Raw genomic sequence first — 140,236 nt, 5'->3', positions numbered from 1 at the left:
CAATCAATGTTGTGTACATTCTGCTAAACATGCTAAAGGAGGGGAACTTCTTTCCGTTCTAGGAAAAGTTTATCTGCTGTCATTGGTAGCCATGCCAACTGGTCATTGCATTCCTAGCAGACTGCTACTGGGAAGTAGCTTAGCAGAGGGCAAGGGAGGGAGGAAGGCTGACATGATTGACAGCGCTAAGACCCGCCTCCTGGCTCTGATTGGTTGTTTCTAGTTGGCACTGGGAGAAGGCAGAGAAGCTCTTTTTTTTTTTTTTTTTTTTCACATATCTGTTTCATACCATTTCAACAGATGTGTAAAAACTGTCTTTGGAAAAGGTACAAGCAAAACAGGGGAGCTATTGCAGTTTTTAGAGGTTTATTTATTTATTTATTTTAAAAAAGGTTTCGCTTCAGTTTCTTTGAGTCTCTTCCTACAAAACTCATGGACCAAAAGCCTTATGAGACCTCCCAGGGCTTGAGGCCCCTTTCAGCGTTATTTTCCTGAGCAACATGTTTTCCGCCCCCGCCAGCCAGTATCGATCTGTTTGGATGCATTCTGAAGTCTGGGGATGCATTAAAGACGATGAGTGCTCCCACCGCTGGCCCCGCCGGTAAACTCAACGGAGGCCTGTGAGGAAGAGTCACTGATTTCTGATAAATGGTGTCATGAAAAGAGACAATGCCAAAAAAAATTTAGCTGGAAGGAACATTTCAATAGAGTTTTTTTGGACCTGGTGGTTTTTCGTTGTCTGTCTTCAGACTTTCATCTCCCAACCGATGGCCGCCCTTCCTGATTCTAGTTCCACGACAAATCTCGTCAGAGACTTTTTCCACCACTGAAATTTTAGCTATGATCAATTGCAATCTCTTGGTTTTCTTAACAAGTCAGGCTTTTACGTAGCTTTATATCAACAATCGTGATAAATTGCATCATAAACAGTTTGAATGTTAGTGTGTTTACATCTGAAGTGAATTATTTTTGTTTAATATTGCTTCATATGCTGTTTATCATACTCCTCAGTCAGTCTCTCAAGTCACCGTTCAGCTTCCTTCTGATTTTCCAAAAGCCATCATCTTAGCCACAGTTACACATTTGTATTTGTCTTCTGGATTACAATCTTCAGCAGTTCTTATCATAAACTCCATGTTGACAGAAATGCGTTAAGCATGGGAATCTGGGTGTACGCCGCGTTTGGCTAAACATGGGATGTTCTGCTCAGATTAAAGTTGCGTTTAACCCACTGGCTCCTCTGTCTGGGAATGAATCGCAGCTGCTCGCTTTGATTATTTGCGTAGATTTGCGTGCTTTCCTGTTTACGTTACCCCAGCTCAAGGGAACCCTGTTTTGGTCGGTTCATAGCGTCGTCAGCCAGGTTTATTTCAAGCTCTGATTGCTGTTTGTTATCGGGGACTTTTAGAATCGTTCCTCTTCAGTCTCGATCGTTTGTCATCCCTTTAAGTGTGCTTATTTGCGCTCACATTTTAGGATGTGTCTTGGCACAAATAAAAGCAGATATCTCCCGCTTCTCTTACGATTATAGCAGGATTATGGCAGCAAGGAGCATTCTGCTACCTTCAACTGTTTCACATTTTGTCATATTGCCTCCTTTTATTGAATGCACTTTTGGGGCGGGGGGGGGGGGGGTGATTTCATGCAGCACATGGTGTGGCTGATTACTGTGAAGTGGAAGGAAAATGGTTTGTGGTTTTCAGATTTTTAGAGATCTGTAAAGTGTGATGTTTATTTTGTAGAAAAAACTTTTTGTGTTTGCAGCAGAAAGTCTTTCAAGCTGTCAGATCGGATGGAGAAACTGTGTCCATTAGTCATCAAGTCTTGGCATAGATTCTCAATTAGATTGGGTTTGAGCTTTGACCATTTTAGAACATGACTATTTTTAAAAAATGATTCCACTGTAGTGTGTTTAGGATTGTTATCCTGATAGAAGGTGAACCTTTGCTCCAGTTTCACATCCTTTCTACATTCCAGCAACAACTAGCTTTGGTACTGTCCCTTTAAATTCTAAAGAGGAACGTCAGACCCCGCCCCCATCCAGGTTACAGAGCGTTGTACTCCAAATTGTATGGCTACTTTTTGCAAGTTTGATAGCAGAGATATGATTATTTAGCGGCACAGAAATTTTTTATTGTTAGATCAATTCAAAGATGTCAACAACAGCCTTTCGTGCTAACGCTAGTGCAAAGATCGTCAATGAATAATCATTTGTTCCTCAAGACAAAAATGGCAAAAACAATGTCAGACTGTTTATGCAATACTATTCAAAACACGCAGTACGGTTATGACGACTAGGAGCTAAAACGTAGCACAAAGCACTAACATTAGCAGCAGTAGTGTTGTGTCTTCTACTACTAGCCAAACGTCTGTGACCTTGTTTTGCAGATTTGCAGCAAAGACTTAAAATCATAATGGTTTAAAAAAAAAAAAGTCATAGAGAAGACTGATAAGTGTGAGTGACTAAATGTAACTTTTCTGCGCTCATTGAGACTCAAACTACACACCAAAAACTGTACTTAAGGGCTAAAAGTGTGGATTTTGCTTTACATTCCTCTTCAACATAACATTACCAACATATTAAACCGATTAGTTATTTTGTAACTTCATGAGAGAATTATACTTACTAGAATGTACTTTAATAAGAGTAAAGTGGAGTGAATAAAATCTCATTTTGATATTCTTGAAATTTAGGTGGTAAAAATTTCCTTCCACTTCATATCATCCACTATTTAAAAGTTTGTGGTTGCAATGAGACACGATATTAAACTGACGTGTGAGCACCGCTGTATATTTTAGTCTGAATGTAAGGAAAATGCTTTAACAATTTCAGGCTCCATTTGTTTTAATCATTTTTTTTTTACAAGCTCATTTTTTATAGGTTTGGATTTTTCAGTCATTTGTGGCCATTTGAAGGGAGGAAAAAAGAAACACACATTGAACACATGTGTTTTATTGGTGTTTTCATTTTCTCCTCTTTATGAACCTCCAGGTGTCGGAGAGCATCAGCGCGAGCCTGGAAACTGGCTCTGCTTCTTTAAACACATTTCAAACGCTATTAAATACATATAAAAATGAATGGATTTTTACATCATACGTTTTCTAATAATGTAATCAGACCGGCATTTTTGGAACAACAAAATCACCACGCAATACATTCTTCTCCCCCTTAGCTGGTTGAACCATTTAAAGCCTCGGTGGAAGTTCATCCTGAGCTGGTGCCCAAACGTTTAGTCATCACGTTGGAATAAAACGGGTTTTCTGCCAAATTTCCAAAAGAAACTTTGCAATAAAACATTTTTCATCAGCTTTTGCTCAAATTTCATCTTCATTAAGACTTTGTCAGAGTGCTGACCTCACGTCTGTCTGACTGAAAGCTGTTTGATCAAACTTTATTAACATGTTATCCAACCTACCAAATGTTTGTGGATTTTGTCAGTGGGGGCGGTGAGTCAGTCAGGCTCTGGGGGATTCATGAACTTCCCGCACAGCCTCTCACTCTAGCCCTCCGAGGATTGGTAAGAAATAAAGTCACTTTAGTAAAAAAGAGTTTTTGTCACCCTCCCAGTAACCCCACTGACCCGCATTTAGGAAGGGAGGAGCCAACCAGAGCTTCCTTTAAGCAGACGGATGTTTGATTTTTATCACAAATGGCTGACTTGTGCGACACTGGCACAAATTGTAAAGACGAGGTTTCCTAAAGGACGGAGGAAACTTAAACATCCTTTGTCTGTTTTTTTTTTCTCCTAACACGACACATTGAAGCGCTTTGTAGTTAATCGCTTGCTTGAGTGTCACTTTCTTGCTTCACATGCGGCGGCGGCGTCTCTCAGAGCGGAAGCGCCAAACAGAGGCGAGACTGTGAGGGTTGCTGGGAATAACAAGTTATGTAAACTAATGGCTCTGTAATGGATGCTTTTGGCGTTTCAGTCTGAGTGCTTTAAATGTGACTTTGAACAGGACGGTGATTTTTTTTTTTTTTTTAAACACTGGAGGAAGGGGGGGGGGGAGATTAAAAATAACAGCTTTATTAGAAGTGACGGTGAGTTGAAAACGTCAGAACGTTTGCAGGTTGTGTCCGGGTTTTTGGCTACCTGTCCTATCATGTCGGTGGAAGCTGCTGAAGGTGATTCGAGCTGCTTATTAAAGATTTATAACGACTACTGCCCACTAATGACTGCACCACTGGCCTCGGTTAGCAATTATTTGGTCAGCATTTAGACTTCCATATACACTTTCTTTCGGTCTACACTTTGAATAGTTTATCTATTTCTATACTAGTTTTGCTCTATTTTAGTTTTGTTCATCATGGGTTTTTTTCACTAATGTATGAAAAGGTTAAAAATGACCAAAATAATTAAAATTATTATTAAGAAATGTGGTAGCTTTGTAACTTTTAATGCCAGTAATTACTATGTATTGTTCCGGATTTTCTCCACACCTCCTTGCTGACCAGTCCAGAGTTAGCATCTAGCATTTTTGGCTTCCTGTAAATGAGATAAAACTGTCACCATTTTGAGTCAGTATGGTATGAAACAGATAACAGATAAAAGATTGAGCTCCTCCACTTCCTCCCTGGATGTGCTACTATTGTCGTCTGTAGAAATGCAGTCAGAAACAACCAATCAGAGCCAGAAGGAGGGACTTAGCGCTGTCATCATGCTTGTGTACGCACTGCTAAAGGTACAAATGGCAGAGAAACAACTTCATATTACAGGAAAACCATTTATTGGTGCCCATGCTAACTAGCGTTAGCATTCATGGCAGAATATGCTATCGGAAAGAAGCTGTAGCATTGCAGAGTGTAAGCTGCGTGTGTGAGCAGTGAGTACACAAGCAAGATTGGCAGCACTAAGACCCTCCTACTGGCTCTGATTGGTTGTCTGTAGTTAGCCATGGGACAAGGAAGGGAAACTCAACATAGTGACAGTTTCAAGAAATATGTAAAAATTATTTTCTTTATATAAAAGTTACATACTGCAGCTATAAGTCCAGCCTCCTGTAGAGACACTAATAACCACTGAAGTCAATACACTGTAATCATAGTGTCACATTGGCCTGTTTATTTTTCCAAAGTTAAAACTTACATGATGTGCTGTTCCTGTTTCCATATTACGCCTACAGTAAAAGTCAGAAATGATCCGCTCATGCTCTGACATGACATCCACACGTAATGTTTGTAAAGTTGCAGTTGGACGGCTTGAAGCCTTTCTTTACTTGTCATTGCTCTGCTTTTCCTGACTCAAATCTCCCCCAGACTTTTACACGGTGCTGACACTGAAAAGGTCAAACGGGAAGTACAAGTACGTGACGCTGCAGCTGATTCAGACTAAAGGAGCCTGCAGCTTTCACTTTATGACAGTTTTATGCAGGGGGACATTGTATGCAGTGAGACTTTACAGCTGTGTGGAGTATCAAGTTGGAGATGGAGACACAGAGTCACCATGTAAATCTAAAAGAGTAATAATAATACAGAGGAAGACGCGAGGCCTCAGTTACGGTCAGAGCTTGGTCTCTACAAATAGCAATGTTTGATATGAATCATATCATATGCGAGCAAGCGAGTCACACATTCGCAGCTCATTAATATCTTCCGTCTTTGCACATGAAACCAGATTGAGATGGTTTGGTATTTCTGAGGATAAACAGAAGCAGAATAACAATTCTTTAAAATCTCTAGATGTTGTGTCACATCACATCCATAAACCTTAACGTGTAGCCAACCCACGAATCAACTTTTTATTTTTCAGATAAACTGTCTTAATAGACAATAGAATTTGAGGTTCTGTCTTTATATTTCTGTGTGAGTTTAGACATTTTTGTGTACATTTGTTTAGTTTAGCAATATTTTTGCCTTATACTGTGTGGTGCATCTTGGTACAACTACGTCACAGATCCCTGTTCTGCTACAAAGCCATCTCACTGAGACACACGGAGCCATCCGGTGGGAGGTCAGGAGTTGGGATAGCGAGCGTGGCAAGCTGTAATCGATAGCGATATTCTCCATAAATGTCTCCGACGACAAACAAAAAGTCACTAGATTTGCCACTGGGTTGATGTTTCTGAAGAAAGACACCAGAGCGGACTGAAAAGTCGCTGAATATAGAGATGATGTGGATAAGTTGCCAACAGTGCTTCTTTCGTCCTGACTACAGCCCCGCTCACATCCGCCGCTCTTCCCCAGACTCGTCCATGGGGAAGACGAGTCTGGGGAAATAAATGCAAATAAATGCGTAGGAATACTTTAGCATGCAAACACAGGAGCAGAGAAACATGTTCAGAAGAAAAGAAACGGCAGAGAGAAGTTTCCCCTCTTCACCAGCATTGCCGCACAGTTCAGGCAGCAGAAACTCATTCTGGGAGAGAGTTGCAGTTGCTTCTTGACAATTGGATTTGTTTAGTTTAATTTGCCCTCTGGGACCCTCTCAGCTCACTGTTTAGTTTTTTGCGGTTTGCAGCTCAGCAGGTTGGCCCGAAGTCTTATCGTTCTCATCAGGCCTGCTTTGCACCAGGGTTATTTTCAGTGAATTCCCAAACTGTGAGCTCCAAACAAAACTGAACCAGCACAGTTGGTCAGCATTAATCATGTCGTAAATAAAAGCCCTGACTTAATCGCCGCGTTGCTTTCCTAAAATACTGGCAAGTCATAGTAGTATTGTCTTCCACTGAAATGTTTTGTACTCTTTCGTACTAGCACATGTTCTGACATTTGAAAGACTTGATCTTTAAGACTCAACAGGGGCCAAAGAACTGAAGTGCTAAGTGACATGTCAGACCCTGCCTTCTTTATCTCTCTGCACATCTGGACGTTGAATTATTAATGGTGACTTATTGTGCTGCAGGCCGAACAAGAGTCTTAAAGTGAGCTGGGAAAACTGGGACACTACTGGCCTCAGTCTGCTTCTTAAGTGTTTATTGTTCTAGCATAATGGTCATTGTTGGTGGTCTCTTGTTTAACTGTTTTACACTTCCCCTGACTCTCCCCCCCCCCTCCCCCCAAGACTGAGGAGAAACAGTTCAGTAATAGATTCAAAACTGCAATTCCTTTCTGTGGGTTTCAGCTCTCGGGTCATCGTGGAGCAAATTTTCTTCTCCTTATGGCAACAACGTCAGAACAAATAAAGAATGCCTTCCAAACATAATGGACACTAGATTAGAACCAGAAGAAAGAGTGCTTTCATGTACAGTTTGTTGACAACTTTACGGAGGTGTCCTTGCCCGTTTGTCCAAAAATAAACTATTTGTTTTTTGGGATGATGTAAGTGATGTGATTTGCCAAGAGTGGAAAAAATACTTTTATGTGGAAGGAAACTTGTACCTTGTTTACCAAATTCTCCAGAAATGTATTGCATTGTGTGGCCCCATTTACACTGATAACCTTAAAGAGGAAGTATTATGTATTTTCCATCCAATCTGTTTGAAAGAAATATCAGCAGTAGTTTTTTGGGGGATTTTTTTGGGGCACAAACCAAAAGACTTGCATCTGTAATTGCAGTGAAAGGTGGTGGTTGGACTCTAATGGATCAGAGTTGCTACACGCAAATGCACGCCACACTTTTTAGTTTTTCCATTTGCAAAAATGGTAGATAAACCATATAGGATGGTCTTTCCACTTCCATGTTATTTAATAATTAGTTTTTTTTCTCAGACATGCCAGATGTTCAGCAACCTTTATAAACCTAAAACCATTTTTCACTTCAGTTCAGCTAAACAAAGCGTGTGCAAAGCCACAAAAGCAACTCTTAGAAATTAAATAGCTTGTTTTTATAGATCCTAATAAAATTACTTAGAAACAAGAAACTTGTTCTTATTTTTCACTTAAGTAATATTTTCTTTAATAAGACTTCATTTTTTGCAACCTAATGTCAAATAATTACTTTAAAAAACTGAATACTCCTTACCTGACTGGTGTCATTCTTTATGGAAATGCACATTAAACCTAATTTTTTTTTTCAAAAAGGCCTTTACATTTCAAAACATAGATACATTTTTTAGGATTTTTGGCCAAAGTAATTAAGAGCCACGGTGAAATGTCTTAAGAGCTGCAGGTTGCAGAATCTCGGAATAGATGAACACAAAATCTTGTTAAAATACAGAGGCATTTGTGTTTTCACAAAAATTGAAAAAGTTGATTATGAATACTTTTGCAAAAGGCCAAGCCTGTCCTGATGATGTAGAATTTGTAACCATAATTCTGACCAAATTCTATTGAAAACATAATTTGAGAATATTTCTGACAGCGCATTACAAGGAGACAAGAAGCTAAAAATAAACGTTTAGTTTTTCTTTGTCCAACTTTGTATCCTGAGATTTATAACCTCTAATGGGTATCAAGTTGACTCCCCCTGTAAAACGTGCAGATAAAATCTGAATCTGGGTTACATTCATTCATCATGCTCAGATTTACAGACTTGTTTATCGTGGCATTAAAAAAAAAAAGGATTGTAACTTAAAATGTCACAGAATCATTTTAATAGTTTGAGCTAAACCAAGCTCACTCCCTGCCACACTCTGCACAAGGAGAGACAGTCAGGTCTCTGAATGTTCAGCTGCTTGTTTGGAGTTTTTTCAGGATGGTAAAAATATTTGGTAGTTGAATAAAACCAAAAGAGGAAAACTGAAAAAACTCACTTTTCAGTTAAATATGAGCTCCAGGTCATGTTTTCATGTTATTCCCTCATCAAAAACATACAAGGAGTGTTGCTTTGATTCTTTAATGCTTATTTGATAAATCCTTTAATCTCCATGGCAACCATCCAGCTCTGCAAAATGCCTGGGTAGACCTAGCTCCGCTCTCGAGACGTAGCTCCTCGTCAAAAGCTGCAAATTCCAACTCACAGAGCAGCCCTCCCTAAAGACTCCCCAACTCAGCTCCTTCAGACTAGCCAGCAGCAATTAGCAAACATCTGGTGAGCTCGTTATAGGAGCTACTTCTCAGTTCAACACTGGTAAAAACGATGCTAAAAGGTTTACAGAGGAGCAATGATGTGAAGACGTCTTGAGAGCAGAGTTTCAAAAACAGCAGACATTTTTAAAGAGACAGAGGCCCAATTTCAAGGAGCTAAAATTGGAAATCATATTACTTTAAAGTCATATTGACAACTAAAAGGTGATATAGTTATTTGATTATGCTATGAAACGCCACTATGTTCCTGGTATGCACCCCTTTATTTAAAAAGTTAGGTTGTTTACTGCTGAGTGTAATTGTTGAAAAAAGCTGCTAATATTCTAAAAAAAAAAAAAAATACAAGTAAACTCACAAAAACATCTGGCTACAGTATTTGGTGCACATGTTTACACTCGCAGATGCAAAATGTTGATAAAGATCTTTGGCGCGTAAACAAAAAAATAATAATTGTCTATCTGGGTTTTGTGGGCTTTGATCGCTTAAGTCATCTTCATGAATAAATACAAATAAAATACATGAATAATATTTTTTATAAACACCATCCGACCTTCATCTTCCACAGTTCAAAGCTCAATGTTTTGAATTTTAGAATAGCTGGAAGCTAGCAGAACATCATGTTTTCCACTATTCAAAACCGGGACCGGGGGGAAAAAAGTAAAAAAAAAAAAAAAAAAAAAAAAAATGGGGGTCTGGTTGAACTGAACATGAAACGCATTTCAAACCTCTGGCACAGCTTACTGCTTCAGGAGCAGCATCACTGAGACTTTGTTTAGATTTCAGTTCGCAAAAGACAGGATGGATGGAACGCTCCGTTCCACAAGCTTCACCTCGTTTCGCTGGAGTGTCTTTTCAAGTCAAATCATTTCCATGCCGTAACTTGAACTGGAACGCAGGCATCTGTTTGAATGGGTTTTTTCTTCTTCACGTTAGGGTTGCTCTGAACTCGCTCTCCATGTTTAAAAATAAAGATTCAGTTATTTATATGGAGCCACATCACAACAGTTGTCATCTTAATCCAGTTTAAAACAAACGGGTCAAATTCGCACACAGCGTCACAGAAATACGTCGTCAAATTTATCCAGTCAGATTCACTTTCAGTTAAGGTAATCCCAATTTTATTTATCTATATAATACGGTCAAGTGACATTCAGTATATGAAACCGAGCGGAAGAATCAAGAATTACATTAAGTCACAGATTTTGCAACAGTCTATGGAGGACAAATCTTGACAAAATGTGCAATGATAGACCAACCACTATCAGTTCAACTTTATTTTATCTTCCTAAAGAATCTTAGGTTAAATAAATCATGTTATGCACCTGAACTAGAACATGAGTGTCAACTATATATATATATATATATATATATATATATATATATATATATATATATATATGCAAATTGATGTAGTTGAACCAACCTAAAGTTTGACTTTGACAAAAAGAGGCGTTTAAAATAGTTGGGTTAGCTAATCAATATTTACAGAAATGGCAAACTCCCATGAACGCCCTTAGAAAAATGCATAAAAATATATTTAATACTTTGCTTTAAATCAAACCTAAATCACCAACTCATTAGCAGAACAATATTTACTGCCCAAGAAAGAAAGAAACAACATATACTGGAGAATCACACCTCTTACTGTTAAACCAGAATACCAGGGATTTTGTTTATTTACTAGTTAGTGGTACCACTATGTTGGCGGGCTTGTTGAAATTCACAAGTGTGGTTTTTCTCATGCGTACTCTGGGTTACCTTAAAAACTCGCAGTTATGATAGGATGATCCGATGGAAACCCACTTTTGTCTGGACAAATGGACTTTCAGGCTCCTTCACTCTGCTGTCTGCACGTGGAAAGATGAACCTCCTAGTGGTGGTTTGTGAGAGCAGATGGATGAATGTGGCTCTGGTGGAAGGGTCAATATGACTTGAAAACAGAGATCTAGTTTCTGTTTTCAGTCGGTCCACCATAATAAATCCAATGGCTAATTCTAGTGTTTCAGACAGAAATGCAGGCCTGGTGTTTGGATGTGTCTGCTTGTGACGAACCTCCCTTCCCTTTGTCTGTTATATGTAGAGTGGCCAGTTCTTTCATAACATGTTTGGGTGACTACATGGCTCTTCCATGCGGTCACTATGATACATCTGCTCAAAATGACGGACAGTTTCACAAACCAGCCACCAGACCACATGAAAACTCCATGAGAACTCTGTCAAGCTTTGTCCACAGACGGTTATTCATTCTCCTGCATCTGTGAGGCGTCTTTGATATCTTATGATCTTCACTCGCTGTTTTCACTGACTTTTGGAGGCTCTTGCACAGAAGGGTCTTCAAACCAGGCCTTGAGGGCTGGTGTCCTGCAACGTTTAGATGTGTCTCTGTTCCAACACACCTGAATCAGATGACTGAATAATTACCTCATCTGTGCAGTCAGACTCTCTGGAGTCCTGCTATTGACCTCATTATTCAACATAATGAGTCTCTTCTCATTATTAAACAAGAAGAGACTCGTTTAAAAGTTGCAGAACACCAGATCTCGAGGAGTGAAGTTGGAGATCCCTGGTACAGCAACGGCCTCTGCTCATAACAATAGAACCGCTCCATCCATCATGAGCTCTTAAGCGTTCCGATGACCGTTCTAGGGGTGCCATTTCCTTACAGATGAAACACAGAAAAGCCATTAGTGGGCTACTTATGTGCCAAAATCAAAGACATATCTGATTGCCTCTGAGTGCTAAACTTTTGTCAGATAGTGTTGTTGCTTTGAGCACAAATGGTCTCAATAGTGAGGGATAATTTAATGAATTGGAGCAGTAAGTGCTTCCTCGGCTAAAGTCATCCGGAATGTGCTGACAACACCATTATCAAGTTTTCCAGGCTATTTGCATCCAACAAAGGAAATTACGTCTGCTTTGTTGGCAACAAAGAGCTGTGATTTATGGTTAGAGTTCACCAAAGAGGGTGAACCAAATGGTGGACAGGTGGTGGGTGGTGAGTTGTGTGTCCATGTCTGTCCTTTGCAGGTGAAGCCATCTCTAGATCATGTTGGTGGATGAGGATCAAAAGCCACAACCTTGATTGACCTGATAAGTAAAACGTGTGATGAGCTCCTGTGAATGAAGGTTGACTTAGCAGGCTAGAACTGTTGGGACGACCCAATGGGCCGTTGAACTGTGAGGATCATGTTCTTTGATTTCTCCAGTGCATTTAATCCAATTCAGCCTGATTTGTAAAGAGGAATTTTACTGCCATAAGTCAAGAGCACATATTTTCAGTCTGAAAGCAGGTCTTTGTCGTTTCTCTCAAAACTTGTAATGTTTTCACTCAAAACTTCTGCACTCTTTCAAATTTTCTCTGCATTCTCTCAAACCTTTCTTTTTGCACTCAAAACTTCTCTCTGCTCGGATCAAATCTCTGCTTGCAAACCTCTCTGCTCGCTTATGAATTCTTTTCTGATCTCTCTCTCTCGAAAAAAAAACATCGCCTGGCAACCTCTCAGCCAATAGAATGAAAGCGTTATACTGGGTGCGCTTGCTTCCATCTGTGGCTACTATTGATTGTAGCAGTTTGTGCCGCCCGCTGGATGTAGGAAAAAAAACGACCAAACAAAGAGCTTTCAGACTGAAAATGTGTGCTGTCGAATTATGGCAGTGAAATTCCCCCATAGATTTGCTTTGTCAAAAACTCTAGGATACATTCTGGTCTGTCAGCAATTCTCTGAATTAGCCAGGATTCTTGACATTTGGAGGGTAAACAAGGTAATTACTCAAATTACTCGAAAGTCAACACAACGTGATATCAAACTCACATTCTGTGTTCATGTTTGTGTTTTCAGCCTCACACGTTGTACCACTGTTTTGTTTTATTTTAGCTTTCAGTGAACAGGTTTAAAAAAATATCCTGGGCGACAAATACTGTAAGTGAGTGAGCAGGCAAAGTTGTTCATGTCATTAAAAAACATCCTCCAACCACTTCCTGTCCTCTTCTTCGTCTTTTCCACCAGCAGTAAAATCCTGCAGGTGATCACGTGATGGGGGGGGAAAAAGTTTTTCCATTGCAGTTTTGGGAAATACGTTAATTTCGAGAGAGCCACCTCATCCTAGCACAAAAACTTTTTATTGAAAAAAAAGGAGCTTTATCTAAATCACTGCGTTTCCATTCAGAAAATTGATTTTCAGAATTCCAATTTGCTCAGTTAGTTGGTCAATGAAAACGCTGATCAATAGAAGCTGATGTCTAATCTTCCCTTCTGATGCATTATTTATCAGCCTCATGTTAAGAACCTTTCTTGCTACCTGTGCAGTAATATTTGCTCCTGAGTGTACAGAATTACACTAAGCTCTTGTCCCTCTGCTGAATAAAAACAAGAGAAAATTTGGAGGAGCTCCAAACTTCTTGCTTCACTCAAGGAAGCGAGCACTTCTCTCTCTATTCTACCTCCTACTGCCGGAGGAAGTGCCAAAACGCGAATGGAAAAATAAACTTGACACAACAAACGTTACCGTTTGAAATTTCAGGGAAGCTCAAGGGAATTAGGGAAGATAAGATCTTTCAATTTTGCTTTGGTTTCAGCTGTTTGCAGCTCAGCTCCATGAAGGACCGTGTTTCTACGTGATCCGGCCTTCACAATCCACCTGGTAAAGGCAGTCTGCCAAAAGCAACACGAAGCATTAGCGGGTGAAGCCTAGGGTGCATTACAGTTAAAACGCACATACAAAGAAGCATAGCTGCTATGTTGGTGAATTTACAGTCAGGGTATCGATTGTGGCTTTAAATGGTAGCTAATGTTACCCAAGCATTAGGCCGGGAATGGGTTTGTGTGAACGCTAACAGCTTAAGTACAGCACTTCACCTATTAATTAGCTCTGCGAGATAAAGAGTGCTGACAGAAAGAAATCTGGTGAGCTTTAATTTCTGGAGGAGGGTTTCAGGTTTTAGGATTTAATCTGGGGTTTTGATGCTGTAAAGAGATTTGGATGGCCTCCCCTCTCGTTTTCGCCCTTGTATTACCGGAAACCAGATCAATTTATCAGAACTGAAATTGTTTTTAAATTGTTTTTAATTTCAGGACTGAAATTGTACAAACACTTTCAGAAGTGTTTGTACACTTTCAGAAGTGTTTGTACATCTTGAACTTTTGCACATTTTGTTTTAATACAACTCCAAACACACCAGATATATTCTACATATTCCATTGTGATTTAATGTAATAGAAAGACAAATTATTGAGTGTTTTTGCAAGGTTTTACAAATAAAATCCGAAAAGTGTGCCACCCCATTGCACCCATCAAATACTTTCCAGAACTGGAATTTTTTAGAGGTGACTTTACTGACAATATGCATCTTGAGGCTAAAAGTTTTTCAAGTTAAGTTTAAATTACATTAATTGTCATACCTCCAAGTATCAAAGAGTCATTATGGATGGTAATGATTTTGGCAGGAAGGGCCTCCATTAGCAGTCTGAAGACAATAGTTACGTCTCCATTACAAACATGCACAAAGCTTTGTCGACATTAATGTTGAAAAAAACAAATTTTGTAATTTCCACGTTTCAATTAAGTAAGAAACACAATTGTTCACGCAATACGTCGTTAAAAAGCACAACCGCCATCGCCTTGCTACCACTTCCTGTCGTCTTTTTCATCTTTTGCTCCAGCAGAACCACCTCATTGTAGCGCAAAACTGTTTAACTGTTTAAGTTTTTCTTTTCCAAAATTATCATGTTCCTATTAAACATATTTATTTTTGTAATTCCAATTTGCAATATGTGCAACTTTATTGTCAATGGAAACGCAATCAATGTTGTACGAGTCTCATGACTCACACATGCTAACAGCTCAATAAGCTAACTCGTCATTGTATGGATCATTTCCCTAATACATGTTGTGGGGACCAACTGCTTCTTATGGGACCCAAAGACTGGGCCCCATTAGAAGAAGTGCTGTTTGTGGTTTGGGGTTAGTTTTTAAGACAAAGATGTGAATGAATTTTAGGTTAGCTATGGGGTTAGGCATGTTCTGACAGGGATTAGGGTTAGGACATACTATGTGCTTGAAGGTTTAGGGGTGTCAAAAGAAACACAAGTGCCAAATTGGAACAAAGGGACAATTGGACAATGGATAAAAAAGCCTGGCTTTAGAGGCCAGACAAAGAGAGATGGATGAAAACACTGGAGTGAGTTTGTGAGAGAGGATTGAGAGAGAGAATTGAAAGTAAACCCAATGCATGGGTTTCAGTGAGATTATTCAATTCTCAGTCATTTAAAACACTATCTCTAAATCATTCTGTTTATATATTAACTTATCTCTGCCCAGACACATAAAAAAGAAGCTCTGGCTAAACTTGGCATGTGTAAGGAGAGCAAAATGTTAAAATTCATCCATCTTCTTCCGCTTATCCAGGCTTGGGTCACGGGGGCAGCAGCCTAAGAAAGGAGGCCCAGACTTCCCTCTCCCCAGCCACTTGTTCCAGCTCCTCCGGGGGAATCCCAAGGCCTCATAAAACATCAGGCTATTATCCAACTGACCCTGTTCTATGGTCAGATTTGTGGGATTTTAATGATTTTGAATGGAACTCTGGATAATCTAAGATCATCTGAATCTCAGGTTACCCAGAGTCATCTCAGGTCACGTGAAGAGTCTCCGTAGTCCTCTTCATGCTGCAAAAACACGTAATCTCCCCGTTCCATCCGAATCTCGTATGTGTAGTCAGCGGGTTATCTTACACTAGTGACCGGTAAGGCGACAACTGGGCAACCCATTGGGTTTGGTTCACATGTGCAGCAGAGAATTGACTCTGCTGCATCTGGTCTCAATCGAAGAGGCCACAGGCAGGAGAGACTATTACACCCCGACTGGCACTGACTGAATGAGACCTTTATGAGATGTTTGGCTATACGTCCATGCATCGAAAAAAAATAAAAAATACAAAAAACAAGCCATTCAAGCCCCACTCTGACATTTTAATAGGTTTCTGGCCAGAAGCGTGTCCTAGAACAAACAACAACATGCTGGTATGATGTGTGTAAAGCTTTAAACAAACCCAGGTAGTTCCTGTAAAATGAACATATGGATCTTTATGTAGCGGTGCTCAGTAGCGGGTTGGCATCGTTGCTTTGTAACCAGAAGGTCTTGGGTTTAATTGCTGCCCAGGAGTTTTTCTGCATGAGGGTTTTGTTTGTTCCCCCCATGCATACATGGCTCCTGTCCAGGTTCTCTGCCTTCCTTGCACAGTCCAAAATATGAATGTTAGATTAATTTGTGATAACTGAATTTGTGTGTGTATGGCTATTGAGGGTGTACCCTACCTCTCGTCCAATGGCTGCCGGAGCTAAGAACCGGCACTGCATCTCTTACGTGTACACGTTAGAGAACTGTAAGTTCTGCCCAGCATGTTGTGGGATGTGCCGTCCTCTGCCTGATCTAGAAAAACAACATCGCCCAAAGGGAAACTAAAATCATTTCGAAGGACTACTTACTCACAGGCCGTCACAACTTGTTCCAACTGCTGCCATCAGGGTGGAGAGTCAGAGGCACTAAAGCCAGGAATGACCGACCAGAAGCAACTTTTTCCTTCTGCTTTCAGGGGCCTTAAATTCCCATGATAATATTAATGACAATAAGGACATTGTATTTTATTCCAAAATATTTGAACATTTCATTCTAAGCTAATCATTACACCCCTATTACTCACTGCAGATTGCTTTCCATCACATAAAGGTTAAAGACCTCTGACAATACCATCCCTTTTGCATGGGCGTGGTGAGAGACCACCAAACAGCCCTGCAGCAACATCAGTGTTTCATTGGAGCAAAACTTTTCTTCTTCCTCTTCTTCTGAATGCTGTACTGTAAATCAAGCTACTAATAATTACATGGTAATTATCTTGTTTACAGCCAGACTATAAATTCCACACTATTAGTTGTTGTGTTTACTGCCTCCCTAATCCAATGTGGAATATCCGCCTCGGGCTGCAGAGCAATTTCACCATAATGCGTGCTGCGCAGGGAGTCAAATTATGTGTGATTGCTCAGGGTTTCACGCCATCCCATCTCTGTGAAGCATTCACGGCATTCATTGCGACGGGTTTTGGTTTCCCACTTTAAGGGAAGCCGTTCTGGCCCTGCCGTCTCTCCTCCCATCGGGCGTCGTGTCAGGAAATTTAACAGGGTTGCTACGTGGTAAACGCACACACACACGCACACGCACGCAGGTATGTAAAAGTTGAAACTGGATAAAGGAGTTGTCCAGTTTATCAAACAGAGATGACCTGTATGATTTGTGACATGAAGAAACAGATGTTTATGTAGGAGGGTAGTGAAAAAAAAATCAAACAAGGAAAATAACACTTGCTACACTCCTGAAATTTTATGTTTAAATTGATCTGTTATCAGTTTACCAATCAATCGACCTTTGATATAAGATCCTTTTTCATAAACAATCAGGTCTTTACACTGGAACAAATGGAAGGTGATGTTAAAAAACAATCAAACAAAACAGTAGTCATGAATTAAAATGGCAAAGATAGATATAGATATTTTAGACAATGTAAAAATACGAATGAAAATTTGTTGGACAATTTAAATTTGTAAATTGGCAGTTAATTAGAAATTTCTGTTATTTTATCATTTTTTAAATTTTATTCATGTACTTTTTTTTGAGTACGTGGAGTCTGAAGTAAATTCCCGTCATGGTAGAAATGTTCTAGTTTGATACTGAAGTCCCAGTCAAGGTCGTCTTAAATGATCAGTGTCTGTACTTCTGATTAATCTCAATTTCAAGCAGATTTTGTTAATTTTCTTGTCGATTTTTTTTCTATTTTTGTAAAAATCCCAACCCATTTTTATGTGCTCAGCTTGCAAAAATGAGTTATAATGTGCATGTGTTCAAAAAAAAAAAAAAAAAGAAATCAAGTTTTTAGCTAATAAGCTAAGTGTTTTTTACTCTTCAGAATGACGTTCATAGTGACAGAGAGACTGAATAGGCCGCTGCTGCTTCCTGTCGGACATTTGACCTTTGACCTTTGTGTTCAAGTCAGATGTTTATCTATTCTGAAATTTGAGCAGCCACAACCAAGATTGATGATTTTTTTCTCCTAGGTTGAGCAAAACCAGGGAGGCTGAATACAATTTCATAATATTATTATTTATGAAAAGTTTTTAAAACCTTTCAAACTAAACTAAGTTCTACTTTGTGTTGGATTTCAGCCGCAGCCTCACAAAATCTGAAAAAGTTCAGCGGGTTTAATGACTTGATGTGGATTTTTTTTTTTTTGACTCAAAAAGTCTTCATAAATTTACCTCCTTACTTAGTCATTTTCCCAGCAGGACTTATGTTTATTTAAAAGCAAAGCATTTAAGAGTTGATAAGCAAGAGCAGGAGCTCTGGTTTTTAGCAGCAGTGAGTGTATTTCCATCCAAGGTGAAAGGCACGATTCATCTCAATGCCAGGTTTCAGTTTAGAGCAGCGGGCAAAGGGGAGCACTGAGAGCGTTTTGTTCAATTTGGGGAAAAAATAGTGACCGGATCTCATTTTATACAACAGGACAATTTTGTAAAATGGAACCAAAACAGAACGCACATATTTCTACCTGAACTTGGAGACCATGTTTTTTTTGTTTGTTTTTTTCCCCTCACATTATCATAACTACAGCAATCAGCTCACCTCCATATACAGGACACAAATTAACTTAGAACTGATTTTGCACTCAAAAGTGACCAGAAAAACATGTGAAAAAAGTAAAACAATAGTTTTCAATATGTTGAGGTTAAATGAGATGGACAGAGTGGGTGAGGCGTTTTTGACATTCAGGTTGTGACATTTATGTAAAAAAAAAGTTTTGTGAAAATTGTTTCTCTGTTGTTTCTCCGCCATTACCACATTTAGCAGCACGTTCACTAGTTGATTGACTAAGCCCCTCCTCCTGGCTCTGATTGGTTGTTTTTGAGCAGGTGCGGCACATTTCTTCAGCAAAGGGAGGAGGTGGAGGAAATTTATCTTTTCTCAGATTATCTCTTATGTCATAATGTCACCAGGACATAGGGACAGTTTTAACAAATATGTAAAAAATATTTTTCTATATATAAAAGAGAGTCAAACTTGGTTGTTGATGGACTAAGCCTGATTTACCTCTTCAGATCCCGGAGGACTCCATGAAGTCTGGTCTCTAGCAGAAAATACTAAAAAGTTTCCATCTCTGAATTCCAGACTTTAATCTGCTCATTCTTGAAAACCCTCCAATGTTTCTGAATTAAAACGGCTAGAAGACGGAGCCAAAAGTCCTGTTAAAGCTGCTGTAAAAGGAGGCAATTACTTTTCACCTAGGGGCAGGTTGGTTTAGAAATATTTTTTGTTTGTTTGTTTTTAATAAGATCGTTTACATTTTGTATCTCCTGTTACATTTGTGTGTGTGTGTGTGTGTGTGTGTGTGTGTGTGTGTGTGTGTGTGTGTGTGTGTGTGTGTGTGTGTGTGTGTGTGTGTGTGTGTGTGGGAGGGGGGGAGAAGCAACAAACAAGACGATAACCGTCATGGGGAAATAAACATTTTTTGTAAGTGTTCTCTGTTTACTGGATCGATCAGTTTTAATGGATGCCAGTCTCTGAGAAGAAAAAAAATCTACCTTTGGAGAAAGTTACCTTGACATCTACACAATAGTTTCAACTCAGTTTGTGTCTCTTGTTTTTATAGCTTAGCACAAGAATATCAAAACACTGAACTGTCATCACAAAAAGCGATTCCCCGATCGTGTTTAGTCTTTTGCAAATACAGACCAGATTTTGTCGTTTGAATTTCTGAGACGACAAAATGGTTGGAAAAGTAAAATTTGTCCAAAAAACAGTGTGACATCTGTGTCTTATTCTTTTTTTTTTTTTTTTTTTTTTTTACACCACCCACCACGATTTGCAGTGTCCACAGCGTTTAGTGTGATTTGCTGACAGTGCAGAACTCGGCAAGCCGTGGTCCGTGGAAGCCGGTTTGTTATGGCGCAGATAACAGAGCGCGTGTTTCTGCCCGTGCCAGATCCTCCACGCTGCGCTGTTGGGCCTGACCTCAAACAAGTGGGTTTGTTTTTATGCCCAAACAGCGGGAGAAAACAGGAAAACACTGAGCGGAGCCCGAAGACGACGTCTTAAAGTGAGAGTAATGGAAACCATGGCTCAACACGGTCATTCAGCTGGACCGTCATATCTGTACCTTCACCCACCTACCTAACAGCTTTAGCATCCAAATGTTTGCTATCTGTTTGCTGTCAAATGCGATTCAATTTTTTTATGAGCTTTTTGCAAAACGCTGCTGCATTTCATATTGTATTTCCACTCTGAGAACCTCAGCTTTACATCTCAACCATGAACCGTAGTGTGTCTCAAAGAACAGAATATCTGAAAAATTGAAGGAAAAAATATGTGCAGTTTCTATCAGCTCTTCACATCCAGAGATCGAATTTGGAGAGCGCTTCTTTGCTAATTGCAATTGAATTTAAAGGCACACTTATGTAAAATTGACTTTTTAAAAAAAGATTTGCATCATGTTATTATAATGAAAGACGTACTTGTATTCTTTCATGCATGTTTGAGAAATCCTCTAATATCCCGTGGCCAGTGGTGTACTTAAGTACAATTTTCGTGTATCTGTACTTTACTTAAGTAGATTTAATAATGGATACTTTCTACTTTTACTCCACTACATTTTACAGTAAGTATCTGTACTTTCTACTTCACTACATTTCTACAAAAGTGTCGCGTTACTCGTTACATCCAAGTCGCGTTGCGCTTTTTGTCCGTTAAAATGTGAAGTTCAGGGTCTTAAGGTGGCGCCGTAAAATCCAAGCAATAACGTGACTTAGTGTCTGTTGTCACCCATGGCCTCCACCTTTACTCGCACGCGGAGCTCCAGACATGCGCAGTGGTATCCTCTGAGCGGGAGAAGATGTCTGTCTGATCGATAATAGCTGCCTAAATCATAAGATATGGCGACATGTAAAATAAGCAGCGCTTTGCTTTCACAGACGGTGGGGACTTCGTCCAACTTTTAGCGTCACTTGGAAGGGAAGCTTAAAGAAAGGTAAGATCTGTGGACGTGATGCTAGCAAAGCTAGCTGTACAGCAGGGGTGTCCAAACTTTTTGCAAAGAGGGCCAGATTTGGTAATATGAGAATGTGTGGGGGCCGACCATGCAGCCTGACATTCTTTGAATCATTAACGTTAAAAGCAAATTAACTGTTTTATAAAATTTTTATTGGAAATGGGACACTTTTCATGTCTTCACACAGAGTAGTTTGTTTTTTGGTTTTGTTAAAGTCAGTATGACTTTTGTACTATGAATTAAAAGTCTGTGGGAAAATATAAATTCTGGAAAGATTCAACATATATGGGTTCATCTGAAACATGGCATTTTATCCAGTTGTAAGTGCTCACTATGAACTAAATTCAAAATGCAAACAGGAACATATTAACAGTAATATTACTTTGAAGTACAAAACACAGAAGGCCATCTGCATCATTGTATTATGAAAAATGAGAGAAGCAGTGTTAGATTGTTTCAACGTTAGACTCTTATAAAAATACATATATAGAGAAAAATGCACAGACTTCAAACGACTTTTTAAGTGCAAGATAGTAAAATAATAATAGAACTCAGCTGGCTAATTCACGCTGATATTTTCAGGCTGATACAGAAAAAGATAAGAAAATGCATTTTCCATCTGAATCCTTGGTCCAGTCATCTTAGGTTTCAACAGTTCATAAGAGAAAAATACAACTAATTAAACAAAAAATCTGACTGTAGATAACTATACTGTTGTTGATTAATTATTTAATAAAGTGAACTTAAAATCCAGAGAACAAATTATACACAGAATAAAATGAATTGATGCATATTTTAATGTGGTTTTGATTGCCACAGGAAAATAAAATCCTTGCCTGCTCTAATGTGAAGGATGATACAGAGATCTCGACTGGTTCAAAAGCAGTGGTTTTGACACGCAAGATGTCACGTAGGTGAGAGTCAGTTAGTTTCGTCCTCATGCTGTTCTTGTTTATGTTCATGACTGAAAATATCTTCTCACACAAGTATGTGGAGCCAAACAAGCTCAGCATTTCTTTAGCAAATGTTCAAATTTTTCGGAACCTGTCTTTGTCCAGCTGGCGGTAAAAGTCGACAAGAGCGAGGTGTTGGTGCCTACTGCGACTCTCTGCATCGCACTGCAGTTCAATAAGCGCCAGCTGCAGGTCATATGGAGCGTCATCAGGGACCACGGAGAAAGGAGCGGAAAAAATTGTGATCTCTTTTTCAATAGCCGCAAAATCCCGAAAGCGCTGCTGAAATTCCTCAGCCAAAGATGAGATGTCTGCTGCATACCTTCTTATTTGCGCGCTGATGTTGTTCTGTGGAAAACGGGTCATAATATCCTGCAGCGATGGGAAGAGAGTGGTAGTGGGCTGTGTTTGGGACAGGTGTCTTTGAAAAAGCAGCAACTTGGTTCGAAATGCTCCAATGTGTGAATACGGTTGACTTACAACTGCATTTTGGCCCTGAATGCTAGTGTTCAGTGCATTTAGATGTTGGGTTGTGTCAACTAAAAATCCAAAATCAGATACCCAAACAGGATCGGAAAGTTCTGGCATCAGTTGTCCCTTTTTTTGCCAAGAATTGTCCGATTTCCTCTCTAAGAGAGTAGAAGCGCTGGAGTGCAGATCCCCGACTGAGCCATCTCATGTCATTGTGATACACAACATCTCCGTATTCAACCTGAATGTCGACTAGAAACTGTTGAAACTGGCGGTGGCACAGGGCTTTTGAGCGAATGTAATTTCACCGGTTTCATCACATGGTCATATTTGAGATGTTTGGCACAGAACTTGTTGGTGAATGATACAGTGCTGTTTTATGACTTTGGCTCCTTCTTCACTCACTTTATTACAGACTGGCATTGCTAATCCACTGCGCTCACCCGTCATGGCAGGTGCACCATCCGTAGTGATCCCAACGACTTTATTCCATGGTAGTTTCATGTTATCAACGGCGGAACAAACAGAAACAGATAAATCTGTTCCTCTCGTTTGATCCTTAAGACTGAAGCTCAAGTAGCTCTTCACTTACGTTCATTCATCATCCACTATTCTCAAAAAAAATTAGTAACTGAGCGGTGTCGGATGCATCTGTGCTCACGTCGCAGGCTAATGAAAAAAAGTCGAACTCCACTCCTTTCGCCTCCAATTGCCTCTTAACATCAGATGAAACATCTTCAAGTCTTCACACGACAGTATTAAGAGCCAGACAAACATTAGCAAACTCTTGTGTTTTCTCAGGACAGATTTTCTCCACCATTTTCATCTCACACTTTAATAAATTCACCTTCAGTAAAAGGCTTGCAGTGCTTAGCAATCAGTGTTGCTACCTCATAGCTCGGCTTTGTGGCGCTTTCATTTGAATCAAGGGGCTCTTGTAAAAAAGCTCTGCTGTGCCGTTAAAACAGCTTCCAGTTGCTTCAAATTTTTGCTACGTTCGTTTCCAGTTATACTGTCGTAGCTAGAATGTTTCGTCTGGTAGTGCCTTGATATTGAATTCTATGACAACAGCCACAGTGAAAATTTTTTTGGTGAAAAAATACTCTAATTTCCACTTGAACTGAAAGCGGTGGCCCTCGCTGTCAACTTTCCGTTTTTCGCTACAGTAGCCATTGTTGAAATGGGCTTGAAATGATCACACCCTTTGACCCCTGTGACGAGGGTTAGAGTTTTCCGCAGCGAGAGTAGCTCTACTGCCATCTTCTGGTGAAATATAAAATAGCGTTTTGTACTCTGAATTTTACACTAAGGGTAGCAGTGCTAGCGGGCTGCATTATTATTAATTTCATGACAGATGCTGCGGGCCTGTGTAAATTTGGAAACGGGCCGTATTTGGCCCGAGGGCCGGACTTTGGACATGCCTGCTGTACAGAGAAACATGTTGCATCTGCGATGAAAAAAAAGTTGTCACTCATGCACTGAATTATTGTGTGGAGGTGTTGACTGAGGTGTCGCAAATATGGGAAAACGCTGTGACCAAAGTCTGCTTTGATATGAAATTCAGGAACGATCCGATTCTTCTGGACGGATCTGGAAAATCCTGGTTTTCCATAGTGTTCTTACCACATGTCAAAGGTCAAAAATCGAGCAATCCGAAAGTTTCCTTTGGTCAAGCATGTTTTCATGACTCCATCACGTACTCAAGCAAAACTTTCCAAAAGCCTCTGTCAATAGTTTCAGATGTTGTCCATTATAACACAATCAGAGCAAGTCAACCTCAGAACATCTGTTGTCCTTTCTAGTAAAGAGATGCACGTCCCTGGGTGGGCTTGAACCACCAACCTTTTGGTTAACAGCCGAACGTGCTAACCGATTGCGCCACAGAGACGATGCCCTGCTGAATATTGCTGTCACACAAGTGCCACGTCTCTCGCCAAAAATCCTGGTTTTCCATAGTGTTCTTACCACAGGTCAAAAATCGAGCAATCCGAAAGTTTCCTTTGGTCAAGCATGTTTTCATGCCTCCATCACGTACTCCAGCAAGTCTTTCCAAAATGATCCAGGATTTTAAGGTATTGGCCACAATCAGTGCAAGTCAACCTCAGAACATCTGTCGTCCTTTCGAGAATAGAGACCGACGTCCCTGGGTGGGCTTGAACCACCAACCTTTTGGTTAACAGCCAAACGCGCTAACCGATTGCGCCACAGAGACGATGCCCTGCTGAATATTGCTGTCACACAAGTGCCACGTCTCTCGCCAAAAATCCTGGTTTTCCATAGTGTTCTTACCACAGGTCAAAAATCGAGCAATCCGAAAGTTTCCTTTGGTCAAGCATGTTTTCATGCCTCCATCACTTACTCAAGAAAGTCTTTCCAAAATACTCCAGGATTTTTGAGTATTGTCCACAATCAGTGCAAGTCAACCCCAGAAAATCTTGTCCTTTTGGGAATAGAGTTCCACATCACTGGGTGGGCTTGAACCACCAACTTTTCGGTTAACAGCCGAACGCGCTAACCGATTGCGCCACAGAGACAATACACTCCTGAGTATTGCTGCTCAGATAAGTGCCACGACTCTCGCCGAAAATCCTGGCTTTCCATAGTGTTCTTACCATAGTGTTCTTACCACATGTCAAAGGTCAAAAATGGAGCAATCCGAAAGTTTCTTTTGGTCAAGCATGTTTTCATGCCTCCATCACGTACTCAAGCAAGTCTTTCCAAAATGATCCAGGATTTTAAGGTATTGGCCACAATCAGTGCAAGTCAAGCTCAGAACATCTGTTGTCTTTTCGAGAATAGAGACCCACGTCCCTGGGTGGGCTCGAACCACCAACCTTTCGGTTAACAGCCGAACGCGCTAACCGATTGCGCCACAGAGACGATATACTCCAGAGTATTGCTGCTCAGATAAGCGGCACGTCTCTCAACAAACTTCCTAGTATTCCATACTGTTCTTACCACAGGTTAAACATCAAGATATTGAGCAATCCAGAAGGTTCCTTCAGTCAACATGTTTTTCATGCCTCCATCATGTACTGAAGCAAAACTTTCCAAAAGCTCCCGTCAATAGTTTCAGATGTTGTCCATTATAACACAATCAGTGCAAGTCAACCTCAGAACATCTGTTGTCCTTTCTATGAAAGAGAACCACGTCCCTGGGTGGGCTCGAACCACCAACCTTTTGGTTAACAGCCGAACGCGCTGATTGCGCCACAGAGATGATGCACTCCTGAGTATTGCTGCTCAGATAAGTGCCACGACTCTTGCTGAAAATCCTAGCTTTCCATAGTGTTCTTACCACATGTCAAAGGTGAAGTAATCCGAAAGTTTCCTTTGGTCAAGCATGTTTTCATGCCTCCATCACGTACTCAAGCAAGTCTTTCCAAAATGATCCAGGATTTTAGGGTATTGGCAACAATCAGTGCAAGTCAACCTCAGAACATCTGTTGTCCTTTCGAGAATAGAGACCCAAGTCCCTGGATGGGCTTGAACCACCAACCTTTCGGTTAACAGCCGAACGCGCTAACCGATTGCGCCACAGAGACAATGCACTCCTGAGTATTGCTGCTCAGATAAGCGGCACGTCTCTCAACAAACTTTCTAGTATTCCATACTGTTCTTACCACAGGTTAAACATCAAGATATTGAGCAATCCAGAAGGTTCCTTCAGTCAACATGTTTTTCATGCCTCCATCATGTACTGAAGCAAAACTTTCCAAACGCTCCCGTCAATATTTTCAGATGTTGTCCATTATAACACAATCAGTGCAAGTCAACCTCAGAACATCTGTTGTCCTTTCTAGGAAAGAGAACCACGTCCCTGGGTGGGCTCGAACCACCAACCTTTCAGTTAACAGCCGAACGCGCTAACCGATTGCGCCACAGAGACAATGCACTCCTGAGTATTGCTGCTCAGATAAGTACCACGACTCTCGCCGAAAATCCTGGCTTTCCATAGTGTTCTTACCACATGTCAAAGGTCAAAAATCGAGCAATCCGAAAGTTTCCTTTGGTCAAGCATGTTTTCATGCCTCCATCACTTACTCAAGCAAGTCTTTCCAAAATGATCCAGGATTTTAGGGTATTGGCCACAATCAGTGCAAGTCAACCTCACAACATCTGTTGTCCTTTCTAGGAAAGAGACGTACGTCGCTGGGTGGGCTCGAACCACCAACCTTTCGGTTAACAGCCGAACGCGCTAACCGATTGCACCACAGAGACGATGCACTCCTGAGTATTGCTGCTCAGATAAGCGCCACGACTCTCGCCGAAAATCCTGGCTTTCCATAATGTTCTTACCACATGTCAGAAATAGAGCAATCCGAAAGTTTCCTTTGGTCAAGTATGTTTTCATGCCTCCATCACGTACTCCAGCAAGTCTTTCCAAAATGATCCAGGATTTTAAGGTATTGGCCACAACGAGTGCAAGTCAACCTCAGAACATCTGTTGTCCTTTCGAGAATAGAGACCCACGTCCCTGGGTGGGCTTGAACCACCAACCTTTCGGTTAACAGCCGAACGCGCTAACCGATTGCGCCACAGAGACCATAACCTGCTGAATATTGCTGTCACACAAGTGCCACGTCTCTCGCCAAAAATCCTGGTTTTCGATAATGTTCTTACCACAGGTCAAAAATAGAGCAATCAGAAATTTTCCTTTAGTCAAGCATGTTTTCATGCCTCCATCACTTACTCAAGCAAGTCTTTCCAAAATGCTCCAGGATTTTTGAGTATTGTCCACAATCAGTGCAAGTCAACCTCAGAACATCTATTGTCCTTTCGAGAATAGAGATCCACGTCACTGGGTGGGCTCGAACCACCAACCTTTTGGTTAACAGCTGAACGCGCTAACCGATTGCACCACAGAGACAATACATTCCTGAGTATTGCTGCTCAGATAAGTGCCACGACTCTCGCCGAAAATCCTGGCTTTCTATAGTGTTCTTACCACATGTCAAAAATAGAGCAATCCGAAAGTTTCCTTTGGTCAAGCATGTTTTCATGCCTCCATCACGTACTCCAGCAAGTCTTTCCAAAATGATCCAGGATTTTAGGGTATTGGCCACAATCAGAGCAAGTCAACCTCAGAACATCTGTTGTCCTTTCTAGGAAAGAGACGCAAGTCCCTGGGTGGGCTTGACCACCAACCTTTCGGTTAACAGCCGAACGTGCTAACCGATTGCGCCACAGAGAAGATGTACTTCTGAGTATTGCTGCTCAGATAAGTGCCACGACTCTCGCCGAAATTCCTGGCTTTCCATAGTGTTCTTACCACAGTGTTCTTACCACATGTCAAAGGTCAAAAATCAAGCAATCTGAAAGTTTCCTTTGGTCAAGCATGTTTTCATGCCTCCATCACGTACTCAAGCAAGTCTTTCCAAAATGATCCAGGATTTTAAGGTATTGGCCACAATGCATGCAAGTCAACCTCAGAACATCTGTTGTCCTTTCTAGTAAGGAGATGCACGTCCCTGGGTGGGCTTGAACCACCAACCTTTCGGTTAACAGCCGAACGCGCTAACCGATTGCGCCACAGAGACGATGCCCTGCTGAATATTGCTGTCACACAAGTGCCACGTCTCTCGCCAAAAATCCTGGTTTTCCATAGTGTTCTTACCACAGGTCAAAAATCGAGCAATCCGAAAGTTTCCTTTGGTCAAGCATGTTTTCATGCGTCCATTACGTACTCAAGCAAGTTTTTCCAAAATGATCCAGGATTTTAGGGTATTGGCCACAATCAGTGCAAGTCAACCTCAGAACATCTGTTGTCCTTTCGAGAATAGAGTCCCACGTCCCTGGGTGGGCTCGAACCACCAACCTTTCGGTTAACAGCCGAACGCGCTAACCGATTGCGCCACAGAGACGATGCCTTGCTGAATATTGCTGTCACACAAGTGCCACGTCTCTTGCCAAAAATCCTGGTTTTCAATAGTGTTCTTACCACAGGTCAAAGGTCAAAAATCAAGCACTCCGAAAGTTTCCTTTGGTCAAGCATGTTTTCATGCGTCCATTACGTACTCAAGCAAGTTTTTCCAAAATGATCCAGGATTTTAGGGTATTGGCCACAATCAGTGCAAGTCAACCTCAGAACATCTGCTGTCCTTTCGAGAATAGAGACCCACGTCCCTGGGTGGGCTCGAACCACCAACCTTTCGGTTAACAGCTGAACGCGCTAACCGATTGCGCCACAGAGACAATGCACTGCTGAATATCGCTGTCACACAAGTGTCACGTCTCTCAACAAACATACTGGTTTTCCATAGTGTTCTTACCGCACCTCTGCGAGCGTTCCCTCTGCGCGCGTTCCCTCTGCGCCCGTTGCCTCTGCGCCCGTTGCTTCTGCGCGCGTTGCCTCTGCGGGATCGCGCGCCTCCTTTCACTCAAACTGGACTCAGGCTGACCTGTATAGATATTTACATCAACCTACTGTGAGGAATTATGATCTTTTGGAGAACTCTAGGTAAGAGTTTAAAACCCGCCGCGTTAGCTCTGGTTGCGCAGCTCAATGTGAACCGCAGGAATAACTTGTAGCGAATTCAGAGGCGCGTTGTGGAGCGGTGAGAATGATTTATCTTTGTGAACGAACAATTATATGCGGCGTTTACATCTCAACACGCTGCTCAGCGTGTGGCTCTGTTTCTGTCTTCCCTGTAAAGTTTATGTCTGTGGTCCCGGTTGGCCGGAGCGTTTGTGGATAACGAGTAGCACTAATCTGATCATGCAGGTTCAGCCTGGTGACGAGCTTTAGCGCTCTCCTCGGAGTCACACATCATGTAGATTTTATATTATTTTATTATTATTTTTAGTATTATTTTTCCCGTTACACGATGCATCAAACCATATCAGATGTGTTGTCTACTTAGAGTTCATATGCGCAGCCGCACGGTGATCTGAGAAGCTCGTCCCATAAACTCGACCAACCAGAATAGTTTCTGTGACGATTAAAAACTCAACAGACACGAAATGGAAGAGCTACTTAAGTCACATTAGCAGCATTGAATTAAATCTCCCGTTTGTTGTGTATCTCTGCGTAGTGCAGCAGATTACCTGATCATGCAGGGCCGGTCCAAGGCTGTATGAGGCCTGGAGCAGAATCTGACTTAGGGTCCCCTTTTGTTCCTAAAACCATCAGTACCTCTAACAGCTTCTGTGTTAGATTTAGTGAAATATGGGAGAAGGGAGTTGTTTAATTGGCCAGCCTAAAAAGCAATAAGTTATAATCGCAGTTCACTAATTTGTATTTGTAAATTCAGAGATTAAACTCACAGCATCAGATTGTTGCTATGGGAACAAAGCCATCTAACTATGAATATTGTTCTTTGAAGTTTTACAAAGTAAACTTGCCAGCTCCTTAAAATTTTGTATTTAAATATTAAACAATTTAAAATAATTTAATTTATGTATGTTTAAACTATTGAATCAAATTTAACAGCATTGATCATCTCTGTGGACTGTTTTAAAATATTAGTGTTTATGGGGCTCCTGAAGCTCTTGGGGCCCTGATGGAGCTGCTGACTTAATTTGGATTAAACAGAAGTGCAAATTTGTTGTTTTTAGACTAGTTGTGGGTTTAAATAGCATTTCACTGGAGATGTTTTCCTGTAACATATAATTACACAGTAATACTTTTACATTTCCTGTCAACTTAACATCTTTTAATACAAAACACGGTGGACCACCGGTGGACCACCTCGACACCCGACCACCGGGCTTAGCAAGTTTTCTGGGGGGGAAACCCTGAATTCATTAAATTATGAAGGTAAATTTCTTTCAAATCTCATTTGACATATACACCATCTTCATAACAACTGAAGGTAACATAGTGACTTTATTGCGCTGTAAAATGACACTACGTGGCTGGAAAACACATAACACTGCCCCTTTAAAGGCTGGGCTTTGACTAGGTCGTTATAGCTCATAATTATGCATTGATCTAAGTCATTTCATTGTAGCTATGGCTGCATGCTTAGAGTCATTGTCCTGATAGGAGATGAACTTCTGCCCTAGTTTCAAATCTTTCATTGAATCAAACTGGGGTTTTTAGTGAGTTGATGAGAAACTTACTCTAAAGGACTTTTTGGAATCAGCGTCATCTGGAAGAATTGCTAGATCAGAATAAAAAAATAACAACAATGACCTAAATATAAAAGAGAGCCTATGAAATATTTCAACACAGTCACCTGTCACTGTATAATTTTTAAATATTTGTGTGGGAGCAGAGCTCTGAGTCACCCTTAGTGTAACACTTTATAAAACAAAGTTTTTTTTTTTTTTAATCCTCATATAAACAAACCCAAACTCTGGTTAGTTTCAGTGTGGCTGTACACACTCTGAAAAAGCACCATATGCTCAAAAAAAATAAATATCACTTTGAATAACGTCAGCAGAAAAACAAAGAAGAAGAAGAAGAAAAATGAAACGGATACTGTACGTGAAGTAATTGTGCGTCAAAGACTGTGAGCTGTGGCTGAGCGGAGGATTTAATGAGATCCATATGAATCGGATAATCTTTGAAACTTGGATTTCGCTCTTTTACCTCAAAATGTAGACGCGTCCCATCCAACAACACATCTCAGTTTTTCCTATGTGATCGTTTCAGAACGATAATGGCTGCATGCAAGTTATTATTCGAGGGAAAGTGTCATTCGATTCATTAAAATTCGGGTTTTTAAGGAAGCTTGAATTGGCTGTCTCATTATTATGATACTGTTTCAAAATAAACATAGAGTTATGTTTATTTTCCTCATCACTGTGGCGGAAATAGGCTTCTGTATGTACTGTATGTCAGATTAAATTGCCCCCAAAAATTAACACCTTTCCCTCAGGTCTTCATTTAAGTTTCATTCTCCTGCCCCGTCTCACACAGCTCTCATGTCATTCAGTCGCCGCCCCAGCAGCTAAAAGCCCCACGAAGAATCCTGCTCTCTTATCACCTGTCCCCACAAAACTTTTTAACCGAAGAAACACTGGAACACATATCAAGCACCATAATGAACTGTGTTTTCCTTCGGCTGTCGTTGGACCAGTGTCCTTCTCTTGCACGACGGGGACAGAAAACCCGTGTCCAGGGCGGGATCCAGCCTCTCCTAATCTGTCTTACATTTTTCTGGACATTCTGTGAATTCTTGAGGAGCCTCTGCAGGAAACGTTGGCCTGTTTGGGTTTTCTCATGCAGAAAGGTTCTTTCTCACTAGAGCTTTCTTCAATATGTACGATGTTGAGCGATCACAAGAGCTCCTTTGTTTTGTTGAATCTCAGGTACTTAAGTCATGGAAAATCACTCCACAAGGTCACCGCTATAGAAGAAAGGAGGATAGGTCCCAGTTGACCAGACGTTATATTCAGTTTCTTTTGGTTGGATAAACATTAAACTCTCTTCATTAACTGGGTTTGAAAGGTAGAAAGCAATGTGTCCAGGGCCGGCGAAAGCCTTTTTGGGGCCAGAGAAGATTTTCAGTTAGCAGCCCCTCCTCCTCCCCCACACCAACATGTCAACACCAGATGCTTTATCATTCCTAACCTACTCTATTTGTGTAACTTACCTACTATCACTAGCATAATTTGTACTTAGCTTATATCATGCTAGTGTTATTATTGCTACTTTAACCTTACAGGAGTGGTGAACCAAAAAAATAAAATAAATTGGGGAAATATTAAGTTGCATATTATTTAATTTACTTGACCGTTACATTAGCTGATAAACACTAAATTTACTGTAAACAAGTTAACAAGTTTTATATCTTATATTTCCCCAACAGTGGCAGCAACAAAAAGCAGGGAGATGAATCTATTATTTGTTTACCCCCTATAAAATAATATAGAAAAAAAAATTTCTTGTGTGTAATAGCACTTAGTTTGTCTTATTCAATGTTATTTTAAACATATATAAATGTTTTTTAATCATGCTAGCTTGATGCTCTTGGGGGCCCCCTGGTGTTGTGGAGGCCCTGAGCAACTTCTTAACCCCCATAACGCCTTGGGCCGGCTCTGGGTGTATTTTGTAAGTGAAGGAAGCTCTCCTCTCCTCTCTCTCTTCTTGCTAGGAAAGCTAATCCGAGACCAGACCTCTTAAAATTCTTGGGAATTATATTTATGTGCCCTTCTGCTGTCTAAGTCTCTCACCTGGCTCATGTTGTAAGAAAAGTCAGTGTTATTGCTGACTGTGGGGTTCTGTCTTTGTAGTCTTTCAGTGCTTTGATGCCTCTCCACACGCTGGAGGCCTTTTTGTTTTTGTATTCGTCCTCAGGGTTCGAGCTTCCCCCCATCCTCTAGCCTCCGTTACCCTTTAACACACAGCTCTCTGTGGGCGAGTTAGCAGGAGCCGCTTGCGTGTCTTTCGTATTATGAACATCTGCTGGTGCCTTGCAAAAGCATTCACACCGCTTGAACCTTGTCACGTTACAAGCAGAAAATTCAGTGTATCTGGTATTAGACGTGATGCATCGGTGTGAAAATTCCAAATAAAAGATCTGCATACTTATTCAGATCCCAACACCCTGATAATCCTACATAGAAACAACCGCTGTTATAAATGTTCAATTAGTCCAGCTGTATGTTTTTTTTTTTTTAATATTGGGTAACACTTTATTTGAAGGGGGGTGAATAAGACTGTTATGACACTTTCATAAACATGACATAACATCTGTCATGAACATGAATAAGCCTTCATGATTATTTATGACTGTTGTCATAAAGCGTCATTCGGTAAATTATGACACTTTTAATACAAAGTTGACATTATTCAAAATGTCTTTGTTATGACAACTTGACATTAACCACAAAATAATTACTGATATAAATTTGTTATAAAAGTATTACTGATTGCACTTTAAAAATTAGGTAACTTTATGTTATTAAAGGTAAAGTTTAAACAGTAATGATTTCTTGGTTAATTTCAAGTTGTCATAACAAAGACATTTTGAATAATGTCAACTTTGTATTAAAACCGTCATAATTTACCGAATGACTCTTTATGACAACAGTCATAAATATTCATGAAGGCTTATTCATGTTCATGACAGATGTTATGTCATGTTTATGACAGTGTCATGACAGTCTTATTCAACCCCCTTCAAATAAAGTGTTACCAAATATTGTATTATCTAAGACACCAAATGCTTTATATAATCAACTTTTAATTGTCTAATCTTGACACAATTTGGATACAATGGATGCTTTAAAACGTTATTTCACTCTTCCACCATGCGACAGGAATGCTGGACAAAAGGCTGTCATATTTAGAGGAGAAAAAACAACATGGAACTCCTTTCCTTTATCTGCTTAATTGTTTTTATTACATAGAGCGTTATAATTGCACATTTATCAATCAAAATGCAACATTGCTAATGTTACATTAAGTGTGTGTGACTGTGTTTTGTGATAAATGTTGTTTTATGATGTGGATCCCAGGAAGACTAGCCATTGTTATGGCAACAGCTAATGGGGATCCAAACAAACAAACAAACAAACAAACAAACATAAACACAGGCAGGTCAGGGAAGAAAGTTGGAAAAGTTGGGTTGGATTGTATGATTTGAGCAACTTTATGGCAAACCTACAGACAAGGCTATCGCTCCGAGTAGGGCACCAAAAAATCACACTTATTAAGTCTTAGTGACTGGCTAAGGCCTGAACTTTCAAAGACACATAAAGACAGTTACAAAGCCAGCCTTTTACCACCTGAAGAACATTTTCAGGACCAAAAGACTAACGTTGCAGCAAGATTAAGAGTCTTTAATCGGTGACTTTGATGTTTTTATGATAAAGCACTTTGCTGCTGAAATGTCCTATTAAACCTGACTTAAAAATATTAGGGTTACAAATATTTTTGTAAGGCCCATCTTCAGTTATCATCTCTTTACTTTTGACTTTTTGATAAAATATCCTTCAGCATTTATGAAAGTGTGACTGGCACCTCGGCCTCACGTTCCAGGAACGTTTTTGGATACGCATCTGAAGAGCTGTTAAAGCGCCGTGTGGGAGACGCTCATGGGAACCCTGCATGCCTCTCTGTGGCCTGTATACGGCTCATCTGATAAAAGCATGGGACACTTTGGACTGAAAACAAGAAACCTAATACAAGCCGCAAAAACCGTGAGGGCGTCTGTTTGTTTTGGTTTTCTACGGATGAGCCCTAAAAAGGGCAGAATGCGAAGGAGGCCACTGATGAGGACAAATAGACTCCAGTTCAGCAGAAACACCTTTCGGCCCGATAAGTACTGCTTTAAAAAAAAAAAAAAGGGTTCCTTGGAAATTCTGTCCTGCTGACCCCCACAGCCACGTAGCAGAGTGGGGGACAGAAGGATTCAGGAAGTTTTAATTCCCGAATCCTCAATTTTTTTTTTGTTGGAGCATTTCAAGTCATAAACGTTTTCCTAGCCGACCCCGCTATTTTATACAAACGCCTCCGGGCAATCATTGTTTTATAAAACCCAAGGAGCATGACATGTATAATATTTACACAAAAAAAAATCTGCTCCAGAAATGTGATAATTATGAGGTTCTCAGTGATTTTCTCTCTCTCTCTCTCTCTCTCTCTCTCTCTCTCTCTCTCTCTCTCTCTCTCTGTCTCTCTCTGTCTCTCTCTCTCTCAGTCTTCTCTGGTTGTGTTTCTGGCAGGTATGCAGAGAATGGCTTCTGTAAACCAAGAGCAGCCGATCTGAACTCTTACGTCCAACTGGGAGCGCTGACGTTTTTATGGAAACACAGCGAGAAGAAATACAGTAAAATCTAAAAAGAAAGAAAGGAAGAAAAAATGGATCCTACAGGATGTTGTGCGTTTTTTTCTCAAAGCCCAAATCTTTGTTTATCCCTTGGATTTTTACCAGGCTCATGGAAACAATAACATGCTAATAATGTTATTAAAAAGTATTAGAGTAGATACACTGCAATTAACTCCATCCCTTTAGAAAGTACAGTTCTTTTTTTTCTGAACCGTAGAAATCAGTCAGTGAGACCCTCTCTGACAGCATGAAGTAGGCTAAAAGGTCTCATATTGCAACATCGTGTAAAGATATTCAAGAACAGATGAAAAACAAAGTCGGAATGACTCGGTTTCATTTTTTTTTAAAATGGCCTTAAGAACTGATTCTTGGAAAGTCAAAAATGACAACATTGATTATAAGCAAACATATATACAGAGTTTAAAGTTGTTTTATGCATTTCTTATTCCATAGTGTTATTTTATGGAGGGTTTTTTTATCACTGTATTTATATTTGTGCTTTAATGTCAACTCATCAATGAGACTAGAGATGGAAACTCACCACCTGGTTATTATCGCACGTATTTATATGTAATTGTTCATTAATATGCAAAAAATTAAATAAAAATAAACTCGAACTTGAACAGAGCGATGTTTAATCTGTCCAGGAGTGGTGATGACCTGGTAAAGTTACCTCAGCAGTTCATTGATGAGTCCCGCAGGAGGAATTGCCCCCGTTTTGTGCACCATTCTGTTAGTTTCAGGTCAGATGTGAGAGGATACACACCTTCTAAACAGCTGTAGCTTTTTCCTCTCTAGTCTACAAAATGTTTTCCCAATTCTCTTGTCAGTCATCAAGATGTTGTTTTTTTTGGGAAATGCGAGACAGGCCTCCCATTCTTGATAAAAACCAGTGCTTTTTGTTTGCTTTGGAACTCTCCCACGGAGGCCATTTTTTGCCCAGCCTCTCTTTCTTATTGTCAAATAACGAACTTTGACCTTAACTGAGGCTTGAAGAGCTGTGGATGTTGTTCTGGGTTCTTTTCTGACTCAGTTGATGTCCTCTTGGGTTAAGGCTCTCACAGAGGTTCACCGGATTCCTGGCCGTCGGGAGGTTAAGGAGGTTTCCCAATAGGCCGGTCGGTTCCAAGTTAAAGGAGCCGGTGGTTGAAATGCGTTTTTTTTTTTTTTTTTTTTTTTTTTTTTTAATTTACCCACAAAAATAAAGCATATCAGTTTTATTCACACCTTTCGTGAGTTTGGGGGCTTGTCCGGTCTCCTTCTTCTCCTGGATCTCGAGCACTTTAGCTTCTTCAGCTCTGGAGATACAGAAAGCCCATCGGTGAGTCGTCAAAGCAGGCCAAACTGGGAACAATGGTCAGCCAGTCGAGGAAACTCAGGTTGACGCTGATGATCAAGACCACCCGAAAGAGAATCAAGGCTGTTCTGGGAGTTCTTTATTCTGCATGCTAAAGGAAGATAAAGGGAGAATCAGCTCATCATGATTTGAAAAAAGAGCAATAAAGAGGAGCGGGTTAATTGAACCAACATTCCATACAGAAAGCAGAAAGGAGACTGAAAAACTTAGGGAGAAAAAAAAAACTAAAAGGTTAGTGCAGAATTTAGCAAAATGCAGCAATTTAGCAGATTTTTTCCATGGTGGAGGAACCAAGGTCATGACAACACAGGACCAAGCAGAATGACTACAGCAGGTTAGCGAGCTCTGCCTCCATGTCTCTATATGCAGACTTTGCATAGGGTGTGTTTGTGTTTTTTGGGTGTGTTCATAGGACTCAGAACATTAAATGCAGCCTGTCGTTACACGGTACACACATCAATGATTAAACTGCCTGATCAGTTCAAATCAGTGACTGTCACAATTCTTTATTGCAAAAAGGAAACATTTTAGGAGAAAGTCTGTTCAAAATACAAAAAAAAAAAAAAAAAAAAGATCATATCTGAATATCAAAACTATCCAAGAAAAAACAACAAATAAAGTCAGTCAGTCACTTCCTGTGTGCTTTTCTTAAGTTCATTTTCATTTGTGTTCTAAGACTGGGAATAAGTTTATCATCGATGCTGTTAAGTAGCAGACAAACATGGTGTTAGTTGAGGTCGTGGAGTCGTAACAGAGGGACAGGATGAGGCATGTAGGAGGAGGAGTGTCCAAACGATAGCTGGAAAAGAAAAATCTAAAACCATTATCCTTTCCCTTCATGATGTAATATGTCTGCATAGCTTTGGATGTTGTTTTTGTTCCCTAATGCTAGCTCTGATTGGGATTACCTAAACTTTTTGACTGATTTTCATTTTTAATTTTGTCATTAAATACACACACAGTAAGTTTTGATTGTTGGAAAAGAAAAATGTAGTCCCACTTTCATCCGTTGTGTGCTCTCCAAACCAAACTAAACTTCAACCCAAGCTGGAGTCCCAGTGCCTTTGAAACGACTCTCCAGACTGATAAATGTCAATGAATTTGCTTCCCATTTGTCCTTAAGTTTCCTTAACTCGGGGCATCGTGTTGTAACTCTTCTAACCTGCTTCCTGTTGTCAGACTTCCGTGGCAAATACCTTTCACATCAGGCCAGGTTGGTTAAATTGACTTTTAGTTTAATAAATTAAATCCTTATTTGAAAACGATATTCTACATTTGTACTTTGGTTCTATTTGCCTTGCATAGGAATTTGCTTCATGGTCAAAAAACCAAGAACAGAGGAACTCTCTAAGGGGGGAATTTCTTCGCCACAGCACCGTTGAGCAAATTTTTGTACCGAAAATTGAAAATCCAAAAACCTGACATCTCCAACTGTCTGCCACTCAGGGTAACACACTCTGTGGTTTTCTGTCTTCCTGTTCACACAGGAAGAAAACGGCACACACTCTGACGAGAAAAAAAAAACAAGACCTCCAAATGATATTTTGTTTGGTTCCCGCTGCCCTTTTGTTTTTAGGGATTTGCTTACTATTTTTGCATTTTATTAGAGAGCGATTTAGAAAACATCCAATACAAAAATGTAAAAAGTTACCAGTTGCGTCAGAGTAACCTCATAGTCATTGACATAGAAACCCTTAAAAGGAGATTTCTCTGATAAAAAAAAAAAAGGAAAACAAAACAAGCCCATTTGTTGTCGCAGACATTCGAAAAACATTGTTATGTAAGTCCTGATGAAGTTTATTTACGTACACTCGCAAATAATCGGCTGTTTTCCGAGGAGGAGTTCCTGTCTCCATCCTAATGGCCGGCTTTATCAGCACACCACCCGCTCTTTCTCCCAGGCTGCCCTGATGGGGTCAGGTGGAGCTGAATCAGACGCCATCTTCCATATTTGCTCCAACTTGCACCTGCTGTGCCTAACTCGTTCAGACCGGCTTCATATGAAAACAGGCGAAAACAAAACTATGTGCTTTGGTTTATACATACTTTTGTTGTTGTTGAAATCCACTGACCTTCACACACACCAATCCCTGGTTTAGTTCTCCAACTGGGTGTGTTTAAACAAAGAGTCGCGTTGTGTATCTCAGAGCGATCATTTAGCAGCAGATTCCTCACACTGTTTTGACGTGAGCTGACAGAATATTAAGACTTCCTTCTCAACGGCGGAGGGGATTTCACCTTTCTGGAGGCATCTGGGATGATTCTCTGAATCATTTCATCCTTGTTTTTTATTTTTTTTATTTTTTCAGGTTTTCTAAATCCATTTCCTGTTACATATTTGAACCATTATTGTTCGACTGTTGCGTTCTTGGAAGGAGCAGAGGATTGGAAAATTTCTGACTATATGGGGGGAAAAAAACAACAACCATGAAATCATTAGCGATCGCAGCTGCGTCTCCAGGTTGCAGCAGGCGGAGAGGTGTTTGTAGTGGAGGGAGAACAAAGCTGGTTCACATCTGGACGCTGACCGCAGAACTGCTCAGGGCTGCTGGGTCCAGGATGGCAGGTGGCGTTTGTTCTGAGGCAATGCTGGGCCTTGTTAAACAAAACAACAAAAACAAAAACAAAAACAGCACCACTTTTTAAGCTAAATTTGATGCCTTAAAGAAGGAATCAACTGACACTGCAAAAACAGGAAATCTTACCAGGCATTTTTGGTCTAGTTTATGGTGCAAATACATTTGAAATAAGAGAAAACTGAGGTACAATTAGCTCTTCATCAAGATGTTTCAAGTGAACATATTGATGAAAACGTATTGGTTCCACTGGTACATTATTTCACTTATAGCAAGATATTTATGTTTTAATCTGTCAGTGGAACTAGAACTTTTTCACCAACATTAAGGAATTGTTGACTTAAAACAAGCTCCTATCACTACTTACTTGTAAGTCAGCTTTGTCTTAATTTAAATGTACTAACTAGAATCTAAACCAAAAATATGTGGTAAGATTTTCTGTTTTTGCAGTACAGTGCTGATTGCTTTGGCTTGGGTCACTAGATGGTCATAGCACAATTTTTGCTAGTGATTTTTTTTAAAAACAAAATTCACATTTAATTGCACAGGATAAAAAAGTCAATGTTGTATGTCTAAAAAAAAGCCATATCCTCACAAGGCTACTTTTCTTCCCTACATCTGAATCTTCACAGGACAGCTGTATTTTACTGATATTTTCATTACTTTTATCGTTTTAGCCTGATTTATATACAGATTTTGAATTTTAGCACATAAGGACATGAGAGACCACAACATGGCCGTCACAAAATGAAAAACACGAAAAAAAATACATAGCAGAGCAAAAAATGAAAAATACATTAAAGATGTAGTACAATAGCAAATGCATAAAGTGCATTTATCTCTACATTGAAGTACAGATTGCCCGTAGATAATACTGTCTTAAATTGAAAAAAAGTAGAATAGTGAAAGATATGAAACTCAATAAAACGCAAAACTAAGCGATGGAACAGGGGGGCACAAAACTATCAAAAATTAAACGATTTTGCCTCAAGGCCTAATTAAAGATTTTCATGAATCAATAAAATCATTGGGCTGGATTTTATTTGGTGTTCTCAAACACAACTGCATACTGTACGTTCCAGCTGGGTTTCTTTTGTAAAATAATAGAATAAAACCATCGATTCCTTTGTAATCTGTGGTTTTGCCTCGTGCATCTGGCTCTAACGGTTACTGATTAATGATGATTGTTGACGGAATGCAGTCTGGCTGATCTGTGACTCAGCCTTTGTATGGGTCATGATAATGTTCTTTTTATTTTTAGAACAAGAACACGAATTCAATTAATTGTTGACATCAGCTATAAAAATAAATAAATAAATACCAACCACAATCAGACCAAAACTAATTTATGTGGCAAACCAAGACACATGTTAGATTTATATGATGTATGAAAACGTAAAAGCCAAAGATTCACATCACACACACCCCTCACTTTTTCCATGTCTTTACACAATTTGTGCATCACTTCGTAAAAATTGTAGCCTTTATAAAAGAAGCTAGCTAAAGAGGTTTGATAGTCTATAATTATCAGAGAGGTGAAGTTGGAGTTAGATGGACTTTAAGGATTTATTCGTCTCCCTGCCTGGCTCTTCGATCCACATAACTCACAAAGTGTCGGGCAAGGGGAGGGGGGGAGAATTAGGGCTTTTCAGTGACGGAGACACCCAGAGGCGATGGGAGCGCACTGCAGCTGCGGAGTATAAAAAGGCCGGTCAGCTCCACAGGAACACCACACGCGCTCGTGCGGTGCATCCGGGTAAGCTGCCTGTCCAGGGATTTCTGCCGCCTAACGAGGAGACGCTTCAGGTAAACGGCTTGTTTCACGCCGGGACATCTCTGGAAAACCTGGATTCACTGAGTTCCTGAGCAGCGGCGGCGCTAGTTTTGGCAATTTCAACGGACTAATCAAACTCCCATCAGTAGTCCATCTCCATGGATTTTATTTTTACATGGTAGGTGAAATAACTACTCAAGTTTATGTTTTTCCCCCCTCCTTTTAAGATAAAAAACTGTATTTAATGCTAATGTTCCCTAAGAAAATTTAGTTAAATTCTCAGTTTTACCGCTTTCATCCCGTTTGTTAACTTTTTAACGCAAAGTATTTAATTTAAATATGTCACGAGAATGCGTCTTACGCGTGTTCCAGCAATATTAAAAAATATATTCTAATGAAACATTAAAGTAAGAAGTTGTAATATTGAATTCTTTTGAGAAAAATTAGAAATTGCTATTGCAAAAAATGAATAGAAATATAATTTGCTTGACATTGTGGACTGAATTTTTATTTATTGTTATACTCCTGTCTCTGCAGTTCGTTGCTACATTTTAATGGAATGTGTGATTTGTGCTCTGCAGCATAGCTGTCGGGACTTGTTCAGGATTCCCTCGTTATGAAGACAAAAAAAAAACTCGCACAGTTTAGGTTTTGTTTTTGTGTTTTGTAAGCAAATGTCTAAAGTATGTCCATGTAGTTTTGAAGGTTTGTGATAACCATCGACAGATCTTAGAGCCAAAAAGGAGATAGAGAAAGAAAAAAATGTTTTAGTTTTTCTGCGAACAAAACAAAAATGCTGGAAAGTTTTACGTGCAGGTGGCAATGCAGAGGGTGGGGTTGTAGTTGGAGATATTTTCGCCTCTGGACGTGTGTCCTATCCGTCCTTATGGCCGACATTTTCTGTCTCTTTAACTTCAATGTGGCTTATGTTTCAAAAGACTGAAGGTCGAGGTTTTACTAAGGGATTAAAGCTATTTGCTCTGTAAAATCAATTTAATGAAGATAAAACCCTACCCTCCCAAAAACAGGTTTCCACAGGTTTATCTTGTGCCTTATACTTGACATAAGGCACAAGATAAATCATAAAAGTTCTTTCGAGTACATGATTTTTGATTTCAATGGAGCTAAATTGTGACCATAGTTTTTTTTTTTTTTTTCAATTTTATTTTGAAACTTAAAAGATTATTTGAAACTGGAAAAAATATTCAGCTGAAATAAGTTCAAAATTACTTTTCAATTTCAAGTTTTTGTCCAGTATCAAAATTGTTTTTCAGTTTCTAAGCTTTTTTTCTCCAACTTCATAAAATAAATTTCGTTTTGTTTTCAAATCCTCTTTTTTCCTCAGTTTATTTTTCTTTCAGCTTGAAAATAAGTTTTAACTTTCAAATCTTTTTTTCAGTTTCAAATGTTTTTCTTTTCACATTCAAAACAAGTTTCATAAACTTTATGGCCGCAGTTTAGCTCCATATTTTCCCTCTTTTCTCACAGACTTTCAGATCATATTCCTGTTTTGAATGTGTTTTCTTGTATTCTGTACAACTGCAGCAAACATTAAGTAATAGGTGGGAACGCTGCCTGGCTTTCAGGGAAATTTGTCAACAATGAAACGCTGGGAGGAGGTTTAGTGAAAGTTTGAGTTCACTCTGCAGGAGCATAGCGAACTCAAACTCTAATGCTTCAGAATCGGTGTCGAAATCTGTGAAAACCCACTTGTCCACTGCAGTGTTTGCTACTGAATGTAGATCAGCTCAGTTCTTGTGCCTCTTGTGATGTCATTGACCACAAGCCCACCTGCAGCAGAATATGTTCAGTAAATTTTTGAAAAGCTTTGTATTTTGTGACACCCTGTATTGGAAAGCAATACTTTATCTCCCAGTTGGGTTTTGTTGTTAATGAACATTTGTTATTGAAAATAGATTACAGTACACGGTAGTAGCTTTAACAGAGGGGCGCAGGCAGAGTTGGGTTATAGCTACATTTTTCTTAGTTGCATTTATTTGAGTAACTTTTAGGAGTATTTTTTACTATGCTGTACTTTTACTTGAATAACTTTATTATGGAGTAGCCTATCAGTACTCCAGAAAAATTTTGGGAACTTTACCCAGTTTCAGTAACACTGAATAATGTTTATTTAAACTTGCAGTTTTTCTTAAAAATGCATATTGAAAGAAGTTGATTTGGAAAAATGTTTCTTTTGCCTGAGTTTGATTATTTATTATTCTGGTATTTTTAAAAAATTATATCCTTTTTGGTTTAGCACATTTCCACATAACTTTATATTTTTGCCATATAAAAAATATGAGAAAAATTTCAATATTTGGCATATTTTGGCAATTTTTGCCAAATATTTACCATATTATATACCTATAGGAGTAATTTTTAAATATTAAACGATTGATCTTCCGATCAGTTATTCAGTACTTGAGTTACCTTTTCACCAAATACTTTTTAGTCTTGCAGTATCTTGTATAGATACATTTTACATATTGAGTTAAAATATGTTGAAGTATTGCCACTCTTACTTGAATACAATGTTTGACAACTCTACCTTCCTCTGGGTGCAGATTAATACAATCTGTGTAGACAAAAACAAGGAAGTCTTACCTTGATACCGTACGACGTCCAATGACTCTTATCATGCTAACGCTTTGTCTTTCTCCTATGTCAGTGTTGCTTCACCTAAAGGAACCACATGAAACCCGGAACCCAGCTGTCATGGAGGTTAAACCGGACTCCAACTCTTCAGGATTCAACTCCAACGTCAACAGCAGCACCATGGCACCCGAAGTGGACTGCCCGTATAACAGCGTTCCTTCGAACCCCATCATTGCGAGCCTCACGATGACTCTGGGCATCCTGTTCAATGTGGTGGCCCTCATCATTCTCATCAAGGCCTACACCCGCTTCCGGCGGCGGTCCAAAGCGACATTCCTGCTCTTCGCCAGCTCCCTCGTCGTCACGGACCTCACGGGACACGTGGTCTCCGGGGGACTGGTGCTGAGGAGATACTCCACGGCCAATCTGACGTCCCTGGACGGTCCGAGAGACCCAGACAGCCCCTGTCAGTTTCTGGGAGGGTGCCTGGTGTTCTTCGGGCTGTGCCCGCTCTTCCTGGGCTGTGCGATGGCTGCCGAGCGATGCCTCGGCGTCACCAAGCCTCTGTTGCACGCTCGGCTGGTGACAACAGCGCGGACCAAAATAGCCCTTTCTATGATCTGGTTCCTGGCTCTATGCGTGGCCCTGCTGCCCGTTTTCCAACTAGGGGACTACACTTACCAGTACCCGGGTACTTGGTGCTTTATTAAGGTGATGGACACAAATGCGAAAGATCTGACCTTCGTGATGCTGTTCTCTGGACTGGCTTTGAGCTCTCTTGGGCTGGCCTTCATCTGCAACACCATCAGTGGGATGACGCTCATTAGAGCCCGGCTAAAGAAGAATTCCTGTTCCCAGAGGTTCTCTGCTAGGTCTCATGACACAGAGATGGTGGTCCAGCTGGTTGGCATCATGGTCACCTCCTGCATCTGCTGGAGCCCTCTGCTGGTGAGTGTCAAACGGAATGGAAGCTCAAATTAATCAAGTCAAACCATTGATAAGTTAGTCATTATTAACATAGAATTGAAAACAAAATTGTTGTTCCTGAATAATGCTGTTCAATTTCTGGATTGAACTTTATGTTCATCCATGAACTATTTCTTTATTTTAATCAAATGCGAAAAGGATTTTAAAAACTTGGGAAAATAAAATTTAATATAATTTAAATTTCCCAAAATTAGAATTTTAAATGCAAAAAAAGTGTTTTTCTTATCGTAGAAATCTATCACTATCTCAGCTGTGCTTATAGTACTCAAATGAGACTTTATATGTTTGGTATAACATTAAATCAAACATCATAAATTAAACGTTAAATTCCTCTATTTGAAGTTAGATATTTCTAAAATAGGAAAACAAAAAATATTGGTTTAAAATAGAAAATATACATAAACCCCCCCAGTTTCATATGTAAAGAGGAAATGCAATGAAATGTAATCAATAAAGTTATATTTTCACAAGCTAATGACAATAAGGGTTTTATAACATGAACATTGTATAGATCAGTGTTCTACAATGACCTGTTATAATTTTTGGTAAATATCTGCTACAAGAATTTTTTGTAATTTTTTTAGGAACCACCATTTTATTTCTGTTTTTTTTTTAATAAATAAAAACCAAAAAGAGAAAGACGCAGAAAAAAAGTGTGTTAGTGTCTGTCCAAACTGTTCTTCAGTAAAATCTGATAACAAGTCAGGACCTAAACAGTTAGCCCGATAGCGTTGTTGTATTTCTCATTTGATATTGCTTGTAATCTCAGTTTTTAGAAATGAATTCCTCAACTCCTAAGGTAATTTTGCTGCCAAGTATGGATTTCCCCAAATACATGCCGATACATCACGCACTGGTCATGTGTGGTGTATCGGCATCGATAACATCGATCTCAGCTGATGTTAGTCATTCTTTTTAATATATCAGTATCAGTTCAATAGGTAAAACTTGGCCAATATTAACAACTATCTTGTTGCCGTTTGTGTTTCATTATGTGAAGGCTAGGCTAGTTGTTTGATCACGTAATATTGATGCAGTGTAGGATTGTAGAAAAGCTGAGAAGCATTGTCAGCAGGGTGGGCATTTTACTTTGTCAAAAGGGTAGAGAAATATAAAACAATGGTAAATATTGGTTATCGGATATCGATATCGGCTCAGATTTTTATATTGGTTTTATAGTACAAATTGGGAAGCACCAACATAAAAATTTGGGTCAATATCAATATCCGATTTAAACATGATCAACTTCCTCCCCTCCACCTCCAGAAACAAATGACAACAGGACAGAAATACATTTCAGTTGTTTATGTCGGCCCAGTTTTATTTATTGGACCCACACTGATTTGTTAAAAAATGACTGTTATCAGCCAATACCGATGTTAGTTCCAGTATATTCAACATGAATATATTGTGCGTCCATAGTGAAAATTGTGACTTTTGACAGAATCAAAAGTGTAAGTTCTAGAAAATACTACTCCAATTCTATAATATGATGACCCTTTTTACAAACAGCTTTTGTGTGTGTTTTATTGTTGCCAAAGATTCATGAAGAACCTTGAAATTAACTACACAAAACAAAAGTTAACACATTCGAAAGAGACATTTGAATAAAACGAATAAATTACACAAGGAAAAAAAACTAAATAAAATGCCTAAAAGTAAATTCTTTGTTGCCTTGTACCGTTTATGATGTCATCACACACATGATAGGGTGAAAGCTTGTTTTCGGTAGGGTTGATTTTCTTGTAATAAAATTCAGTTTTACAAAAAAAATTACAGTAACGAAACTCACATTGATATTGTTTTACGGTTCAATATCTGAAGTGAGTTTGGGTGATTTTAGAGAAGAGCCTTGTGAGTTACTTTAAGAGATTGAGTGTCAACAGGTAAAGAGATGCAAAAACACAGAATTACTCATCACTGGGTCTTTTTTCTGTCTTAAGGTCTTTTCGTTGATGTCAGCTGCACGTTCTTACATCAAGCCCTCCCTGGGCGAGGAACTCACCTGCACTTACAGCAAACTCATGATGACTGGCGTAAGAATGGCCACCTTTAATCAAATCTTGGACCCCTGGGTCTACATCCTGCTGAGACGGGCCATCCTCCGAAAAATCTACCGCATCACCAAAAAGCAGGCCAGCTTCAAGGGGAGCACCTTTCGCTCCGTCCGTTGGGATGTTAGCTCCCTCCAGAAGCCGGACAGTATGCCGGTGAAAAAGACTTAACAAGAGACTAATGAAACCGTCATAAAGTCTGCCTCTCGTGGTTTCTTTGTGTGCAAAGAAGACCAAAAATTGGCTAAAATACATAGGTTTCCTATGTATGAGCATATATACCACACAAAAAAGAGGACTGAATGAAAACTGCTACTGGTTTATTACAGTGCAATGGCAGCCTCTCCTTCCTGAAAGCACAAATACAGAGGGGCTTAAAAGTCTGGAAAACTTTTGATGTTCAATTACATCATTTGGTATATTTTCAGACTAACGCCAGATGGTTTCCGTGATCTAAACTTCGAGTTGTGACTGAGTTTCTTGTGTTCGTAAACAGGAAAGACCGATCTTCTTGATGCAATGTGCCGAAGTGCAATATTCAACTAACAAAGAAGATTTCTAAAGATTTGAAGACAAGAGCACCAGAGTTGGTACTTCCAGTAGCTCAGACAGAGAAGAAAAAAATCCCCATGGTTGATATTAATACCTTTAAATGGTTAGCAAATGAAGATCCCTTCCAGAAACAGAAAGCGATGTCACCAAGACATCTCTCACACTAGCTGTGTTGTAACTCATGAGCAATGATCCTGCTCACGGTGGGCTTATGGAGATTGATCTATGAAGTAGTGAGAAAACATTTAGAAATATGTTTTGTGGACATATTAAACCAAACCAGCACTTATTTTTAGTCTCAATGAGCAACAGGTAGAAAAAATTAAGAAATTAGGTCTACATATGAGGTCAAAACTGCGAAAACAGCCCAATTTTCTTTAACATAATCCCAGGTCCAAAGTGGATTGATTTAATTCAACCGGCTTGTGTTGTTTGGTTTTCCACTCAAAAAAGAAAGGGTTAAAGTGAACAAGTTGTAGTTTTAAAGAAGGAATAAAAGAAAGCATAACCAAGAGTCAAGAAAGGTTGAATTTGGGGGTTGAACAGGTGGGTGGACTGGTTATTCCAGGGGTCAATGAGCAAGAGGCAAAATACCACCTGGGAAGGTAACCACCCTGTAATAAAGCAACATGGAGTTGAGCAAGACAAACAGCAATGCACCCACACATGCAATGCATATTTTTAAATGGTAGGAGGAAGCCAGAGTACTCAGAGAAAAGCTAAGCATAGATTAGGGGAGTTAAAACAAAAACCTAATAATGTCCAATATGATTTTTTTTTTTTTGGCAGAGACAATAATTTACAAATATTCATGTTCGGTATAGAACACTGTTTAAAATATTGTGTGTTCATAACAAGCTTATGACCATTTCTTTGGGCAAACTGTCTGCGCTGACCCTAGGTAGCATTAGCTATTAGCACGTAAACAACACTGTCCCAACAGCATAGAAGCAGCATTTGAGGTAACAAGAAAGCCCAGCAGTGTGTGTGTGTGTGTGCGTGTGCGTGTGTGTGTGTGTGTAAAACTATCTGCAAATTGTGTCTGTGGTCTTATAATTTTTCTGGCCTGTTTTTCAAAACTGAGCTAAGAATCTTAGCTTAAACTCGCTTAGCCAAAGATGTTTTTTCACGTTCGGAAGAATCATTAGCTCTGGCTTGTACCAGCGAAATGTTTGGAAATCCTACTTGGCAAAAATCTGAAGAGCATGTTGATCACCTTTAAACACAATGAACGTAAGCATTGAAAGCTAAATTGAAGATGAATGTTTTAACAAGTAATGCTAATGTTGAAGAAAGGAAAAACTTGGAGAGATTTGGAAAGCCAGAGAAATCTGGGAACTAAAGCTATTCTGCTCAGAGAAAGGGAATAAACACTTAATACTGAATCTATTTACTTAGCATAAAAAGCACCCTATATATTTTTTGGCACCCCTGGTAAAGATGTTTAAACACTTTCAAATAAATTTATTGCATCAGCTGATCGCAAATGGAAAATTGAAGAAAAAAAAAAGCAGATTGTATTTGAACATATTTACGACATTTAAGAGGAAAATCCTGTAATAATAATAATTTTCCACAAAATCATAGATTTCACAGTTAATGGTTCCCCTAACTCTCAAATAAAACAGAAGCGTTTATGCATGATGTGGAGCAGAGGCAGATTATTTTTAATCCCACCACAAAAAGAGGTGAAAGAAATCTTCAAAACTCACTGCTAAAGAACTGCAGCAAACAGCAGAGTCTCCATAGCAACTAGAGGCTACACACATTTTTGGAGGATACAGTAGAGGATCTGTAATGCTGTGGGCCTGTTTCTCTTTCAAAGACTCTAAGAATTTGAGGATTTAGCACATCTTTACCGTAAATAATAATAATAAATCAAATTTATGTAGCGTTTTTTAAGATGTGAGGGGTGATGTATATTCACACTTAAAAATACTTGTACTCTATTGTCTGTAAGTTTGTTTCTCATTCTAAGAACATACCTAATGCTTAATATTTTTAAAGGATGTAAAAATGTTTAAGTATCACTGTAAATAGAAACCATTTTGTGTGAACTTTAATATATTTGTATTTGCTTTTGAAGTAAGACTTCCAAAAGTCTTAGAGAGAACATCTCAGTGTAAATAGTGGTTTGTTTGTGCGACTCTGTAAAAGTCAGCGACTTGTCTCAGTGTTCACATGAGAGTAAAAGGATCAGCTTTTACCTCAGCATGAAGATGTGAAAATTACGACGTGTGTAGCCAGTGTAGTCCTGTGACAGGAATGTAGTGAATGTAAGTATTGTGCATCTGCTTTCCCCATAAGTCTGGGGCGGTGAAGTGAAGCTGACTGAATGTGATGCTGTTTAAAAAAAAATGTAAAACTGCTTATTAAAACTGATTTCTTCTATCCTTGTGTCACCTTCTTCTGAGTTCTAAAGAATGGAATGTTGTTTCTAGAAACAGGAAGCAAACCTTGTTTTAATCATTACATTTTTCCTTTGTAAAAGTGAGAATATTTTTTTATAACTATACAGTCATTTTTTAAAATCTACACCCAAAATATGGAAAAGGGTAGAAATACGCCATTTTCCATATTTTGACACATTGAAACCCAAAATTTGGGCAAATGACATCTCCCCAGAATATATTAAGACCCTGCAAAACAAAAATATATATTGAAAGAAACCATACACGACATAAAATTTGTTTCCACATATATCTCTGTCACATTGTAGATATTGCAGACGTTTTATTTAATGTTTATTAGAGAAATGTTCTCATTCTTTATTAACTTAGTTTATCGCAGCAGCAGTAACTATTGAAGTGAAATTACATAGTAAGATGTAATAAAAAACATATATTTTTATTATTATTATTTTATTTTTATTTTTATTTATTTTTTTTTTACAAAGAAACAAGTGGTTTCCAGGGAACTTTTCATCTTTCTGCAGCTTCTGCCTTTTGGAGGTGGGCGGGGGTAAATAATGACGACTTGGTAGATCGCCATGTTTTGAGGTTTAGCCACACCCCTGAGCTGCAAATCCCTATTTTTCATTGGCTGAGACCGTAGCATCACCCACAGTTTGTCCAATGAGCGCAAGTGATTTCGGGATCGTGGGCGTCTCCCTCTACGCTTGCTCTGCAGACTAGAATTTGAGCTAGAGCTCTTCGACGGTGGCACGATTCGTGAGTGGAAAACGTATATATGTAAGTGTCAACAATATAATGTGTAGACCAAGTCCCCGACATATTTGTAATATAACATAAGAATGAACATGCTTATAAATGACCACAATGGTGATATTTTTGTTATTTTCTGTGCTTATTCGTGTGCCTCAGCCGTTGGTATTTGCGACTGGTCGGGGTCGGGAAAGCTAACTTGCTACAGCTAAATGTGGTCGGAGATTCCTGGGGTCTTTCTCCTGTCTCCTCGACCATTTTGGTGTCCCTTATCCAACAGGGCTGAATATAATTTGATGCTTTGAATATTTGTAGAATTATATATGCCCAATAGAAGCCATAGGTTCCATGTCTGTATTTTTGGTCACAGGGGTGCATGCTAGTAGCATGAAGCGATAGGATAGGTGAATGATTTTTTTTTTTTTTTGGGTCCAGGCTAACTGAACCGAAATAAGATGGCGTCTCCTTTTGTTTTTAATTATTTTATTTTTTTTACGAACAATTTCGCTTTGGAGCCGACTGTATTTTTTTCTTCTAATTTTCCATTTTCCAACAACTGATTAATAGAAATGTTAAATCTACGTCAGTAGCGTTTTAGGCTCCCTTTATTACGTCCGCTTGAGTTGATGCTACTATTTGGTGAGTTGATGAATGGAACAATAGATTCGGTCGCGTTTTCACCGTATTGTCTTTAAAACAGCATTTTGACAATACGTACTAAAATATCCACGAGTCCTTATTTCTATAAACCGATATTACGGTAACGGTCAAATGTTCCTGAACGGAGTCAGTTACATTGTTGTGGTTTCAACCGAAGGACATTGAAGGGGCCTACAAAGATAAGCAGGTTTATGTGGATAGGCTCGAAATGTTGAAGGTTGTGCTTTAAAAAAATGAACCAGGGTTCATGTCCGTTCTTAAACCTACAAGTTAAATGCTAAAAAAAACAAGATATTCTTAAAATTGATACAATTTCTACCATTCTTTTTAGATATTGTCTTCAAACCTAAGACACATTCTCCCCTTTTTAGTTATTTAATATTTTATGCTGCTTTAAAACTGTAAAATAGTTACAAATTAAAAAAAAAATATCCTAAAAACAAACAAACAAAAAAGAAAATCTGGGCAAATGAAACTGTTTTGCTGAACTAAAAGGTCAGCTCAAAACTCCAGCAATGTCTTCAACAGGACTTAAAAGAATGATAATTTTCTTGTTGTGCTTGTTTTGCAATATGTATTGGTATTTTCCCAACATAACTCACAATAGCGGAAATAAATTGATTAATCGGTAGTTTTTCCGCCCATATTAAATATTTAAAAAGTCCTTAATATTTACTCCATTGAAGAGAGGAATATATAATCAACATTTTTTGATGTACAACATAAAATATGGATACTTTTGTAAGTTCATTGAAAAGTGAGGTCAGTCTGATGCACTGAAAATCCACATACTCCAAAACAACTCGTACTGATTTATAATTAAATTCATTTAAGCAAAAGTGCAGAAACAGACAACTAAAAAAGTGGAAAAAAAAGTCTGTCTTTTTCAGACTTATTAGTTGCACTAAGGCTTATTTAACAAATTGACATCTTTAAAACGATGACATGAAATCAAATCAGTAGAGGTTTTGCTGTTCTAGCAGGGTAGCCTTTACTCACCACTTTTGTCTTTACTCCACGTCCTTTGATTGTTGATTTCCTCTCGCAGAAACGAGGAGCGGCCGTGTCATTTCCCTCCAGAGAAGACACGTTTATCAGTGTTAATCACTGGGCAATAAAGTCACCAGCTTCACTAAAAAGAAAATGGTAACGTTGCAGCTTTTGTTTCATTTTCTTGCCATCAGCCAAAAGGCCGTGTTGAGAATTAGCAACACAAATGATTACGTAACTATTCAAATCAAATAAAATATATGTTTAGTAAGATTTAATTTGCTGCAAACCGCGAGCAGGCGGTCGTTCCAGCATACCTTCAACTTTATGTGCAAAAAAAAAAAAAGACTTTAGGTTGTTGATGCACTCAGATTTTGTTGTCACTGACATTTGATTTTTGCATTTAAAGTGTCGCAAAATTGTGCCTTCTTTCACCTTAAAGTCAAGCCATTAAACAAATAAATAAAAATCAGATCTAACTTAAGAACATGGGAATTCTGAGACGATTCTAAAATGATCAAAAATCGGTTTTAGTCTGTTTAATTTTTTTTTTTGTTTTATTTAAGAAAAAGCCAGGCAGCGAAGTTAACCTAACACTAGTAATTTAAGCTACAGAATCATATGCACAAATGGGAGTTTATAGAATTGTTTTAAATAATTTTTTTATTTGTTTACGTTATCTTTTTTTTTTTTTTTTAAACAGTTAGGACCAACAACTTTCACTATGACTTATGGAACCTAAGGTGGTGAGCTCCACCTTCGAGCTCCCAAAACCCAACACAAATGTACAAATTGTGGCATCAACGGCTTTCCATACCAACTGCTTTGAATGCTGATAGAAATTGTGTCACGATTTTGCAACAGAAAAGAAACTGGTTCTTTACTACTTGTTTTTTCCTGCAGTTTAAAATGTTAAGGCCACATTAATGACATTGTTATTATACAGAGTCAGAGAGAGCGCACACGGACCATACAGTACAGTTGTATGGGGTGGGTAACGTAGTCTTAGTTTTATTACGATACTTTGGAATACTGCTGTGATAACAAAAAAAAATCATCAAATAAAACCATTTATTGCTACATTTTTAGTATGTTCAGGCCCACGATTCATAGCCACTCAAACTTGAATACTGCTCCTGTTTGATATCGGTTTCTTTAGGACACTAGTCCCTAGATGTGTCCTGGACCACGTGTTTCCGATTGACATTTTACACGTTCGTATTTGGAAGAAAATTCATAAACAAGGCAGCCATGTTTGTAAAACTTTGGATTCAGATGCGTTCCTGTTTAGAGGTTTCCCTGTACTGTATATCATGCACCATGTTTAGTCCACGCTGCTTCTACTTATCATGTGTTTTGAAGAACTTCCTCATTAATATCCTCCCTCTCCTGTTTCCATCCCCAGCCTCCCCTCGTTCGCCACAGAACGATGCGTGTCTTCATGAACGGCGACCGCCACGTCATGGCCAAACATTCGGCCATCTATCCAACACAGGAGGAGCTGGAGAGCGTCCAGAACATGGTCTCCCACACAGAGCGGGCTCTTAAGGCCGTTTCTGATTGGCTGGATAAGGAGGAAAAGGGAACTACAAAGTCTGAATTCGAAGATGGTGACAAAGACAGGTCAGGATAGATTAGGTTGCACGTTCCTCTTGTTACTTGATAACGATGCAGACGACTAACTTGCTTCGTCTTCTAACAGTGAGCAGAAGGATCAGGCCACTCGGACTCTGCGTGGCGTTATGAGGGTGGGTCTGGTTGCTAAAGGTCTGCTGCTGAAAGGAGACCTGGACCTAGAGCTGGTGCTGCTCTGTAAGGACAAGCCCACCGTCAGTCTGCTGGGAAGGGTGTCTGAAAATCTTCTTGCCCAGCTGCAGGTATGACCGACCTGAGTGAATCAGACCAAATTGGTGTCAAACGTTGGTGTGACACAAATTTTCGTTTCGTTTTAAAGATACTAATACGCGTTTCCAGAGGCCAACTGACCTTTTTTCCCCGTTTGTTCTTCCCAGACGATAACAGAAGACAAATACATAGTAACACAGGACATCGAGAATGCAAGCATCATCATCCACAACACAAAGGAGCCCCCTCTAACGCTCACAATTCACCTCACATCCCCTTTAGTCCGCGAAGAGATAGAGAAGGCGACCGCTGGAGGTAAGCCCCCCCAAACAAAGACCCCCATTCTTCATTAGTGCTAACCTACTTCCAGCTGCGAGGCCAGGCAGGCAGCGAGGATAGACAGATATTGTTTATTGGGCCTTCAATGGAGCTAGGGGACAAGAAGACCTTCAGATAATGAAACCCTGCTATGCTTATAGCTCTCTAGACACTCTCGTAGTTCCATGTAATGTAATTGTACATTTTTGATGGCCCAATATACAGTAAAGGGCAGGTAGTGTAACTATTGTTGAAGACATGGTTTCTCTTCCCCTTTTAAAGAGCAGGTAACCAATGAAATGAAGGCTTACTGAGAATTTACCTGAATACAAAACCACTGAGACCACTGTGTTTGCATGTGTTTTTTTATCATTGATGATGAACGGTTTGCATTGCAGCAAAAATGAGTAGCAAAAACCTAAAGTCTTTGTTTGACCCCCACAGTGGGCTGTTAACCGCCTCTGTCTTGTTTTTTTTTTCGTGTGTTTTTTTTCTTAGCAAGAGAGGTCCAAGGTTACAGATAATGACAAGGGGCACAGGAATTTGGCACGTAGAGGTCCTAGCAACCCATCTTAGCTTAGCATCATTGAATGAACAGTTTGGTGAAGAGCAGGCTCTCTGGTTTCTGCCTTTTAGTCCGAGTGCTCAACAGCAGCAAGGCTTGAGCCTTGACTTTATCTGTAGCCCTGCACTAACAGCGACGCCCCGTTTGGGCCTTCGTCTCTGAGCCATCAGTTTTGCTGCAGTGTGGACTTGTTTTGATACCCACTTTTTGTGCATCTGATAATTTCTGCCTGTGGTTCCAATTCTGATTCTCTCTGTCAAGCCTTCTAGTTTGTCAATTTTTAGGGACGCTGGACCTTTGACCAACTGGCCGCTCTCTGTCTCGGAAGGGGCAAAGTGCAGTGTACCCAGTATGGGGGGCCAAGGGGAGGGGTTCCACTTCCTGTTAGTGTTGGAGAGAAAGCATCTGTTTGAGCTGAAACAACCGTGGAGACAACCTCCCATTTGATACGTTTTTTTTTTTTTTTTTCTTTTCTTTTTAATATTAGTCTTCACATAATTTTATGGCTTTTTTTAACTTTGAGTTTTTACACAGCTTATGGCTTAAGACACAACCCTGCAAGTATGCTGGGTTTTAAATAGGGATGCATCGATCAGAAATTCTACGGCCAGTTTTCAGTCTTCGGCTTTGGAAAAGCTCCGACCTGCTGGTACTGATGTAGAACTTCTAGTTCTATGTGAGAACTGTCTCACTTTCTGGATAAGGATAAAATTGTAAGTACTTTAATAATGAAATCGATGATATAAAAAATGAAACGTTTTAACAAAAGCATTATTGAAAATCTTCAGATACAGTAAAAATCTTCCAGGCTACTTGACAAAAATAATGACAACAGACCTTTTGAGAGGCTTTAAGATGCTTCTGTATTAAATCCTTCATTTTGTTGTAACCACTCAGAAACCTTTCTGTCATGATTAATTACTATTTATATTCCCATGAAATGTGACATCATAGAAGAAAGACTGTGATCACTCAGAGACTGTTTCAATCTGCCCTAAGGATCTTTCATTAGCGATTAGCATCCTCAATGCTAATTCCTACAGGGAATGTATTATATATTTCCTTTAGAGTTGGTAGACCCTTGTCTGAAGTGTAATATTTCCAATGTTTTCAAATCCAGCATGTTAAAAAATAAGTCCGAAGGATAAAATGGAAAAACTCTGTTCTGACAATCAGCTTCCTGTTTGTTGACGCCTAACTTCCTGTTGCGTTGTCCTTCGTAAAAAGCCGACATACCTCTGGGGGAAAAGAACACATCAGTACAATACTGTAAACTGAGTGTGTTTGAGTCTTCGCTCCGTAAAAACGTTCACACTGAAGAGCAACATTAGCCTGTTTTAGTAGAACTTGTGATGCATCAACTGTCAGAAAACAAAGATAGGATGTTTAGCTTCCGACCAACGATGAAGCGTAACACTTTTCTAGTTCTGGCCACCATCGAATTTCTCAATGCATCTCAAGTTTCAGGTGTCTGTTTTTTTTGGGGTTTTTTTTGTTTGTTTTGTTTCTTTTTGTGGGGGAGGGAGGAGGGAGTTGTTAAACAACATTAACTGGGAGGCTGAAAGCTTTGGGCCGTTCTCCATTGGAGGGATCCCCTCCCCTTCCCCCTTCCTGCCTGTGGTTTGGGAAGGCTGCCTGTGTTCCCCCTGGCCGGCTGACAGAACTCCCCTTGGTCAAACTGTACCTTGTCTTCTTATTCCACCTGCCAATAGAAACGCTTTCAGTCATCGATCCCCCGGATGTTCTGGACAGGCAGAAATGCCTAACTGCCTTGGCATCTCTACGCCACGCTAAGTGGTTCCAGGTTTGAATCTTGTCTTTATTTGTCTCTAAAACAGATGTAGCTTTGAGTTTGGTTTTATGCTCTCTGTTCTTATATTATTTTAAAATTTCTTACATTTTCTCTCTTTTTTTTTTTTTTTTTTTTGTTTTTGTTTCCTCTTTTGAGGTGTACTTCCTGTAGTATAATTTGATGACTTGGGTGTTTGTATTTTTAGGATATGTGTGTCATCACACGCTTCAGTCGCTTCGCTCACTTTTACAGGTTCTCTGCCAGTTAACACTGATACCAAACAGAAGCTGTTGCTTTTAGCCTTTAAGTTTCATCCGTTTGCTCATTTAGCGACACGTTTCGTTTTTAACTCCAATCAACCAAATCCAGGAACTAATAGCCATGCATCCAGGTGCAATATTTCTAGAACGTCATCGTTGCTGTGAATGAGTCGGGTTTTTTTTGTTTCCCATAACTGTAAACAGGCAAGCTACTTACCGAGCGCTTTTTTTTTTTTTTTTTTTTTTTTCTCCTTCTTTCCGTTGGCCCGTGCGAGAGGGCGCGAGACGAACTGTTTCCATGTGGTTAACTGTGTTTTATCCCTCATAGTCCTGCTGCCTGTGTCACCTCTGGCTTGTCATGCTGTAACAGTCAGTTCTCCATCTCAGCAGCTTGTTAAGTGTAGAGTATGTGGCCTCGACCTCTCCTGCTCTCCTGGCTGCTTTTGTTAGTGTGTGTGCCACAAACTCAACAGGAATATTGCACCTCGAGTCATTTCTAAGTATCTCTGTCTCTAACTCAACCGTGACCTCCTCCCCCAATCCCTCTCCTCTTAAAGTGACGGCACATGTTTTTGCACAGCCTTTTTGTAATGGTTTAACTTGTTTCTCACATTGGCCTAGAATTGAGTTTGAGGTGGTTTTATTCACTTCTTTTCTTCTGATCTTTGTTAGATGCATGTCCCCTCCACTCCCCTCCTCTTCCAAAGACAGAATTTGTTTACACCTGATAACTAAACCATCAGTTGTTTGTATGTGTGAACTATATGATCATGCTCATACGATCTTACAAAGCAATCCTTTAACACCTGGGGAAAATTTCCCATAACGACAAAGCTAAGCTGTAATAGTCTGTGGCTCCATTTTTATTGATTTCTGTTACATGTGGGTGTTGATCATGCTTGTCTCACGTCGTCGTCTCTTCTTGACTAAAACTGCCCACCTCCCATCTCGCCCATCCCCCCCGCTCCTGCTTGTGTTTCCAGGCCAGAGCCAACGGGCTGCGCTCCTGTGTCATCGTCATCCGCATCCTGAGGGACCTGTGCGCCCGAGTCCCCACGTGGGCCCCGCTTCGTGGCTGGGTAAGGGCCGATTATTGTCCAAATGGAAATTCTAAAACTAATTTTAATTCTTCATGCAATCAATTGATTTATTCACTTATTGTGACCAGATTAGTGCAAATCTCTATTACATAAATGTCAATTTAAACACATTGGAAGTAAAAAAAAAAAAAAAAAAGTCAAAAAGTTGAAGTAACACTGCAGAGAATCATCCCGTCAGGGAGTTAACTTCTTTTCATGCTTCACAGCCGCTGGAGCTGATCTGTGAGAAAGCAATCGGCACAGGGAACAGGCCAATGGGGGCAGGCGAGGCTCTGCGGAGAGTTTTAGAGTGTCTCGCTTCGGGGATCCTCATGACAGGTATGCACTCAGCTCCTGGGTGTCCCCTTGAGGTGTTTTGTGCCTTTAATTCACTCCAAATAACATTCTGAATTGCCATCTTGCAGATGGTCCTGGAATTTACGACCCATGTGAGAAGGACGCCACAGACGCCATTGGTCACCTGGATCAGCAGCAGAGAGAAGACATCACAGCGAGCGCTCAGGTGAGTCCAGCAAAGTCGTTTGTACATATTCAGCTAATTAATCCTGTGATTTACTAAAATGCTGTCTCTTCCGCTGTCAGCACGCTTTAAGGCTGTCGGCTTTTGGGCAGCTCCACAAAGTTCTTGGAATGGACCCGCTTCCGTCAAAGATGCCCAAAAAGCCTCGCAGCGACACCCCGATTGATTACACAGGTACTGGAATACGACAGCAACAAGAGCAGCTTTTGGGTTTGATTTTGTTGTAACGGGATAATTCAATGTGTTGTTCAGTGCAAATCCCACCCAGCACAGCGTATGCCCCACCTATGAAGAGGCCTATAGAAGAAGAAGAAGGAACCGATGATAAGAGTCCAAACAAAAAGAAGAAAAAGCTGCAGAAGAAATGTGAGTGTTCCTGTAGCCCTGGGAAACCTAGATTCACTGTTTCTGTTCTTTTGGACGGGCATGAAAACTGAAAACCCTTTTTCTGTTTGGTTCCCAAAGCTGCAGAAGAAAAGGCGGAGCCGGCTCAGTCAATGAATGCCCTAATGAGGCTGAATCAGCTGAAACCAGGTCTGCAGTACAAACTGATATCTCAAACCGGTCCAGTTCATGTTCCAGTGTTCACTATGGCGGTGGAGGTGGACGGGAAGACGTTTGAGGCTTCTGGTCCATCCAAGCGAACCGCCAAGCTGCATGTAGCTGTCAAGGTGAGCGCAGCTTCCTACATGTGTGGTTAGATACATGTATGGAGCAGATTGGGTCATACATTTGCTCAAAAATGTTTATTAAAATTGAAAAGAAAAAAAAAGAAACTTGAATTTTTTTTCCAACCTTTTTTTTTTTTAGTTCAAAAATTTAAACAGAAAAAACAACTTATTTTTGAGTTCCTAATCTTTTTTTTTTCAGTTGCAATTTTTTTCTTTCGTTTCAAGTTTTTCAGTTGAATTATTTCCTGTCTCATTTTTTTTTCATTTTCAAACTTTTCAGTTTGAAAATGAAAAGTTTCCTGTTTTCAAACAGAAAATTTGAAACAGAAAATTTCAAAATGTTTAAAATTAATTTTTGTTTCAAATGTCTTCTTTTCAGCTTGAATTTTTATTTTCCATGTCAAATCTTTTTTCAGTTAATTATTTTTTTTTTACTTTTTCTTTTGCTTTTCAGTTGCAGGTTTTATTCTTGTTTCGATTTGTTTTCAGCTTCAATTTTTGGTTACATTTTTTTAGTTTAAAAATCATTTTCAAATTTCTTTTTCCCTGTCTATTTTTTTTCTTTTCGCATTACGTTTTTAAGTGTCAAAAAACAAAATTGAGCAAATTTTATTTGGAGCAAAATGTATCTCCATTATACATGGTAGTTTGCTGTTTTTATCTACATGAAAGTGAATTTCTTTGGCTGTGTTCAGGTGCTGCAGGACATGGGCCTACCCACCGGGGTGGAACTGAAAAGTACTGAAGTTGCTGTGAAATTGGAAGAAACTGTGGTAGCAATCGCTGCAGAAGAAGTGAAGCCAGCAGTGACCCCCACCGAATCGTCCACTGCCGCACCCGGCGCCACTCCAGAATCTGCCGAGGTAAGCGTCTGCTGACATTAGACGGTGTTGAACAGTCAGACCTGTTGTCCTCACCCGTCTCCTCTCCGTCAGACGGCTCGCCAGCAGGGACCAATCCTGACCAAACACGGCAAGAACCCCGTGATGGAGCTGAACGAGAAGCGCCGCGGCCTCAAGTACGAGCTCATCTCTGAGACGGGCGGCAGTCACGACAAGCGCTTCGTCATGGAGGTGGAGATCGACGGGCAGAAGTTCCAGGGCACCGGGTCCAATAAGAAGGTGGCCAAGGCGTACGCGGCGCTGGCTGCTCTGGAGAAGCTGTTTCCTGAAGGCTCTGCTCCTGAGCCTGCTAAGAAGAAGAAGGGACCGCCCATGGTAAGCAGGAAAAGATCGTTTCTCAACAGCTGAGGGTCCAGACCCTCTGGACGAAGCAAAACGCGTCGGACAAGAGTCTACGTTTTACCACTCTGTTTCCCTTACAAATGTTAAAAACAAAAAAAATCAGAATTTCACAGTTATGATGTTTCCGTCAAGTAAAAAACACTGTTAAAATTACACATGAATACGTTTGTTTTCACGATAAGCCATTAAAAAATATAGGGCTGTTGTAAACGAATATTTTAGTAATCGAGTAATCTATCGATTATTCTTACGATTAATCGAGTAATCGGATAAAAAAAAATTCTAAAATGAAATATTGGTAAATCTGGCATAATACCGGTGTTACTATCAGATATCAATATCAGTCCAATTTTTCATATTTGAGCATCCCTAACAGTTGCTTTTTTGTAGTTTAGAAAACTAACCTGTAACAATAATAGCTCACTTTCTAAGTTAACCAGAAGAAAAGTTATAGAAAAATCTGAAATTATATTGAATTTAATAACAAAGAGGCAGGCTCACAAATATGCGTATAAAAAATGTCTACAATCCAGCTTTTAGTTTATGTATTCATCTTCAGTGAGTTTAATAGATTAATTAAACTCACCTTGCCACCTAACCTGTCACGCTTTGGGTTTGAAAATACGGGAAATGTCACCTGGAGTGGGAGGAGAGGGCGAATGAACGATGGGGTGGAGGGGAGGAAATAGACCAGCGGACTGACGAACCGTTAGACCGGAGGACGAACACGGGGGGAAGCAATACGGGATATTTACGACACCTTCACTGGTCACACTCAGAAACTCATCTACCAGCCATGTACGATGCGCTCCGCCACCCGTTTCTTCAGACCGGGATATGAAATTTATTGTGCGGTTCGTCGGTAAAGCTACATTTACACGGTAAGCATCAGCTACTCAGCCGCCCGCCCTGTTCAGTCTATCCGCTCACCTCAGCGCTCTTCCCGCCGTTCGCTTTCAACCAGCAGCCCCGGAGGAGAAATGCTGCCGTACTCCAGGCATTCCCCCAGTCATTTTAAGGATGCTTATTGGTTCCCCAAAAACGATAAAAAGTCGGGCATTATCATCAATCAATAAAATTCCCACGGGCCAATCTTGAAGATTGGACTTTATGCCGCTGAGACTTAGCTTTTGTCAACAACTCAGAGGCGGAAGTGAGAGCTCCGCGCAACGCAAATGAAGTCCCGGCCGGAACACGGTGCGCTAACTAATAAAACATAAATTAACGAAGCTTCGAGGCAGGTAAATTTTCCTCGAGGAATTTTAGTAATCGAGGTACTCGAATCATTCGAGGAATCGTTTCAGCCCTAAAAAAATATGGCACGCCATCATCGTCCAACTACTTCCTGTCGTCGTCTTCTTCGTGGTTTGTGCAACATCTGGTTGTTCATGTGACTCGTGATGCTAAAAAAGTTATTCCATCGTAGTTTTGCAAAAATTAACCAGTTTTTATACGGCCAAAAAAAAAACACCTCATCTTAGCGGCAAAACTTATCAAAAACCAAAAGTGTTTTCTAAATCGCCATGATTCCATTAAGCAAATTTATTTTCGAAATGTCAAACTGCCCAAATTACCTACATGGTCAATGAAAATGCAACCAGCCTTCACCTTCGCTCACAAATTGAGTTTGGAACAACTAACTACCTGACATTATCAGTTATAAAAATAATAAAATACAAAAGGTATGAGTGACTGGCCAGAAGAAGCGTCGGTGGGTCCCTATACTTTTTTTGGATGTAAAACAACAAGAAAGGATTAAGAATACTCGCAGCAGGGTACATTTGTTGTTATTTTTTCTTATATGATTAATTTTAAAACATCTTTATATCCATTTCAGCACCAGCCGTTTGGCCTGGACGCCGGCATGCCCAGAGGCAGAGGGAGAGGCCGAGGCCGCGGAAGAGGCAGAGGCTTCAATAACGGAGGCGGCTACGGTCAAGGAGGTAGGAACCTTCTTTTCCTGTTCCTCGTAGACTTTAACTGGACCTGCAGCCACTAAACGTGTGCTTTCCTCGTCAGGTGGATTTGGAACGTACGGATATGGGAACAACACCAACTCTGGCTACAGTGAGTATTTAGTTTCTTCACCTCTAATGTTGCTGTTTGACGTTTCATCTGTTTATTCTTGATGAAAGTAGAAATGAACAGTGTGGGGCATTGTGTTGGCAGAGATGCTTGTGCATCCTGCAGCTTGTTGCAACGCACCAGAGCGGGAGGCGGGGTCCGGTTTCTGTAAAAAAAAAAAAAAAGCTCCTTAACGCCTTGCTGGGATTATCCTAGCTGAGTGATTTTACATTTCTCTGCTTTAAGCCACAGGGTTTGAATCAGGTTTTTTTTTCTTTCCCCACAAGCCTCCTCTTATGAGTTTCCCTTTCTTCATTCTGGCAGCCTGGTTTGAAGACTGACCTACCTGAGCGTGACAGGAGCAGAGAAATCTAAAAAAAATCAAAAAATAAAAAAAAATGTCCAACACAATTAAAAAAAAGAAAAAAAAGACATAATCTGACCTAACACAGCCTGCCATTTTTTAAGGCAGAAGAAAAATTCAAAATAATCTAATTTTGATATATTTTTTTTGTTCCCCCCCCTTCTCTGCCCTGTCTCACTCTTTAGGTGACTTTGTCTCAGACTACTATGGCTACCCCGAGTTTGCGACATAGAACTCCCCCTCCCCTAACTCCAGTGTTAGAAAATAATAAAAAAAACAAACAAACAAAAACCTGTTGAGAGGATTTGAACGGACAAAAATACTCAGTAGTGTTCCAGCGGGATCAGAAAGTCGCGTCACCATCAAGTCCACAACCCCCGGGGACAAAGTGACTCCATCTAACCTGTCTTGCCAATCCCACTTGTCACGTCCAAGCCACCTCTGGGGAGACGATCCTCCACTGCATGCACGCAGCCATAAGACGAACCTCTGTACCCGTGGATGCCCCTGAACACACCAGACCCGTTTTTAGCTCAGTGTCTTCTCGTAGTCCGGACGACCAGTGGGGAGCCGGACGACACGTACTGCCTTTCGGGACGTCTCCGCCTCCACACTTTTAGATGGAAACAACTCGTGACATCTTCCTTTCTGTTTTTAACTGTGTCTCTTGTCACTTCCAACCACGATTGACCTCATTTTAAGGAAACTACATTATTTCTCATCAAATCTGTTATCTCCCTGTCTTGTTAGCACCGCAGAGTTAGAAATAATCTAGCTGCATGAAGGTCTTACTCTGGCACTGTCTAGTTTTTGTTTGCTTCTTGCCCGATCTGCATCTGGCGGCTGGCAAAGACGGACGGAGGCTTGTTTGTGCTCAGACTGGATCGATGTAAGAATGTGTTTGGTGTGAGAGGATTTCCTCACTCTAGCTGTTTTTATATATGTTCTTTTTATTAATAAATGTTGCATTCATGACTGACTGAAGTCGTTGGTTGCCTGTTTGACACACGAGCTGGAGCGAACAAAATATCTGCCCCCGTTTTAAGCCTGTGCTATGCTGTCGCTCCCTAGATTACTACGACGACGGGGCAAATGGCAGCGCCGGGGTATCGAGCAGCCTCTCAGGCGGACTTCCATTCAGCTCCACAGAACCACCGGCTCCAGGCTCCTATGGGTCATATTATCAAAATGAAGGGTCCTACGCTGCCCCGGCGGCCAACAAAATGCCCAAAAAGAAACCGCCCATGCAGAAGGGCGGTCCACTGGGAGGCTATCAGTCAAACATCTCCATAGGGCAGGGGTCGTATAACCAGTACGGGCAAGCGAAGAAGAGTTTCAACCAGAACCAGGGGGGTGCGGGTGGTTATTCCTACAGCACTGCCTACCCCAGCCAGGTGACGGGGGGGGCAGGTGCTGCTGCTGGGGGTAACCAGGAGTACAGTTATGAAGGTGAGTTTCATCGGTTTTAAAGCTTTAAAACGGTCCTTACGCAGTCTGGAAAAGTTCAGCATTGTACTGAGGAATACTGTTGGAAAATGTGCTACAAATAACTTAAATGTTGTATGTACACTTCATGATCAAAAATAAAGCTGGGAAATTTTCATGTGAAAATCCAGGAAACAGTTTGTGCATCCCCTTAAAGTCTTAAACTTGTATCTAACATTAAGGACTTAAATGTCTGAATTTTTTTTTAAATTTGCCCTTAAATGTTAGTCACAAGTCTTAATCTCGTATCTTTTTTTTTTTTTTTTTTCCTAAAGCTTCTTTTGGAAAGAAACAAGTGGTGATTTCTTTTCCCCTTTTTTGCCAAAATCACTTTTGCCAAAAACTTACTTTGGCCATTACTTTAGGAAGGTGACGATACAATGCTGCAAGAAATCTGAGTAGTACGTGGTTAAGAGACTATAGAGAACCGTTTGCTGTGTGAGAAACAGAGCTGCTGTGGAGTCACAAATAGACCTTAGAAACGTCACGGGTTTGATTCCCTGGTGTGTCGAAAGCTCCCCAGAAAGCGGTCTGAGCCATTACTACTTACAGCAGCATTTGGTGCGACACAAACTCTGAAGTTGGAGGTTTAGTGGATTTTTAAACACGGCGGTCAAGCACCATTATTATCTGTTGAAGAATTTAACCTTAACCAAGTTGTTATTGTTGAGGGAAAACAGCTGAAGAGAAAAAGAGCATAGAGAATGAAACCAAAAAAATACAGCAACAGATGACATATGGAAGAATAGTGGTAATGTCTGTAGGTTATGATCCAACACGGCGTTACGGCGTTTAGTTAATGCGTAAATTGGATCTGTATTCTTATAAAACAAGCCTTCTAAAAGTTTAAATATTTTTTCCCACTTTTTTTTTTTAACCCCTCTCTTTGTTGCTTCCAGGTTTCACCCCCCAAACCAATTACAGCACACAGGGAGGAGGCAACCAGGGCTTTCCCACCAACCACACCCAGTACCCCGGCTTCGGCAGGGGGGACAGCAACATGAGTTACCAGTACAGATAGGCTGCTTCCACTGGGCCCGTGAATCACCCTGCATCAGTGTCTCAACCCTTCTCCAAAGAGAGCGATGGAAGACTTGCCTGTGCTCTTTGCCTTTTTTCCATGTCTGCTTCCTATGTGCTTTCAGGTTTAGTTGTAGCACATGTTGGCACACTTTGAGATTAGTGGACTTTTTAAATGTCGAATCCGAGCTGTGGTTGAAGTTAGTGGTCTGTTTCAGTATGATTAGTTCAAAGTTTTGTTTATATTTATTTTTACATTTTTTTGTTTTATGTTCCTGGTCTTTACCACTAAATATGAATACTGATTCCTAAAACCTATTTTTAAGACAAAGACTTTAGTTTTGTTTTTGTTTTTTGTTTTTCTTTTTAATGGCTGGACAAATGTGAAAAATAGTTTCACCTTTTATTATTTTTGCTCCGTTTTGTGGTAACGTTAAAATGTATGCCGATAGCTTCTTTCCAGCAGTGGCTGTGATTTTTTTTTTTACTTTTTTTTTTATTACTGTTTTTGCTATTTACCTGAGGTGATGTGATGGTTTCACCATCTGATTTTTGAAGATAACTGGAACATATATTCTGCTGTTAAATTCACATCTCTGCTCAATGTAGCTTTTAAACTGGGTGGGGTTTTGCTCTTGTTAATGTGTAACAGAGTGTTTGTATTAATAAATCCTTTTTATTTTGAATTAACAGGTCTGTTTATACGGATTGGGTCTTTGTAATGTGGTTAATTATAGTTGACGTACTGTAAACCATCTTTTTTTTGCCAACTTCTGTATGAAATTATTGAACCTCTCAATGTAGTTCAGTTTTAACAGCTTGTTAATGAAGCCTACAGTTACATGTAATATTGAAATTAAGGTAAGATGTTGAACTTATGAAGTTTAATACTTAAAGTAGTTAAAATTCAAATAATCTCAATTGAATTTTGGTTCTCACAATTTACCTCTGTCAAAAAACACAAATTTTAACTAAGTTGAATGGAATAAGAGTTAAACTTGTTTATTTATTAATTACACCTACAGATAATGAAAAGTTAAAATTTAGTGTCTGAGAAATTGAATATGACATAACCAGCAAATACCGTTTTTATTCGCTGAACTCAGTTTTTAACTATTCTTACGTTTTTCATTGATGAGTATATGCCACTCTCAATATGGCGGGGCATACCCTGCGAGACTTGTACGTAAGCTACTGAGATCGTGACGTCACATCCCGTCTCTTTCGGGCACCACAGGGCTCCAGCATGGCGGACACCGGTGTGGTGGAAACGCTTCTCCAGCGGATTGAGAAGGTGGACGGCGGCGCGGACAGCCAGGAAGTGGCAGCCAGCCTCGGGGTGGACCACCAGGTTATCGTCGGAGCTGTGAAGAGTCTGCAAACGCTTGGCGACGTGAGTTTTTCCGGCCTGAGAGTCAGCGGAAGTTGGAGTGTCACTGTCAACATTCAGCGCGACTGATGCAATGGGATTTTAAAGAATGCGGACTTGGAAATAAGTCAGCTAAACGAAGGAGCTGAGAGGAATAACCCCCGGTCTCGGTTGTTTTCGGGTGAGATAACAGTTACTGTTGCTCTTTGCTGTCCAGGTTATCTCAGCGGAGCTGCGCTCCTCCAAACACTGGGAACTGACCGAGGAGGGCACGGAGATAGCCGAGCAGGGCAGCCATGAAGCCCGGGTCTTCAACTCCATCCCTCTGGAGGGTCTGCCACAGGCTGAGCTCATGGTGAGGGATTTATTTCTATAAGTTGTAGTTATTTTTTCTGAAATGATGATGATGTAAACTGTCATCATTTGTGTCTGTTTCTGTCCAATTAAAACATGCGACTTAATTTATAAACTCACCTTATCCATAAATTAGCCTACGTTTCTATTTCATAGCTAAGGATAAAGGTTTCTTCAGTAATGCACTTTACAGCTGGAAATGTCCGAAACATAAAGTACTCAGTTACTTCTCTAAATAAACTATTAGTGGGGGCACCGGGTGGTTCTGTACTGGAGGCAGCTGTCGAAGGTTCGATTCCCGACCTGGGCCAGTAAAGCTTCCCTCTGTGAAGCTACTAATGATTAAAGGTTACTCGAGCTAATTTCAACTGAATTAGTTAAACAATTAGTTATCACGCATTAGGTTTAACTAATTTGATTAGAAATGGAATATATTGCAAGTGAACAAGTATAATATGATTTATTGTGAAGCATATCTTAAAAAATAAAAAACACAAATTGGAGACCAAAATCTACTTTAATGTAACCTAAAAAAAACAGGCCAGAAATCCAGTCCAATCCATAAAATAATCACTTGTTTTAAAATACTTTACAAATTTTTTTATTTAATTTCATTAGCCACTTTTTTTATTGTTGATTTAGCTTATGAACCCTTTTAAGCTATTTTTATTTTTGATTTAATTGTTGGCATTACAACCTCAGTATTTTAAAGTATTATTATTAATTATTTAAATGAAATTACAGTAAATGTTAAAAAGTGTGTGATCAGTACACACATTTTAGAAAATCCCATAAAGGATTTTCTAACTCATGAGCTTCTAAGTGCAAATTATTTACCTAGTCAGAAGCTATTAAAAAAAACATATTTGCTGTTTATTGTCAAATATAATTGTGGCAAATAATTTTTACCATAAATAAAAATAATTTTGGTAATTCCAACAAATCTAAAACAAGAGACGTTTTGTCTGATTTAACATCAAACGGTGACAAAAAACAAATGTCTGCATTTTCATTCGTTGTGTGTAAACTTTTGTACGAGTTTTTTATACAATAAAATATTTTAAAACTGACTCTGCAGAAACGGAGCCGTTTATTTTAGCCGACGTCATTGCCCTCTCGCTATCTCTCACGTAGAAACTCTCCTTCGGGAAGATCGGCTTCAGCAAGGCCATGTCCAACAAGTGGATCCGCGTGGACAAGTCCCACGATGGAGGCCCCAGGATATTCAGAACCGTAAGCCCTCCCTCGCACCAAACCGGGTCTTTCTGGACCAGCATGATGGTTCTGTTCAAGGCGACGGTGTGTCTACGTCCGTTTCCTCAGGTGGAGAGCATACATGACCAGGTCAGAGAGAAGCTGCTGCTGGCCAAACGGGGCGACGCCGCGCGGCTCGACGAGAAGGAGAAGAACGAGCTGAAGAAGAGAAAGCTCCTCGCTGAAGTGTAGGTCATTCCTCTGCCACTAGGGGGCAGCAGAAGGTTTGATCAGATCTTTTATCTACTGATCTCAAACTACCTTCTGATTTACAGGCTCTCCTCTCCAGCTTGCATAACTTCACTGTTTTCAGTGTTTCTCTATCCAGCATTATGTAAAAGAGTTCAGGATTATTCTGCTGAGCTTGGATGGGAACATTTGGATTTTGGTTTTTGGATGACAAAAAATAATAATAATAAAAAAAAATATGCTGTGGGTTTATGTTTTCCCTCCAAATCCTCTTACCCAAGAAGTCTGGCTGATTGGCGGCCAAAATGCACACGCGCAAAGCAGCTCCAACTCATTTTATCCTCAGCAAATCTTCCCCACTGAGTTCAGCGAACACGGCATTTTACTGCTGTTCAGATCCTTTTCAGACCTCCAAGTGATGAGCAGATATGTGATTATTTTTCATGCTTTAAGGTGAAGAAGGGAAACAGATTTCCAGCCCCAATGACATTTATTGGCATCCCTGGTAAAAATGTGTAAAAAAAAAAAAAAATATATATATATATATATTAGGGCTGTTGTAAACGAATATTTTAGTAATCGAGTAATCTATCGATTATTCTTACGATTAATCGAGTAATCGGATAAAAAAAATTATAAAATGAAATATTGGTAAATCTGGCATAATACCAATGTTACTATCAGATATCAATATCAGTCCAATTTTTCATATTTGAGCATCCCTAACAGTTGCTTTTTTGTAGTTTAGAAAACTAACCTGTAACAATAATAGCTCACTTTCTAAGTTAACCAGAAGAAAAGTTATAGAAAAATCTGAAATTATATTGAATTTAATAACAAAGAGGCAGGCTCACAAATATGCTTATAAAAAATGTCTACAATCCAGCTTTTAGTTTATGTATTCATCTTCAGTGAGTTTAATAGATTAATTAAACTCACCTTGCCACCTAACCTGTCACGCTTTGGGTTTGAAAATACGGGAAATGCCGCCTGGAGTGGGAGGAGAGGGCGAATGAACGAACGTAAGATGGGGTGGAGGGGAGGAAATAGACCAGCGGACTGACGAACCGTTAGACCGGAGGACGAACACGGGGGGAAGCAATACGGGATATTTACGACACCTTCACTGGTCACACTCAGAAACTCATCTACCAGCCATGTACGATGCGCTCCGCCACCCGTTTCTTCAGACCGGGATATGAAATTTATTGTGCGGTTCGTCGGTAAAGCTACATTTACACGGGAAGCATCAGCTACTCAGCCGCCCGCCCTGTTCAGTCTATCCGCTCACCTCAGCGCTCTTCCCGCCGTTCGCTTTCAACCAGCAGCCCCGGAGGAGAAATGCTGCCGTACTCCAGGCATTCCCCCAGTCATTTTAAGGATGTTTATTGGCTCCCCAAAAACGATAAAAAGTCGGGCATTATCATCAATCAATAAAATCCCCACGGGCCAATCTTGAAGATTGGACTTTATGCTGCTGAGACTTAGCTTTTGTCAACAACTCAGAGGCGGAAGTGAGAGCTCCGCGCAACGCAAATGAAGTCCCGGCCGGAACACGGTGCGCTAACTAATAAAACATAAATTAACGAAGCTTCGAGGCAGGTAAATTTTCCTCGAGGAATTTTAGTAATCGAGGTACTCGAATCATTCGAGGAATCGTTTCAGCCCTAATATATATATATATATAAAGAAATGTGTTTTTTATTACTTAAATCATCTCACTGTTGAGATAAAAAAAGACTTTTAATTTGAGTGAAATATTTAAAATAATCATTATTTTTTTTAAGAAAGTCTGTGGTTTTAAGAAATTTTACTGGTAGCCTTAACAATCCTCTTTAAAATAAATTAAAGAGGATTGTTTAATTTTTAAAATTCGTATTTCACCTTTTTCTTAGTTGATCATTGGTAATCTTGTTGCTTTTTGGGGGGGTTTTTAATATGATATGAAAACAGCATTATCATCTTATAGTAATCAAATCTCCATAGCAACCATCAGACATGGTAGTTTGGGAGTGATTTCAGGATAAAGTGCATGAAGTTTTGCTAAACGCTTGAAACTCTAGAACAACTCAAAATGTCTTAAAAAAATCAAAATATTAATGTTGGCAAAGGTTTTCAGCTTTTTAGACTTTGTGTTTTATTAATACACATTGTATTGATTTATAACCCAGAATGTCATTTTATTCTTATTATTTGTTCAGCACTGTTAAGTCTTACTGGATCACAAAGGGAAACTCCTTCAGCACCACGGTAACCAAACAGGAGACGGAGCTGACTCCTGAGATGATTGCCAGGTGAGTGTGTGTGTGGAGACGAACACGGCGTCCGGTCTGGCCTTCCCCGTCGGCCTGGTGGCGGGGTCAAGCTCTCAGACGGAGGACGCAGAGGAACGTCTGCTCTAACATGGGGACGGGTCCAGAGTTATGGACACCTTGGTCCTAAAGGCAGAGCAGGACAGGCGGATGTTTGTCCTTCTGAGTGCGTTGCTGCTAAACCGATTCACTGTCCTAAATAAAGCCCAGAGTTAGTTTGTTCCAGGTCTGGTTAAGTAGCAAAGAAGAAAAAAACGACAGATTTCCAGACTCCCTTCTCTATCCTCCCATTTGTTCCTCCCTGTTTGTTCATTTGTCTTTGTGCCTCCATGTTTTTTCCAGCTTCCATATTTAAATCCTGTCCTGTAGAAATCCCTTCAGCAGCGTCTCGCTTTGCTTGAAAATATTCTAGAGGTCAGATTTTTCTAACAGCAGCATCCAGATGTGCCCAAAACGTATTATAAGTACATCAATATAAGGCTTTCTGTCGCCTGAGCGGCAGATTAAAAAATCTACCATTGGGGATGCACCGATATGGGAAAAAATGTACCGATAATATTACTGTTATCACCGATATTTACAGATTTAACAAGGAAATATTAAATATATATTTTTCATAAAATATTCAACACCTTGGCTACTCTTCATCATTGTGAGATTGAAATAATTGTCAGTTGCTAATATTGGCACAATTGCATTTTTAGGAACAAAAAATATATTTTAGAAAATAGCTAATATCGGACCAATATGGTATGTTAAAAAAAATTTATATTGTAACATACAAACATGTAAAAAAAATAAAATGAAAAAAATCAAATATTGGCCGATACCGATGTGATAAATATCTAATATTGGACCAATACTGGTATTAGTGCCAATATATGGTGCATCTGTATCCTCCAGGAACAGGAGTTAGGTTACTGTTACCTTGAGCAGGAGGAGGGTGTGGTTACATGTTTGATCTTCTTTGCTGTGACATAGTGGCAGCTGGAAAGAGAAGAAGTTTAAACCCTACAACTTTGAGGCAATGGGCGTGGCCCCCGACTGCGGACACCTCCACCCTCTGATGAAGGTGCGGACGCAGTTCAGGCAGATCTTCCTGGAGATGGGGTGAGACTCTGTTCATCACCGACACGCAGGAAACGACGGCTCACCAACCGATCTGAAACTGAGCAACGCGAATCTCTTCTCCTTCTAGTTTCTCCGAGATGCCGACCAACAACTTCATCGAGAGCTCCTTCTGGAATTTCGACTCTCTGTTCCAGCCTCAGCAGCACCCGGCCAGAGACCAGCACGACACCTTCTTCCTGTCCGGTGAGTCTCAGTCGCAGCTTCCTCTTCCTCCGCTGCTCCTCTCTGCTGACCGCTGACCGTCTGGTTTCAGACCCGTCACTCGCCCACCACTTCCCCATGGACTACCTGGAGAGAGTGAAGAAGGTCCACTCAGAGGGCGGCTACGGCTCGCAAGGGTGAGAGCTAGCTAACCTAGCCAAACTAGCTAACCGACGTTGAGTTGTTTAGCAGATGTGGGTCAACGCGATGCTGCCTTTCAGGTACAAATACGACTGGAAGATGGAGGAGGCTCAGAAGAACATCCTTCGAACGCACACTACAGCTGTTAGCGCGCGCATGCTGTATAAGCTAGCACAGCAGGTGAGCAGCACACCGACCAATGAGCACGAAGGAGCCAGGTCTCCAGACAGACACAGTTATTAGGAAGATATGTTTCATCAGGCCTTGGAGCAGGGCTGTTATGAATGTTCATAAGACCTGGTTGTGCCAGATTGTGTTGATGAAACTGTTAAAATATTAATAAGTAGATTAAATTGTTGCCCACTTGTCGTAGTGGCAGTCAAACTCAGCCAATCAGAAAACATGTTGGTCTTTAAAAAGGGAAGTTGTCATCCAAAAATTAAACAAGTAATGTTTAAAAAATTAAACTGAAATTAACAGAAATGGAAAATGATACAAAATACGACAATTTATATAAATATTTTCACTCTGAGTAGGAAGCCTCATGCATACCTGAACAAATTAAAGTTGATTTTGGAGGATGAATCAGGATAATAATCTCCTAACATGTCCTTGATCTCAGGGCTACACAGAAATGTGTGATTTATGCTAAAAGCCTCAAAAATAAACAGTTTAAATAAATTAATGACTCCTGAGAGGAATTGCCAGAAATATGCATAAAGCTTCCTGTCAAAGTGCTTAAAATGATCTAGATGTAAGGTCACATATGACCCTTTTTAAGGAACAAATCATGTTTGATATTTCCTGATACATGATGGTTGGTTAAATCCTTCTGCAGCTCACAGATACTTAGGAAACAGAAACATTTTAACTCTGCTGCCCCTCAGCTCTGTAGAAAACTTAGATCAAACTTTAAATGTGATTTTTTTATTTTTATTTTTATTTTTTTTTACCAAAAACCAGTTCTCTTGCTTACCTTTGTTTCACAACTGTTGTTTCTTAAAAATGAATCAGTTCCATCCAGTCTCTTTATGACTGTCATTGTACTGTTATCACCCACGATGCACCTCTCCTGACGCGGTCTCGTCCTCCAGGAAAAGTTCACCCCTGTCAAGTATTTCTCCATCGACCGGGTGTTCAGGAACGAGACGCTGGACGCCACCCACCTGGCAGAGTTCCACCAGATAGAGGGCGTGGTGGCCGACTACGGCCTCACGCTGGGGGACCTGATGGGGGTCCTGCACCAGTTCTTCACCAAACTAGGTACGGATGAGAGCAGCAGAGCTGGGATTGGATAAAGAATAACAGGAAAAAGTAACATCTGTTTTCACGTTTCACTAAATCCACAGCATTAGCGCTGTCGATTTAACCTTTTATCAGAGGTTACTGTGGAAATTAACACTGAATTTCCTCTTTTTGTGTTCAGCTTAAAATTTCTTTAGACATGGAGTCACAGAGATGTTTTGTTTTCTTCCAGGAATAACCAAACTGCGCTTCAAGCCAGCTTACAACCCCTACACAGAGCCCAGTATGGAAGTGTTCAGCTACCATGAAGGTACGCTAGAGCTCTGTGTTCATCTGTAGCTTATATTTACATGTATATGCAGAAATTAATATCTGATCAGAACAAGATTCACCGATTCAGTATTAAAGTTTGTATCAGTCCTGATATTGAAAAGCTTCTAAATCGGGTATCAATTACAATGTGAATGACCTATGGGGGCAGATCTATTCAGTCTAATTCTATGCTGAATGCTTTATTATTTATTCTACATTCATAATTACACATTTTGAATCATGTTGTTGCAGTTTATTGCCCAAGATAATCAACCTAATTTTTTGTCAGTTTCTTAATTATTTATTTTCCAGTGGCTGAACAAATGAAAGTTGTTTTTCCATGTTTGACCAGGCTTGTGGAGCTGTTGGTGAATTTAAGTGTGATGTTCTGGTGCAGAGTTAGCAAATACATTTGTAATTAAGTTACTTTAATTTCTGTGTTTTTTAAGAAAAACAGAAACATTTTAAGTCAATTTGTTTTTCTGTATAATAAATCCGAGATATCGGTATCGGAAGTGAAAATAGTGCATCGGTGCATCTCTATTAAAAATAAGCTTAAACTTGATGCTAAAGTTTTGAAATAAGTCACTTTTTAAGTTTTTTTAACTGCTGAATGATCTACCAGGAAACACATTTTGTGATGTTTCTGTCAACTGTGCTGCTCTCGTTTTATCCTTATGTTCATTTCACGTAGAGTCTTATTCTCTGTCTTTCTGTGGGTTTCAGGGCTGAAAAAGTGGGTGGAAGTGGGAAACTCTGGGGTGTTCAGGCCAGAGATGCTGCTGCCCATGGGCCTCCCAGAGGACGTGTCGGTGATAGCCTGGGGTCTGTCTCTGGAGAGGTGAGCCACTCGCTGCAAAGTGTAAAACAAGGTCGCTTCTTTTCACGGACTTCTGTCCACTCACCAGTATTTCAATAAGCCTGACCTATGGATTCGATTTCTAGCTGATACAAATTTTGTTTTTGGGTTTTTTTGTCTGAAAAATTGCTAAATATATAGCAACAAAGTAAAGTTGGCAGTGACTATTGTTAGGTGTGAAAGTGGGAAGCAACTGTTTGCGAAAAATCAGTTCCTACGTGGTTTACAGCTGGTCGACCCATCTTACTTTAACAAAAACTCTTCTTGTTAAAGAGTTTTTGTTTGTATTTGTTGAAGCGCTACAGCCAGAACCAGAGACCCCGTCTGTTTTTAACGAGCAGACGACCCCATAAATGGGGTTATGCATTTTAATTAGTCTGATTTAAAACCCTCGTGTCAGACTCCTCCGTCGCTCCATCAGCGTTTTCCTCTTCCTCACTCGGCCGTCTCCTCTGCTCCGCAGGCCCACCATGATCAAATACGGCATCAACAACATCAGAGAGCTGGTGGGACACAAGGTGAACCTGCAGATGGTCTACGACAGCCCCATATGCCGACTGGACTCCTGAGTTTCACCCTCATCACATTACCCACGCCTGGAGCGGACCCGTTTTCCCCCACGCAAAACATTTCCACAGTGGAAAACCCTCCACCCACTGGGTTGTCCTAGTCAAAGTCTGAAAGGTGGGGGGAAATGTTTGGGATTTCCAACCCAACCCAGAAGTAGCGTAATAGTGGCCTCCATCTTTGTTACACCCGGCAAACTCTTTCTGCACCGTCTTGTCCAATTTGTACAGGGAAAAAAAGAAGAAAAATAAATCTTTTTCTAACAACCCCATCACCTGTCATTATTTTAAAAGTCTGTTTTGTCATATACACCAATATAGTGCCTTGAAAAAGCTATTCAAACACCTTTAAAATAAACTGGTTAGCCTAATCTCTGTGATGTTGGAAAGCCACAACTATAAAACACGTTTCACTTCAACATTTTCCTCCAGAATAACCTCAGAATGAAAGGCAGCTAATTTAGAATTAGGAATGGGGTTTTAGCACCAAAGGTTATCTTTTTTTTATTTAGTTTTTCATGTTGCACACTGGATTTCATTTATGAATGTGAGAGTAAGAGCGAGAGCTGAATGCAAGTACACTTCAAAACCTGTTGAGTGTGAAAACTTTTGCTCTAGGAACTCAAAGTTGAAGCAATGTCACCAATTTATTTTCAGAAAAGCATCACGGTCACTGGAAAAACAACAACAAAAATAGAATTTACTTTTTTCTCAGAATTCTAATTTTAAACTTTTTGAGATCAAAAGTCATAATTTTGAGAAATAAAAAGTCTGAAATATTTTTTTATTTTCTTTTTGGAGCGGCTCTTTATCCTCTTCCTTATTTATTATTATCCATTTATCTAAAATGGTCCATAAAAACCTTTCGGTGCTCGAAACAAAGCAGGCATTGCATTATTTAAAGGGACAGATTTCCTGAACTCTTTGGTGTTAAAACTTTCTTCAATTGATTTGTTGTTCCAAACTTGAGCAGATTCAATCTTTGCTCATCCTGATTTGTGAGTCAACTATTTTTGCCTTACTTGGTGTCAAAACTTGACAAAGTCCGAAAACAACTGTGACTGCAGACTGTCACGTATTCTGTTTTTGTTTTGTTTTTTTTCTTTCCTAATGCCAATTACTACCCTATTTTTATTCTCTCTGCTAGATCTGTTTGTCTGGCAGACGTATCTGCTTGGGATTCTAAGAATATTGGATTAAATCTGTCCTTCCAGCTTCTTGGAAGGGGTTGTGAAGACCAGAACGGGGTTAGACATGATCCCCACCTACATGGATATGTATTTTTTCCAACACCTTCTTCAGTGGCATTGCTTTATCAAGTCATCTTTCACTTCAACGTTTTCCTCCAGAATAACCTCTCAGAATAAAAGGAACTGCTGCGCCTGAGTTTGCCTGCTGAGTCTCATTCATGCCCCAACGTAGTACCTCCGTTATCCGCTTGCTGCTCGAGAGGAAAGTTCAGAGAGAGGTCAGACGTCGGGTTACCTCCGTAAGCTCATGCTTTACTTTGATGCCATTGAATTATTACTGAACACAGTCCAACTGTGTGTAATTTAATTTGACAAGTTAGGCGAGTAGATGTTAATGATTTCATCAAATAAGCATTGGTTTCTCTAAAGGAGCAACAGAGATTCATTGCTCAAGTGGAGAAATCTCTTTATGTGACATTTTGGTCTTAGAGTAACAAGAACAAAGCCATTAGCTGTGTCTCCACTACAAATGTGTGCAAAACGTTTGTGCATCATCTTTCAACTACTTCCTGTCGTCGTAGTCTTTGTGGTTTGCGCCAATGGCAGCATCCGGTTGTTCACGTGACTCGTGTGATGCGCAGTTTTGTGAAATAAACCAGTTTCGGGGCTGAAAACCGCCACGTCCTAGCGCTAAAATGTTTTATTTAACAACTAATTATTTTATCCCTTATTTTTCAAGAATGTCGGCTGTTTCCATTAAGCTAATTTATTTTCAAAATGTCAAATTGCACTATTATATGGTTAATTAAAAGTGCAGATATTGTTGACAGAATGCCATAAGACTGTTGCAGCAAACATAGAACTACCAAACCAAACCAAAACTAACTGTAAAGGGCTGACTACACCAAACCCCATAGTGAAACATGAGGGAGGCGCGATTATGCTCTGGTGATGATTTGAGTAGGAACAGGAAAAGTGGAAAAACTAAACAAAGGTCAATTTTTGAAGAAAGAACCTTTTTCCAGCAGGATAACCATAAATTTAAAACTCGAGTTTTAATGGAGTATTCATTTGAAATCTATATGAACATGAGCCAATTTGCTCTTTTAGTCTATTTTTCGTTTTATCATAGTAATCTTTAAAACCGAGTTTCCGGGACGCCGGTTGGCTCAGTCGGTTGAGCGCGTGCACCAAGTGTAGAGGCTAGTCCTCCTGGGTCCGACTTCCGGTCTCGGGCAATTTTCTGCTCGTCTTCCCTCTCTTTCGCCAACCTGTTTCCCGTCAACTTACTATTACCTATTTCTTTTCTCTGAATTAAATTGAAGAACGTCTTTTCCTTTTTCTTCCACTTTGAGTCCTACTCTTAGTCTGTCATATGAAACTTTGAAATACACAAAAATGTTGTGGAGTTAGACGGCACAAATTCTTCCGCAGGGCGCTGTTTTTCAGCAAACCTTCTAGAAGGAGGTTCGGAAAAACAGCTGCAAAGATAAGCAGGGATTTCCAATTTTCCCCTCTTCTTAAGAAGCCCTGCAGCTTCCGCGAGCTGGTATTTGACAACAGCTTAACCTCGCTAGCTAGCAAGCCTCGGATGCCTCGGTGCCATAAGCCGCATTGTTTGGCTCGGGTCAGACCGAGAGAATCCACGGCTGCGTGCGACACCTGCGATAAGGAATGTCGGATTAAGGCGTCTCGTGTGCGCACATGCTGAATCGCCAGAACTCCGTTAAGTCTTCCTCTTACGCTAATCTCTCAGTGCCTTGAAATAACACTCAGCAGAGCGCCGGCAGCCAGTCGGTGTGTCTTAATAGGATGGAAGCAGCTTTGGAAACTTCCAAAGCCTCCAATTACGTAACCTCAACAAGCACCACGCAGAAGGAGTGCATTTCGTATGTACAACATGCCTTTTTAATATGAAAACATCTATATCGGTCCTCTGACTTTTACAGCTAATTTCTTGTCATTTAAATGGATTATAAAGCCAGAACAGACGGAGCAGTCTGTCAACCCGAACAGAAAGTATTTCTTCCAAAACAGAAGTATATAAGTTACATCTCTTGGTTTTTGTCTGGGGAATAACAGAGAAAAGAGAAAGCAGTGTTATATATTTTCCAGGCACACAGTGCCATTTTATAGCACAATCAAGTAAGTATGTTCTACAGTTGTTATATAAGTGCTATAATGAAATATGTCTAAAAACATTTGGCCAACATTCTGCCTCCAGAAAGTCATCACAGCATGGCTCCTCTATGTCGTTACCAATGTTTTTCAATTGTTGCACTGAGAAGTGGCTCATTTAAGTAGCTCAGCAGATTCTGCAGTTCCTCCAGGTGTTTGCTAATTGCTGCTAGCTAGTCTGAAGGAGCTGAGCATGCTGTGCAGCCTGTGCCTCACAGAGCACAGGCTGCTCTGTGAGGCTTGGAAACTGCAACTCAGAGGAGGAGCTGTGTCTCGAGAGCGGAGCTAAGTCCACCGAATGTTTTGCACAGCTCAATGGTTGCCATGGAGATTAAAAGATTTCTCAGACATGCCTGAAAGAATCAAAGCGACACTTCAGGAATGTCTTTGAGGGAATAATGTTATAATGTTAAGCTCAAAGCTGATTTTGCATAATACCGCCCCCTTTAAAACAACAAAAACAATAAAATCATGATCAGAAAGCTGATTTTTGTATTTACTCAGATTGTCTTTAACATTCAAATTTACTGGATGATCTGAAACATTTAAATCTGATCAGAAATAAAGCAAAAACTGATTAAATCTGCTTCACAGCACATCCAAATTTACAGCACTTCCCGTAAAAATCGTGACGGCACAACATCAATCGGCCATTGCAGTCTTTCCGCTGCAGATCATCTCACGTGTTCTCGCACAGTTAACACACACAGGACGCAGTCATCTGACTCAGAAATCCCCCGGGAGGACGGTGGTCCCCCTGATGGGTCCCGGACTGTCTGAGGGATCCAGAGGGCCGTGGCCCGGCAGGCTGTGTGGGTGTGGCATGAAGGTCGGCATGTAGGGGATGGCGGCCAGCAGCAGCGGGCTGGTCTGGGGGCTGTCCTCCGGAGACAGGGGGATGACCACGTCGTCCTGGTCCCACACGTGGAAGGCGTTGTGGGCGAAGGGGTGCGGAGGGTGGCCGAAGCCCATGGCATACTGCTGGTTCGTGTCCACGTTCTTCTCCTCGTCCTCGGCGGGCCCCAGCAAGCAATCTGACCAAGACAGGCAGCGAGGTTAAACTGATGATGATGATGATGCAAAAATATAAAACAAATAAACGGATGGGAAGCGCTGTTATGAAATGGGATTAATCTTTCAGACTGAATGAATGTTATCTAGGTATTAAGATGATTATTATACACCCTGATGTACTCGAGCAAAATCTGAATCCTGTCGACGACGTTTCGTTCTTTAGCTTCCGGTGCCTGAACTCATCACATTAGATATTGGATTTAATGATGCATTTGAAAGGCCGTACACCTTTTAATACATTTTAAAAGCAAATATTGTTGATTTTTCTTATTGCACACAGGGTCAGAAAATACAGCGTTTAGCTCAGGGGTGTAAAGCTCATTTTCATTTTTAGCCATGTCAAGATCATAAACGTATTCATCATCATCAGATCTTCCAGGATTTACATATGTCCATGTACATACTTATTATTATTATTTTGTATATTTAGGTCATATTAGAATTACTTGCATCACACTTTTTAAAAATGTATACCATTTATGGTTGTATTTGGATTTGCAATTTTAAGTAGAATGGAGTAGCTTGTCAGGAAATTAGCAATTATTCCTTTGGGAACAATAAAGTATTGCTAATTTAGAAACATTTGCCATACTTGCCCTTATGTATGACATCAACTGTAACATTTTGCTACTGACTGTATAGATCATGCACTATACCCTAACATCACATAAAACAGAGGCAGCAGTGTCATAAAAGAAAACTATAAATATGAGAAGAAAAATGTATAAAAGGTGCAATAACTTAGTTGCTAATTCTTTTCTTGGAGCATCTTAACTTTATTAGTGTATCGACACAAAGTACCACCAACATGTTTCACTGTGTTTATGAGCTTTTTGTGACAAACTGGTGTCCCAAAGCTAAGAATTTAGTTTCCAAGTGACTATATTTATTGTTCCATGGTGCATTAATTATGATGTGGAACTTTTTGAACTTTTCCTTCTTTGTACAAACTATGACCTTAGTTAATGCAAATGTGGAAAAGTTACTTAAAAATAAACTAGCTCAGTGGAACTTTATGCTACGCAGCAAAGTTACTAGAACCAAATGTTCGTGTCACTATATATGTGCTGTAAACAAAAAAAATAATTTTGTGTTTTGCATGCATTCTGATGTGTGATTCCAAATAAAACAATCAAGAACTATAAGGCTGTGCTGATTTGAGATTTGGTTTTGTTACAGAAAACATAGTCTCATGTCTTGTCATAAAATCAGACATGTCATTTTTAACAGGGGTGTGAAAACTTTAGAACTCTTTGGATTATAGGAAATCCATAATAATTTAAAACTGGTGCTCAAAATGGACTGAATTATTAAATCAAACTACCCTGAAAAAACCCTGACTTAATTATCTAAAAACCAAAATCACTAGCACTTTCTAGTCAATGATGAGTTTGAGTTCAAGTTGACTTCTTGAAACAACAATGTGATTAAAATCACATCTTGGAAAGACTCAGTACCTGCTATGTCAATGGCCAGGTCCTTGATGAGATGACCGACGATGGCATAGGCGACCCCAACGACCACCAGGGCTGCCATGATCAGGTACAGCACTCCCTTCGGCAGCGGGATGAGCTCCTTCACGGGGGGTTTGTACTGCTTGTACAGAGGGTCGTCTAAAGTCCCCGAGAACGGGTAGGCTTGTGCGTCATAGGTGGAGTTCAAGATGGTAAAATTATAAGCATTCATAATAAAGATCTCTGAGGAGGTCTCCTTCTTTAAAAGAAAAGCATTTTCCAAATATTTAAAAATCCAGTCCAAACGAAGATGGATAAATTCTATTTTTCTGCAACATTTATAAAAATGGCTGGAAGTAGAAGCTTGTTATATTTTCCATCTCTCCTCTGAGTTTTAAATGTATCCAAACCATCGGCGCGAGGAAAACGTGTTTGTCTCAGCGGAACCTCAAAGCAGAAGTCACGGCTGTGATTTGTTGCTCTCTAGTGAGCGCGCGGCTGATGTGAAGCGCCGCGCGCGCTCTGACATGCAACCTGTTAGCTCCGCCCACTTCTAGCATCCTTCATGTAGCTGCTTCTCGTCACTCATGTCTGGCTCCGGCTTTTCAAAGCATGTTACCCAGGCGTCAGCCATGTCTAGAGGCTTTTTCCAAGCTGTTTTCGATGGTTTCATTTTAAACAGGGGGAAGCAGGGAAATTGTGGAACTGTTTTTTTTTTTTTTGTTTTTGTTTTTTTTAATGCAACCTATACATATACATGATTATATTAAGAGAAACAAGCAATTTCATTATACAATAATATGAAACAGACCATGTGGAAATCAGTCCATATGCAAGAAGAAAAAGGAGATTGTTCTTGGGCTCCCTCTGGTGGCAGCGCTGGGTCACGCTTCACTGATAAGAGCGTGCCAAGCACCTGTGGAAAGTAACTAGACGAAAATAATCTCGCAAAAAGGAACTTGTCCTTCAGGGTAGAGACAAGAAATATTAAGAAGTTGAAGAAAAATAAGTCAAGACAAAGATATGTTTGCATGTCGCTTGAAAAAGTAATGTTTATCGAAAAGATATGTGGAGATGCTAACAGGAAATTAGCTTGATATCGACCTTGAACGGTCCAGTTCAACACCCAAACATCTACATTATTTTTGTGAAACTGAGTTTTAACTTTAGAGAAGTTGCATTTAATTTTTCTGGCTTCAAAATGGCATTTTGCTAACATTTGATAACAATAATTAAAACTTCACAATGTTTGACATTTGCTAGCAAAATGTTTTTACATTTACATTTTTTTTTTTTGCATATTTGTTAAAACTGCAGTTATGTGCTGACAGTATGCTGTGAGACAATCTGTGAAAAAAATGGAGCTCTTCCAGCTTCTCCCAGTGCTAACTAGAAACAACTAATCAAAGCCAGGAGGCGGGTCTTAACGCTGTCAATCACCAAAAAAATTATAACTTTGCATCCACCACAATCTGAATTTAAATCCCAAAAATGTGCTATAGCCTGCCACACATTTGTTGCTGTAATGCCACTCACAAATCCCAATGGCGAGTTCTAACCCCTTATTTTGGTTTAAACAGAACATTAGCATATTTGATCCCTATATAAATGGATTGTAAGATTTGTATTTGAACCCTGTCATTTGGAGATCTCATTTTGACAGTTTTGAACCCTGCTGTGATTCTAATCCAGATGAGATTACTTGAGATTATAAACGTAATTATCCTCACATAGCTGCCGTTTGTTGTTGGGCTTCTCCACATCACTTCCCACTTGACTGAAATGACACAGAGGACAAAAGTCCGTTTGGGGGTGAAATTTCGTCACAGGGAGTCACATCTACGCATTCCCAAAAAGATTAAAAGCTTTTAGTCAAGACAAAAAGAAAGGGATGAAAGTCATTTTCTTACATAAGAAGCATGTACCGACAGGGATTTGCTCTTCAATTTCCCTCAGTAAAAAGCAGCAGCAGACACACGGATCTGCTCTCATACATCCGTCGTACCTTGTTGGATTTACAGAGGAACAGAGATGATCTGTTCTGCACTCAGGACTGACAGCAATATTTTGGTTTATTTACCCTGTCATAGAGAAAAAAATGAGGGGGGGTGATTTTTCAGTCATTTGTTCACCATGTTATTTATACATTTATACACTATGACTGACACGAACAGTCAGAGTTCCAAAATTCAGTATTTAATTCACTAGTTTACAAACAATTTATTTAGCTTTCAAATTAAATATTTAGTTAGGAAGCTAAACGTTTAGTTTGAAAACTACAAAATGTGGTTGGTTAATTAGGTGGAACTTAATTACAAAATTAGTATGACACTTAATAGTCATAAATCATCCCTATAGTAAAATTCAAGCCCTTTGGAGAAAAAAATAACTATTATACTAAAACTGAAACATGAGCCATTCGTGATGATACATATTTATTGAACAAATTAATTTAAGATAAAATTACCTTCCTGCTCAAAGTTTATGACAATGTTATTTAAAAAACTCTGCAGTTTGAATATCAATATTAAGCATTTTCCAAATCTTGTAAAATGGTTTGAAAAACGCCTTTATTTTTTTTTAATTCAAGCATTTTCAAGGCAAAGCACCCACAAAAACCCTGAAATTTGTCATGCATAATTTGAACCACATGTGGATTAGAAAAAATATATTTTTCACTTTGAAATTAGTAGAATGTATTTGTAGTCGCCCCATTTAACACATCATTAAAAACCCAAATTGTATGGTATTTGTCCCTTTGCCGAATTCATTTCGATGGTCAAAGGCCTGCACCTGTACAGAGCTTTATCAAGTCCAGAGGACTCCAAAGTCATTTCAAGTGAACACACAGCTATGAAATTGATTTTATTTATGCCTCAGTTATATACAGACATTCTCCACACGTCTAACAGATGTTTTAAGGTTTATCCGTTCAAATGATTGCAGGCCGACATTTTAGTGTTACAGTGTGTAAAGTGCATGAAGTCATAATTACTGTAACAATTTCTGCTCCATTAATGACACATAAGCAATCACAAACACACGATGGGTACTCACACTTTGTTGCTTTTATAACTGCAGGACCAAAACAGCAACAAATCTATAGCTTTTTAAACTCGTTCTCTTTTCACGCACAACTGAAGAACTAGATCTGTTCTTTAGAAGACGATTTGTTCGATTAAAACACACGAAGGAACTCGTTTGAAGGAAATCGTTCTGATTTTCTACAAACGAGAGAGAGAAGTTTATATTGGGTTTTCTTTTTTTCTTTTTTTTTAAGAAACAGACTTGTAATTAGAATGTCATTTCCTTCCACAGAATTGTTTGTTGAGAGCTGGATCATTTGCCAACGGTGAAGGACTGCAAGCCGGTGATGGCTCTGCCCAGGATCAGGGCGTGGATGTCGTGAGTACCTGATGGGAAAAGGAAGATCTATAAATCTAGTAAACAATGGCTGAAACTAAACAAATCTATAACAATATCTAGATTATTAGTGACAGCGTATTGCATGTCGAAAAAAGGCTGAAACAATCGTCAACTGAATTAATAATCGATTAATGGTCAACTAGACACAGACTCAAAAACAAAATAGTCCTATTAAACACCTTTTTTCTATCCAATTATTAATCAAATAATTAAAAGAAAACAGATCATCTACACTGGGTTGATGTGAAGTCAAGCAGAAAGGGCTGAGCTTTTTACGTGTTGATGTTAGAACATGTAAATGATCAAAAGTATATTAAATGAATACGATACTTATGAATATTTTAGCATTCTGACCTTCGTACGTGTTGACGGCCTCCAGGTTCATGACGTGGCGGATGACGTGGTATTCGTCGGCGATGCCGTTGCCGCCCAACATGTCTCTGGCCTGCCTGGCGATGTCCAGAGCTTTACCGCAGCTGTTCCTCTTCAGCATGGAGATCATCTCCGGCGCTGCTCTGTCGTTAAAACACCGGCAGGTTTTTATTTCTGCCCAACCTCTCATCGGATGTTCTTCGCGTTAAAGATGACCGACTTAAGTCTCTTTGAAGTTCTTACTTTTTTTCATCGATAAGCCTGCCCAGCTGCAGGCAGGACTGCAGACCGATGGTGATCTCCGTCAACATGTCTGCCATTTTCTTCTGCATCAGCTGATTCCGGGCCAGAGGGACACCAAACTGGATTCTGGTGAAGAAAAAAAAAAGACAAAAAAGCCCCCACAAAACGATACAAGTTAAATTAATAAAACAATAAAAATGTCCCGGTTTCAGTTCTCGGCAGCAGACGCTTTCCGACCTGTCCAGGGTGTACTGACGAGCCGCGTGGAAGCAGAACTCTGCCGCTCCCAGAGAACCCCATGCGATACCGTAACGGGCGTTGTTCAGGCAGCCAAATGGACCCTGCAGAGGCACGATTACAAACTGAACAGTCCTAAAGAACGGACTTTAAAGGCATTCGTTTTGGCCCTTTACTCACGCCTAGGCCGGCGGCTTTAGGAAGCAGGTTCTCCTCAGGAACCTCAACTTCATCCATAATGATCATCCCAGTGGCCGATGCCCTCAGGGAGAACTTCCCTTCGATCTTTGGGGTGGAGAAGCCCTTCATGCCACGCTCCAGGATGAAGCCGCGGACCTTCCCGTCGTCGCATTTAGCCCAGACCACGGCCACGTCCGCCACCGGAGAGTTGGTGATCCTAAAAGGTAGAGAGGCACGTAAATCAGACACACAACGCACCGGGAAGAGTCATTCCCAGTGTGCTGATGAGTGTTACCGAAAATATACAATTCAGTGAATTCAACCAGGGTTTCTACAGGCCATCAACATATTAAAGGGCAACTTAATGTTTTACATGAATTTAAAGCATTTTAATACCTTTATGAATCAAATTTAAGACTTATATCTCCACAGAAATGAGCTGCATATGTTAATACAATGACAGGCTTCTTATTTGTGGAGGAAAAAAATAGAGAAAATATTAATAATTCTACTGTGTGCCTTCCCTTAATCTTGTAGTTTTAATCCAATTAGAAAATGTAGCACAAATTAAAGTACATAAATGTATTAATAAACACGTAAATATTTCAGCATTTCACATATAGAGCTTCTGTGGTGAAGAGCGCCACTGTGTGGACAACTATGATCATACATCCTTACTGCAGACGTTGGGTTTTACTGAATAATCAAATACATAAACAAGGTCAAATGCCTCTAATATTCACACATTCTCAGATTACCTTCCAAAATTAGATTACATCTCTTATAACTAGTTATTTTTCATCAACATTAAGGAATTACTGACTTAAACCAAGCTCTGATTTCTGGCTGAAAAGTTATTTGTAAGTTAGTTTAGTCTTATCTTAGGAGCATTACGATACTTGCACTAGAAACTGGGCCAGAACTACTTGGTAAAATGTTGCATTTTTGCATTGTGTGTGGCGCCATCATGCTGTCAGTCAGACTCCACCCACCAGGTCTTGGAGCCGTTCAGGGTGTAGGTGCGGCTGGACGGGTTATATTTAGCTCTGGTCTCCATGCCGCCAGGGTCGCTGCCATGGTTGGGCTCCGTCAGGCCGAAGCAGCCCAGGATCTCTCCACGAGCTGCAACACACCAACGGGTCACTCACTAAAACATATAATAATCCTAAGATGATAAAAAAAACATCAAATGTAGAAAATAATTGTTAAGATTCCATTATTTATGGTACCCCTTTACAGTCCCTTTAGCATAGAGCACTGTTTACAGAGACAGCATAGTCTATTTTATTTATGCCTTTGGTTGTGTTTTATATTTCCGTTTTATTTTTTGGAAATGTAAAATATCTTAAGTGTTCTTAACAAAATTAAAGTTTATTGGTCTTTGAGGAGGCAAAATTGCATTATTATGCCGTTATCAATATATAACTTAAATGGTCTCAAAACAACAATATTATCGTGTATCAGAATAATTACTGGGACAATGTATCGTCCAGCAATGTGTTATCATGACAGGTTTAGCTGTACAGGTCAGCAGGAGTGTAAGATTGCTGACACATTTTAAACCTCGGCAAGCAGAACAGAAACTTCTAGACTTTTGCTGCTGATCAGTGAGGATGAGCACCAGAAACCTGCTGATGGACGAACTCTTCAGTTCTTCTTACCCAGCTTTGGGAGGTACTTCTGTTTCTGCTCCTCTGTGCCGTAAGCATTAATAGGGTGCATGACCAGCGATGACTGCACGCTCATGACAGAGCGATAGCCACTGTCCACCCTCTCCACTTCCCTGGCAATCAAACCGTACGCCACGTAGCTTGTCCCGGCACAGCCGTACCCTAAGCGGCAAACACGAAACCAGACGTGTCCTTATAAAGTTTCAAAAAAAGCAAGAAATTAGTGGAAATTTGACTATCCCATAATGTTTTAGACTGACCTTTAATCGTTGGGCCCAGGACTCCCATCTCTCCCATTTCAGACACAATCTCTCTGTGGAACACTGGAAGCAAAACGCAACACAACCCGTCAGCTGAAGCTGGAAAAGAGGTTTTGTTTCCCCAATATAAAGCAAACTGAGAGCCAAATAAATTTCATTTGATTTGAAATAACTAACAGACAGAAACAATATAAAACTGATTAACTTGGAATTTCTACGTTTTTTCTCGCAACTTTTCAAGTTTTCAAACTCAACTTTTTCTAGATAATTTCTGGAATTATCTCAGAATTTTGGAGTTCTTTATGTTGCAGCCTCAACTTCTCTGGTTTTTATATTATTATATCATTTTCTAAACAAAATTACCAAATGGTGATGGGACAAGCCCATTCAAAATGTATTTTTGAAATGTGGGAACCAATTTATTCAATGTAGACCTAAAAAATCTTGAGGAAAAACCTCTGACCTTCATTTCTGTTTGCCAGCAGGATTCGAGGCATGAGCTTCTCCTGGCAGTACGTCCTGAAGGAATCCCTGATGAGGATCTCCTCCTCCGTCAGCTGGCCCTCCAGGTCCAGGGCGTCCCTCCAGTCAAACTGGACTTTAGCTGCCGGACCCACAAACAGGAAATTATTGTTTTTATCATTTAAGCTAATCAGAAAACGTGTTCAGTTCCAAAAAATATACATGCATAGCATTTGTCGATACATACGTGGTCGAGCCCTCTGATCTGACTTTTCTGCATCTGGAACAAAAAATACAAGCAGAAACAGTTAACGTTATGCGCAACATAACAGGAAACGACAAGAAAGAAGAAGATCCTAATTAGCAGCTCCAAATTGTAAAAAAAAAAAAAAAAAAAAAAAAAGTAAAATAAAAAACTACAACTACAAATCCTTCCATCTGCACATCATTCAAAACCAGAAAATCTGAATGAATAAATGTTCAAACATGCTACAAACCGACCTCAACCAAAGAAAATATGAACAAATTAGAACTATTCCAGAGCAATCACATACAAAGTTTCTGGTATTAATATGGCAAACTGTGATAAGGCTCAGTAGCTATGTACACTTTTGGAGCACTCTTTATTTGGAACCCTTTCAGTGACTAAATAAAGTCACTGACTTTCAGTTCCGGTTTAAACACCAAATAGACAGTATAAAGACTAGTTACTGACCAGGTCTGGTCGCTGCAGCGGTCCCCTGGGCTCTGGAGGCTGAGAAGAAGACGCACCTGTGGGGGTTCACCAACAGGCGACACACGGTGCTCCTCAACGCCATGATAGAAACCAGTCTGTGGATATTATATTAAAACAAACTCGTTGCATTCATTGACACATTTATTAGAACATTTCTGCCATATTTTACCTTTAGGGGCAAGAAAACTGGTAGAAAAACGCGTTATATTCATGTCTACTGATGCCTCTTTATCGTGATGGCAAACAAATTAATCCAAACATCGCAGGAACTCGGTCAAGTTAGGCTAACTGAGCTAACCTGTGCGGTTAGGTAACTACAGCTGCTAACAAGCTACACGCGCATGCTCACTGTAGCTTTGTGCTAATTTTGAGTTTTAACGTTGAACTTATACAAGAGTTATAGGAGAAATTAGAACTTTGTGTTACAAAATAAGATGCAGCACCTCGCCGACGGTTGTATGATAAGTATTTACCTATGTAATCTTGGAAAAATAGCTCCTCTAGCTTCACCGGTCGGTCTTGAGTAACAGTGCGTTGACACTTTACCGTCAAAACATACGCATACGTCATCACGTAAGGCATACCTATTCGTTGTAGCGTCATTAAAACGTGCTTATTTTTGATGCCATTTTTGTACAATCAAAAATAATATATCTAAATTTTGAGTAGAGCGAAGAAAAAAATACGTTTTATCAGTGTTTATTACAAACTATTAAAAATCCACGTACATTTTTAAAGAAGAGCGACACTCTGATTGGTCACTTTCTGGGGGAGTGTCACTTCCTTGTAATAATAATAATAATAATAATAATAATAATAATAATAATAATAATAATAATAATAATAATAATAATAATAATAATAAAAACACGTCTCGGTTACCATAAACTTTACTATTAGATGAGCCAGACAAGTTACACAGAAGTGGCACGTGGAATGTTGTATCAAATTTTCCAGGCGTTGTTTTTACTGTGGAACCAATAGGAACATATTTGACAGTGCTTGAATGTCAAAAGAAAAAAACATTTCTCATATTTTATTATGCATTCATTGTACTTTATTTTAAACATTTGTCAGGTGGTTTGTTAATATAAACAGATAATTGGATAATTATGTAGGAAACTGAAGCTACAATTCACACAGACCCACTAAAATCAGACATTAACATAATCAAGACTAGATAAATGTTGCACTGATCATTTGCTAGGGTCAAAATTTGGCCAAATAACAGAAAACCAAAGATTCATCCTTAACTACTCAGATTGGTGGGCGAAGTGTAACGGTATGATGGATATTTTTTTCATACAAAAATCGAATTTTGCTTTATAAGGATTGCATTGTCTCAGCTAAATCCGCATGCTACTCTGGTTTAATCAGTTCTAGTGAAGGTTACTCTAAGTCTCTTTTCTCTGTTCAGCAAAATTCCAAAATAATCCAAATTCATCCCCTCCCTTATGCACTCTGCTGACTTTTGCGACTCTTTCATATCTTTTTTTTTCACTTTCAAATTCTCTGATATCCACTAACAACATAACTCTGTAGGAGCTACAGGAAGCATCTGTCCTCTGGAATCTTAAACAAATGTCTCTGTACCAAATACTAAGTTGTTGTTTTTTTTTAATATTGTATCAAATACTTATTCCAAGAGATAGATTGCAAATAAATAGAAATAATAGTAACAATACAAAGGGATTTTCTTGCTTAATTAAAAATATATATTCTGTCTCTCACAGTTGAGAGAAAATTAGAAAATTAGACCTCTGTATTCAGGTTTCCCACAGATGCACAGTCTACCTTTTGCATCAGACTGTGGATGGGTGTGGAGTGGCTCTACATGCACAACAGGACAATCAATTTTCTACAACAAGCCCTATTACGTCTGGAAAATCATTCCATAGAAAAGAGCACCAGCATCTTGTGTCACACCAGCAGGAAGACATGTAGAAGATGCCACATCTACAAAACGACACTCTAAAACTCTTGCATTAATGCCCGCAGATATTTCATTTATCGCAAGATATTTTTGCCACATTGTAAGTGAAATAATCTGCCAATGGAACAAGTAACTTTAAGAAATTATTTACTTAAGGCAAACTCCTATATCTTACTGAAAAGTTACATTTAAGTTAGTTTTGTCTTATTTCAAGTGTACTGAAATGTTTGCACTGGCAGCTAGACCAAACTACTTGGTAAGATTTTGTGTTTTTGCATTGTAAACTGAGTATGCAGTCTAAAAGTTGAAACATTTATGAATTAATAATTAGCAACACAAGATTGTTACTGTACAACTAGTGGCATGGAAAAGCATTTTAACCGGTTGATGTTTGTCATATTTTCCCTAGTTTTAATCACAAACTTCAGCGTTTGCTCTTATTGGGATTTTATGTGAAACATAAAGTGGTGCATAATTCTGAAGTGGGATGAACATGACATGTGAAGACACTACATTTTAAATGAACAATATTTTCATTAAAAATTAATTTTAAAATGATATCTCTGTGATCATTTCTAACTAACGCTTATTTAGTCAGGTGTTTTTAATTGTGTGGATATTTATGTCATAATTCACCAAAATAGCCGTCACAGATAGACAGAGTGCACAGTATAGCATGTTTCCTAGGAAACATGACTTGATGGTTTTTGTTTTTTTTAAAAAAATAAATTCTAAATTGGGGTAAAAGTAGACAAAGTGGCAACCTTTAGATAAGAACTATAGAGGCATAATAAAGTGCATTCTATGGATTTGTCAGAATATTATGAATTTATTTGTTTCCCGTAAAGCAAAGTGATTATTGTTTTTAATGAATCATTACTATTCAATTTCTGCTGAAGTCATAGTTCCTCCTACGCCTTCTTACTGTTGTAATATGAGTCAGAACAGGAAACGTTAAGTCTTTTACGATAAATTATGAATGAAGAAATTGTGTACATTTCTCATTGTTCTGAAATATTTTCGAGTCTCACATGTTTTAACGTAAATCAGTATTTATGTCCAAACCAATCCTGCAATCTTGAAATAAACTAGAGCTGATTATAATGGAATTGTTTCTATTGAGCAACTTGGTTACCACTTAACGGTACTAAACATTAACCCGGCCTCAGTCGGTGATTGGTTGGCCACCGTGTCAATCATAGCCTCCTGCGCTGTCATTGGTCAGCACACTGCAGCTAGGAACGCCCTCTGAAATGTTTATGGGTCTGGGAAGATTTCTGAGCGGACTTCAACAAAGTAACCAAACGGAGGAAAGCGCTGCAATAACTTGGAGTCCGAGCTGTAAAATATGCGCTAGCCTTCGCTTGTGAGCAGCTGGACTACAGAAGAAACACTCCGTCATCATGGAGCTGGAGGAGAAGAAGAAATATGGTAATTGTTTAAAGCTCCGAGCCATGCTATGCTTTATTTGTCCGGTTACCTTATCATTAGTTACATATTAACCAGTTGTTGGTTGACTCCTCCACGCGGCAGTTTCTCACGGTGACGTAGTGAAAACAGTTTTAGACGCATTAGCTCTCAGTCTCCTGTTTTCTCCTTTAAAAATAAAAACAAATAATTATCCTTTGGTAGCTCGTGTAAAGACTACTTTATCTCTCGTGCTTTGTACGTAAATAAATAAACGAACATAAGGCTTGAAAGATGTTGCGCGTGATGCTTTCGCGTTAAGTTGGGGCAGCACTTCGTGCATTGTTAGGATGAAAAGCGTCCCAGTCTACGTTGTGCTCGTCCAGTTGCTGCCACATTCCTCAGACTGGTATGAGAGGCAAGCAGGGGCAAACTATCTATAGAGCTAATAAGTCAGCTGCCAGTCTTTCTGTTTCGTTTCATACCAAAGTGAGCTTTTGGTAATAATAATATGTGTCCTGTTAAAAATAGCGCCTGTCCAGCGCCCTGGTCTGGTTCAAGTATGCATTCCCCTTAAATGGATTCACTTTTTGTAAGGTTAATAAAATGTGACTGACCAACATAAAGCAGATTAAAGGTGTGGCGTGCATTTTGTTTTTAATAACCCCTCGCAAATATTGACTAGAGACAGAAACGGTTGTAAATTCTTCTTTGCAAAATAACACAGTCTCAGTCAGATTGGATCAAAAGTATCTTTCTTGCTGCTGATTCTAAACTGTGTTTAGGTCTGAGCTTTGACTTGGCCAATCTAGCAAAAAACATACAGCATACAATTTTGTATGTTTAGTTTCACTATTTTGTTGGAAGGTAAACATTTTCTGCAGCTGCTAATAAGTTTTCTTTCATTACTTTTACATTTACCATTCCATCATGTCTGATCAGCTTCCCTCATCTCTAGCTTCATTTCCATTAAAAAGTCTACTAATGTCAAAAGAACACAATTTCACAATTGCGGTGTTTCAGTTAAATAAATAACAATGCAGCTAAAATCACTTGTGAATAAGCTTGTTAATGCGTTATTTAAAAAAAAAACATGCCATCATCCTCCTACCACTTCCTGTTTGTCTTCTTCGCCACTTGTAACATCTGGTTGTTGATCATGTGACTCGTGTGATGTGGAAAAAAAGTGCTTCCATTGCTATTTTGCAAAATATATCGATACGGCCAAAAGATCATGTCGCAAAAAGTCTTTGTTGAAAACTATGCGTTTTTTTTTTTTTTGTTTGTTTTATTCAAAATTGGTGTGTTTCCGTTATTCTTGTAATCCCAATTTGTGGAATATTAAGGTCAATGGAAACACAGCTATTGATGATCGGAAATATCCAACACAGTATGATACTCTGAACACCATGTTTCACAAGCTAGTTTTAGTGTTTTTTCCCCAAACAACTCAGGTTTGGTCTCTGAGGGTTATTGAAATAAAGTCAAAATGCCACTTTATTACTTTTTGTTGGTCTAAAAAATCCAAACAACAACACATAGTACTGAGACGAGTTTGTTTACACGCAGCTTGGCAAGTCTTTAGGTGGTTTTGAGGTATTTGTACAGCTTAAAAGTTTGTCTACAGTTCCCCTGCAGGATGCTGACAAGCAGAAATGAGAAACACAACCCTTCCATTTGCTGGCATTCTGTTTTCCTCCATTGTGTGCCTGCACACACCCATTTCCACTCCGCCTGCCACATGATGGCTAATTGATTCACTTAGCCTCCAAGAAAGTTTGCTTTCTCTTTTTCCTCATCCTCTCTGTTTCCCTCTCTCTCTCTCGCTCTCTCAGTGCTTGCTTGCAAAAACAAGGCAAGTTTCAGTTTAGTATCATAACACAGAGCAAGGAATATGCATTTGCATGTTGGCGTGAGGGAAGTAATTGGCAGTGGCTTCGCTCCAGAGCTCACTTTTGTAGCAGCGGCGGTTTCCCTGAGGAAGCGTACCCACAAAAACACTCAAAACTAATATTTTAAAATGCATCTTCAAACCTAAAACTGACTTGGAGAGGAGGAAACGGCAAACAACCTAAAGCTCTCCGGAGCGCAGTGGAGGATTTTCTGAGTTATTTCAGGGTCTGGTTTGTGAAGAAACCTCAATGACAGGATCAGAGAGCAGCTATGCAGACATGCCCTGCTAAAGATTAGGTGTAATTATGTGCCATGTGTAGAGAAGTGGTTTTGAAACCTGAGCCGAGTGCTTCTATGTTGTGTACGTTGAAGTCACTTCGGCCTACATCTGCAGGTTGCTGTGAGCTCATTTCTTCTGATATTTTTTTTAGGTAATCTGGCAATCAGTGACAACCTGCTCTGCTACTGCAGCCACACACTTCCACTTTGATGTTCTCAATAGGCCACCCACAGAAACAAAAGCATGTGACTAAACTTGTGCAGAGCATGTTCAGAGCTGGCTGGAGACGGCTTTTATCTTTGAAAAATAACTGAACGCTAAATCAGGGGTCTCCAAACTGTAGGCCTCGAGATCTACTGTCTTGTTAGCAGGCCTTTGCCAGACTCGATGGCATGCTGAAGAGGTAGTGGAATCATTTGATTCAGCTGTGTGGAACAGGAAAAGAGCTGGAGAGATGTAAATCTTTCATTGTGTAGTGATTCGATTTTGACTTTTAGGGCCACGATTCGATTCAGAAACTAATTTTCCCATTCAAAAGGTCAAGAGATTCTGTTTAAATTATGTGACTGACGAGACGAAAAGACAGTGTAAACAACTAGAACATTTATTTAAAACCAATCTTCGAGGTTCCAGACAGAAAAAGTGTGACGATTGCAGGAGTGCCTAAATGTAAAATTGTATTGTTTTCCAGAAAGCACAATCAAATAAGCCTCTTTGGGTTCTTTACAGAATAAATCCAGGAAATAACACTATTTCTGAAATAAATACCATATTTTCTGGACTATAAGCCGCAACTCCAAAGTTTAAAAAAAAAAAAAAAAAAAAAAAACACAGTAAACACACATATAAGCCGCAGGTATCTCTGCCGCTCCAGGTTTTCCACAACGATGCAGCAGCAGAGGGGGGCGGGCACCCAAAATTTGAGTCATAACAGGTCAATTGAATATCACATTTATTGCAGCTGAAAAAGTTGCCAAGTTTAGATTTAACCGAACTGATTACGGTAGTTTCTGAACGGTAACAGTAAAAGTGCTGATCCTTTGTGTCTGCTACTAGCATGTGCCAAATGAAAATGGGCTGCTTCTTCTTCTTCTTCTTCTTCTGCTTTAGATTTCAACATTCCAGCAAAATTTGTTATTGTGACAGGCCTACTTAGTCCTCAACGCGGCTGTCGCAGGTTTGATTCCCGGCCTGGCAACCTTTACCGCATATCTTCCCCTTCTCTCATTACCCACTTTCCTGTCAATTCACTATCAAATAAAGGCTGCTAGAGACAATGAAACCTAAATAAAATTGTGGTGAGGAGCAGCACAGCTCTTGTTCAGAGCTAAAAACAGATATTATTTGTTACACTGTAAAATAGGCGCTAGCAGAGAGCTAGCGCCTATTTTAGGTGGTTCTTATCTACCCAGCCGAGCCAAAATACCACCACCACCGAAACGGACACAAACACAAAATTTGTCACTTCTGACTTCTTAAGCAGTGTGATAACTTTGACTGGCTATGTTCACACAGCAGCCTGAACAGATGAACTGGTCCAATATGCTTTTTTCACCCACTAAAACATCAAATTTGTGCCACTTTCATATGTGATAGTACTAACTTGGAATCTTCTCCAATTGTTTTCAAAATGTTTGTGGTTTCACTTCGCATTTTATCCAACATTTGCGTAAATACGTCATAATTCTTCACCAGAAGAAGCCAGACACGGAAAATCTGGACGTCAACAATGGCTGACAGAAGCAGTGCCGACGCTTCGGTCAGTCGTGTCACTTTGGAGAAAACGGAGGGCTTTCCAAATTCCCTAGAGGATTCATGGATAGTTTATTGTGTTGCTTCCTGAGTAGCTCCATAAATAGATCTGGATTTGGACTGAAAAGCAAGGATTGCATCCAGAAATCCACGCCCTTTGTCCCTAATTAAAGACTATTACTGAGGGATGCAGTCGTAACCCGGAGTTAAAGGTTTCCCAACTGCGTCATCTTGATAACGGATCCTAGCATAGTGTTACTGCAATAATAGCTAGCCCACTTCCCAGCCAAGAGATACACATCAGAGACAGAATGGACCATCAAAGTCCAGACCTTGATCCATTGGAGAATCCATCCAGTCTGGCTGAGCTTGAGCTGTTTTGCAAATAGGAATGTGCAACAATTTTTAGTCTGAACTTTAGGTTGAATGCAATGTGTGGTGTTGTTGCACCACACATTTTTTTATTATTATTATTTTCACTTCAGCATTGTGTTTAACTGTGTTCACTGAATTCCCAGTAAGTGGAAGTTTGCGGTTATAAAATGACAAATGTGAAGAAATCCTACGGTTGTGGATACTTTTGCAACACTCTGTAGTTGCATGTAGGCTTTTGATGGGGAGATGACTCACCACAAGAGATTTGAACATTTTCCGTCATTATAGAATGTGGAGGGAGGAATCAAGACAATAAGGGGAGGGAAGTCACGGAATGTTGAGACTCATTAGCTTCAGTGTCTAGTCTAAAGATAACATCAACTTCTTGGGCTCAGGTTATTCTAATCAAATGTCGCTTTCTTTAGAATCTGGGCAAATAAATGTTTGTTTTTTTTGTTATTTCTTCCCATTTCAGCAATTTTCTTTTTTTTTAAGGGATATTTCATTGGAGTTAACAGCCTAACACTATGGAAAAAGATTAAAGCTTCTCAATGCTGGCATCAATCATAAAAGTTGTGGTTCTACCTTTGAAGCTCTGAAGCTCTCTAATTAGACATCATCCCACATGTCTGACGAAAGGAGGATTTTGAAATTAGAGTGTGGGATTAGTTACATGACCAGGTTGCTCTGCAGTTTCCCAGTGACGGCCTCGCCCTCTGATGTGTCGAATTGATGCCGGAACTCAAACCAAACCTGGAATATCGGCATGTCACAAACACAGACGGCTTTGCGTCTGTTGGGGTGGAATGAGAGCACATTCCAGTGGTTGATGACTTTATTTATGTGATTAGATGTTGTTCCAGAGAAACGTTATCAAAGGAATGCTTGTCAGTTGCAAATATTTGTGACTGAAAATTGAGGCTATCAGGTCTGTTTCCTTTAGGCGGTTTGAAGCGTCTTTGTCAGACCAAGTTAAATGTATTGGTGGACGATGTAGAAAGGATAACAAAGTGACAAATAGAAATGGAGAGCAATGTGTTTGTTAGCAGATAAGGCGTGTCCAAGATGTTTGAGTTTATTTACATTGACAAGCACTGACAGTTTGCACGAGGATCAAATCATATTACCAAATATTCCTAATATCTCTGATTGCATTTGCTATTCAAGACATTTTTTACCACATGATAACCTCAAAAGTACATTCAGTTTATCCTATAACCCTCTTCTTCTTTTAATATGTGACGCAATAAATCAATTAATCACATAATTAATTAAAACAAACTCAATTTCCATTTGCATAATTCATTCTTTTTCTCTTTTTTCTCTCTCCAATTGAATCATTTACATTTAGTAGTGATGAGTGAAATGGAGAAAAATGACCTTTTTAATTTATTGTAGTGCTTAATAGGAGTTTAGATTTTGCCTGTCAGCAGAAACATTGAAAGCACTGCTGAGAGCTGCAATACTGGCCATGAAACAGGAGCAGGTCAGATGGAAACTTTCTGTCATTTCATGTTTTTTCCTCCTCCTTTCCTTCTCTCCCTCAACATCTGAGGAAAACATTTACAACACTTTGGTCCGTCTGAGCTTTCGTTGTTTGAGTAACAGATTGGTTTAACACGGTCTAAATGCAGAACAGAGGGAGCAGATCAAAACATCCGGTCGCCATCAAAGACGGCTACAAAAAAATAGAACTTCTGGATTTTTTCCTCATTGAGTTCCAATGCAGTGTCTAAAGGTCTCCACTAGGGGGAGATCATGCAGCACATCCTCCTAACCAGCAGGTGATTGGCTCAAAACCCCACACCTAAAACTAATCGGTTATAAACATGTAATGCTGGAGTTTTCCGTTCTTCCTGAACACATCCTAAAAATTTTCTCCACTCCCATCATCCTTATGTGATCGTAAGCTCGTAAAGCACAACTGTGTTTTTGTTGTGCTTTTTTTTTTTTTCTTTCTTTTATACATTTTCCCGGCGCAGCATGAGGTCTGTGGGAAAAGGGTGGAGACTGATGACATGCAGGCAGGTGGAAGCAGTTTGTTTTCAGAAAAATAGAAAAGAAGGAGTGTTGCAGGTTATTCAGACAGGACGGACTGGTTTTGTGCTCCGTTTGCGTTCCCCTCGTTCATTCACTGGCAGGAGCAGAGCGGGAGCAGAAGTTAACTTTTTCTGCATATCTTGGCCCTGAAAGCAAGCTTCAACATGTCCGAGGAGGAAGAACGCTATGGAAAACACGGTAACGACTCCTCAAGCCTCCGTTTGATCTGTGTTCATCAGAGTTATGTTTGTTTTTGAAGTAGAATGAGCCTCAGTTTGTGTTTGTGGGGAGCCAGCTACTGTTGGCAGCTTTTTTTTCTTTGCTCAGGTGTGTTAGAGCAGCAAGCTGGACGTCAAATCTGTTTCCAATACTGACCTGACTTTTTTTTTCTGCTTGTCGTTCTGGAAATGCTCCGATGGGATTTCAAACATTCGTCTCATAGCTTGACTTGACAGCATGTCAGGTGTGACAATCTGAAATGGCAGCACACATGAAATATGAGACTGGTGCCCTTTTTGACATGAAGTGGTTGGAGGCTTGCTGTTGTATTTGCCTCAACTAAACGCATGCAGACCTATAGGAAGATACAATAGAAAGTCATGAATTTAGCTTCACTGTTTATACTACTGATTTATTGCTAGAAATGGTAATAATGTCAATAATTATTTTCATGTTTTACTTTTTTTTTTAATCGTCTTCCTTCAGAGTTTTTATGAAGAAGGGTCTTTGAATCCTACATTTATTTCTGAAACACAAATGTCTTCATTATCAGACGGACTTCCGTTTAACACAAAGCATGGCTTGTATTATGTAGCCGCAATTCAAATATAAAGTAGGGCTGCACCGATTGTGTTTTTCAGGCTGAGCACGACTTGCCAATTCCAATTTTACCCGATACCAATTTATTTATATATCTATATATATTTTTGTCTGAAATGTTGCTAAATATTGCAAGAAAGTCGCTGACTATTGTTAACTGCAAACATGCAGACATGACCTGGTGGGTGGGTCCATCAGTCAATCTTCTTTCTCAGTAGATCAGAAGAGGACAGTAGCTGATTTTTAGACCTTTGACGATGCAGATAAGATGAGCTTCACATTTAAGTATTTATTTTTTTTTTGGCCTCAAATTAATGCAATGGCACACAGTAAGACAGAAGAGGGACATGATGTGACTTTTCCTGCTCTTACAGACACTGTTATAGTGATTTGTCTGATATATCTGTAATGATGTGCCACTTCCTTCCTCTGGTTCACTTCTTTAAGTTGGTCCTTTTGCTTTCCCACTGTAGGCCAACTGTTACTGTTTACTTGTGAGCAAACCGTCCAAGACTCCTGTTTTCTCCCGTTTGGTTTGCACCAGAGTGCAGACAAGCGTTCATGCCTAAATGAAGTGAAACATTTAACCCTCGTATGTAGAAATGGGGTCCAAACGACCCCACACACACGTAAAACTTGTATCATTTGCCATAGTCCTCTACGTTTGTCTCAGTCCTCGCACGCACAAGGGTTAAGGAAAGAGAGCCTGCTCTGGCTTATCTGTTATAGATTTCACAGGACCACGAAAGTACGGATTCAAGTTGTTAAAATAAGGCAGCTAGACAGACAAAAATATGAAATTCTGCCATTTTTAAGACTAAAATACCTGGTTAATAATACATTCTTCTCCAAATCCAACATTTTCATAACATGATGTAACCAATTCACACCTGCTAGACAAGATTAGATGCAAAGTATTTCCAGTGAGAACTTCTCCCGTGTTACTGTAGCTTCACTTGACCTCCAAATACCACAGCAGGCTCAGGAGAAGGAAAATGAAACTACAGCAAGAAAGCTTGTGTACAAACAAGAAGTCTCACTTTAACATAAACTGTAGGTGTGTATCTCTGTGTGTGGTGCATTTCAGGTTAAAACCATTTAGTGAAGTAACCAAAGGTAGGTAAAGTAACTAGACACTTCAAAATATAGTATTACTCAAGTATAAATTAAAAGTATAATGCAGTAAAATGACTCGTTGAATTAATTTTTTCTCCCAATTTATTCAAGTAAACGTAACTAGTTTTTGCATATCTCTGATTTTGGGACATAGCTTGGTATACATGTCAAAACGGTTTGATGGAAAGTAAGTTTTGGCTCAGTACTCCTTATAAATATGATCGGTTTAGTCAAAGTAAAGCACAGGGGCAGATTTCTCATGGTTTTGCTCCGGCTTAGTCACCGACAAGGAATTTAGTAGGTTGCTGCCGGGCGTGTTGCGCTTGGAGGGAAACATCAGCTGACAGAAGAAAGGAGAGGAACAGTCAGTTCCTCTCACTGTGGAGAGGAACTGACCGTTCCTCTCCTGAACTGAAATCGGGCTGATTTCATGTCACTGTGGGTTGACCTGAAATCAGCCCGATCTGTATGGAGTTCCACAGGGTGGGAAACGCAAATGGGTTTGTACAGGAATCTGTTTGTTGGCTTAAAGCCCCATGAAACCAGAAATTGGTTAAATTCTTAGCTCTTGTTAATTCAGAACCACCAAACTACCCATGAATAAATGCTGGATAAGCACTAAATTAATTACTCAGGCAGGTGCTAAAATAAGCTGGTTAACATTGGTTAGTGAAAGTACTACATGGTGATTATATGGTGATATCATGTATGGAAGTCTGTCACAATAAATTAATTGCATAAGTTCAAATGATCTTGATGATTTTGATGCTTTTTTTTGATGAGACTTCATAATATATTTTATTTATGGTTTTGGTTGTGTGTGGCTTTTATTTTTGTCTTTTTTTTTTTTTTATCTTGAATATTTAAAATATCTTTCAGTTCATGTGTCAATTTTTTACAAAATTGAAATTTTAGTGTGTTTGTTTTTAAGAAAATATCTGAGAATCTAAAAATTTCTGAGGGATTTTTAGTGGAAATTTATACCATCACAATAGACCTTGATGCCACTAACTTTTTTGTTTATTATTCTTTTTCTCTCTTTCATAATTCTGGTGGGATGTTATTTTAAGTTAATTCTTCCAGTTCTTCCTTTTAATACGCTTACGTTCTGGATGGTCTTTGTTTCCTGCAGGTGAGCCCTTCAAACACGACCCCTCCTTCAAGGGACCCATCCAGAACAGGTGAGGCCAGGACTGCAGGGTTGGATTTCTCATTGTGTCGCTGATGAAGGCTTTCATTCATCGTTTTCTCCTCTCCAGGTCCTGCACCGATATCGTCTGCTGCATCATCTTTATTATCGCTATACTGGGCTATATTGCAGTGGGAATACTCGGTGAGGAAGTATTCACAGTCTGGTTTGCTAATTTAAAAAACAAAAAAAGAAAAGAAATCCAGTTATAAGCTGTAAACATTTCCATTGAATCTTTGTGCTTCCAGCCTGGTCCCAGGGCGATCCAAGGAAGGCAATCTACCCAACAGATAGTAGAGGCGACTTCTGCGGACAGCCTGGGACTCCGCTCGAGTGAGTTACTTTTTGAGCAAATCTAGATATGAAACTACACAAACAAACTATGCTTATCCTGATGGGGCAGAGGGGTAAGTAAAGCCTAGTGGCCCGCTAGGATTTTAACACACTGTGGGAAACTCTGTGGTTTAGGCTTTGTAAAACGGCATTAGATAAAGAAACCCTTCAAACTACTTTTCAGTCTTGGAAGCTTTTTCCAAAACTGTTGCATAAAATATTGTCGACCAGAAAAATGTTCTTTTCCCCACAGGAATAAGAGGAAGTTGTTCTACTTCAACATCATGAAGTGTGCCAGCCCCATGGTGCTGCTTTCATTCCAGTGTCCAACCACACAGGTGTGAACTCGGCCATCTTCAGTCTCTTCAGTGTTGTGTTTAGGGACCTGGGGAAACTGGGATATTCTAGTTTGTATTCCTTTTGCATCACAACTTTGTTTTGTTGTTGTTGGATTTTATCCTCCCTGCCGCTATCTGCACTTGACAAAACTTTTCTACTATAAATGTTGATCCTCAGCTGTGCGTGGAGAAGTGTCCCGACAAGTTCATGACCTTAGCCAAAGCCCTTGCCAGCGACAAAGAATTTAATTACTACAAAAACTTCTGCAAGGAGACTGTGACACGTTCGATGGTGAGTTCCCCCCCCTGTAGCATTTTTTAGTATCTAGATTAGTGCAGATTAATATAATCATTGTTTCTTCCTTTGCCTGTTTTTGATCCTGTATTTCAGAGTTTACAAGAAATTCTTCGTGACAGACTCTGCCCCGCTATGCTGATCCCCAGCAAGTCATGTTAGTGGATTTTTTACTTCTGAAGCTGTCGCATTAATTACATACAACTGAAAGCATTCGATTTGCAATATTAAAAATGATATTAGTCAGTCTGAAGCCTATTGCCTGATAACCTGACAAGGTCCCAAATTAGCTCCCTTACAGTCCTTGATTGTTTTTATAAAAGATCACTGCAAAAGGGGAAATTACACAGCGCCTGCAAAGCTGAACATTTTCCATTTATTTACAGGAATTTACAGCATTCATACGTGTGTGTGTTTGTGTAGTGTATTGACTTTCTCAAAGAGATTGGTCTCACCAGCTGTGGATTCAAAGATAATGGCCGTCTGCAGCGTTAACATTTGGCTGGGGGGAAGAGGGAGTGAAAACATGGTGAACTGTGTAAATACAACTTTCTAAAATACTACACAGTTTAGATTTTGTCTGTCTGAAGGCTTGATTGTACCAGATTTTTTTTCAAGGATATCAAAGTAAAGGGAACTGTATAGAAATGTAGGCCACACCTTTCAGATTTCTTCTATGCACTACTTTGGTTAATTTCATCAAATCCCAATAAAATACACTCAGGTTTGTGGCAAATCTATATAAAAGTTAGCTAGCTAGCTAATTGCTACTGAAACTAATGCTTCTGATGGGACTCTAAAATATTTTTTAAAGATATTCAAAAGTTTTATAGCGTATTCCTTGTTGACAAACCTTTCGTGCTGCTATATACCTCAGTGTGGTTCTTTCTTCCTTAGTCACCCGTAGGTGCTTTCCAGCTTTGGGATTGAAAGGAGGTGTAGTAACTGTTGGAAACAGCACCACGTTTGAAGATGAAGAAGGAAAGAAACGGGATGCTAAAGATCTTGTGGATGGAGTAAAGTGAGTACACAGCAGATCCCAAACGCCACCAAAGCGGTTATTAAAACGTGGCGGCGATCAGGTTTCACACTGTGGAAATGAATCTCTTAGGAATGCCACTGTGCTCATGGAGGCTCGTCAGGTGGTTATGAAAATATTTGAGGATTACACGCATTCCTGGTACTGGATCCTTATGTGAGTATTTATTTCTTTTCTACTTTAAAGTATTATGTAAAATCAACTTTTTTGAGCTTTACATTGCGTTATGTTATTCCCTCATCAAAAACATACCTGGAGTGTTGCCTTGAATCTTTCATGCATGTTTGAGAAATCCTTTAATCTCCCATGGCAACCACTCAGCTGTGCAGAACATCTGGGTGGACTTAGCTCCGCCTTTGAGGAGGAACTTCCTCAGCGGTGCCTTTTACAAAATTCTGCTTCTCCCTCTCAGGGGAGGGAGAATCTCAGCCCTCCCCTGAGATTCTCCCACTCAACTCCTTCAGACTAGCCAGCAGCAATTAGCAAACACCTGGTGGAGCTGTGCATCTACTGAGCTCAGAGGAGCTGCTTCTCAGTGCATCGCTGGTAAAAACATTGCTAAAGGTTTAATAGCCATGTAGTGGTCACTTCCTGAAAGTGGAGTTTCAGAAAGAGCAGGAGCTTCTTAAAGAGACAGAGCCCCAATTTCAAGAAGTTAAATCTCAAAGTGAAATTTCTTGAAGTCATTTTTGTTATAAAATGCCATATATATATATATATATATATATATATATATATATATATATATATATATATATATATATATATATATATATAATAATATAAATCAACTGACACTAACATACTTGATTATGTTATAAAATGACACTATATGCCTGGAAATACTTCCTCTTTAACTGTCAACTGTGTTCACTGTGTGTGTTTCTGTGTCTAATGTTTGAGCCTTCCTCTGCAGAGGGCTGGTTATCGCCATGCTGCTCAGTCTGCTGTTCGTCGTCCTCATGCGCTTCCTGGCCGGCATCATGATCTGGATCATCATCATCGCTGTCATAGCTGTAATAGGATACGGTAAGGGCCAGAAGCACACAGTCATTGTATTTTCCTCCATTTTATTTGGTTTTTCTGTGGCTCTGCTTTGGAATACATTTTTGAAAAGTTGAGCAAAGTGGATTCAGGAAGCTGGGGCATCATGGCGACTACCGTACAATATCAGAGAAATTGGTATTGCAGAACCAAAAACGGAGCAGGGTGGAGTTCTACAGGGCTGATATTTAGAGCGATGCTCAGAAGATGAGCAACATTCCTGAAAGTTAAGCTCACTGGGGGCATGTCATATATTTTCAGTTTTATTCTAATTAACCTAATTAATATTGATGAAACTTCCTCTGACTGTAAGATGTTGTTCTGTCCTGGAGGTTTGTACAATGTGGTCTGCTACTGAAATCAGTAAACGATTGAGTGGTTTTTGCTTCACAATCTGGTCAAGCCAGTAGTTCTCCCAGTTGGAGTAGCTTCTACTGTTCCCACTGTTCAACTTGCCATTAATGTGCTACTTTAGGAATCTTCCACTGCTACATGGAGTATAACAGCCTGAAGAATGAGCCGGGCGCCAACGTGACTCTACAGGAGCTGGGCTTCCAGACAGACTTCACCGTCTACCTGCAAATCAGACAAACATGGCTGGCCTTTGGTGAGTGATTAGAAACCTCCACCTGTTCTCTGTTGTTTGGTTTGGATGAGCTCACTCTCTTTGCTTTGTTTTAGTGATCATCCTGGCCATCGTGGAGGTCATCATCATCCTGCTGCTCATCTTCTTGCGGAAGAGGATCCTCATTGCCATTGCTCTCATCAAAGAGGCCAGCAAGTAAGATTTCATCAGGGTACTTTGAAAAACATGATGGCGCGTGCATCACATATTTTTTAATGTCTTGATCTTTTAGCTTCCACATGACTGGAAATCTTTACAAACAGTTAGCATTTGCATTAATAGGCGAAAGGTCACTATTTATTTTTTTATTTTTATGTACATTTCTACATAAAATAGTTTCTCTCTTTATATGCTGGAATCTTACAAGAGTATTCCTGATTATGATAATAATAATAAAAAAATAAGTTAATCAGTGTTTAGTAGTTGTTGTAAAATAATCATCCAGTTGTGTGACAGCAATTCTGCCAGACGGTGGTTGGTAAAACATTAAATATGAAATCATTGTTTTAACTTTCCCTCCTTATGGATCTTCTGCAAACCTGGGGAATAAGGAACGAATCGATCGACTGCATGACTCGATCTGGTCATCATCTATTATTTGATTTTTGAGACAAATATTTTATAAGTAGGCCTGTCACAATAACAATTTTGCTGGACAATTAATTGTCTAAAAAATTATTGCGATAAACGATAATATTGTTTCAAGACCTTTTGACACTGATTTAATGGAAATGACTAATAATGCATGCGATTTCCTGCCATAGATGGATACACTTTATTTTCAAAAGAACACATAACACTGGAACTGATAAACTGAATCAGTTCCAGTGTTAATGGATTCTCAGTCTCCATTAACAAAAAACGTACTTGAATAAAAACTAAACAACATAAAGCCAAAGTGGAAATAAATATTGCATTCAACCAAAAGAGTGCAGATTATGAAGTCTGTATACTATATTGCCCTTCAGTGATCACTAGATTTAAATAGAGAAGATGGGCACATCCGACTACCTAATGCAGTAGATCACACTACACGATTTTTTTTTTTTTTTTGCCCCTATTTTCCCCTTAGGACAATCTAAGATCGTTGGCTGGTCTAAGATTGTTGCTGGTGATTTCGTAACCGATCATCCTGTAGTGTGATTTAGATCGTTGTGGCCGCTCCGATCTAAATCAGGGGTTTAACGCTGCCTGTTGAATGTGACAGGTAGCCAATCAGAAAAAGCGGATTCTCCTCCGCGATTTCTGAGGGGAAATTACGGACATTGGAGATGATATGTGGAAACAACATTAATGTTTATTTAACATTTCATGCTAAGAATATAAAAATGACAGAGAGGAGTTGAAGCCAAATTGCTACCGCAGTTGATAAACCCGGTAACTTTTCAGCTGATCTTCGTTAACGTGACATAAATAAGTTATAATGATTTTCATTCAGTCAAGACTTTACGCTGACTCTAGCCACATGCATCACAGGTAGATTCTAGTAAAACACTGATTAATGCCTGGTTTTAAAATGACAAGTCCAGTTAACTGAACTTGTAGGCATTATTTTGTGCCCATGTGGCTGGACACCACATGGCACGATCGAACCCAATCGAACCATTATACATAGGATTTCTGTCGGCTAATGTGTCTCTCAGGTTTAGGAAATGGGCCGACAACTCGTGTCATGTGCGCTGGACATTACACTAAGGAAATGAGGAAGGGAGGGTCAGTGGAGAGCACTGGAGCAGAGCCATTTTTCATTCAGTGTCATTAAGAGAAAGAAAAAAGGCAGGAAGAGACGATAAAGCCGATAATTAAAATGAGGTTGATAGGTTTAATTTATCGTGCGATTAACTGATTTATCGCGAAAGGCCTATTTATAAGTAAATAATAAATAACAATTAAAGCCCATTGCTTTGAAGGTGTTTCCACTTAGAATTAATGTTTTTTTTTGTGTGCATATTTGACATATGTGAAATAAACTTTTTCCTCCATTATAAATTTAAAAATAATTCCTGTGTTAAACTGGACAATAAGATCTTAGCTGAGTGACAACATAATCAACTACACCCTGTTCCAACTGGAGAACTAGCGAACTGCATCCTTGTGAACTCGGCAAGAACGGACTTTGAGCTGTTCTTGCAGGGTGCGTACTTGCCAAGAACACAAGAACGTTCTTGAGTGTTGAGAAACGACCAGAGAAAGCTCTGCTGTTGCCATAGGAACAGCATGACAGGAACACTTTGGTACTTTCTGAAGCCTTGGCAGAATCTGGACCATGCTAACCTGGATTTCTCTTCTTTTCCAGAGCCATTCGATATATGATGTGTTCCATGTTTTACCCGCTGTTCACCTTCTTGCTCCTGACAATAGTCGTCGCTTACTGGGCCGTAACTGCTGTGTATCCTTCACTTTGTACTGTTTGTCTCATATTTTTGATAAACAGTTGCACATAGGTGTAGTAAACCAGCACGGATCTGAAAGTAAGGAGTAATCCGCAAAATGAACCACTTGCCTTCTGTCGCCTGATCCTGATCAGCCAGCAGAGGGCAGCCTTGCAAAGAAACGGCTTTGACTCTAGATAACCTGACCTTACTTGTCTTCAATAGAAAAAAGCTAACTTTTTCAACAAAGTTCAACAGGCATTGTACAATAAGTGAAATTTTTAGTTTTTTCCTCTGTTATTCCTTTTTTTACAGCAGCAGTATGTCAGCAGTCTCCTAAATTAATTACCCAAGTTATTTTTGCAAAAAGATGATTTAAGCAAAAAAACAAAAGTTTAGACTTATGTTATGAGAAGCTGAATGGCTAAAGTTAGATTTCTACCATCTAATCCCAGTGCTTTGTTGTTTTTGTGCCGTTTCATTTAAATGTACTGAATTATGTAGACCTTTACAAAAAAAAAGCCAAAGTACTTTACAAAGGGCACTAAACAAAACAAAGAATAAATGAACATTTTACCTCTTAACACATTTACACAGAAGCTCATCTTTATTTATACTGAACATGGAGGTGGGAGGGATCTTCCTCTGAACAACATACTGAAAACAGAGCATGTTAAGTGCATCAAGTCCAGATGGCTGTAAAAAGGAAAAAATAATGTAAACATAAGCTGCGTTTCCATTACAAATGTGCGCATCTGCTAATGTTGATAAAACACAATTTCCATTAAATTAGAAATGCAATTAAAATCACACATGTATAAATTCGATGAGTCGTTAAAAAACATGCCGCGCCATCAACCTCCAACTACTTCCTGTTTGCTTCTTCGTGGTTTCTGCCAGTGGCAACATCCAGTTGTTGATAATGTGACTCTTGTGATGTCAAACGTGTTTCCATTGCAGTTTTGCCAAGTAAACCAATTTCAATATGGCCAAAAAACGAACCCCACCTCACCCTAGCGCCAAAACTTTCAATTGAAAGTTGAGTTTTTCACAGTTGCCGTCTTTCCATTAAGCCATTTTTTATCTCAATTTGTGCAATTATATGGTCAACGGAAATGCAGCTTTTTTTTTCTTTTAAAACTTCCTTAGTTTACCATCAAGTCAGACTTTGTTCTGTTCTCCGTGTGTGATTCCCACAGGAAGATCATTTATGACCTCCTTTATCCTTATAAATAATAATTAGACTCTGTGTGAATATTGGCCCAATGATGGTTCAATGTTTCATAAAGTATCCTTCACGTTAAAATGCTGGTGTTTGGAGGTTTGATCCCCCGACAGGCCAGCAGTAAGCTTCGGTCTATCGTTGCATTTACCTTGACAGAGCAGCTTCTTGTCCACTTCCAACGATGCCATCTACAAAGTGGTCAGTCAGTTGAATTGTGTGCACTCTGGAAACTCTTGTGATCCTGCTGTGAGTTTTCCATTTAATCTCTTTACAGTTCTTTTAAAAAGCTGCCACAGCAGCTTGGTGCTAAATCTTCTAGATCCTACTGATGCGGTCACTCCTACCTCTGTTTTTCAGAACTATTCCACAAGTAAGATGAAAGCGGACTGCCCGGATTCACAGTGCAATTTTGCCTACTATGGTGGAGAAACGGTTTACCACAAGTACCTGATTGCCCTGCAGTTCTACAATGTCTTCCTCTTCTTCTGGTGCGCCAACTTTGTCATCGCTCTGGGACAGATGTCTTTAGCTGGGGCTTTCGCCTCCTACTACTGGGCCTTCTCCAAGCCAGGCGACATTCCCACCTTCCCGGTGTTTTCCGCCATGGGGAGATCTCTAAGGTACATTTGATCTATAAAATACTTTATTCCATCTGATGGCATTTTTTTTTTTAAATAAAGAGATCTTTTGATTAGTTACTCAGTACTTTCTTACTCCTTTTTTACCAAACACCTTTTCATTTTTGAGTAATTTCATGGATGTTTATTTTTACTCAAGAAAAATATGTTGAAGTTGTGCTACTCTTACATGAGTACAGTTTTTGGCTACTCTAGCCACGTCTGCCACCAGGTCACATCTGCACCTACACGGTTAACAATAGTTACCCCAACTTGACAACTTTTTTTGCAATACTTAGCGACTTTTTGGAAAAAAGAAAATTTCCCAAATTAGAAAAAACACGTCAGTTTTTTTTTTTTTTTTTTTAAACTGATTGGTCTGAAAACTGCAATCGATGCACTCTTACTATTAAGCACTAATATTTGCTTTATTTTCCTCCTCCTTTCTTCCCGCCAGGTATCACACAGGGTCTCTGGCATTTGGTTCTCTAATCCTATCAATCGTTCAGATCATCAGAGTTCTGCTGGAATATTTGGACCACAAGCTGAAAGGTGTGTTTCTCTGTGGAGCCCCATGTTTTGTCGCTGAGACTGTGACATGTCCTTGAAGTGGTTTCTAAGTTGCTTTGGGTTTAGATTTGTCTCTTGAATTTGTCATTCACAGGAGCCGAAAACAAATTTGCAAAGTTCCTGCTGTGCTGTCTGAAGTGCTGCTTCTGGTGTTTGGAGAAATTCATCAAGTTCATGAACAGAAACGCCTACATTATGGTGCGTGTTTGGTGAAGATATATGTTGAAGGTCATACATTAGAGTTTGCTGACCACCTTTTATGCAGACCTTAGTTATTTATTAAACGTTATATTGTGTAAAAAAAAAAAAAAAAAAAGTTTAAAAAAATGAAGAGAAAATCTTTGATCTGCTGTGCTGTTAATGTTTTTTTTTTATTATTATTATTTACGGTAACTATACAGGAGCCTTACGAAACCTTTCTCCTATTGATTCTTAATTGGGACTAGAGGCATTGTCACACTGTGTGTGAGAAGGAGCAACATCCAGTGTTGCTCAGCTCTGCAATTAAGGATTTCACAAATGTCAATGGATAGGATGAGTGGAAATGTTACCAATAGTGGTGGGACTTGAATAAGATTCTTAATCACGCACATTGCAGATTGTGGTAAGTCCACAATCTGCAATGTGCGTGCAGATTGTGGAGCAAAGGCTCCAGCTCAGGACTTTTGTGAATTTTTTTTTTTTTATTTTGGCCAGCGCAGTAAAATCAATGTAATTAATCAAACTTAACAAGTTAAAATCCCAGTTTTAGTTAGTAACTGTGAAATCCATGATGCCATTTTGTGGATTAACCTCAGAAGCTTAAAATTGTTAGATTTTTTTCTGTGCATCCCTAACAGAAATATTAACTCTTTTCTGCATAACCCCTAAATTTGTGTCGGGGTACAAATTCTTCTTCTGTTTTTTTTTTTTTTTTTTTTTTTTTTTAACAAACATTGTCTGGGAATTACCATTTTCGGATTCAAGAAGCTAGCAAAAAGTTTACCTCTAGCTAAACCCAACATCAGCAAAAGCAAATGTTTGCAAATTTCTTCCATTTTGATGACTTGAGACTAAGCCAAGATTTGTTCTTTGTATTTCAAACAGCTTTGGCGTCATTTACTGAATCAACATCTTTTCCCCTCCTGTTGTTTATGTGCATGTTTGGCCTCTAGGTGGCGGTCCATGGCAAAAACTTTTGCGCCTCTGCAATCAGTGCCCTCAATCTCCTTGCGAGAAACCTGCTCAGGTAATTGTAAACTCCACCTCATGGTGTGAACTTTTTATTTTATTTCTTTTGTCTTAATAACCTGTTTCATCCTGCAGGGTCGCTGTCGTAGATAAGGTGACGGACTTCCTGTTGTTTTTGGGAAAACTGCTCGTCGTTGGGCTTGTGGGTGAGTTGGTGTTGCTTTTAAAAGTGATGTTAAAAATCAATCTTCGCAACACAAACGGAACCACTAGTTTTTTTGCAGTTAAGAACCAGTGTTACTAAATTTACTGTTTTTCTTCTCAGGGGTCTTTGCTTTCTTTTTCTTCTCTGGAAGAGTGAAAGCATTTGAGAATACAGCGCCCAACCTCCACTATTACTGGGTGCCAATCCTGGTGAGCAACTTGCTTTTTTTTAAAAAATTGATCAGTTTTCAAGGTTGAATCTGTTCAGGAACAAGTCGAGTTTGCTGTTGAGTCGGGTTTCATTCCTCGTCTTGAACCTGGCTGTGTGTTTGTACTGTGAATGACGGCCCATGGCTCGTGTTTCCCCATCCAGACTGTGGTGATTGGCTCGTACCTCATCGCCCACGGGTTCTTCAGCGTATACGACATGTGTGTGGACACGCTGTTCCTCTGTTTCTGTAAGTCATCACGGTGCTATATTGTTTACACAGTCACTGAGAACGAGCAACTGGCTTTTCACGACTTTGCTCTTGGGTTTGGTGCTTTCACTAATTCTTAAATACTTTTAATACGGTGTACAACAGCCACGTTTCTGCATGACTGCAACATATAAAAGCTTGGCTAATTTGTTCTGTATTACCTGAAAGTTGTGGCTGCTCGGTGATGAACTTTTAATTTTCAAAATCTGCAATGTCTTTGGGTGCTTCTGCTTGGCATTTGACTTTCTCTCTCTGTTTTTGTCTCTCCTCTTCCCCCTCTCTCACTTCCATTTCTCTTAATCCTGCTATTTCTCAATCTACTAATCTTCTACTACATCATTTAACACACACACACTTACACATACACACATGCATCAAGGTGAAGACCTGGAACGCAATGACGGCTCACCTGCGAGGCCTTATTACATGTCAACAACTATCCGGGAGATTCTGTGGAAGGGCGAGGTGGCAGATCCGAGCGCCTCTCCTGCACTGCAGCCACAGGATGAAGACGGCGGGCTGAGAAATCCCCAAAAGGACAAACTTTAGAGATGAGGACTTTGTGCTGAATTAGAAGTACAACAAAGAAGTGTGGTGATCCTTTTTTCTGAGGAGCAGAAACACTGACGAACAATGCGACAAATTGCCTTAAATGGAACCATTTAGTTATGAATAGCCGTCAAAAAGCTTCCTTTTTATTAATATTAGAAAACTTAAGATGATGATTAAATGTAAAGCATCCGATACAAATACAGGTATCGCCATATCTGATTAGTTCCGCAGATACTGATCCGATACAGAAAAATGGTGCTGAATTGACTTAATTTTTTTTTTTTTTTAAACCAAGTGGACGAGTACAGCACACTTAAATACACCAGTAGCTTCACAAGCTTGGTCTAACATGTAAAACTAAAATGCAACTTTCATTAAAATAAATTAGGAATAATTCAGCACCATTTTACTTGCTTGGTTTGGTAAAGACCAAACCTCATGAGTGGTTCTCACCGCTCAGCAGTTGACGTTTCCGTTGCTTATTCAGCAATGAGAAATTTGGTCGATGCATTATCGTTTGAGTACTTTTGTAAAATGTTCAAAAGTCTACGAAGTGAATGATTTCTGACAGGATTTGATTCTAATCTGAAGCGTTTGCTGTCAATGTGCAGTAGCACAGCAGTGTACTTTTCTTCTTTGGGGATAGTGTTCATGTCCTCAGTTAAACCAGTGGGAAATCTGGCTGCCATTTTGACACTTTTGCCTTCTTAAATGGTTGCTTCTGCAACCAGTGGAAACTTGACGGCCATGTTGTGCCTCTGGTCCTCCATTTCTACTAAAACTATAAAACATTAGTTAGCTTTAAAACTAATGTCCAAAAAACTACATAATCCTGCACTTTATTTCAACACTAAGCCATATTTCATTTTACTCCATCTGTAGCTGCGTTCCGTTGACCATATAATTGCGCAATTTAACACTTTGAAATTAAAGCTGCTTCATGGAAACGCGACAATTTTGGAAAAATTCTTGTTTTTTGATGAAAAGTTTGTTAGAATTCAGTTTTGGTTTATTTCCTAAAACTGTAATTGGAACACTTTCTTTGCATCACACGAGTCACATGATCAATAACCAGACGTTGCAATTGGTGCAAACCAGAAAGACAGGAAGTGATAGGAGAATCATGGCATGTTTTTAATTATCATGTGAACAAAGGTATTCACATAGATTTTAATTGCTTTTCTTATTTAACTGAAACACTGCAACTACAAAATTTCTGGGGCGTTTTTGACATTAGCAGAATATTAACAGAGTTTTGAGATTTGTAATAGAAACGCAGCTGCTACTGACACTTCCAAGACGAAGCAACGTTTATGCTTTTTATTTTCTAGGTCGTAGATATTTGATAACTCTTCCAAGCATAGTCTTGGTGGAAAAGTTTCCTCATCCATATGAACAGTTCACTGAGATGAAGAATGAATTGAAAATGTCTCTGACTGCATGTTTCTGTTTGAACTATTAAAGCTGGATGCCTTTTTTTCCTATTAAACAAACAAGCTTTTGTCTATGAAACTTCTCCCTCCTTATACTTTTTGAACTTTTATGTTTGGTTAAAATGATTCAGCTGCTTGATTAGTTTTAACAAAATCTTTTTCAGTGGAGGACCTGGAGAGGAATGATGGGAGTTCTGAAAGGCCATACATGATGCCTGACAGCCTCCTCAAGATCCTAAATAAGAAGAACAAGACCAAAGGAAGGGAGTAGAACCTTTGATCAAACTGTACAGCTCCATGTGAGACCAGTCCGTTAACTAAGAGAGACTGTGGCTTTCAGGAACACTTTGCCAAAGATAAGAAAGTCCCTGGATCATCAGGATTTGCGTGACGTCCTCTCATGTCAGATGTATTTACTTCGTAATGGTTTGGAGCGTCTGTCTGCATCACACACCATCATGTCCGTGTTTTCCTAGCTTTCTCGGTTTTCCAGTTAAGTGAATTTTAAAGTCTCTGATATAATCGGTTTCTTTTGTATTGCATGTTTTTAAGAATATTTTTTAATCATGCAAATTTTCTTGAGCATGTTTTATGTTGCTATATGAAGGTACACTGTAACTTGATGTTTAAAGTGCTTTTACAACTTCATGTGTAATCTTATTTTATTACTGGATGTTACTAAAGCCATCACACTGCCAGACAGAGGCCTCCTCTACACTACATTATGGGAAGGGTTTTATTGGATACAAAAGCACAGTTTATATAAATGTACGGGTTTGTATTTGGGACATATGCTGTATTTGTTTAAAAATAAAACTGTTTTATACATTAAAAAAAACAAACTATCCCAGATATCATTGGAGTCATTCACAGCTGCCTCTGCATCACTGGCTTTAATCGTACAGTTCATATATTCTGTCTCTGTGCCAGTAGTATGTTTGTGCTGCATTAAATAAATGTCACCAAAGTTTTACAGTGTCCACGCATCCTTGGTCATAAATTTGCACACCTAAAATTAAAGCCTGACAAGTTCTTAAATTCCTTTTTTTTTTTTTTTTAACTTTGCCTTAAATGGGTTAATCACAGGTCTTAAATTTTGTCATGGCATGACCATTTAATGTAGAATATTCTTTTTTTTGTTTGTTTTCTCTCTGGGCTTTCAGTCAGACAAAGGTTTTAGTCGAGTACAGACCTTCAGTGCTTTCTGTACCTCAAGTGATCGATAACAAGCTGCTAATATACCCCTGCTAGCTAGCTAAGTTTTTTTTTTGTGTCATAAGTGCAAATTTATTACCAGGTTGACTGGAAGGCGTTTGTTGTCGCCATTGTAGAGAGCATGTATAGAAGAAAATATCAAAATTTTCTTCTGTACATTTCTGTAGTAATTCTTAGTTGTAAAAAGTCTTAAATTAGCAGAAATCCTATTTTAGAAGGTAAAGAGAGGTCAGTGAAGTCATTAAGAAACCATAACTAGGCTGTTTTAATGGTAAGGCATGGGCCAATTAAAACATATTTAAAACAAAGCAAAAAAAAAAACTGATGGAAATGTTTTTCACACCAACAAATTTTAGGTCCTTTTAACATAACGAAAATGCAAAAGCTGCTTTATAACCAAGTCAACTTTCAGATAAGAGTTAAATTAATGCAGAACTTAAAAAAAAAAAAAAGTCATAAAAAAAGTCATTGATTCGTGCCGACCTCATGACGGTGAGTCAATGACTATAAGTTGGGCGATACGTATCCGGTCTTTGTGAAGGAGTGGCTGGAAGAAAGTCGTATGAAGTGTTTGAGTTCCCATGTTTTCTTTTAACTCCAAGTTTGTTTGTTTTGTTGTTGGCACTACATTATATGTAGTGCCATGCGTGTGCCACCTAGGGGCAGTAGTCTAGTGCCAAATGTACGGAGCTACCTGACAACTGAGCTAGGAGTTTTGACCAAACCTTTCTCAAATCACACTTTCTTTTCTCTTAATTTTTTATGAATTATCTTGCTTTATTGTCCAAACAGTGAAGAAGTCTTTCAAACAGCTTGGAGTGTTGAACAAAGAGCTGTCAGCTGCTTCAGAGCCGCTCCAGTGAAGCTAGCTGCTGACATTTAGTGAAGTAGTTTTCTAAGCACACAGCTAATGACAAGAAGTGCTTGTCATGAGGCTGATGAATGTGAAGACCTTCAACAGGTATTTGGGTCTTGTGCTCTAATGATAAGGAACCGTCTGTCTACATTCCTCAGTGCTGTAACCTATCGTTTGTCAGCTTTCCTTCCAAATCTTTGAATTCCTGAGTCTAAAGTCTAAATGGCAGATATATATATAAATTTTACGTTGCAATAATCCACTAGGACACAGTGGACTCACTGACAAGCGCCTGCCTGGCATTCTATTAAGCCAATCGAAACCAAACTAATTACTGAAAGAATGTATATTTATTCTTGGAAAATGCTCAAATGAAAGACCTGGGATGTCATTTTCAAGGCTCTCTCTCAAAAGTATTGAGCAGTAGCTGTTCTTTACAGATGTCATTCAAAGGTTGGACTTGGGCATGAAGCTAGAATACCTCAACAATGAGTCTTTCTAGTCAACCAAAGAGTTTACATTCCATTGCCATGAAAAGATGGTGGAGTAAAATAGAGAAATAGTTTGCAACATACCAAGCCAATCTCACCTTATGACACCTCTCAGAAGTGAGAAGTGAGCAAAATCTGTGAAGAAGAACTTCAGAAAACGTTACAGCCACCAGTATCTGGTAGGGAGGACGGCTTAAGGGCGTTTAGACCAAGGTTGAGATTATCAGAGTGAAAACCGAACAAGGAAGGTTCTCATGCGCTACAAAACTTGTTAAAAAAACCTTCCTGACCAAAAGAAATGTATCTTTCTTTGCCAGAAACTAGATTTCTTTTTAAAACTTAGTTCAATATCCAACATGATTGTGTGCAAAACACACAGTAATCACTGAAGGTACAACATAACTCAGGTGTCGCGTCATTCCCACGTCTGCATTCTTAGCCAGCAGAAAGCATCGAATCTATTTGTGAACATGTTCCTTTTTGAAATGAGTTACGGCAACATTTAATTTTCCTTTGCGATAAATAACATATTTTTGAATAGAATCAATGGGCCTGGATTTGGTATTTCATTATGAACTGATGCTAAAGCAATAAACTGCATGGACAAATAACTTGGATTCTTGACTTTAAGGCAAAAGTGTGTAGAGGACTTTTTCACTTAGTTCTTTTATTATTATCATTATTGTTATTGGAATGATCATTTAAAGCAAAAGATTACATAGCAGATCTATAGATTATGATTATGTGACTATAATCACAATAGAATGTAGAAAACCTTTAAAATACCAAATTTTACCCATTTTAACTTTGATGCTTGTTCACTAGTGGACTCTCTTTACCAGTGAGGTGATTTCTAAAGGTAATCACTGGATTATATTTACGGTCCAATACAAATGCACACCATACTAATCAGAGTTTTACATTTGTAAAATCTGGGGATAACTACGACTCTTTTTTTTCCTTCCACCTCAGTAATTACATGCCACTTTGTGCTTTTGCGTTTCTGCATAAAATCCCATGAAAATACTTTGAAGTTCATGACTGGAATGAGGCAAAATGTTCAAAAAATCTAATATATAATTGACATGTACTGCGTCACCCTTACACAGAGCGTGGGAAATGTAGTGATAATAACAGAAATGCCAAATAAAACCTTAGTGGGGCCCACCCGGCATCAGCATCAGCGTCTTCAAATCAGTGACGATGCTGGGAGGATGTTAGCTGCAACCCGAGCTGCACTGTGAGGCACAAAGAGGATCGGAATGTCGCGTTAACCGTGTCAGTGCTCTTGTTGCCACAAAAGATATACGCATCATTATACGCATGAGGGCTAGACCGACTCATATTCATTCACTTAGTGCTCTAACCGTACTGTTGTTAGTGGATTTTCTATTAGAACGAGAAAAACAAAGCAGCCAGCTGGCGCCCAGAAAAATGCCAAAAGCATGAAAGAAAAATAATCTTTCACAGAACAGAGGAGTGTGTTTCTTTCCTGGTAGAACGGACATGATGGTGGCCACACTGAGGGAACCTGGCTGGGAACAATAAACACATTCGATCACGAACAAGGTGACCTATCAACATTTTATCGAACTCTAATTTATCTGAAGGAACTGGTGTGATTTCTTCAGGAGGAATCTGCAGTTCCTCAGATGTGAGATGCTGTCTTAGCATCAGTGTGAAACATCAACTTTATCTGACAATCATACGCATTTTCTCCTCTCATGAGGGTTTTTCATGCTCTCTGTGTTTAGTCATCATGAGGCTGAAAGTCAAACATTTGGTTATGTGAGCATCCTTCAACTGATTCAGTCATCTGGTGGCATATAAAAAAAATAAAGTAAAACCGCAACAATTAGAGAGACTTGACATGGTGTTTCTTTTCTGTTTGTTCTTTGATTTTAGGCTTATGTTTGTATGTCATTGTGTTTTAAGTGATTGTGTTAATATTTGTGATGCTTCACTGTGCTTTTACATTGCCCCTTACAGACAAATAAAGTTTTATTGAACTGAACTGAACTGAACTGAACTGAACTGAACTGAATTGAATTGAATTGAACTGGGTAAAACTGCTGGACCTACAGTATCATATAAAAAGCGATGGCACTCTTGGAGGAAAATAGCTATTAAAGTCACATTTAAGGTCACACTACACCATTTTCATTGGATTTAAGTAAGATTTTAAGTAGGCCACTGCTGTGTGCTTTTTTTTTCTTTTTTTTTTAATAAAACAAAGCTAATTAATTCTAAAATAGCGCAATAGAATAATTAAAACTTAAAGAGTAACTAGATCGATAAAATAACAGTGGTTGACTAGAAGCGAAAGGACTTTTGACGCACACAGACGCAGACAGGCATGACGGGGACACACCTCCTCCCCTCAGGCCCGGGAGAGCCGCCGCCTCCCACATAAGGACGGTCGGGTTTCTTTCCCGTCTCCTGTCACCGAGTGAGAGCCTGTGAGCCGGTGTCGGTGCTGGCGGACAGGCTGAGACAGCTCCAAAGACACTCGGGCACCAACCGCAGGCAAAGGCAAGAGAAACCAGCCCGACTCTTTAAAATATCCAGCTGCAAAAATGTATCTAAAAACTCTTCAACATTTCAAGACAAGCGCGTGAAGGTAGCTCGCGACCGGACCAATGTTTTTGGCTTTAAAGTTGTTGGAAAAAGGAAGACTCACACGGACTTTTTTATTTCTTTGCTTGGCTAGTTGGAAGTTAACTTTACCTGAAGTTGCTGTCAAGATGAAGAGCCGCGCTTCGTAAGCAGAGCGGACAAGATGGGCAAATGGGAGCTGACCATGGTGAGTTTGGCTGGAAACGTCACATATCAGGTGTCACAGCAAGTTGCCTGCTGTCTGAGGAGGGTCTACATATTTTTTGAATGGTAATAATGTTATTTTCTTACCATTCAAAAGGGCTCTGTGTAGAATTAGAGGACCACATTTAGTTAAGTTCATAACCTAGCAACCTTTGGCTGGTTGCTAGGTTCATAGCAACCACCCAAAGGACCATTAATGTGTTTTTCTTAATATTGTTCATGCTTTCTTTTTCACATTTGTTGATTTCTAGCGGATATTATTTTGTTGTTAACTTCAGTCAATGCTATATGGGATACACTATTTTATTATAAATCATAAAATAACTGCACATACAGTAGAACTAGGGAGAAGAGGTTGTGTTTTCAATCAACAGTGCCAACATGGACATTGTGGCTCACCGCTCCGGGTGAAATGTTATCGGGGGCGGCAAGTGCTGAAAGTTTTTTGAAACATTAATTCTAATTGCAGACACAATAAGAGAATTTATTTTCTTTTGTGTTCACTTTTGGCATTTCAGATTGAGACGAGCCTGAAAAGTTAAACATATAAAGAGGTCATTGTTTTTGTCTCAATTCATTTTGTGAGCTCAGCATTTCAAATGAAATGTGATCCTAGCAAAGATGTGGGCAGCAGACAGGATCTGTCCTACTCGGCTACCATGGAGATTAACCTATAAATATTCCTATGACGTTGTTCATTTGTCTGCAAACCACCAATTCATAGTTAGGTATTTTCAGATTCATTTATTCAAATTTTTGTTTGTTTGTTTGTTTAACTCTACTTTGAATTATTTGTTAAAGGTTTGACAATTCACAGATTTTTGTTTTTACAGTTCAACTTAAAAAAAATCAGATTTTTAAAAATTGAAAACTTCTTAGCTGCATTGTTACCACTCTATCGGTTGGTATTTGCAATGCAGCCAATTCAGGAGGGCTGTTCATTTTCCTGGCTGCTGATTGGCAGCATCTGTATGAGTAGAAATGAGGACAGCTGTAGACATTAGCTCTTGTGGTTGTGCTAAGATGGTTTCCACAATGCATTTTAATGAAATTTTAAAATAGGCAGTTCTAATCGATTTTAGAAAGAGTCTCAAGTATTAGCAGATGCCAGCTGTTTGTGGGCAGCTGCTTTTAAATGAGCAAATTAGCTCCAATCTTTGGGTATTTTGGAAGAAAAAGGTACAACCTAATACTGTAAAAACTTATCGCTACTTTGAGTTAGATGTAATGTCAACATATAAATGACACCAACTCTTGTAGACCAAGTCATACCTTCTGATTTCTGTAGCAATACGCAGTGCCTAATAATAGATTCTTTGAATATTGTTTTTGCGAAACTGTATTTCAGATGCTGCAACTTGACTTGTTTTCTGTTTATGTTTTTGCTACATAGTGCTATCGCTAAACTAGCTAAAACTGTAGCTAGGCAAATTTTGTTAATTAGAACACATTTTAAATATATTTTTTTGTTTCAGGTAGGATTTGTTACCTAAATCAAGTAGCTTATGTTGACATTTTTAAGTGAACTTTAAAAATTCTAAATTGGTTCCTATAGTTTGTGGAAAAGTAGCTTATTTGATGGCGATGCAGCTGTTTTCCTGTTACAGTGTGATAAACTGGTGGCCTGACTCGGGCGCTCATCTGATTAAACCGGTTCTCCAGTGTCATTCCAGGCGCGCTTTTGAAAACTCTGCTCTGACTTTGGCTTTGGCCGTAAAACCAAACAGAAAGCTCTAACAGAAAGCAAAGTCTAACCCTTTGTTTTCATTTTATGAAAAGAGGATTTAAATCTAAAAGCAATGACTCCCGCTGTTGTCAACACCTGCAGATATATGTGCTAAAAGGATTGAATACACTGGAAATTTTTCCCCCCTCCCCAAGTTGATGTGCCAACCTCTTTATTTTCCTTTGTTTGTCCATAAACACTGATGTTTAGCTATAAGATTCTTGGAAAGATCAGAGCTGCAAGGAAGTTGTTAAAAAAAAAAAACAACAACCCCCAAACAGACACACCATTATGTTATTATTCTGCATCGGTATCTGAATCAGCTAGATCTGAAATAATTGTTGTCATCATCACACGCCAGCCTGTTTGTGCCGTCGCTGTAGATGATGACTATTAGCAGATGTAAATATTACCTTGTTGCTGCGGCTTTGCGAGGGATCAATGTTAAGACTCAGTGGGCTGCTGTGTCACCTGTTTGTGTGGCCAGGATTGCTGGTGACTATTTCTTGTTTGCTGAGCTCACCCTCTGACCCTTCTGTTGTAACTGCAAACATAACTTGATCTATATTTGAACATGTTACTCTGTACCTTTTAGTTTTTATATTCCTGACAGTCATCCCCTCCTCCCCCAGCTTGATTGTTTTTTTTTCTATGTTTTTCTCCAGAATCCAGTGCAGGAGTGGGGTGAGGAGAAGGAGGACGGCGTGGTGTACGGGGTGACGCTGCGCCGGGAGCCGGACCCGTCCTCGCCCGGCCCCAGCGAGACGAGCTCCTGCTGCGGTTTTGTCCAGTACCGGACCTGCAAGGTGCGGCGTCTGAAGGCCGCTACCTTGGACTTGCTCATAAGTCACCTGCTGGACAGCAGCAGCAGCCAGGATCCGGACTACAGCCGGATCTTCCTCTCTACCTACCGGACCTATACCAGCACCACGGCGCTCATAGAGCTGCTCTTCCAGAGGTACAGCTGCCTCCTTTGTACCACTCCGAGCTGGCTACTGTCTGTTTTCATCTGGTCTTTTGGATTCTGTGTGGTCAACATCAGAGGTGTAAAAAGTACGGTCCATTCAGAGCATTTTGTGCAGACGGCGATAGAAAGACGGCAAAAACTTGGTTTTCCATCTCAAGTTTGGAGATATAGAGTTAAAAAGAAAACTTTTCCAGTGATATTTTTTTTTAGCAAAACAAACTTAAAGTTCTGTACACACACACACACACATGCACTGGAAAAACAAAATCTCACCAAGTATTTTTCCACCAGTCCAACAACACCAATACAGTGGGGGAAAAAATGGAATGATTTAGATTGACGGTTTTGTGTCAAAATGGCCTACTCAAAGTTTTAATCCATTGCAGAATCTGTGACAGTACTTATAAAATGATGTTCACAGATGTTCTTCATCCAGTATGTCTGAGTTTGAGCTAATTTTCTCTAAAAAAAGGGGCGAAACCTTCTGGTTGAGGGCGCACCGATCGCAGTATTTTGGTTGATCACAGATTGTTCTTTTTAATTTAAGAAAAAATTAGTATTATTATTATTTTGTTTATTTATTTTTGCTAAACGTAGTGAAAGAGTCATCAAGTTGGCAAGTATTCACATGCTGATATCCGCCCATCACTCAAAATTAAGGAAGTCGGTACCAATCGATCGGCTGGCTAAACAAAATCACTGCACCTCTACTTCAGGTTCTAATTGTATAAAGTCTAATGGAGACAAAAAAAATAAAACCTTTCAAAAGGGAATGAATGCTCCTAGGAACCAATATGTCAGTTTATTTTCCAGGACAAAAGAAAAGCATAAATCAGTCTTGGAAAAACAAAACCTCTTGTGTTTATTCATGCCCGGTCCCCATGTTTTGAAAGGAGCCTGGTGTTTGATGTTCCCACCGATAAAGTGAGCCTCTCGTCCCGGCTTTGATGTGAGCCGTGCCAAGCAGGTGCTCATTAGCTGGAAGCTCCCAACAACAGCCATTATACGTTGCTTGGGTTTCACGTTGGGGAGTAGGCGGGTGCAAATAATAATCAAAAGATTTCAGAAGACGGAAAGAAAGAGGCTGACTTTTGATTTTTTTTATTTTTTATTTGCTTACAGGGACAGCGTCTCTTCAGATGTGGACAACGCGGGTTACTGCAGGAGGTGGGTGGAAAATGTCCCAGTTTGAGGTTTGTTGTGGTTTTTTGTGGTTGGTAAAGTTTCCCTCCAGCGCTCTGCTCTCTCTCTCTCTCTCTCTCCCTCTCCAGCCTCCTGTTGACGTTCATCCAGACGTGGTTGGATGAGTACAGCGAGGACTTCAGGGACCCTCCGCTGCACCCGGCTCTCCACCTGCTGCTGGATCACCTGAGGATCAGCTCTGCCGTGCACGGCGGCATGCGCAGCCAGCCGAACTTCTGCTCACTGGCCGGACAAGCCGAGGAGCTGCTCAGAAAGTTCCAGAAAGACGGAGGTGACCTTTTTATTCCACAACTTTTCCTTTGGCTACGACGACGCAGTTGGTCTTCTTGACAGTAATTGTGGTGGGAAACACGTTAAGTTCCCACTAGTAACACTGTTTTTTTTTTTTTTCTTTTTTCTTTTATTTCAGGAACATTGTCGAATGCTGCTGGTCTTGATCAAGGGGAGGAAGAGTCTGCCAGTGAGGATTCAGGATGTGAAACCTCTCTGGATCAGGGCAGCATCATGGATTTCTCCGCCTCAGCCATCGCTGAGCAGCTCACTCAAATGGACTCTGTGCGTCACTGGATATTTTTCATGTCTCATTATTAAATATTGCTCATATCTGATGCTTTAAAGGCTGACGGTGGGCTTCCTTGACCTTTCCAGGCCCTGTTTGTCAAAGTGGTGCCCTACCAGTGTCTGGGCTGTGTGTGGTCCCAGAGAGATAAGAAGGAAAACATGTCTCCCACCATCCGAGCCACCATCATGCAGTTCAACGCGTTGACCAACAGGGTTATTGTGTCGCTGCTCTCCCAGTCTGCAGAACCAGCTAACGGCTCTTCTGGGTCGCCTCCTACCACTCCAGCCCAGAGGGCTCGCGTCATTGAGAAGTGGATCAAAGTGGCACAGGTGGGTTCTAGTAACTTTATTAGTCATTATATATAGTTGGTAAGTTTGGTTTATGCTTGACACTTGAAAATAGAAGCTCGGAATCAGGCCAACACTAATTTATACTCCGTGTGGCTCATCCTCACTGTAACCCATATTCTCCTAGACTCTAGGGGGCAGTGTAGGGCGCCTAGTTATTGGACGTAACATGCAAACACCTGTGAGTGCGGTGGAAGTTTTTTCTTTTTGTTTCTGTTGTCCAGAGACATCATGTGTGTTTTTTAGTGCAACTTTTTGGAAAAATATCTGCTGTTGGAGTGCCATGAGTGGCTCATCTGTTCAGCAGCAGACTGCAGGTGGATCAATTGGCTACACTTCTTGGTCTAGAACGACTAAGAATAACAATAGGGTATAGCACCATGGAACCTTTGCGTGTTTTCCCAAAAGTGCATCACACTTTGAAGATCTCATACCAACCTGGTTAGCATAGAGCTGGAGAAACATTGAAATGACAGGAGTCTGTTTTGTTCTGCAGGAATGTCGCCGCTTGAAGAACTTCTCCTCCCTCAAGGCGATCCTTTCTGCCCTGCACTCGAATGCCGTCTACAGGCTGAGGAAGACCTGGGCAGCCGTCAGCAGGTGGGGTTTTTGATAATCTATCTACTTTATTTCATTTCAAAGGCTGCGCTCTTTGGCCCGTCTCCAAGGTCGTAAATAGGTTTTCTCTACATAACAGCCTCTTAACAAGGACATCAACCTGCTAATGGGTGCAATTCTGTGAAACTTGATTGGGCGAGTCAGCAAACGTCTCCTTTGGTTCATGACCCATATTTTAGCTCGGGTCGTGAACTTAGTTAAAAGCTCACTAGTTTGGTGCTAAGCTTCACCTAAAATGCTTACCGTGCAAACAAGTTAAACTTTGGAAAGCTTTAAAAATGCTTACTGTGGATAATATTGGAACAACCCGCAGCTGTCGTCTTCATGTCATCTTGGTCCCTGTTTGCAGAGACAGCACTGCCACGTTCGATAATCTCTGGGAGACTTTCCCGGACGAGAACTGTGTTCTGACCAACAGAGAGCTCCTGGTGGAGGTGAGAAAAAGACATCATGTTTGCAGAGTTAACCCTCACATACCCAACTCATGAAGATCAGCACTGCTGGTATGCCAATAAATTGCCCCAGAGTTCCTTAATTTTGGTAGATCAGTTATTGGCCATGAGTAACTGATCTTAGCAACATCCACAAAGGACTGAAAATCAACTATTGTCCCTTTTAATGTCAGCATGTGGGCAGACAAACTAGCAACTTTGACTTTTCAGACCAAAGAAAAATTGGTATCAGCCAAAAACGGACCTCAACCTAAACCTTCCCTTAAGTGGACAGACCCCGTTTAATAAAGGGTTGGTATGAGATTCTCAATTGCATTAACTATGGTTGGAAAAAAATATGACATTTTATCGTTTTTACTGAAACACTTTAATCTAAAAACACAAAAATATGGTCTAAAACAGTGGAAGACAACTAATAATAGAAAAGTCACGGTTATTCCTTCTTAATGCTGGTGCTATCTTGGTTCCCCCATCATGATTCTACATGTATTTTGGCAAACAGAACTATTCCCAATTTCTTGTTAGCCTGTGATAAACTGCAGTAACCTTCTTTCAGCCATCTGATCGGCAGTGTTGTACCGCTTTCCGGCTATTACAGTATTCAAAATTCAAGGTCCAGACGTTAAACTGTTCAATGTATAACAGTATAGATTTTAAAATATGAACTTTTTAAAACATTAGCATGCCTTAGTACCAGTAACCAGTACATGTTGTATGTTAAGTAAGGTACAAATCCTTAATATTTGGAGTGCAGCAATTGCAGTTTTCTGGTTGCTCTTTAAAAATCATGACCTGCCCATTACAATTTGCCCCCATACAGAATTTTGATAAAATATTAATTGGTTTCGTATTAAAAAAAAGAACCTAGAATTACAGATTTGGATCTTGAACAGGCAAAAAAAAAAAAAAAACAACAACCAGAACGTTAGCTCATGAACAAGGTACAAAGATTGTCTCCTTGAACACCAATGCCACTCTTTTAATCTTTAAAAAGATTCCCTTTTGAGTTAATGTTTGCAGAAATGGTTATGAATAGCAAACAAGGGGCCTTGAGGACATCATGTTCCCGTCTCACTCTTCTCTCTGTGACTTTCTTTAGGGAGCTGCGTCACAGACGTCTTTTGTCCAGCTCCAATAAAGAACCCTAAAGTCATCAGATCCCTTGCTCTTTCTGTACCCAGCAGCTAAACAGCTAGCGTTTGTTGCCCCACAATACCTTCTCTTGATTGCCTTTCATTTTTCAGGCAGACCTCTTATCTATGTAAACACTGGCATTCATATGTATTCCAAACCTAAGCCTATTTGCTTATGGATAAAAACGCTCAGGTACATTGGAAATGGACTTCAGTCCTTTTGGAGAAAAAAAGTAGAACCTAACAATTAACTGTTAAACAGGATGTTCAGGCTAATGTGTGATAAAAGCTCTTCCTTTTGCCAGTGGAACTGCCTCTAACCTTAAACTGAGCACAGCTTTGATTGTCAACAGGACGGAAGCCAAGCCAATGTGGATAATGTTTCTCCAAAGTTAAGCAAGAAGTGTCAACTCCCCCGGCAGATGGTAAGCTATATCTAAATACAAATAAAGAAAAAGAAAGAGAGAGAGCCCGATTAAGCTGGTGCTCCATATCACTTGGCCTTTCGCCTTTGAGTCATTTTCATATGAGGCAGAAGATTCATGCAAATCCCCCTCATACTCCACGCCTCTGAAAGAGCCCCGCCAGGGTTGATTTCCCTCTCTGGAACGCAACTGGAACCCAAAACTATTTTTAGCTCCGCTCGGCGCTGAGCAGGTTTCAAATGGCGTCAGTTCAATAGGATTATAGGTCAGTAATAATAGACCAGACGGGGGGTTTTCATGGGGTCCTGACCACATTCTTCTGGGTGGTAATATGAGAGGTTCCGCTGACTGCCTTCAGTCCTGGTGTGAACATTGTCATGTTTAGATCTGTCACTGTGAAACAAGCCCATGGAAAGAAAAAAAAATAAATAAAACTGGTTTTAGAGTAAAAGAAAAGGGGGAATAAACCTGCTGCTGTAACTTTAATGGGTTTCTACACATGGCTTGTTCACAGAGTACCTCAAGTGGAGTGGTTCCTTACCTGGGCACCTATCTGACCGTCCTCACCATGTTGGACACGGCTCTACCTGACACCACAGAGGTAAACCATGCTAGGTCTATGCTGGAATACTTGAACATTTTATTGGCAGTTCTAGATCAAATTTACCAGAAGGGCCAGTGAATTTCATTAGAGCACAGAACAAAAGAATGAAACAATGTTTCATCTTTTAATATATTAAGTGAGCCAAGGCGCCACTAGAACTGGACTTTTGAGTTTCTTGTCACCGTCAGTTTTTTGTTGCATGTAGATCATTAACAACCAATATTCTTACAGAAGCAATAATGGTAGTTTTAATACTAATAAAAGCTTAGTTTGATAAATAAAGATTCTGCCTTTTTAGAATGAAATAAATTAGCTAATTAGGTTTTTAAAATTATGCTTATATACACTATTGAAGTTTTGAGCTTGTAAAATCAGCTGTGTAGCAGTTACAATAATTCACTTAAAAAAAACAAACAAATTGACCCCAAAGATGTGTGAAAAAATTGCAGAGTTGCTCAAGAAAGCTATTTGTTGTACTTTTACCAACATGGTTAATATTTAGACAAAAAAACAACTTAGTTAGGCTTTCTTCTACCAAATTAATCATTGATTTATGTAATAAATGAAAGTGCTAATAATCCACTCTCCCTACAGGATGGACTTATAAACTTTGAGAAGAGGAGGAGGGTAAGTAGCTCCTGTCATTTAATGGATTCTTTATGTGACATTTCTCTACATGCTGGATGAGTGTATAGTAGATAGTAGAGCAGTACATATGTGTTGTCAGAGTTAACAGAAAGTTAAACATAAACCTGACTTCATATTCGAAGCTGGAGTTCTCATGTGACTTTCTTGAGTATTGCAACTGCAACCTTGTTGCTCCGGGCCAGATTATGCAACCTGAAGTCCTGACATCCAGCGGTCCGTTTCGCCCTGCTCTCACCGTCAACATTTCTCGTTTCCCACGCAGGAGTTTGACGTCTTGTCACAGATCCGCGTGCTGCAGGCGTCCTGTTCCCAGTACAAGCTCCCCAAACATCCCAAAATCGCCGCTTGGCTGCACGGACACAGACTGCTCACAGATCAGGAGAGGTGAGCCGAAAATATATATTTTTTTTATTTCCCCCTTCGACATGTGACAAAATCACTCGCATCCCTGCTTGAGTATAGTAAAGATTTGGTTTCTGTCCACTACAGAAGTTGCTTTTTAAAACCTTTTTTCAGCATAAAAGAATAAAAGAAATGGAGGATGTTTGATTTGGAGATTCAAATTAGGGGAGGAAAAAAGCAGTTTGCGTGAAAATTCAATACTTTCTTGTGTTTTCTATTTTTATTTTCTTTCTGTTACAGCTATGAAATGTCAAAGCAGCTGGAGCCTCCGGTGGACGCTTGTTCACCGAATTCCTGGAGCAACCGCTCTATCACAAAGAAGCTCTCCTTGTGAGTGTCACTGCGTACAACGTCTCGGAAAAGTAGTCAGACCCTTTGACCTTTTTAAACTTTGTCACAACCACACCCTACAACAAATTTTAATTATATTTTATGCAATAGAGCAATAAAAAGGAGTAGAGGACTGAGAAGCGAATGGGGTAGTTTGTTTCTACTACCTTCCCACATATGGAGGTTGAAATTTCTTCCCCTCCTTGCTAGCAACCTAGCTGAAGCTCGTTTGGATTGTAGCTCTGGCTGCCTGTTCAGACTTGTCCTGCTGTGACCTGTTGAGCATTAGGATGCTATTTTAGGCTTGAAAAGCTTCGACTCTAGGCTAACTCCTTTTAGCACAACTTAAACATAACAGTAGTGTTTCCCAGCGTCCCATCAGATCGGTTTTAGACGCGAAAAGCAACCCCAACTGGGCCGAGGAAATCAGCTTGTACATCGGATTTACAGCCGTACCCAAAACGTGAATCCAAAGGTTCCAGCTCAGGATGTTTCTAGATTTAAAAAAAAAAAAATGCATTACATTTTTTTTAAATCTTTGTAATTATTTGAAATTAGCGCTCTAATTACATTCCTTCCATTTCACAATTATGTTCCACTTCGTCTTGATCTGATGTCCTAATAAAATACATTGAAGTTTGTGGTTGTTACATAATCAAACATGGAGCTGTTGAAGGGATGTGAATACTTTTCCGCAGTGCTTTAGCTTATGATGGCGTATTCAAACCAAAAGTCGATGCTCATAATTTACAGCGGTCATCGGGTTTATTTACATTTAGATGATAAGAATCAAATGTTGATTAACAGCTTGTGTAATGTTGTTATTCTTCTGGTTCAGTTGGTTTGCTGCAGCATCCTTAATGAGGTTTTTCCCCCTCAGCTTCAGGTCGGTGAGTGAGACCGCTAAGAAACTCCCCGCTGACCAGATCAGCCTCTCATCCTCTGGATCCAGTGGATCTGAGATGGAAGATCTTTCTTCTCCAAACACAACATGTTCTATTAAACTACAGGTAACCATCTCTTTCCCTCTCTGTGTGTGAGAGAGTGTGTCTCTGTTCTTAGATGAAAGCCCATTGTCTCTGTCTTGTATCTATTGTCTCTAGTGCTGACACTGATGGTCTTTGTTGAAAGCCAAGTCATTCTGTGTCTCCAACAGAATGCGCTCTGTTTCTGAGTCGTCCTCTTGAAGCAAACACAACATTTATGCATTTCTAATTAGTAGAGCAAAGGGCTGTTTAATATTTAAACACCATTCAAGAAAGTTTATTTTATTTTCTCTCTGCTTTTCCTCTCTAGTCCTTCCACAGCTCCTACAACAACGTATCTGAGGCCTTATCTTCCTCCTCCTCTTCCTCGTCCTTCCCTTGCCCCTCAGCTGCTTCCTCTCTAGAGTCTCCGTCTGGTTCCTCGTCAGACTGCAGCGCCAACCTGTGCGGTACAGAGCCGGCCGCCGCTGCCGCCCGACCCAGCGCTCACCCGTCCCCCCACCACAAGCGCTCCATTTCCATGACGTCCCTGCCCATGTACAACCGGCAGGGCTGCGACTCCTGCATCATCCGGGTCAGCGTGGACCTGGGACTCGACAACGGCAACATGTACAAAAGCATCCTGGTGAGTTTGGTTCAGTTTGGAGTACGGCTTCGAGATGTGGCTTTAAAAAAAGTTACGTTTTTTTCCTACCATCAGATTTTCTCGCTTTTTTTTTCTTCTTCTAAAAATAGAAATTCCAAATGACTACAAATATTTTCAAAAAGTGGTTTGTATCATCCCGCCTGTGAGTTTTATGATGGATTATTAAGAGCAGGCTAAAGTAAAAAAAGAAAAAAAAGGTCTAACAGTGATAATACTTATGCAACTTTACCAGAAGAATGTCTTAAAATTAGAAGAGAAATGTTGCTTTAATTAGAAAGATGGTTATTGAGATCTGTATGGTTCTGTCTTCATCATAATTTATGATAAATCCGGATGTAAACAATGGTTGAAAATTATATTTATGAACTTTTGAAAGTCTGACAATACTGACGGCTCCTATCGTTGAATAAACTTCAAAATTTATCTACAGATGACGGCATTTATTATTTCTTCCATAAACAGAGTGCTGCTGTGTTATGTCTGCGTTCTTCTTCTAACTTCTTTCACATCATTATAGTATGAATAACAACACAAAAAAAGAATCAGTACAAACCGCTAGCTCCTGTGAAGAAGATTAGTTTAAGTTTGTAACCAAAGGTTAGAGCCGATCAAGCTGAAAATTCTGGTCGATTTCTTGTCTAAGAATATGAATGAAACATCTGAAGCATGTTTAAACTTGCTTAAAACAAGCTGAACCCTAACCCTAACTCCAAGCACTTTGTATTGTATTTGTACCTTACCTTGTTAGGGTTCACTGAGGAACATGAAGACTCTATAGAGTCTATTTGACCTCAAATAGACTCTATAGAGTCTTCATTCTTGGACCACATTAAAATGGAGAATGCTGGATTCCTGATATTCCTGCAGGCTAATTTTTCCTCTTTTGATTTTTAAAACTATGAACATTCTGTCCTCCTTGCTCTTTATTTTACTTTGGGGCCACATCTTTGGTTTAATTCTTGAGTATGTAGGTTTTGGTTTGGTTTTGCATTGTTCAGTCAGATGTTTTCATCCATAAATATCTGTCTGGTGTGGTTGCTTATCTTAACAAAAGAACAGGAATCAGTTGGGAAGCCTTACCGACAAACCAAAATGGAAAACCCAACCAAAACGGAAGCAGTTCTTCAAAATATCAAGAGAAAATGCTGTTTGGCGGGAATGGGCTGTCTCCAGTGCATGCTAAAACACGTCACACACCGTGACTAAACGGAATGTTGCCACTCACTGAGGTGTGTGTTTGTTTTTTTTTTTTTTGTGTCTCTGCAGCTGACCAGTCAGGATAAAACAGCCCAGGTGATCCAGAGGGCTTTGGAGAAGCATCACCTGGAGCACATGAACCCGCAGGACTTCACCCTGTCGCAGATCATGTCGCAGCAGAAAGGTCCGAACACACCGAGCCGGTCGGAGTAAACGCCGCGGTCGGGAGAGTAATGCGACGATAACCAGCGTATGTTTCTCTGTCCTCAGAGTTGCTTGTGCCGGACAAAGCCAATGTCTTCTACGCCATGTCCACGATGGCTAACTTCGATTTCGTCCTGCGCTTGTACCGCAAAGGCCAGAAGCAGCCGCTGAGACAAACCGCCAGTCTCGGCTGGTTTGCCAGGTGAGGCCCGCTAAGCCAAGCCGATTGGATCGATCGGTTCCTGGGAAAACGGGCTTCGACTCATAAAAGGTGGCTTTCCGAACTCTACGGTTCATTGCTTTGCACCAAAAGGAATGAAAGCAGAATGCGTTTAAGGAAGCTTACGAGATTCTGACAAGAAAAAAAGCACTTTAGTGATGGAACGTAAAACTCCTTCATCTTCCTGGTTGGAACACTGCCTGGTGTGAAGTGACTTTTCCCACAGAGATTTCATGTGAACGCTGATTCAATTTGACTTGCTATTTCACATGACGACGTGCGGGAAAACACCCTTGTTCGGAAAGCACGTGCCAACGTATTTACACAGGAAAAAGAAAAAAAAAATAACAGTGACAATAGTACGTTTCCCGACTGAGTTGGAGTCATTAAAAGGGATTAAGACTTAAACCAATGATGGGTTAGAACATCTGCCTTTGTCCGACGTCACTTAGTTGGAAGGCATCTGAAAGGCGTGTGGAGGTTGAGTTCTCCGGTTCATGGTGTACCTCTGATGGTTGCCACAAGCGACTGGCAGCTCCGACTGGAAGGAGGGCATTCCTGTGGCAGGGATCATGACGGCAGCGGCGAAACGTTGACGTTCTAGATCTGTACTCTGAATATACAAAATGAAAGTAAAACTTAAACGTGTGGTTTTCTATTTTTTTGTGTTAGTTTGTCTTTTAGACTTTTAAAAGTTCAAAATTTGATAACGTTTTGTATTTATTTTGCTTCCACTGTGATTCACCTTAACCGCACCTTTGTTCGATGAGCACATCTCGATGACTCATCACTTAACTAGCTTATCTCTTAAATGGCAAAAACATTGCTTGTTTAAAAAAAAATTCTGACAGAGTTTAAAATGCTCCCGTTAATACCTTTGTGATTATTCTAGTTTTTTTTATATTTTATTTAATGAATGTTTGAATATCTAACACTATAAGGAGTCTGTGTTTAAGCTGTAACTAAACAAACTGACCCAGGATTGAAGTTGTGCTAAAACTAGCTAAGTGTTTGATTATGTTGACGGAATTTTCCAGAAAGTCACGTCAGTCGAGGTGACATTAAGATCTTCGGTTTTATAGAAGGGCAGCAAAGACGAACCGGATACCGTAAACACACATTTATTAAATCACGAGTTTCTTTCCTTTTGAAAGCCTGAAAGTTGAGAGGTTTTCAGCCCTGAGGGGAGAAACGGCTGCTGTGGGAAGATAATGAACAGGCTTTTCCCTGACTTCCACTTCCCATAGAAGCTGTTTCTAGAAAACACACTTCAGTGTAACGTGTTCCTGCACATGACACCTGAAGCCACACAGTTTTTTTTTCCTGTAAAACTGGTTGTCATATCATTTTTTTAATTGCCAAAAATTTTCCAAACAACAAAAGAATTGACTGTTTTCAATCCAGAATTTGATATGCATTACCAGGATGTATTAAAAACCATTAAAATAAAAATAAAGTTTCCAACCTGTCTTGTCTGTATTGGTATTTAGAGTAAGATTTTGTTTTGACAAAAATATAGACTTACTAGTTCTTTAAAGTTGCAGTGACTCCCTTAAATTTGGATATAAACTCAATGATGTGCTTTTCTTTTCTAACCCTTCTGCGTTCCTAAAAGGAACATGTGCAAAATCCACCTTTTTAGCCTTGAAATTCATATTTTTGTGAACTTTGATTATCTAGGAGTGCAAAAAATTCTAATTTATTCGCTCTGAATGTTATTTTTATACTCTTTTTGGGTAAAAATGTTCAGTCTCTTCATTGCTCTCTGTCACCTATTATCTTTTCATGTGTATTCTGTCACCGCATTTGCTTAGGAACTGCTTAGCAAGAAGGTCGTAGGTCATGATTTAATAGAATTTAATACTTGAGTGACATTCTGGTCCACACTCCATCAGTTGGTGGCGGTAATGCACAATTTTCGTTGTTTGCAAACCACCAATAAACATCAAAGAAGAAGAAAAAAAAAAAACTAAAAAAAGTCATGGACTTCCGGCTAATCAGTTTTATGCATGAATCCGCCATTTTTCTTTTCCTCGAGCAATTTTTGTAGTACAAGTTCAGCTATGCCGAAGTAGTTGTAATAAGTAACCAAGTCAAAATGTTCGGTTCCAGCGTGTATTTCTTATTACTCATCATTAGAGCCTCTTCGAAGTATCTGGTTAAATGTTATTTTTATTAGAAAAGTACACACATTAGTGGAGATCAGAAAGTAGGCCTACTTGAGCGCTTCAGCAACCTCTGGAAATATCAAGAGTGATTTTTCGAAAGACCCCCTCTGATTGAGGCGTCGGTTCCTTCTCTTTATTGAAATTACAGCAAAGCGGTAAGCTCCAAATCACATTAAAATGACAACAAAGCTTATTTTAGACCGATTTTTTTTTTTTTTTGTGTGTGTGTGTGTGTGTGTGTGGTGATAGTGACGTTTTGGTTTGATAGCGGCATTGAGCCTTCCTCTTCCTCTTACGTTAGCGCTGTGTTCTAGCTTTTAGCAGTATCCTTGACGATATAAATATGCCTCAATTAGACATGTTTTGGATGTTATTTGGCTTTATTTTTAACATTTTTGTTTTGGAGAACACATTACCAAATGCCTTCAAAGAAGTTCTTGACGCTCCCGTTAACTAATTCCTTAATGATGGCGGGACTTTTACTTTTTTAATGTTATTGTAATAGCATTAATATTTTAATAGGTATCTGACATGAATGAATTCTTTGGTTAAGCTACGCTCCATATTGTAGTCTGAGAGGATATAAACACAGAAATGACACCATTGCGATCCATTAAAAATCACCTTCATTCTCCTGCCCTGGGACAGACTCTGACTCTGGCTCTAACATGTATGGATGTTGCATGGTTGTTGACATCTTGGATAAAAAATTTCCTTGCAGGTAATCGTATCGTTTCTAACAAGCTACAGAACTGACCGAATGGCGTGGAGTGGGACGGTCTGCGACCTGGAGGGGGGCGGGGCGGACTGTAGGGGCTCTTGCGGGCACAGTGGAGCTACAATAACGAGGAATTCAGACCAAAGCATTGCATTTCTGCTGTACGTGGGCCATAAGTGATTTACAGGTGAAAATATTTAAAATCATGAAATGTCCACATTATATTGTAGTTATTTGCTTAATTATGTTACTGTTGTTTGACATACAAAAATACTTCAGCAATTAGTGTTGTTTAAATCCATATTTTTCCAATTTTGCTAAATTGGTAGCCGAAAGTGCTGCTTTTCTGTAGTTGCACACATTGCAGCACTGCCCCCTGCTGGTGCTCATTTGTAAGTCACACCACCCACTAATTCTATCGGCCATCGAGGCTTTAAAAATAAAAAAAACATCAAAATAACTCAAATAAAGTTAATTAATAAAGTTAGCCTCGTCGAGTTTGTTTCTTATAAACTAAACATATTAGAGAGAGAATCTGCTCAGGCAATGTGGTCCCACTTTCAATCCGCAAACTAATCACAAAACAGTAGCAATGTTGGACACAGCTTACTTCAGGTCTATTCTACAAACAGAAATTTGGGATTAAATTACATTTAATTTAACAAATTTATCTAAATACAACCTTGTCTTGTAGTTTATAAATGTTTAATAATGGCAAAATTCTTTAAAAAGAAAAAAGCTATGAAATTTTGAAGGGCTTTGTGCATTTTAATCGGACCAGTGAGCCACAGATTTGAGCATAAGCTAAATCATAGGTCATATGCATACGAGTGTGTGTAAGAACATGTATAAGCACATAGAAATAGGAATAAGTGTGTATTTGTAAGCATAATAAAAAAATAAAAAAACAAATATACTTTATGAGGATCATTGGCAGATATCAAATAAGACCAATTATGGTGGAACAAAACTGCTCAGGCCAAATTTCTGAGAAGGACCCAAAATGTATGCCCTAGTCCAGTCCATTCATAACTCTGGTTGTTATATTACCTCAATAAAAGTTACAGACCTTCGTATTACTTGTAGTTGAGAAAGTTTCTGTGTTGGAGAGTATCTTAAATTGATATCCAGCCGTAATTGGCACCCCGACAGTGCTAATTTAAAAGTCAAACTTGCTAGCAGTCGTTGCCAAGTAACGGCACGAATCTAACTTGTTAAACTAGACTTTAAGTTTTAAAGTGTTTAGCTGACGTTTCATGCCTTAATCATACTTTAATTTTCTTTCTTCTTTTGACATGAGAGGATAAATCAAAAATAGATTTAGACTTGGACTTACTATATTGTCATTGCACAAAGACCCGACAGTGAATTTGGCAACAAAATGGGGTTGCTTGGCGACCGGAGTACACAGAAAAAATACTGAATACTTGTAGTTAGTCGCAATCAAACTAATTTTGTTAAGTAAAATAAAATCGTTACAAGTTGTTATGCCATTTTTTGTCACTAAATTCTAACAAGTCGTTAATATCAGTGGACACAGTTCTCTGCAATTCCACGTAACGGCGCTGAGGAGCCGCCAATGGGAGAAATATGTCACTAACAAGCTGTAATGACATTGATACGCCGCATGGGGTCAGTAATGGCCAACCTTTTTTAGCACATTCAGTTCTTACAAGCGCAGCTGTCACCCTATCTACTGTAGAGGTCTTTCACTGCTGTGGACATATTTTGAGGAGGTGATAGCTTTAAACCTAAAAAAAGGCTAAGCTTTGTTACACTTCAAATTTAAATTAGGACTCAGTGTGACTTTAGAGGATATTTGTGACAACTGAAAAGAGCCTGACTTGCCCTGCTGGTCCAGCCAAGCACTTGGCTGCAGCATATGCACACTCAGCAAAGGGGATATGGGTCTGGATGCATTAGATGAGGATTTGCCTCACATTGTGTGTTGAGGGTTTGTTGCCTAGGTCAGCAGTTGTAGAGGAGAACCAGGACATTGCCCCTCGTCTCTTGCTATCTCATGTATTATGCATGCCTGCGATGTCTGGCTCTCTCTTTCTCTCTCTTTGTATTCTTACTGTGAGTAGCTACCAAAAAAAGAAGAAAAAAAAACTTGAAACTGCTAAATGGTGCTTATTTACCTATTAAAGGTACCATCCAGTAGTTGTGTGTGGTTACTAGTAAATGTAGCCAGACAAAAATAAGGCAGCATGGATTTCCATTGGAGAACTCCACAAAGTAAGTTTTTTAAAAATGTATATTGAAGAAAAATAAGAAAAGACCCTTGCTGATTAAGTTTGGTGAAAATTTTGGGTTGGTGACATCACAAGAGGTGCAAAAATGTAGCGTGTCCTGGCCATTTTGTCCCATTTGTATCAGTTTTCTGGTACAAAATTTTACACTGATGAAGCACCAGTTTGTTCCTGCCCAGTTAGTAAGGTATCTTTATTCTGCTTGTCTACTATAAAAAAAATTGTAAATAAAAAAAAGTTAGTTATAGCTCTAATAATCTGTTCACAGAAGGTAACTTAGTTATTTTATGCAATCTTTCATATTCTATAGAAGTAAGCATGCCCAAATGTGGATCAAAACCGAATTAGAGAGAAATGGGGTGCAATACAAATCTGATAATAATTTAACGTTTAATTAAATTATAATATTTGCACAACATAGGTAAGCTTTGAAAATGTTATATGACCGTTTATTTCCTACATTCATGAAAACGAAAACTAAAACAGCTTTTTTTCCCCTCATGTTTTAATGTTGCCTTCCTCATCAAAAACATACTCAGCCAAATTTCCGCCTCACAGAGGAGCCCCTCACTCAGCTCCTCTAGACTAGCGGCAGCAGCAATTAGCAAACTACCTGGTGAACTCAACATATGCACTACTTTCTATCGCAGCGCTCCTCAGAACAGGAAAATGAAGCGGTGTTGTGGTGACTTCCTGAAGGCGGAGTTTCAGAAAGAGCAGAAGCTTCTTAAAGAGACAGAGGCCCAATTTCAAAGCATAAAATTGCAAAGTAAAATTTCTTTAAAGTCATATTTTGATTTATACAGCATTTTCATAACAACAACGGTAACATAGTTACTTGACTGTGCAATGAAATGATGGTATGTGGCTGGAAAACACACAATCAGTCTGGTAAAGGAAGAAGTTCTGATGGTTTCTGAAGCGTTGGAGTTCTATTCCGGTTCTGGTCATCTTCTCTGTGTTGTACTGTTGCCACAGTGACATGAAATCCATGACTTTGAAGGAGAAATGATAACTAAAATACAGTTAGAAGCTCTTTACACTTGCCTTACAACTTTCATGATGTCACTAGAGGCAGCTGAAAGAGGAAGAGGTTTTTTTTGGGAGGTAAATTTTACAACTAAATCGTGAAACAAACAGAAATGACAGTGAACTGTGTGACGAACTGCATGTGAACTCTGCTCTTCAGATTGAAGGTCATGCCCTGATTTGTCCAGGAACCACAGTTACATAATTAGGATCAACGAGGCGCGGACTGACCGTCTTCACCTCCTGACCTTGGACTGTTAGAGGAAGTGAGAGTCTTTACATGGCGGGATTTGAGACTTTTGGGTAATATCACATCCCAGGTACGCACTCCTTGTAGTCTATTTATTTAACAAACTCGATTGTAGAGAGCACCACATCCAATCACGACACAAAGCTTCCAATCCCAGCGGTTCGGATTCGGCACGCGGCCATCATGGTCAAAACCTCTGCGTCGTTAGCACCAGCCCGATGACTGATGACCTCACGTCCTGTTTACTTGGAAAGACAGAAGTGCGTCGTTGGAACGGCGAAGCAGAAGCGAGACGAGGATGCTTCGGTTTTGTTATTATTAGCGGCGCCCCTGTTTTGGCCTCGTTTATTTTTGTTTTCACCAGCATGCCGCGCAGATCAGGTTCGTCATGTGAAAGCAGAATACCTGACGTTCTGATGGAGAACAGGCTGCTGCTCTCTCTGGTTGTGTCATAACAGCCGTCGACTGCAGCGACACGCCGGGAGCGCGTAAAGCTGCTGAAATACAATCAGTACTGGAGTTTAGATTTACGGCCCGCTGCCCGACCCGAAATCCGAGCCGGGTGGTGCCAGAATTATTTGCTTGATTGGCCGGGTCGGTGCGTTTAATAAGCCTGAAATACATGCAGGAAAAAATGAGAACGCACGATTTAAAGTTGTGTTCATCTGATTGTTATGTTCTAAATAGAGGAGTGGTACGACAGAATATTAGGGATTCGCTGAGAAAATAAAACATTATGGGAATAAAGTCAGAATATTTCAAGATTGAAGTTGAAATATTACAACAATTGAGTCGTAGTGTTACGATAATACTCATAATATTACAACCTTGTTCCCATAATAATATTGTGACTGCATTCTCGTATTACTTCACCTTTACTCTCATATAACTTTATTGTTGTAGTATTAAGATCCATCCATCCATCTTCTTTACACCCTTGTCCCTCAGTGGGGTCAGGAGGTGCTGGTGCCTCTCCAGCTAACGTTCCGGGCGAGAGGTGGGGTCACCCTGGACAGGTCACCAGTCTGTCGCAGGGCAACACAGAGACAACCATGAACACACACACACACACACTTAGGGGCAATTTGGAGAGGCCAATTAACCTAACAATCATGTTTTTGGACTGTGGGAGGAAACCGGAGTACCTGGAGAAAACCCACGCATGCACAGGGAGAACATGCAAACTCCATGCAGAAAGAATATGAATTTAATCCTGTAATAATGTGACTTTATTCTCCAAATGTTGACTTATTTTTGCAATTTTGACTTTATTCATGTCATTTTATTTCAGATTTTCTTTTACTTCTTCATAGTATTGCTGTGTTGTAGATTGATAGAGGAATCTGTTGAGGAAATAAAGAAACTGTGCTGGGATCTTACCTGCATTTGATCCTGAGTATCTGCTAGTGTTGCAGTAATTGTATCATCTAGGCGGCTGCGTCGCCGCGGCGCGAGCGGCTGTATGCATGTCTTATTCTAAGCGGCGCCATCTGCTAACCTTGTTTGCGCGCGGCAGCGCCGCGTACAGCCGGCAACATGCTGAACTATTTTCTTTGCAGGGGGAAGAGCTCAGGTTGAAGGTGTCGACAACCCACGCATGCAGTGAGATATGATGCGGCCAGCGTATAGCGCATACATTTGTTGCTTCTGTATTTATAGAGGAGCTGAATACGAATCCCCATGTGGCTCCATATCATTTTCTCCTGATGTTATTTCCACCCACGGCTCGCATACTTCTACGTTTTAGCTCTCAAAGGAGTGCAGGCATGTTGCTCCACATCTTTGATATTCTTCCTCACTATGGCTACTGTTGCCAAAGTGCGACTCCCATGGGGCTGGTGGATGGAGTTGGTATAGTTACGGCGCTCTATTCTGAGACAAATGTAATCAGGTTTCGTGATCTTCGTGGTGTATCCACCGTCACGCTCCCCGAACTACGCGGCGTTTCGTCACGTTGCACGTTTGAAACCTCAAAGTGTCGTTTTTGTGTATCCCTCTGAACAACAGAGGTCAGGAAGGTTGAAAAAGGGACAACGCCGGAGATCAAATCACGTTTATTTGAAGTTCAAAATGCTTTACACCATAAAAAACACAATATAGTCAACAAGCAATAAAAATGACATTTTGTCAAATGCACCCTCTAAATCATTTATAGCAAA

General features: G+C 39.7%; 7 protein-coding genes and 12 non-coding genes across 25 annotated transcripts; 5 read left to right on the top strand and 14 right to left on the bottom strand.

Moving 5' to 3' along the window:
- Positions 1–24,228: 24,228 nt before the first annotated feature.
- On the bottom strand, positions 24,229–24,302 carry trnan-guu (transfer RNA asparagine (anticodon GUU)). The gene has a single exon. It is a non-coding gene; the product is annotated as a tRNA-Asn (tRNA).
- Positions 24,303–24,552: 250 nt separating this feature from the next.
- trnan-guu (transfer RNA asparagine (anticodon GUU)) lies at positions 24,553–24,626 on the bottom strand. The gene has a single exon. It is a non-coding gene; the product is annotated as a tRNA-Asn (tRNA).
- A 248-nt stretch (positions 24,627–24,874) lies between these two features.
- Positions 24,875–24,948, bottom strand: trnan-guu (transfer RNA asparagine (anticodon GUU)). The gene has a single exon. It is a non-coding gene; the product is annotated as a tRNA-Asn (tRNA).
- A 272-nt stretch (positions 24,949–25,220) lies between these two features.
- On the bottom strand, positions 25,221–25,294 carry trnan-guu (transfer RNA asparagine (anticodon GUU)). Its single transcript has one exon. It is a non-coding gene; the product is annotated as a tRNA-Asn (tRNA).
- A 591-nt stretch (positions 25,295–25,885) lies between these two features.
- trnan-guu (transfer RNA asparagine (anticodon GUU)) lies at positions 25,886–25,959 on the bottom strand. Its single transcript has one exon. It is a non-coding gene; the product is annotated as a tRNA-Asn (tRNA).
- Positions 25,960–26,229: 270 nt separating this feature from the next.
- trnan-guu (transfer RNA asparagine (anticodon GUU)) lies at positions 26,230–26,303 on the bottom strand. Its single transcript has one exon. It is a non-coding gene; the product is annotated as a tRNA-Asn (tRNA).
- Positions 26,304–26,561: 258 nt separating this feature from the next.
- On the bottom strand, positions 26,562–26,635 carry trnan-guu (transfer RNA asparagine (anticodon GUU)). Its single transcript has one exon. It is a non-coding gene; the product is annotated as a tRNA-Asn (tRNA).
- Positions 26,636–26,886: 251 nt separating this feature from the next.
- trnan-guu (transfer RNA asparagine (anticodon GUU)) lies at positions 26,887–26,960 on the bottom strand. Its single transcript has one exon. It is a non-coding gene; the product is annotated as a tRNA-Asn (tRNA).
- Positions 26,961–27,210: 250 nt separating this feature from the next.
- Positions 27,211–27,284, bottom strand: trnan-guu (transfer RNA asparagine (anticodon GUU)). Its single transcript has one exon. It is a non-coding gene; the product is annotated as a tRNA-Asn (tRNA).
- A 596-nt stretch (positions 27,285–27,880) lies between these two features.
- On the bottom strand, positions 27,881–27,954 carry trnan-guu (transfer RNA asparagine (anticodon GUU)). Its single transcript has one exon. It is a non-coding gene; the product is annotated as a tRNA-Asn (tRNA).
- Positions 27,955–28,204: 250 nt separating this feature from the next.
- On the bottom strand, positions 28,205–28,278 carry trnan-guu (transfer RNA asparagine (anticodon GUU)). Its single transcript has one exon. It is a non-coding gene; the product is annotated as a tRNA-Asn (tRNA).
- A 257-nt stretch (positions 28,279–28,535) lies between these two features.
- Positions 28,536–28,609, bottom strand: trnan-guu (transfer RNA asparagine (anticodon GUU)). Its single transcript has one exon. It is a non-coding gene; the product is annotated as a tRNA-Asn (tRNA).
- A 12,190-nt stretch (positions 28,610–40,799) lies between these two features.
- On the top strand, positions 40,800–49,422 carry LOC106931919 (prostaglandin E2 receptor EP1 subtype-like). Its single transcript, XM_015010305.2, has 3 exons — positions 40,800–41,021; positions 43,512–44,386; positions 46,369–49,422. Exons 2-3 carry the CDS (start codon positions 43,559–43,561, stop codon positions 46,648–46,650), a joined length of 1,110 nt encoding a protein of 369 aa, XP_014865791.1. The 5' UTR covers positions 40,800–41,021; positions 43,512–43,558; the 3' UTR covers positions 46,651–49,422.
- Positions 49,423–49,837: 415 nt separating this feature from the next.
- Positions 49,838–65,783, top strand: ilf3b (interleukin enhancer binding factor 3b). Of its 3 annotated transcripts, XM_015010294.2 has the most exons (18): positions 49,838–50,222; positions 51,904–52,001; positions 53,251–53,468; positions 53,548–53,722; positions 53,858–54,005; positions 56,286–56,377; positions 57,609–57,704; positions 57,932–58,043; positions 58,130–58,227; positions 58,308–58,419; positions 58,498–58,611; positions 58,711–58,916; positions 59,612–59,779; positions 59,852–60,133; positions 61,998–62,103; positions 62,180–62,227; positions 63,660–64,037; positions 64,973–65,783. In XM_015010294.2, exons 2-18 carry the CDS (start codon positions 51,999–52,001, stop codon positions 65,092–65,094), a joined length of 2,478 nt encoding a protein of 825 aa, XP_014865780.1. In that variant the 5' UTR covers positions 49,838–50,222; positions 51,904–51,998; the 3' UTR covers positions 65,095–65,783. The 3 variants fall into 3 exon arrangements, with proteins under 3 accessions (XP_014865780.1, XP_087864234.1, XP_014865781.1); XM_088008108.1 differs by lacking the exon at positions 51,904–52,001; XM_015010295.2 differs by lacking the exons at positions 63,660–64,037; positions 64,973–65,783 and adding an exon at positions 62,774–63,568 and having other exon boundaries at positions 49,839–50,222.
- A 519-nt stretch (positions 65,784–66,302) lies between these two features.
- Positions 66,303–75,298, top strand: farsa (phenylalanyl-tRNA synthetase subunit alpha). Its single transcript, XM_015010296.2, has 13 exons — positions 66,303–66,486; positions 66,680–66,817; positions 67,951–68,049; positions 68,140–68,258; positions 70,461–70,553; positions 71,553–71,681; positions 71,770–71,885; positions 71,956–72,040; positions 72,125–72,224; positions 73,139–73,307; positions 73,522–73,599; positions 74,328–74,442; positions 74,924–75,298. Exons 1-13 carry the CDS (start codon positions 66,340–66,342, stop codon positions 75,027–75,029), a joined length of 1,494 nt encoding a protein of 497 aa, XP_014865782.1. The 5' UTR covers positions 66,303–66,339; the 3' UTR covers positions 75,030–75,298.
- Positions 75,299–78,178: 2,880 nt separating this feature from the next.
- Positions 78,179–83,632, bottom strand: LOC148157923 (uncharacterized). Its single transcript, XM_088008107.1, has 2 exons — positions 80,926–83,632; positions 78,179–79,428 (listed from the first exon to the last, which is right to left on the bottom strand). Exons 1-2 carry the CDS (start codon positions 81,152–81,154, stop codon positions 79,121–79,123), a joined length of 537 nt encoding a protein of 178 aa, XP_087864233.1. The 5' UTR covers positions 81,155–83,632; the 3' UTR covers positions 78,179–79,120.
- Positions 83,633–83,774: 142 nt separating this feature from the next.
- gcdhb (glutaryl-CoA dehydrogenase b) lies at positions 83,775–89,082 on the bottom strand. Of its 2 annotated transcripts, none has more exons than XM_015010302.2 (12): positions 88,982–89,082; positions 88,488–88,603; positions 88,020–88,052; positions 87,774–87,914; positions 87,311–87,373; positions 87,042–87,212; positions 86,373–86,502; positions 85,381–85,597; positions 85,201–85,304; positions 84,964–85,089; positions 84,703–84,863; positions 83,775–84,335 (listed from the first exon to the last, which is right to left on the bottom strand). In XM_015010302.2, exons 2-12 carry the CDS (start codon positions 88,588–88,590, stop codon positions 84,262–84,264), a joined length of 1,323 nt encoding a protein of 440 aa, XP_014865788.2. In that variant the 5' UTR covers positions 88,591–88,603; positions 88,982–89,082; the 3' UTR covers positions 83,775–84,261. The 2 variants fall into 2 exon arrangements, with proteins under 2 accessions (XP_014865788.2, XP_014865790.2); XM_015010304.2 differs by lacking the exon at positions 88,982–89,082 and adding an exon at positions 88,678–88,820.
- A 2,621-nt stretch (positions 89,083–91,703) lies between these two features.
- On the top strand, positions 91,704–114,575 carry LOC106931916 (choline transporter-like protein 2). 4 transcript variants are annotated; one of them, XM_015010300.2, is made up of 22 exons: positions 91,704–91,872; positions 101,256–101,304; positions 101,383–101,456; positions 101,561–101,645; positions 101,899–101,983; positions 102,162–102,275; positions 102,375–102,435; positions 103,176–103,299; positions 103,390–103,473; positions 104,234–104,346; positions 104,837–104,968; positions 105,043–105,142; positions 107,283–107,375; positions 108,745–108,829; positions 108,941–109,203; positions 109,658–109,752; positions 109,865–109,968; positions 110,925–110,998; positions 111,076–111,146; positions 111,266–111,354; positions 111,518–111,602; positions 112,003–113,687. In XM_015010300.2, exons 1-22 carry the CDS (start codon positions 91,845–91,847, stop codon positions 112,170–112,172), a joined length of 2,178 nt encoding a protein of 725 aa, XP_014865786.2. In that variant the 5' UTR covers positions 91,704–91,844; the 3' UTR covers positions 112,173–113,687. The 4 variants fall into 4 exon arrangements, with proteins under 4 accessions (XP_014865786.2, XP_087864232.1, XP_014865784.2 ...); XM_088008106.1 differs by lacking the exon at positions 112,003–113,687 and adding an exon at positions 113,773–114,575 and having other exon boundaries at positions 91,706–91,872; XM_015010298.2 differs by lacking the exon at positions 91,704–91,872 and adding an exon at positions 98,126–98,386.
- A 3,914-nt stretch (positions 114,576–118,489) lies between these two features.
- On the top strand, positions 118,490–133,124 carry rgl3b (ral guanine nucleotide dissociation stimulator-like 3b). Its single transcript, XM_015010297.2, has 18 exons — positions 118,490–118,790; positions 118,881–118,973; positions 121,382–121,674; positions 122,806–122,850; positions 122,955–123,157; positions 123,296–123,441; positions 123,535–123,777; positions 124,292–124,395; positions 124,763–124,847; positions 126,352–126,423; positions 126,938–127,024; positions 127,622–127,654; positions 127,938–128,059; positions 128,318–128,407; positions 129,288–129,417; positions 129,704–130,018; positions 131,306–131,420; positions 131,507–133,124. Exons 2-18 carry the CDS (start codon positions 118,950–118,952, stop codon positions 131,644–131,646), a joined length of 2,247 nt encoding a protein of 748 aa, XP_014865783.1. The 5' UTR covers positions 118,490–118,790; positions 118,881–118,949; the 3' UTR covers positions 131,647–133,124.
- The last annotated feature ends 7,112 nt before the right edge of the window (positions 133,125–140,236 follow it).

The sequence above is a fragment of the Poecilia mexicana genome, unplaced genomic scaffold (assembly GCF_051168715.1).
Source record: "Poecilia mexicana isolate PSO_F unplaced genomic scaffold, ASM5116871v1 scaffold_8, whole genome shotgun sequence".
Classification (NCBI taxonomy): Eukaryota; Metazoa; Chordata; class Actinopteri; order Cyprinodontiformes; family Poeciliidae; genus Poecilia; species Poecilia mexicana.
The sequence above is the reverse complement of the archived record's forward strand: the minus strand, read 5'-3'. Positions and strand labels throughout refer to the sequence as shown.

What these genes read in the sequence shown, in the direction of transcription:
- LOC106931916 (XM_015010298.2), top strand. Translation starts at nt 98,353, where the DNA reads ATGTCCGAGGAGGAAGAACGCTATGGAAAACACG. An exon ending in CAGCCTGGGACTCCGCTCGA is followed by an intron (nt 101,646 to 101,898) that starts GTGAGTTACTTT and finishes TTTTCCCCACAG; the next exon opens with GAATAAGAGGAAGTTGTTCT. An exon ending in TACTGGGCCGTAACTGCTGT is followed by an intron (nt 107,376 to 108,744) that starts GTATCCTTCACT and finishes TTGACAGAGCAG; the next exon opens with CTTCTTGTCCACTTCCAACG.
- LOC148157923 (XM_088008107.1), bottom strand. Translation starts at nt 81,154, where the DNA reads ATGAATGCTTATAATTTTACCATCTTGAACTCCACCTATGACGCACAA. An exon ending in CCTGGCCATTGACATAGCAG is followed by an intron (nt 79,429 to 80,925) that starts GTACTGAGTCTT and finishes TGTCTTGGTCAG; the next exon opens with ATTGCTTGCTGGGGCCCGCC.
- ilf3b (XM_015010294.2), top strand. An exon ending in AGCTGCATGTAGCTGTCAAG is followed by an intron (nt 58,917 to 59,611) that starts GTGAGCGCAGCT and finishes GGCTGTGTTCAG; the next exon opens with GTGCTGCAGGACATGGGCCT. An exon ending in AGGCGGCTACGGTCAAGGAG is followed by an intron (nt 62,104 to 62,179) that starts GTAGGAACCTTC and finishes TTTCCTCGTCAG; the next exon opens with GTGGATTTGGAACGTACGGA.
- LOC106931919 (XM_015010305.2), top strand. Translation starts at nt 43,559, where the DNA reads ATGGAGGTTAAACCGGACTCCAACTCTTCAGGATTCAACTCCAACGTC. An exon ending in TCTGCTGGAGCCCTCTGCTG is followed by an intron (nt 44,387 to 46,368) that starts GTGAGTGTCAAA and finishes TTCTGTCTTAAG; the next exon opens with GTCTTTTCGTTGATGTCAGC.
- farsa (XM_015010296.2), top strand. Translation starts at nt 66,340, where the DNA reads ATGGCGGACACCGGTGTGGTGGAAACGCTTCTCCAGCGGATTGAGAAG. An exon ending in CAGATCTTCCTGGAGATGGG is followed by an intron (nt 71,682 to 71,769) that starts GTGAGACTCTGT and finishes TTCTCCTTCTAG; the next exon opens with TTTCTCCGAGATGCCGACCA. An exon ending in TGGGGTCTGTCTCTGGAGAG is followed by an intron (nt 74,443 to 74,923) that starts GTGAGCCACTCG and finishes TCTGCTCCGCAG; the next exon opens with GCCCACCATGATCAAATACG.
- rgl3b (XM_015010297.2), top strand. Translation starts at nt 118,950, where the DNA reads ATGGGCAAATGGGAGCTGACCATG. An exon ending in AGCTCACTCAAATGGACTCT is followed by an intron (nt 123,442 to 123,534) that starts GTGCGTCACTGG and finishes TGACCTTTCCAG; the next exon opens with GCCCTGTTTGTCAAAGTGGT. An exon ending in GTCAACTCCCCCGGCAGATG is followed by an intron (nt 126,424 to 126,937) that starts GTAAGCTATATC and finishes GCTTGTTCACAG; the next exon opens with AGTACCTCAAGTGGAGTGGT.
- gcdhb (XM_015010302.2), bottom strand. Translation starts at nt 88,590, where the DNA reads ATGGCGTTGAGGAGCACCGTGTGTCGCCTGTTGGTGAACCCCCACAGG. An exon ending in CCTGGGCCCAACGATTAAAG is followed by an intron (nt 87,213 to 87,310) that starts GTCAGTCTAAAA and finishes TTTGCCGCTTAG; the next exon opens with GGTACGGCTGTGCCGGGACA. An exon ending in CTAAAGCCGCCGGCCTAGGC is followed by an intron (nt 85,305 to 85,380) that starts GTGAGTAAAGGG and finishes GTGCCTCTGCAG; the next exon opens with GGTCCATTTGGCTGCCTGAA.